Source organism: Oncorhynchus kisutch, linkage group LG4 (assembly GCF_002021735.2).
Source record: "Oncorhynchus kisutch isolate 150728-3 linkage group LG4, Okis_V2, whole genome shotgun sequence".
Lineage (NCBI taxonomy): Eukaryota > Metazoa > Chordata > Actinopteri > Salmoniformes > Salmonidae > Oncorhynchus > Oncorhynchus kisutch.
Window position 1 is genome coordinate 60,348,876 of NC_034177.2, and position 144,179 is coordinate 60,493,054.

General features: G+C 41.1%; 2 protein-coding genes and 1 long non-coding RNA gene across 4 annotated transcripts; 2 read left to right on the forward strand and 1 right to left on the reverse strand.

Annotated features, from left to right (window-relative positions):
• Nucleotides 1-4,263: 4,263 nt before the first annotated feature.
• Nucleotides 4,264-40,412, forward strand: LOC109889779 (protein FAM204A-like). Its single transcript, XM_020481489.2, has 7 exons — nt 4,264-4,695; nt 5,088-5,178; nt 5,635-5,677; nt 6,089-6,191; nt 18,013-18,102; nt 39,504-39,613; nt 40,055-40,412. Exons 1-7 carry the CDS (start codon nt 4,438-4,440, stop codon nt 40,104-40,106), a joined length of 747 nt encoding a protein of 248 aa, XP_020337078.1. The 5' UTR covers nt 4,264-4,437; the 3' UTR covers nt 40,107-40,412.
• Nucleotides 40,413-57,198: 16,786 nt separating this feature from the next.
• On the reverse strand, nt 57,199-65,383 carry LOC109889781 (uncharacterized). The gene is made up of 3 exons (XR_002255326.2): nt 65,224-65,383; nt 59,933-59,981; nt 57,199-59,228 (listed from the first exon to the last, which is right to left on the reverse strand). It is a non-coding gene; the product is annotated as an uncharacterized LOC109889781 (long non-coding RNA).
• Nucleotides 65,384-98,203: 32,820 nt separating this feature from the next.
• Nucleotides 98,204-117,013, forward strand: LOC109889780 (rab11 family-interacting protein 2). 2 transcript variants are annotated; one of them, XM_020481493.2, is made up of 7 exons: nt 98,218-98,440; nt 98,999-99,638; nt 105,453-105,853; nt 105,989-106,358; nt 106,892-106,955; nt 107,186-107,273; nt 109,651-117,013. In XM_020481493.2, exons 2-6 carry the CDS (start codon nt 99,286-99,288, stop codon nt 107,246-107,248), a joined length of 1,251 nt encoding a protein of 416 aa, XP_020337082.1. In that variant the 5' UTR covers nt 98,218-98,440; nt 98,999-99,285; the 3' UTR covers nt 107,249-107,273; nt 109,651-117,013. The 2 variants fall into 2 exon arrangements, with proteins under 2 accessions (XP_020337079.1, XP_020337082.1); XM_020481490.2 differs by lacking the exon at nt 107,186-107,273 and having other exon boundaries at nt 98,204-98,440.
• Nucleotides 117,014-144,179: the final 27,166 nt, after the last annotated feature.

The following is a 144,179-nucleotide window of genomic DNA, read 5'->3' on the forward strand; positions in this document are numbered from 1 at the left end:
CCAACACCTCGTGGCACAACGCCTCTCCCCTATTTGACCTAGATAGTTTGTGTGCATGCATTCATATGGAGGCTACGTGTGCCTTTAAAAAAATGTATCTAGTTCTGTCTTTGAGCTGTTCTTATCTATTGATGTTCTGTATTATGTCATTCTGTATTATGTGTCATGTTTTGTGTGGACCCCAGGAAGAGTAGCTGCTGCTTTTGCAACATCTAATGGGGATCCTAATAAAATACCAAAAGGCAAAAGGTGGCTTTTTGAAGAATCTCAAATATAAACTATATTTTGATTTGTTTAACACTTTTTCGGGTTACTACATGTGTTATTTCATAGTTTTGATGACTTCACTATTACTCTACAATGTAGAAAATAGTAAAAATAAAGAAAAACCCTTGAATGAGTAGGTGTTCTTAAACTTTTGACCGGTAGTGTATATATTTGCAAACAAATGTATGGGGGATTGGAAGTGATGCAGACAATTACATTGATGGAAGCTACAATCTATCTGCAATATTAAAGCTGATCTACCCCCTAAATTTAGAAAATGTTGTTTCTGACATTTTCGGACTACTAAACAATCATTGATTTAGAACCATGGAGAGTTACCGCAAGTCGCAAACAAAACAGTACTATAACTGTGAGGTAAGTTTCAAACAAGCCTTTCCATTGCTGAGAGATTCTGGGAATGACAGGTGGATGAAGAATGATACTTAGTTTTCTAGAAACGGCTCGGATTTATTAGCCACAACTCGAAGATCCTCACATTCGTGAACTAGCATAACAACAGCTGTTTAGCCAAGGTACAGTGGCTCCAGTAGAACATCTACGGTGAGTCAAAAGGAACACAACAATAACTCCCAGGGGCTACATAACAATGTTATATTCAATGGTTGCCTCAAGTTTGCATGTGGTGGCCTTATCGGTATGTGCTTTTAGCCAACTTGCTCAACTATATCATTGTCGATGATAGTCAGAGGTGTTTGCTACTGCACATACAGATCTGAGACCAGACTACAGCAACAGAGAACCAACACAACGATATTTTCCGAGGATGACGTTAGATTGCACTCACTTTTCATCAACAGACTCTCGAAAACCATGAGCAATTTACGTGTTAATATATTTTAACAATGCCATGTGTGAAACCCATTAAGATGAATTAAAACTTTGTGAAATTTGACTTTACTCATAAAAACACTATTGTTCAAAAGCTATGCGTGGGATATGGATAAAATGTGACAAATTCCGTCAGAGTAAATATGGTTTAATAAATGAATTAGCTTCATAAATAATGTCTGTAATGACATTTTAGGGGACAATAAGCCTGAGCGTTGTCAGGAAATAGTTGATGTATGAGTTTCATGCCTCAGCGGTTCCTCAAAATGAATAGGCTTGGGAAGATAGCTGGGGCCAGCAACCAGCCTATTTCCTAGAATTATCTACTTGTTGTCAATTTGCACAGTGGAATTACACATGCAAATTGAACTGCCTGCACAAACACCACTTGGAGATGATAAAAACAAATTAACAAAGGCTATAGAAGGAAGATTTATTTCACTGGCTAACCCAGGTCAAGCAATACATGTATTTGATGATTGTGTGTACCCAATTTTGGTGTAATTATATCAGCAAATTATTCTTTGTAATCTTATAATTTTCCCACAACCTTCTCCTTACACACAAAATTAGCTTCCTCCGTATCCTTGCAGAAAACAATTATTCTTAATACCCTGTCGGATAACACTGCATAATCAGATTTGCGCCTCATATTTTTCAGTTTTAGATACAACGTTCAAAGTGGCTGACTGCTATGTGTGGAAGGTCAAAGGTTAGGTGATAAAGTATAACTGACTGGCTAACGGCACACACACGGATCCATATAGGGTAAGTCAGAATATGAAAATATATATAATCGCCTCTTAACATCATCCCTCATCTTTGGCAGGAAATGATGAATCCCTGGACCTCCACGTTTGCTATTAGATATCTCATTTACTTTGTACACACAGTGCTAATCTGCACTAATGAATTCTGCCACCCCAAGCCAGATCGAGATTACTTAAAATTATTACCACTTCCACAGATATGCCTTTCCTCATTTGAGGCTCAATTTGGTGAGCTCGCAAAAACAGTCTGTCACACTAAGATACTAATAATTAGGGGTTTAAGATGATTAGTTTATCTCTCTGCACTTACAGTACTGCTGCCTCTTATCCACCATGGCCAAAACTTAATAAGAGACTCCAAGTTTAAAACAGCCAACTCCAAATTACCAAGAAATTATGGAAATAATGAGCTGGAGTACATGCCAAGGAGAGAGAGAGACAGCTCAGAGAGACAATAATTCAACTGTGAAATAGAACACAAAGTCTGGTAATCAATACAAAATAATTCAAGCTTCTACTGCCATCATGTTATTAAATAATATTTACCCTGACTTTGTGGTTCCTCGTTTACCTTCAGAGTTCACCCTGCTTTTTTCCATTGCATTGTCACATAAAAAATTCAATGGGTAATAATTCTGAGTGAGTGATAGCAGCTAATGGTAGCATATTTAAGGGGATAACATAGAGATTTCACATTTTCAGAATGACATTTTAATATACTAGGATAGCATAAGCCCTATCACCCTGGTTTATTTTGCACATTACATTTCTATTTAAAGTGGAGTAGAGAATATTTCCCACAAAGGGCGCAGGGAGGTCAAGGAGATTACTGAATCATTCACCTTTGTTTTGATTGAGGGTCACCTTTAAGGAAGATCTGGGTCATTAGTTGTGACTTTCACCCTGTCATGCATATTTGGACATCTGTAAACAATAATGTTCGCTGTCTAGCAATCAATATAGTCCAGAGAGAATATGCACACATTTATTGTTGTCAGCCACATCCTTCCATACAATTGAAACAAACATCGTAGGCAACATTTTTCATATAGACATAATTCATGTAGATTATTGGTTTGGCAATCACTTGCAACTAAAAAAGACTGATGTGATTTACTGAATTAGCAATTTAAGGGTAGATGTTCCTTTGCCAATGCCAAGGGCTATACAAGATTTGCATGCTAATCATTCTAATGATAATGCAATGCCTTCAGCTGTTTGAATAAATTGTGAACCATTGGTCACAAAATAGAATACTTATCTTCCTGAGAACATGGCATAAATAACAGATTTACTTGCCAGTTGTAACAAACCACTTATCTACGATTACTAACACTGTATAACTTCCTTGGCGATACTGTTGGCTGAATCTAAATTATTTTTACTTGAATTTCTAGATCGGGAAAGCCAAATAGTTATTACCCTTATTGGCAAACCAGTGAGTGTAGCTTATGCTTTTGTTAAACAGTCAAAAATCGGAATAGAGTAAACCTAGTGTCTTAAACATAGTGTAGGCTGCTGCAACTCGCTGTTGGCTGGGCTCCCCGCTTGTGCCATCAAACCCCTGCAACTTATCCAGAACGCTGCAGCCCACCAGTGTTCAACCTTCCCAAGTTCTCCCACGTCACCTTGCTATTCCGCACACTCCACTGGCTTCCAGTCGAAGCTCGCATCCACTACGAGTCCATGGTACTTGTCTACGGAGCAGCAAGAGGAACTTTCCCTCCCTAGTTTCAGGCTATGGTCAAACACTACGCTCCAACCCGAGCACTCCTTTCCGCCACCTCTGGTCTCTCAGCCCAGTCGAAGCTCTTCTCTGTCCTGGCACCCCAATGGTGGAACCAGCTTCCCCCTAAATCTAGGACAGCAGAGTCCCTGCCCATCTTCAGAAAACATCTGAAACCCTGACTCTTCACCCTATCATCTGAACCCTCCCCCCAATAAATAAATAAATAAATGAGGCCTTTTGTGAACTAACCCTCGCACTTTCCTTTTTTTCCACCTTACTAGCTCTGACTTTGCTGACAGATACTTTGAGGAAAATGTACTTACTATGACTGTGATATGTGGCTGTCCCACCTTGCTATCTTAATTTGAATCCACTAACTGTAAGTCACTTTGGATATGAGTGTCTGCTAAACTACTTTTAAAAAATGTTATGTACTGACCTTTTGAAAAACACAATAGCAGCAAATGTCTTTTAAAATCATGGAATACCAACACATTTATGGTGGTTATCTCCCTATAATTGTGTTAATTCTGAGAGGGACAATCGTTCAACATCTCAGCAATAATTTGAGTTGCGCAGCGCGACTGTAATAAAGACGACCTGAAACGCAACCATCGGCTTTAGTGCAGCGATAGAACAATTTTCATTGGTAGAGACTATATTGTTTTTCCCAATCGGAGTAGTTGTTTTGCAAGAGTCACAATGTCCACCAGGAAGTGAAAATGTTTACAACGCTTCAAGTAGTTTTCGATGCATTTTTAAAATATCAGTTTGACTAACACGTTTTATAAACCGAGTTGCTGTTGATTTGCCATTCTCAAGATGTATAGCGGACTTTTACCGAAAGGTCTGAGCGATGCAGAAATTAGTTCAGATGATGAGGACGACCAAGGACAAAGTGTAGTTGCAAATCAAGAAAAAACGTTAGCCTCAGACAAATGTCGTGCAGTTCGACTTTCGCGTGGTCTTAAGGAAAACGTTGGGACACTTGTAGACACAAGTTCTTCCCATATACAGCCCGTCGTAGAACATGACAAGTCGTTGGACTGCTTACCCGGGATTTCCGAGGAGAAGTGGCAAGTATGTCACACATGTTATGCCTCCTAGTCAGGTGTTGCATATCAAGCTAACGTTAGCTAGCTAGCGATGTTGCCTATATACTCTATAGCATCCCCTACTACTTTTGGATAGGCAGTCCATAAATGATGAAACCTGCATGGAAAACAATAACGTGTTATAACAAAATGGCTGCATTGCTTGGCTATACCACTTATTCCCGTTTCCCAGGATCAGCGCCACTTTCAAAAAGCAAGTCCAATGTGGATAAGCTACTCATCTTTGTAAAGCTACATTGTATGTTTTTCTACCATATACACATTACACACAATTCATGCTGAAAGGGTTAGGGTAAATGCTTTTGTTGCATACATTGTTGTTGCTTAAATGAATGGTTACACTTCATGTTCTTTTAGAGATTTAAAGAGCTACAGAAGAAAAAAGATGAGATTAAGAAGATGAAGCTCCCCAAAAAAAGACAGCGGGGAAAACGACGACATAAGAAAGGTCAATTGCACTTATTTTTAACCACTGAAAAGATAACGATCTTTGCCCTGGTCAGATGTAACCGACTTGACCTATCCCAGGAATAATGGAAATGGGAAAAGAAGAGGGTTCATCCTGTGTCCAAATTCTAAGTGTCACATGACCCTAACGTTAGTGTTTTTGTTAAAGTTCTGTGTTCCTTTGTCCTTGTTAAATAATTTTTTTTTAATTATAATTGAGTTAGTCTTTTGTCTATAAAAGCTGAACTGGAATGGATCTGAGTGGAACATAATTAAATAATATACAATTCCATTGAAATTTACTGAAAGAAATAGTCAGCCAGTTGTTTTGGATATGATCACAGTGTATGTTAATATTTCTGAGGTCATGAGTTATGACACAATACTACGGACTGTAAAATTGGGTGATTTTGGAGTTTACAAGATTAATTTCTTTGTGTTTCATGTCACTAAACAGATGATGAATCAGGGACTAAGAACATGGAATCAAACAATGAAAGGTAACGTAGACCTAAATGTATCACAAAATCTGTTCAAACATAGTTCTATACAGTATTCCACTAACTACTAAAGAGTCTTCAAAGGCTTTGTCCCGATTTTCCACCATTCTCCCAAAAGTGCGCATTAGAGCTTGCACACTTTCTTGCACGGAAACTCCCTCCAGCCAATGCTTAGGCTACACCAATCCTATGCTTTAAATCCATGACAGGGAGTGTCCAAGTGCACACTTATGGAAAAGGGTGGAGAATCGGGACATAGCCTTGTTATTGGTGTAGGCCTATCTGAAAGCCTATTCTACCCGGGCATTCCAAAAATTTGATTGGTACTTAGCACCCATTTATAGCCTTAACATATGCTGTAGTCTTGTTCTGAACCGATAATAAACATGAACACTCTTTCTCCTTCGCCAGAGAGCCTCAAGCTGAGCATGACAAGCATTGGGATGGGCTGACGCAGTACTTTGGCATCAATGATAGATTTCAACCCCCTGCCTGTTACAAGCCTGCTCCCAAGGTAAAAATAAAGTCTGCCTGTGTCTAATGCCATCAAGTTATGGCAAAAGCATTGAACATGTTCTGTCTTTCCATATCCATGCGTGTGTAACTTCTTATTGTTTTATTAAATGTGACAGGCGGCTTAAGAGGTTTCTAGACTCAAACCTGACATTGTGTAAAATATAAAAGATTGTGTTACGTTTTAATGATGAGATTACCTTAATCTTGACATTGGGATGATTCTCCATTCCACTTTTTTTTTGGTTGAGATTAAAGTAAGATGTAGATTTGCTCTAGAGAGAAGTGTCTGTACTGAATGTCTATACAGATACCTGACAGCTCCTGCTCACAGTGTTACTGTATGTGGAAAGCTCAGAGTGCACTCAGTACATGCACAATAACATTAGGCTACTCAACGTGTGAGAGGCTAATTATTAGACTCATGGATCTAGCCTACATGGATATGACTCTAGTCTACATAGCATTAGCCTACATTTTGATGAAAAGGTGTATAGAAAATGTCATCACAGACACTTGCCTGCTTTTGTTTTAGTGTCTCTCACCCTTGTTTGTGTGTGTCCTAATAATAACCCTAATAAGAAACTCTTGGACAAATGAGTTAATTTCTTACTTGAATACATCTGTGTACTTGATAAATCTGGTGTAATAGAACAAAAAAGAGACAAACATATTTTGATATGTAAATTGTCGTGTAAGCAAAATAATGTATATATATATACTGCTCAAAAAAATAAAGGGAACACTAAAATAATGAAATGAAATAAAGAATGAATGAAATATTCTTATTAAATACTTTTTTCTTTACGTAGTTGAATGTGCTGACAACAAAATCACACAAATTATCAATGGAAATCAAATTTATCAACCCATGGAGGTCTGGATTTGGAGTCACACTCAAAATCAAAGTGGAAAATCACACTACAGGCTGATCCAACTTTGATGTAATGTCCTTAAAACAAGTCAAAATGAGGCTCAGTAGTGTGTGTGGCCTCCACGTGCCTGTATGACCTCCCTACAACTCCTGGACATGCTCCTGATGAGGTGGCGGATGGTCTCCTGAGGGATCTCCTCCCAGACCTGGACTAAAGCATCCGCCAACTCCTGGACAGTCTGTGGTACAACGTGGCGTTGGTGGATGGAGCGAGACACATCCCAGATGTGTTCAATTGGATTTAAGTCTGGGGAACGGGCGGGCCAGTCCATAGCATCAATGCCTTCCTCTTGCAGGAACTGCTGACACACTCCAGCCACATGAGGTCTAGCATTGTCTTGCATTAGGAGGAACCCAGGGCCAACCGCACCAGCATATGGTTTCACAAGGGGTCTGAGGATCTCATCTCGGTACCTAATGGCAGTCAGGCTACCTCTGGCGAGCAACTGGAGGGCTGTGCGGCCCCCCCCACATGGAGGGCTGTGCGGCCCCCACACCATGACTGACCCACCGCCAAACCGGTCATGCTGGAGGATGTTGCAGGCAGCAGAACGTTCTCCACGGCGTCTCCAGACTGTCACGTCTGTCACGTGCTCAGTGTGAACCTGCTTTCATCTGTGAAGAGCACAGGGCGCCAGTGGCGAATTTGCCAATCTTGGTGTTCTCTGGCAAATGCCAAACGTCCTGCACGGTGTTGGGCTGTAAGCACAACCCCCACCTGTGGACGTCGGGCCCTCATACCACCCTCATGGAGTCTGTTTCTGACCGTTTGAGCAGACATATGCACATTTGTGGCCTGCTGGAGGTCATTTTGCAGGGCTCTGGCAGTGCTCCTCCTGCTCTTCCTTGCACAAAGGCGGAGGTAGCGGTCCTGCTGCTGGGTCGTTGCCCTCCTACGGCCTCCTCCACGTCTCCTGGTAGCGCCTCCATGCTCTGGACACTACGCTGACAGACACAGCAAACCTTCTTGCCACAGCTCGCATTGATGTGCCATCCTGGATGAGCTGCACTACCTGAGCCACTTGTGTGGGTTGTAGACTCTGTCTCATGCTACCACTAGAGTGAAAGGACCGCCAGCATTCAAAAGTGACCAAAACATCAGCCAGGAAGCATAGGAACTGAGAAGTGGTCTGCGGTTATCACCTGCAGAATCACTCCTTTATTGGGGGTGTCTTGCTAATTGCCTATAATTTCCACCTGTTGTCTTTTCCATTTGCACAACAACATGTGAAATGTATTGTCAATCAGTGTTGCTTCCTAAGTGGACAGTTTGATTTCACAGAAGTGTGATTGACTTGGAGTTACATTGTGTTGTTTAAGTGTTCCCTTTATTTTTTTGAGCAGTGTATAATAGTGTATACTTTGCCCTAATTCAATTGGAAGTTCTCGTAATGCTTATTTGGAGTGTTATTTAAATTCTGTTTATCTGAAAGAACCATCAAATGTCGTTTTTGCTCTGTTTTTGCAGCAAAAACGGTTTACTTTGAATGGATATGATATATTTAACAAGAAGCTCAATTAAATGGAACTTGTGAAGTCAACATAACAAGAAGGCCTTGCTCCTCCATTTTCAAACATTCTCATTAGTGATCAATGTCATTTACATATTGACATTACATTAAAAAATGGTAGGCCTAAGTCAATTACACGCTCGGCATTTAGAATCTATTTGGGTCTTTCTATAAACTACGGTACCAATGAGAATTTCCTGCGGTGGACAACTTGTTACAGCTGTTGGTAAGTCATTGATAATAATCTGAAAAACAATTTAATGTGATTACATTAAGATATAGGGGGGAACATAGCCATGTTCAATCAAATTCATGCTGGTTTGATCAATCGGAATCTATGCTTCAGGACTGTTTTGATCACGCGGACTGGGAAATGTTCCGGGTTGCCTCTGAATAGTGTCAACACACTGACTCTGTGACTTGGTTCATCAGAAAGTCCATAGAGGATGTGGTTCCTACTGTGATGATTAAAACTAATCCAACCAACGTAAGGCAATCAAAGAGGCAAAACGACAGTACAGGGACCAAAGTGGAGTCGCAATTCAATGGCTCAGACACAAGACGCATGTGGCAGGGACTCCAGACAATCATGGATTATAAAGGGAAAGCGAGGCCTCCCGAGTGGCGCAGTGGTCTAAGGCACTGCATCACAGTGCTAGCTGTGCCACTAGAGATCCTGGTTCAAGTCCAGGCTCTGTCGCAGCGGCCACGACCGGGAGACCCATGGGACTGCGCACAATTGGCCCAGCGTCGTTAGGGGAGGGTTTGGCCGGCAAGGATTTACTTGTCCCATCGCGCACTAGCGACTCCTGTGGTAGGCCCGGGCGCAGTGCATGTTGACACGGTCGCCAGGTGTATAGTGTTTCCTCCTGACACATTGGTGCTTCTGGATTAAGCGGGCATTGTGTCAAGAAGCAGTGCGGCTTGGCTGGGTTGTGTTTTGGAGGACGCACGGCTCTCGACCTTCGCCTCTCCCGAGTCCATACGGGAGTTGCAGTGATGGGACAAGACTGTAACTACCAATTGGATACCACGAAAAAGTGGTCAAAAATAAATAAATAAAGGGACACTCCTGGACAAGCTAAACATCTATTTCGCCCGCTTCGAGGAAAACAACACTTTAGCCGCTGACGTGGGCCCCCGCCGCTCACGAGGACTGTGTGTTCCCGATCTCCGTGACCGACGTGAGTAAGACATTCAAGCATCTTAACCTTCGCAAGGCTGCCGATCCAAACGGTATCCCAAGCCGCGTCCTCTGAAGAGTGCAGACCACCTGGCTGTAGTGTTTACGGACATATTCAATGTCTCCAAATGCCAGTCTGTTGTCCCCACTTGCTTCAATATGCCCACCATTGTTCCTGTACCCAAGAAAGTGAAAGTAACTTATCTTAATGAGCAGTGTCCCGTATAAGGACCATATCACCTTATCCGACACCCTAGACTCAGTACAATTTGCATACTGCCCCAACAGATCCACGGATGACGCAATCACCATTACACTGCACACTTCTCAATTCAATCAACATTACAGTGCACAGTTCTCTATCCCACCTGGACAAGAGGAATACCTCAGCATTCAACACCATAGTGCCCTCCAAGCTCATCACTAAGCACAGGGCCTTGGGTCGGAGCCCCTCCCTGTGCAACTGGGTCCTTGACTTCCTGATGGGCTGACCCCAGGTGGTAAGGGTAGGCAACAGCACCTCTGCCACGCTTATCCTCAACACGGGGGCCCCACAGTGGTGCATGATCAGCTCCCTCCTGTACTCCCTGTTTACCCATGACTGCGTGGCTACGCACGTCTCCAACTCAATCATCAACTTTTCTGATGACACAACAGTGGTAGGCCTGATTACCAACAACGGTGAGACAGCCTACAGGGAGGAGGTGAGAGCCCTGGTGGAGTGGTGCCAGAATAACAACCTCTGCTTCAACATTATCAAGACAAAGGAGATGATTGTGGACTACAGGAAAAGCAGGACCGAGCACTCCCCCATTCTCATCGACGGGGCTGTGGTGGAGCAGGTTGAGAGCTTCAAGTTCCTTGGTGTCCACATCACCAACAAACTAGAATGGTCCAAACACACCAAGACAGTCGTGAAGAGGGCACGACAAAGCCTATTCCCCCTCAGGAAACTAAAAAGATTTGGCATGGGCCCTCAGATCCTCAAAAGATTCTACAGCTGCAACATCGAGAGCATCCTGACTGGTTGCATCAATGCCTGGTACGGAAACGTCTCGGCCTCCGACTGCAAGGCACTACAGAGGGTAGTACGTATGGCCCAGTACCCCACTGGGGCTAAGCTGGCTGCCATCAAGAACCTCTACACCAGGTGGTGTCAGAGGAAGGTCCTAAAAAATTGTCAAAGATCCCAGCCACCCCAGTCATAGACTGTTCTCTCTATTACCGCATGGCAAGCGATACCGGAACACCAAGTTTAGCACCAAAAGGTTTCTTTAACAGCTTTTACCCCCAAGCCATAAGATTCCTGAACAGGTAATCAAATGGCTACCCGGACTATTTGCAACCTGCCCCCCCAACCCGTTTTATGCTGCAGCTACTCTCTGTTATTATCTATGCATAGTCACTTTAACTATACATTCATGTACATACTACCTCAACTGGGCCGACCAACCAGTGCTCCCGCACATTGGCCACCCGGACTATCTGCATTGTGTCCCACCACATGCCAACCTCTCTTTTACGCTACTGTTACTTTCTGTTTATCATATATGCATAGTCACTTTAACCATACCTACATGTACATACTACCTCAATTAGCCCGACTAACCGGTGCCTGTATATAGCCTCGCTACTGTATATAGCCTCGCTACTGTTATTTCTCACTGTCTTTTTACTGTTGTTTTTATTTCTTTACTTATCTATTTTTTACTTAAAAATTCCACTGTGGGTTTGGGCCTGTAAGTAAGCATTTCACTGTAAGGTTGAGGCCTGTAAGTAAACATTTCACTGTAAGGTTGAGGCCTGTAAGTAAGCATTTCACTGTAAGGTTGGGGCCTGTAAGTAAGCATTTCACTGTACTTGTTGTATTCGGCACACGCGACAAATAAACTTTGATTTGATTGTTTGTGTGGGAGTGTCAATATAGTGTGAGTGTGTGTATATGGTTAGTTTATATAGTCTAGTGTTATTTTATTAGGATCCCCATTAGTTGCAAAAGCAGCAGCTACTCTTCCTCAGGTCCACACAAAACATGAAACGTTACATAATACAGGACATTAATAGACAAGGACAGAACTACGTCATATTTTATGTAGCCTACATATCAGTACATACACACAAACTGTCTAGGTCAAATAGTGAGTGTGCGTAGGGTCAGTGCAGATAGTCAATTAATGGTACCTGAACTATTTAGCAGTCTGGCTTTTTAGCAGTCTTATGGCTTGTGGGTAGAAGCTGTCCCTGGGCCTGTTGGGTCGAGAGCCGATGCACTGGACGGTAAAAGAGCAAACAGTCTATGGCTTGGGTGGCTGGAGTGTCTGACACCGCCTGATATAGAGGTCCGGGTGGATGGGAGCTCGGCCCCAGTGATGTACTGGGCTGTCTGCACCACCCTCCGTATTACTTTGTGGTCAAGGGCGATATATTTTCCACACCAAGCGGTGATGTAGCCAGTCAAGATGTTCTCAATGGTGCAGCTGTATAACCTTTTGAGGGTATGAGAGCCCATGCCAAATCTTTTCCGTCTCTTTTACGACACTCTGTGTGGGTGTATGTGGACTATGTTAGGTATTTGGTGATGTGGACGCCAAGGAATTGAAGCTCTCCACCCGCATCACAACAGCCCCGTTGATCTGGATGGTGTCGTGCTCTTCCCCTTTTTCCTCCTATAGTCCACAATCAGCTTCTTGGTCTTACTGACGTTGATGCAGAGGTTGTTGTCCTGTCGCCACACTACTAAGACCAACTCCCTCAGGCCTACCGCCGTCGTGTCGTCAGCAGACTTGATGGTGGTGTTGGAGTCGTGGGTGAACAGGTAGTACAGGAGGGGACTAAGCACACACCCCTGAGGATCCCCCATGTTGAGGGTCAGCGTGGCGGAGGTGTTGTTGCCTACCCTCACCACCTGGGGCCGGCCTGTCAGAAAGTCCAGGATCCAGTTGCAGATGGAGGGTCCCGAGCTTGGAGGGGACTATGGTGTTGGTCGCTGAACAGTAGTCTGTGAACAGTATTCTCAGTATTCTCAGTTATTTCCCCTCTTGTCCAGGTGGGAGAGGGTTGTGTGAAGTGCAATTAGATTGCGTCATCTGTGGATCTGTTCGGGCAGAATGCGAATTGGAGTGGGTTTAGGGGGTCTTGAACAGTGGTATTGATGTGTCATGACCAGCCTTTCAAAGGACTTCATAATTACAGATGTGAGTGCCACAGGGAGATAGCCATTTAGGCAGGTTACCTTGGAGCTCTTGGGAAGAGGGACAATGGTGGTCAGCTTGAAACATGTTGGGATTACAGAGTGGGACAAGGATAGATTGAAAATATCTGTGGAGACATTTGCCAGCAGGTCTGCGCATGCTTTGAGAACGTGCCCTGTTATTCCATCAAACCCGGCAGCCTTGTGATTTGTTAACCTGTTTAAATGTTTTGCTCACATCGGCCACGGAGCGCTAGATCACACAGTCATCCTTAACAACAGGGGCTTTCACGCAAGTCACAGTGTTAAATTCTTAGAAGCGAGCATAGGGCATTTAGCTCGTTTGGTAGTTCTGCATCGCAGGGCAACTCATGGCTGGGTTTCCCATTTGAATGCGTTATTGTCTGCAAGCCCTGCCACATACAGTGGGGCAAAAAAGTATTTAGTCAGCCACCAATTGTGCAAGTTCTCCCACTTAAAAGATGAGAGAGGCCTGTAATTTTCATCATAGGTACACTTTAACTATGACAGACAAAATGAGAAAAAAAATCGCATTGTATGATTTTTTTAATGAATTTATTTGCAAATTATGGTGGAAAATAAGTATTTGGTCACCTACATACAAGCAGGATTTCTGGCTCTCACAGACCTGTAACTTCTTCTTTAAGAGACTCCTCTGTCCTCCACTCGTTACCTGTATTAATGGCACCTGTTTGAACTTGTTATCAACAGTCACACTCCAAACTCCACTATGGCCAAGACCAAAGAACTGTCAAAGGACACCAGAAACAACATTGTAGACCTGCACCAGGCTGGGAAGATTGAATCTGTAATAGGTAAGCAGCTTGGTTTGAAGAAATCAACTGTGGGAGCAATTATTAGGAAATGGAAGACATACAAGACCACTGATAATCTCCCTCGATCTGGGGCTCCACGCAAGATCTCACCCCGTGGGGTCAAAATGATCACAAGAACGGTGAGCAAAAATCGCAGAACCACACGGGGGGGGCTAGTGAATGACCTGCAGAGAGCTGGGACCAAAGTAACAAAGTCTACCATCAGTAACACACTACGCCGCCAGGGACTCAAATCCTGCAGTGCCAGATGTGTCATATGGTCAGATGAAACCAAATTATTACTTTTTGGTAAAAACTCAACTCGTCGTGTTTGGAGGACAAAGAATGCTGAGTTGCATCCAAAGAACACCATACCTACTGTGAAGCATGGGGGTGGAAACATCATGCTTTGGGGCTGTTTTTCTGCAAAGGGACCAGGACGACTGATCCGTGTAAAGGAAAGAATGAATGGGGCCATGTATCGTGAGATTTTGAGTGAAAACCTCCTTCCATCAGCAAGGGCATTGAAGATGAAACGTGGCTGGGTCTTTCAGCATGACAATGATCCCAAACACACCGCCTGGGCAACGGAGGAGTGGCTTCGTAAGAAGCATTTCAAGGTCCTGGAGTGGCCTAGCCAGTCTCCAGATCTCAACCCCATAGAAAATCTTTGGAGGGAGTTGAAAGTCCGTGTTGCCCAGCAACAGCCCCAAAACATCACTGCTCTAGAGGAGATCTGCATGGAGGAATGGGCCAAAATACCAGAAACAGTGTGCGAAAACCATGTGAAGACATACAGAAAACGTTTGACCTCTGTCATTGCCAAAAAAGGGTATATAACAAAGTATTGAGAAACTTTTGTTATTGACCAAATCTTTCCACCATAATTTGCAAATAAATCCATTACAAATCCTACACTGTGATTTTCTGCATTTTTTTTCCCCCTCATTTTGTCTGTCATAGTTGAAGTGTACTTATGATGAAAATTACAGGCCTCTCATCTTTTTAAGTGGGAGAACTTGCACAATTGGTGGCTGACTAAATACTTTTTTGCCCCACTGTACGTCGAGCGTCGGAACTGATGTAATAGGATAATTGTCCTTTCGCATGTTTAATGTCTCGTCGGAGGTTGTATTGGGCTTGTATGTGTCCCGTTCCTTGTAAGCCTTTTGTTCTTTAGTCCAGCGCGGATATTGCCTGTAATCCATGGTTTAGATACGTTCTTGTAGTCACTGTGGGGACGACATCGTCTATTTTTATTTTACCTTTATTTAACTAGGCAAGTCAGTTAAGAACAAATTCTTATTTTCAATGACGGCCTAGGAACAGTGGGTTAACTGCCTGTTCAGAGGCAGAACGACAGATTTGTACCTTGATTTGTACCTAGCTCGGGTGTTTGAACTTGCAACCTTCCGGTTACTAGTCCAACACTCTAACCACTAGGGTACCCTGCCGCCCCATGCACTTATTATGGTGTTGAATGCTGAGCTATAGTCGATGAACAGCATTCTTACATAGGTATACCTCTTTTCCAGATTGGATAGGGCAGTGCGATGGCAATATGCATCTTGACATTAGAATGAGAACACATTACTTGACATCCAGCATCATAACCATGTCATAATATATCATAACATCTGACATAATTTGTCATAACCTATCAAAATATGGTCATCACTGTCATGACCCATATATTTACACCTGTTGTGACATATTATGTTATTTTATGGCTGGCTATGACACTTACACAGGAGTGTCAATACCCACATGGATTCAAACGTGTTTTTTCCCTGCCAGACGTTTCCTTCCTTTTGTTGTTGTTGTAATACATTCTTTACAGTCATGTTTTTTCCATCACATTTTAAATAACTTGTAGACTCCAACACCATCATTAAGTTTGCTGGCGACACAACAGTGGTATGCCTGATCACCGACAGTGATGAGACGGCCTATAGGGAGGAGGTCAGAGAACTGGCAGTGTGGTGCCAGGACAACAACCTCTCCCTCAATGTGAGCAAGACAAAGGAGCTGATCGTGGACTACAGGAAAAGGCGGGCCGAACAGGTCCCCATTAACACCGACGGGGTTGTAGTGGAGCGGGTAGAGTTTCAAGTTCCTTGGTGTCCACATCACCAACGAACTATCATGGTCCAAACGTACCAAGACAGTCGTGAAAAGGGCACAACAAAACCTTTTCCCCCTCAGGAGACTGAAAAGATTTGGCATGGGTCCCCAGATCCTCAAAGGGTTCCACAGCTGCACCATCGAGAGCATCATAACCGGTTGCATCACCGCCTGGTATGGCAACTGCTCCTCATCTGACTGTAAGGCGCTAAAGAGGGTAGTGTGAACGGCCCAGTACATCACTGGGGCATAGCTTCCTGCCATCCAGGACCTATATAATAGGCGGTGTCAGAGGAAAGCCCATAAAATTGTCAGAGACTCCAGTCACCCAAGTCATAGACTGTTTTCTCTGCCGCTGCACGGCAAGCGGTACCAGAGCACCAAGTCTAGGAACAACAGGCTCCTCAACAGCTTCTACCCCTTAGTCATAAGACAGCTGAACAATTAATTAAATTGCTACCAGACAATTTACATTGACCCCCCCCCCCCCTTCCTTTTGTACACTGCTGCTACTCGCTGTTTATTATCTATGCATAGTCACTTCACCCCCACATACAAGTACAAATTACCTCACCTAACCTGTCCCCCCACACACTGGCTCGGTACCGGTGCCCCCTGTATATAACCTCATTATTGTTATTCTTATTGTGTTACTTTTTTATTATTACTTTTTATTTTAGTCTACTTGGTAAATATTTTCTTAACTCTTCTTGAACTGCATTGTTGGTTAAGGGCTTGTAAGTAAACATTTCACGCTAAAGTCTACACTTGTCGTATTCGGCGCATGTGACAAATAAAGTTTGATTTGATTGGGCTAGTTGCATGTCTGACATCAACGTGTGCGCAATTACAATGGTAATTTAAGATGGTACATTTCAGACAGTTTCATATAACATGGACTAGTTGTCAAGTGTGTTTATGGGATAATGGAATGTTTTGCCTTGTGTGGTGGGTTTTGACACTGTCATAACCAGCCATAAAACCAGCCATATTTTTCACAACCGGTCTAAATGTGTCATGACAGTGTTATGACCATGTTATGTCAGGTGTTTTGACGTATTATGACATGGTTTTGACCGTGTCATAACGTGTCATGGCGCTGGGTGTCAAGTGTTACCTAGAATGACAAGATAGTAGCCTAGAGGGCATTATTCACAATATGAACTGGTGATCAGGTTATGAAATGACATGACAAATACATTGTGGTGTCCATTTTACTCTACTCCTGCAATTTTAAAGGATATAACTCCTTGTCCTAGGTCTATGCTGTTGTTAGGCAAAGTGATTTGCCAATTTGGCATATTCACTGTTATTCCTGTCAGGACACATGTGGAACTGCATTTATAAAAAATAAAAAAATGTTTGAACCATTTTGAAATGTTGATCCCAATGTCACACATTGAAAACCCATTTACAACATGTTTTATTTGGAACATGAACATTTCCACTTTGCCAGCAAGTAGACCACTGTAAAGTTGTGGTAGAGGTAGATTTTATTATTGGTTTTTCTGTAATTATTACTATATTGCCATATCATTATTAGGCTCAGCTTGCTGTCTTTGTCCAAATTCATTTGAGGGATGAGTGCGTCTATAAACAACCGGAGTCCTTGAATCATTCGTATGAAGATGCTTCCGAGAGGGCTCCCCCCTAATTTAAAATGGTCTTGCTTTCATGTGTTCTGTGAAATTATTGACGAAATGATCTTAACTCTACTTCTTTGGATAGTCTCCTTTTTTGGGGGGAGAACCACCCCTGCCATCAGTAACCAGGGGCATCTTTGCTCCCTCCTCTGCTCCAGCCTGTAATGGAAATGTGTAATTAAAGAGTCACATTTATGTTTGGTAATCTCCAGTAGCATTTTTTGAAGATTTCCCCACTAATATCCAATCAAAAAGGTTTTCATTTGTGAAGGAAAATCTACATATTTGTAGTAATAGCAATCATATTAAAAGTAAGGCCCAGGGGACTTTTTGAAGTTACTCTTTGATTTCCCTCCCCCCTTTTCTATTTCTAAATCACTACATTTTCCCCTTCTCTCCAGTCCAGCTTAGAAAAGAGCATAGAGAGCGCCATCGCTGAAGGGGACTTTGGGAAGGCGGAGGAGATGAGCGACAGACTCGCCACTCGAGAGGTATGTTGTACCGATAAGAGATCTTTGGGGCGCTCCCGCTGTGACAAATTGAACTAATGGATCCGTGGCCATTTCTTCCTGCCAAGACATAGGGGAACAAAAACACACACAGGCACCCGCAATTGAGAAGTCCTGCAGCCCTTTCCCATTGAGTTAATGGAAAGCCCTCCCCCTTAGTTTTGGAGTTCGGCAGTGTCAAAAGCACTTTTGGCTTAGTTTTTTAATGAAGGGCTACATTGCTTTCAAGCCAACTGTTAAAACATTCTCAAGGTGCGAGTTTCATACCTTTGAAGTGCACACGTCCCTAAATGCACTGCCTGCAGTTTCGAAACCACTCGTCTTGGCAGGCATCGGGGATCAAGCGGTTTGAAGCTAATTTAGCAGAAAAAGTTGCCCACACACCCATAATTGTGCTTAAGAAGACATCGCTACTACTTTTCATAGTTGGCTATTGCAGTATGTTCAATTGTCACAACTTGAATTGTATTAAGTGAGAGATGTGATGCTCTTATAGAAGCCCTGATATTAATGATACTTTTGAAAAACTAGATGATTTACTTTTGAATTCAGAAAGGATGTTTGGGGAATTTTTTGTTGTTGTTGACACTTCTCTGTTTTCTCAATGACATTTAAATCAGCATTGAAAAAAGGCGCAAGTTTAAGTTTGTTCCGCCTGAGTGAATCTGACCACAAGTCAGAGACCACTATGATGACACACCAAATGTGGTTGATGGATTGTGGGAAAAGAGCAGGAATGGGCTTTTGTAGGCTACAGTCCAAGCCAATTGGAGACTGTTGTCGGCATCCAAAGGTTATCCAATTTTAATAAACGCTTGGAGGTAAAGGATGACAGCGGTGGTGTAGTCTACGGCGATACGGATATCACTTATTATTGATATCTACATAGCGCATTGATGTGAATCACACTGCTGCTCTCTCATTTAGCTATTTGCGCCTTACAGATTGTGGTTGTTGTGGATGGCTGTTCACAAATCTCAACGTGTATTTGAACACAATAATGGTTGAATTCAAGAAGTTTAAGCTGCCTATCAATCATTGTTTTTGTAACCGATGGACAGCCTGTGAAAAATGCGCTCTTGCAACAGCTGTATAGTGTGGATCCCAGCCTATGGAATAAAAGTGGGGCTTTTGTTGCTCAATCTAATTGATACTGATGAAAAAAAATCCATAGGCCTAAAGGACACGTGCTCAAACTTGCACAAGTTGACTTAAAGGGACAATCTGTAGTTGCTACATCCATTTTTGGATTTATAAATCTATAAATAATAATATATACTACTGTTCAATAGTTTGGGATCACTTAGAAATGTCCTTGTTTTTGAAAGAGAAGCAAAATAATGTCCATTAAAATAAAATTGATCAGAAATACAGTGTAGACATTGTTAATGTTGTAAATGACTATTGTAGTTTAAAACGGCAGATTCTTTATGGAATATCTGCATAGGCGCACAGAGGCCCATTATCAGCAACCATCAAACCTGTGTTCCCATGGCACGTTGTGTTAGCTAATCCAAGTTTATCATTTTAAAAGGCGAAATGATCATCGGAAATGCAATTGCAATTGTGTTAGCACAGCTGAAAACTGTTGTTCTGATTTAAAGAAGCAATAAAACTGGTCTTCTTTAGACTAGTTGAGTATCTGGAGCATCAGCATTTGTGGGTTTGATTACAGGCTCAAAATGGCCAGAAACAAAGACCTTTCTTCTGAAACTCGTCAGTCCTATTCTTTTTCTGAGAAATGAAGGCTATTCCATGTGAGAAATTTCCAAGAAACTGAAGATCTCGTACAACGCTGTGTACTTCTCACTTCATCATGGTTACTACATGATTCTATATGTGATATGTCATAGTTTTGATGTCTTCACTATTATTCTACAATGCAGAAAATAGTAAAAATAAAGAAAAATCCTTGAATGAGTAGGTGTCCAAACCTTTGACTGGTAGTGTGTATATATCCATTGATTCTTGAACAATGTAACTTATAAATTCCTCATGTGCTTAGTTCAACTGTCACACTCCATGAGAACCCAAAATATAAGCTCAATCAGTCCTCCATGACAACAAAGTAATAAACAACAGAGTAGTGCTGGCTAATAAGTCCTTAGATTTAGGGTCATGCTCAGGTAAAACAATTTGGCTAATCTATACTTCCATATTTCCAAGTCCTGTTCTTGAAGATCAAGGGGTATAACATTGATTGGAATGACTAGAATTCTGTTAACTTTGGTTTTTAATGTAAATTATATAATTGAATCTTATTATTATATGTAGTAGAGAGTGATGGGTTAGGAGAAGCCTACATAACCAACCCATAAAGTAAAATGTAACATCATATGGCCAGCTATGTAAACTTTAACATTGATTTATCCTGCAATAGATGTTGTTCAATTTGTAACATTTCTGTCTTCTAATGCCTCTTAAGTGGAAAGTAATCTAAAAGTAACGGAATGTAATCCGATTCCGTTACTGAGTTTGGGTAATCCAAAAGTTACGTTACTGATTACAATTTTGGACAGGTAACTATTAACTGTAACGGATTACATTTAGAAAGTAACCTACCCAACCCTTATCATTACAGCATACACGTTTCAGGCTGTCAGCCATGTACAGTGTCTTCAGAAAGTATTCATGTCCCTTGACTAACACTGAACCCAAACCGGCTACGTGCGTGCGCTATCGTGCATAAATGTATTTTGTCCCCCTACACCAAACGCGATCACGACACGCAGGTTCAAATAGCAAAACAAACTCTGAACCAATGACATTAATTTGGGGACAGGTCGAAAAGCATTATACATGTATGGCAATTTATCTAGTTAGCTTGCACTCACTAGCTGATTTGTCCTGGGATATAAACATTGAGTTGTTATTTTACCTGAAATGCACAAGCTCCTCTACTCCGCCAATTAATCCACATATAAAACGGCCAACCGAATCGTTTCTAGTCATCTCTCCTCCCTCCAGGCTCTCATCTTTGAACTTATATGGTGATTGGCATCTAAACTTTCATAGTATTACCACGACTACCGGCAAAACTGTTTGTCTTTCAATCACCCACGTGGGTATAACCAATGAGGAGATGGCACGTGGGTACCTGCTTCTATAAACCAATGAGGAGATGGGAGAGGCAGGAATTTCAGCGCGATCTGCGTCAGAAATAGAAAGGAGTTCTATTTTAGCCCTTGGCAACGCAGACACTCATTGGCGCAATAATTGAATAACATGGATTTCTAAATGTATTTTGCGACGTGTCTGGTTGGCATGTTAATCCACATTTTGTTGTGTTACAGCCGGAATTCAAAATGGATGATTTAAATATTTAAAATGTGTTTTTTTCACTTTGTCATTATGGGGTATTGTGTGTAGATGGGTAAATAAATTGAAAAATGAAATGCAAAAATATGTAATTTACATAAGCATTCACACAGCAACTTCAGCTGTGAGTCTGGGTAAGTCTCTAAGAGCTTTCCACACTTGGATTGTTCAACATGAATTTATTATTTTCAAAATGATTCCAGCTCTGTCAAATTGGTTGTTGAACATTCCTAGACAACCATTTTCAGGTCTTGCCATAGATTTTGAAGTAGATTTAAGTCAAAACTGTAACTCGGCCACTCAGGAATATTCACTGTCTTCTTGGTAAGCAACTCCAGTGTAGATTTGGCATCGTGTTTTAGGTTATTGTCTTGCTGAAAGGTGAATTCATCTCCCAGTGTCTGGTGGAAAGCAGACTGATCCAGGATTTTGCCTGTGCTTAGCTCGTTTCGGTTTCTTTTTTTATCCTGAAAAACTCCCCTATCCTTAACGATTACAAGTAGTGATGCACCGATATGACATTTTTGGCCGATATCTGATATTTTCCTTGCCCAAAAAAACCGATACTGATGACTGATATTATACTTTTTTGTGTCCTTTTAAGTATTCTAGTACAGTTAAATAGTTAACACACACATGTACGTAGTGGTCTAAGGCACTGCAGCTCCGTGCAAGAGGCGTCACTGCAGTCCCTGGTTCAAATCCAGGCTGTATCACATCCGGCTGTGATTGGGATCCCATAGGGCGGCGCACAATTGACCCAGCGTCGGGGTAGGCCGCCATTGTAAATAAGAATTTGGTCATAACTGCCTTGCCTAGTTAAATAAAGGTTACACACACACACACACTGACCAAAAAGTTATTTTGTTGGCATTTACGTATGTCCCCATTACCAGTAAAACATCATCAAAACCTATTTCTTTCACTTACTTGCTGTGCTGTTTCGTTGTTCAGTCGTTTCATTCTCAACCAGGATTTCATCATACATGTCAAGCAGTGAAGGTTCAGCTCTGTTAGTCAGTTGTTCGAATGGAGCTTGCTAGTGTGTCCATGTTTCCAAGCTTCAAACATGTTCTCAAATGCCATTAAAATTGTAGCAGCGGTATGACAACCAGCACATTCATGAGAATGAAATACGACTTTCCTCAGTACAAAATCCTTGAAAACTAACTGTGCTCAGACTCAGCATGCTCATGGGGCTTATATCACTGGTCCAAATGTCAGTCGTGAAGGTTAGTAGCAGTGATGCTATTACTGTGTATCTCCGGAAGGGGAACAGCTGAAAAATAGCGCACTTGGCAGTGTGTATCGGTGCTTGAACAGTCGGCGAAAGCCAACATCACCCACAACAGAGAAGGGTTGATTGTCAAGGGAAATGAATTCCCTTATCTTGGCTTTAATGGATTTCACCTTTTCAGTTTTCTCGCTGAAATATTCTTACTCTTTCAAATGAATGCTCACCTTGTTGACTGCTCGATCCACACAGCAGACATTGTGGGCTAGGTTAGGAATGCTGTGTTGCACGTGTAGCAACACATGTACCTACGTTATATAGGTATGCACGTCATCTTTGACATCGGTTTTGCACATCAGCGTTAAACTAGACCTCAGGCCGATGTCAATGTTGGCATTTTTAGCTAATATCGGCCGATTCTTCACCGATATATCGTGCATCCCTAATTACAAGCATACCTATAACATGATGCAACCACCACTATGCTTCAGTAATGTGTTGTATTGGATTTGCCCTATACATAACACTGTATTCAGGACAAAAAGTGAATTCCTTTGTTACATTTTTTTTAGTATTACTTTAGTGCCTTGTCGCAAACCGGATGTTTTGGAAGATTTGTATTATAGGCTTCCTCCTTTTCACTCTGTCAATTAGGTTAGTATTATGGAGTATCTAAAATGTTGTTGATCCATCCTCAGTTTTGTCCCATCTCCCATTATTTCATAAAGGTCAAATAAAAAAATTGCCACTGAACTCTAACTGTTTTAAAGTCACCATTGGCCTCAGGGTGAAATCCCTGATCAGTTTCCTTCCTCCCCAGCAGCTGAGTTAGGAAGGAAGCCTGTATCTTTGTAGTGACTGGGTGTATTGATACACCATCCAACATGTAATAACTTCACCATGCTAAAAGGGATATTCAATGTCTGTTTATTGTCTGTTTATTGTTATTTTACCCACCTACCAATAGGTACCCTTCTTGGTGAGGCATTGAGAAACCTACCTGGTCTTTTGGCTGAATCTGTGTTTTGAAATTCACTGCTCGAATGAGGGACCTTACAATTATCTGTAGGTGTTGGTTACATAGATGATGTAGTCATTCAACAATCTTGTTAAACACTATTATTGCACACCGAGTGAGTTCATGCAACTTATTATTATTACTCCTGAAGTTATTTAGACTTGCCATAACAAAGGGATTGAATACTTTCAATTTTTATTCATTTGTAAACATTTTGAAAAACATAATTCCACGTTGACATTATGGGGTATTGTGTGTAGGCCAGTGACGAAGGAAAAATCTAAATTGAATCCGTTTTCAATTCAGTCTGTAACACAACAACATGTGGAAAAAGTAAAGGGGTGTGAATACTTGCTGAAGGCACCGTACCTAAAGCTTTGTTCAGGTAAACATTTGAACTTCAACAAAAGTTAGGCCCTGCACGCAAATCATGATGCTTTTTGTACTCTATCAAACATTAACCTGGTTGTCTATTAAAAATGTTGAAGAGGGACACGCGCAGTAAGGGATTTGATTTTACATGCAAGCAGACTGTTTGTTGAAGGCTGATTCTTGTACCCAGCATAATATAAAACGGACTATAAAATACGATAATGCAAGTGGTCAAAGTAAAGATTCGAAAAATTGAATGACTTGCTTTGTTGATGAGAACGTGGCACCTGTAGTTCCAGAAAGCCTCTTAGAGCACTAGTGGATTTGGGTAGAATTAGCGGAGGTTCTTCGCCTATCTGTCACCTCCCTTGTGGCTTGCCAGGAACATGAAGGATGGGCTTGACAGCAGTCTGGCAGCCATAGCTCACTCTGTAGCTGTGTTTACCTCATGATGAGAACAGTGAATTGACTGAAGTTTTGGGGGGACAAAGTATCAGAAGGAACTATCACAGAAATGGTGAGACGGACTGCGTTCATTGTTCTGTATCTCTTGTTTGTTTATTAGGCCATTATTAGCCTGATGGAAATGTTTTCTACGTGATAATGAAAGCTGATGACAACTGACCTACAAATTCCACCTACTTCATCCAGTACCGTGAATGAGTAGGTCATTGATTGATATTTCACCATTAATTCTACTGTAGTATGTTAACTATGTTGTACAGAAGTGGATACGGATGTGTAGGCTTGGGCGGTATCCAGATTATCGTACCTTCATACCGACCTTGTGCCATACGGGGATATTCGATAATACTGGCAGAAGTACATGTAAAATCCCACATTGAATGCTAACAATCGCATTATGAACATTCTATACACTTTCTGACCTAAACTATTTTCAGGACAGACAACCCAGCTCGTAAAGTTATAGACGTAACTCAAAAATGCTACTCATAGTTTGCTGCACGTACAAAACAAATATTACACAGCAAGGCTCTTGGTCCAGGAGGGGATTCTCAGCGTTACCGGCAAGCAAAACTCAATTTTTGAAAAAGCTATCTAGCGAACTAGCTACTAAATTAGCGAATCAAATGGACAACTGCAGAGCATTTAGCACATTTTTAGACAGTTCACTTAATAGTTATAAGATATCTAGCTGGCAAAATCTTTGTTGTGAATTCGACACTCGAACTAGATCAACTGGGCGTGCTGCACAACAGTGAGTGACTCACAAGGCTCCGTAAACAAACACCACGTGACTGGGTACTACTGGTAAGCTTCATAATAAATAATTATGTGGCGGGTGAAATGAAGAACGCGATCTTTATCCCCTAACATATTGCACAAGTTCACTGCAGGTATTTACTTAAAAAGTAGCTAAACAAATTCAAATGTATTAGACGGTATTGAAAAATGTGGCTATTGCCAAATACCCCTGTATATGGTATACCACCCAAGCCTACTGATGTTTTTCATGGTGGCAAAGGGAGGGTATATTACTGGTAACGTTTACCAGTAAACTACCAGAATTGTTGTAACTTTCAAGTTTTGGAGGGAATTTTAGCACAGTGTCCTTTTTGGGTACTTCAAATTATCACAGGTGTCTATAATTATTTCTGTCCCTTTGTGTGGCCTTATCACATGTTAAATATATGAAATAATAAAGAAATCAAAATAGAAAGACAAAGCTGTAAAACATTATCCTAAATGTAAACCATCAACTTAATGAATACCACTGGTGTTTTAATATGACTTTCAGCATAAAATATATTTGATATTTTTTTATATAAAGGATATTTCTTTGTTGTTTTGGTGCCAAACTGGTGGCAGTTGTGAAAAAAGTCAATATTTGGAAGAGTTGCGGAGTTAATAAAAAAATGTCAGTGTTGTCTCTATGTTTTTTAATTCATTAGGATATTTTCTCTTGAACCATATGGTCTATCCACTAGAAACTCATGGACAATATGGACACAGATAAATATATATATATATAACAAAAAAGAAAAGTACTATTTATGAATATATATTTGTTTTAAGTTATTCAAGTATAAATGACCTGTTAGTTACCGGTAGTTTTCCAACCCTACTTGTGTTACTGCTGCAATGTCCCTTTTCAAAGATGTTTTGCTCAGTCTCACTAGTGGATGTTGGACCAAATATACTGTATCTAAAAAAAATAAAAAGTGGATCAACTTGAGAGTAGTGTAGTTTGCTACAAGTGGCTGCAGGAAGTACTTAGGTTGCAGCTTCAATTCCTGCATGCAGTCTACATGTAAATCGCTTTGGCTAAAAGTGGCGGCTACGTGGCCTTATTATTGATACATAATGGCATGTGGTGTATGAAACAGGCTCTGGAGAAAAGTGCATCTAGGCGGAGAATTCTACACCCACATGTCTAATCTGTCTTGAGTTCAACATCATTGCAATGATGTTTGAGTGTTGATTCAGGACAGTCCTATGGTGAAAAACATTTAGAGCATCAATATTCTCAACTGGGGCCAGAATCAATTTCAAGGTTATTATTGAAGAGTCTCATTTGATACTGTATGTAATGGCTTATATGTTTCATTTGTTTACGGTCATAACACTTGAGACATTATGGCAGGCTTTTTAGTGCAGGGATAGGTTTTTAACACGGAAAGAACGGAAAAGGAATAGACAGCTGTGAAGTACTCAAGAGGGTGTGTGTCCCCCAAGGCGTTATTTGTCAAGAAAACCTAGTACACTGTGAACAACTATGTATCACAGCCTTTTCATACTCAATCTACCAGCATTGCACATACGTATCTCTTTGAACCACGGTGAAATGGCTGAAGATTGAAAGAAAGCCTGTCATAAGGTTCCTCCCAATAAGGGAATTGTTTGTTTCTGCCGTGTTTTGAGCTTGCACAATCAATTCATGTTTTTGTTTTTTTTGCCTTTGCTTTCTTCTTTTTAATCTGAATATGAAAACAATTTGGTAAAACCTTTTTTTGGGGGGAAGGCTCCTTACAAATTCTCTGATACATGCGCTTTCATCTGTCCGGTTGCTTTGAGATTGTGTTCTCATTAAAGTATATATTTAAATATATTCTCCAGAGGCTGCAAGTCTTTTGTTTTTAATACCTTTTTCAAATATATTTTTTTAAAGTTATGTTCTTCTTTAAAGTTGGAAGTTAAGTATTAAGTCCCCCCCAAAAAAAGGTGATACAAAGCAATCGCTTTCCTTCATTAGGTATCTGTTCATATTATTAACTGGTACCTTACTGAGACAGTTTCGAAGGAAGCCTTCAGTTTTCATCCCTAATACCTTATATATTTTAGAAAGCCGTTGTTTGCCGATAGGATTGCCAGCGTTTCTTCTTTTCTCACGTGCAGTTTTGTTTGTTGATCTTTTGCCGAGCTGTTCTTTTCTTGTTGTTTCTCAAAGGCCGGCATAGTCACAAAATACTAGGAATAGCTTCTGGTCCCTAAAGTACTTTTTAATATTAGTACAGTGTATTAAGTGGTGCATGTCTTCCAATAAGGGCACTTGCTACTCCATCCTTTGATTATTGAACATTATTTTACCCAGCTGTAGGTTACATATAGTGTAATTAATTTCCCCAATTAGCATAATATTAAGTGCTATATATAACTCGCACACCCTTTTGTCAAGAGAGTTAATAGGATTCAGCAGCTCTATTTGAAAGATGAAATGAAATGAAGGCTGTATTCGGCTACGACTGTAATTCAGTAGTACAGCATCTGCTCATAACAGCTCGTGGCTCCTTATAACTGCCTGCACAGGTTCATAAATGCCTATGATTCATTCACAATGCGTTACCCACGTGGTTTAAAGAGTTTAACAGATTACCCCCAACCATAGCTGTAGGTAGGTTAAATAGCAATGCACTACTTAATCCAATGCTTATTGTAAATCACTGCCTCTTCAGCGGACATCCATCCTGCAACACTTGCTAATTTTCCCTCTCCTGTACAAACCAAGCAATAAGCTCCCCTTTGAAATACTCCGCGGCAGTACTTTATAGAGTAAGAGAGAATAATACAAGACAAAAAAAAAATGTCACACCATGTTAGTGCTTCCAGTTTCCCCCTAGCACTGATCACAGCTATTAGCGGAGCATTACCACTTCAAAACAGAAACTCTCTAGTCTGACACAATGGGGGGGGAGGCGCATGTTCTTTTCATGAATTCCAGAAGCGAAAGAATATGACAATTCTGGAAAGAAACGCCTGCATGGTTCATCATAGCTCCTTGGCTAACCACTGGTAGGCGAATGTACAGATCCCAGAGAAATGACACTCTGAAACATATACCGTAGATAGTTGAACACAGGAATCCAAGCCAAATTATCTACAGGTGCTGCTCGTGGCAATCCAGATTCTTAGAGTAACTCTGGATATCTAAATAACGTGTAAAGGACCAACTTAATAGTCACTTGACATTAGATCATTGTTGGTCGGAGATAGAGATCCAGGGCCATGTAAATGGTGGTTGCTAACTTGCATAGGGTTATCACTACTTCTTATACCATGCAAAATGGCTTGATGATTAGAAATCTCATTACTTCTACCATTTTCAATGAAACTAGAGCTATACGAAAGAATGCCAAACCACCCTTGACATGCATCCCTTTAGAAAGCACTGTTTTAAGTATTGTGAAACAAAAGTGGCACAAAAAGGCTTTTGTTGGGCGAGACAAAAGAGCTGAACTAAGTGTTTTTGTGTTATTTATGTTATTTGTGTGTTCTCCCTTTTCAGTACCTTCGCCTAAGATGCCACGTGTTTGTAATACAAATGTAATGAGCATTGCTTTTGTGGAAAACACTCGTTATCAGATTTTCGCTGTCCCCCGCCCCACATCAGAACACGAGGCTCTCTTCCTCTACTCATGCTAGGCCCCCGGGCGACAGAGAAACAGTTAAGGAAAGTATTTTCTTTGTTCGGTTTCCCTGCACCATAAGCAATTTATCACAGAATGAACTTTTTATTGTATCTCTGTATGACTCACATTAAATTTTCACCCATTAATTTTGAAATGGGTACTAAGCTTTTATCAAATGCTTGGGAATCTCATTTGGATTATTGTATTTCATTAATTACTTGATAGACAAAGCATACTTTTCAATGTAGATTTTTTGTGCTGTTTAATTAATTAGCATGTTTTCTCTTTTAATTAAAGCCATTTTTTAAATTAAAGCCCACAGCAAAACACATATATAATTTGTTTGTAATTAGGCCTTAATTGGTGGTAGTGGAAGCTTAGCACCCTCGGTTTCTTTTTTCATGATTGCCATTTTATTGCCAGTCAGTCATTAATTAAACTGTTTTTCTAATTAGCTTATAAAACTGTTGATGGTACATTATTGTAAGTGTGAGTTCAAAGCTTGCTAATAAGCCTTCCCTACTCAGAAGAGGCAAGATAATGGAATATGTACAAAGCGGGCAAACTTTCAGACTCTTTTTCAGTCCCTAAAGATGACAGTATCTAGCATCAGATTATTAGGGAACAGAAAAATAGAGACATGCTTTATACCACTGGCTGTTCAGCAGCATCTTCCCAGGAGTGGCTCTCTTTTTTTGCATGTCATGTAATGCTGTTTGTAAAATTGGCAGCAAGATTACATAAACCTCTGACACGACTGCCCCCTGAACGACAATAATGATCATCTTTATTGAGAGAATATGACTCAGGAAATCCTTTTACTGAGGAGTGGCTTCTGTCTGGCCAATCTACCATAAAGGCCTGATTGGTGAAGTGCTGCAGAAATGGATGTCCTTCTGGAAGGTTCTCCCATCTCCACAGAGGAACTCTGGAGCTCTGTCAGAGTGACCATCGGGTTCCTCACCTTCCTGACCAAGGCCCTTCTCCCCCGATTGTTCAGTTTGGCCCGGCGACCAGCTCTAGGAAGAGTTTTGGTGGCTCCAAACTTCTTCCATTTATTAATGATGGAGGCCACTGTGTTCTTGGGGACTTTCAATGCTGCATAAATGTTTTGGTACCCTTCCCCAGATCTGTGCCTCAACACAATCCTGTCTCGGAGCACTACAGACAATTTCTTTGACCTCATGTCTTGGTTTTTGCTCTGACCTTATATAAACAGGTTTGTGCCTTTCAAAATCAATTGAATTTACCACAAGTGGACTCCAATGAAGTTGCAGAAACATCTCAAGGATGATCAATGGAAACAGGATGCACCTGAGCTTGATTTCACACCGAAACGTTTCAAAATATAACGTATCGTTCCTGTATCATATCGGAGCCCATGTATCTAGATATGTATCAAATCGTCTTGAAAGGAAAAGATGCACATCCCTATTGGACATTATACAATTTCATGATGACAAATAGTCTTTATTCTGTAGGTGTAAAAAAAAAAAAATACGTCCAAGTACATGAAAGCATTACTGGCATTGGTTGTCTGGTGAGACTATTTGACTGCTTATCTAATCAAAGCCATGAGCTGTATATCCTCCCCATATTATTTTCTATTCAAGATGCATTGTCATGTTCTCTCAATAAAGATGATCATTATTGTCATTCAGGGGGAAATCGTGTCAGAGGTTTATGTAATCTTGCTGCCAATTTGACAAACAGCATTACATGACATGCAAAAAAGAGAGCCACTCCTGGGAAGATGCTGCTGAACAGCCAGTGGTATAAAGCATGTCTCTATTTTTCTGTTCCCTAATAATCTGATGCTAGATACTGTCATCTTTAGGGACTGAAAAAGAGTCTGAAAGTTTGCCCGCTTTGTACATATTCCATTATCTGAGTAGGGAAGGCTTATTAGCAAGCTTTGAACTCACACTTACAATAATGTACCATCAACAGTTTTATAAGCTAATAATAAAAACAGTTTAATTAATTAATGACAGACTGGCAATAAAATGGCAATCATGAAAAAATAATTGTCTAGTAAAATAAATTGATAGCCCGCTTAGAGTTTGCCAAAAGGCACCTAAAGACCTAAAAAAAAGACGAAGATTGAACTCTTTGGCCTGAATGCCAAGCGTCACGTCTGGAGGAAACCTGGCACCATCCCTACGGTGACGCATGATGGTGGTGGTGGCAGCATCATGCTGTGGGGATGTTTTTCAGCGTCAGGGACTGGGAGACTAGTCAGTATCGAGGGAAAGATGAACGGAGCAAAGTACAGAGATCCTTGATGAAATCCTGCTCAGGACCTCAGACTGGGGTGAAGGTTCACTTTCCAACAGGACAAAGACCCTAAGCACACAGCCAAGACAACGCATGAGTGGCTTAGGGATAAGTCTCAATGTCCTTGAGTGGCCAAGCCAGAGCCCAGAATTGAACCCGATTGAACATCTATGGACAGACCTGAAAATAGCTGTGCAGCGACACTTCCCATCCCACCTGACAGAGCTTGAGAGGATCTGCAGAGAATAATGGGAGAAACTCCCCAAATACAGGTGTGCCATTTTTATAAATGTGGGAATTTCTACAAACCTATTTTTGCTTTGTCATGATGGGGTATTGTGTGTAGATTGATGAGGGGAAAAAACCATTTAATACATTTTTGAATAAGGCTGTAACTTAACAAAATGTGGAAAAGGTTGAGTGGTCTGAATACTTTCGAATGCACTGTAAGTCAATAAGTCATCGTCTTACTTGTCTTTTCCTATGAGATGACGTGCAAATCATTTTTAGCCAACATTTCTTTTCAGGCCTGTGTTTCATTTAAATGTTGACCACCATCCAACATGGACATGTTTATTAGTCAGAAACACCTGCTGATAAGTTCTTCCTATTTGCGAGTCGTCTGAGAGCCAAACGGCTTTTCTCCGTACACTTGGGTTTCCACGAGATAAAACAGCCACAAAGTCCAAATTGGCTATATTGTACAAATTCATGAAAACAAAAATGAGCTTTTTGGTCTTAATTTAGGGTTAGGCTAAGGTTAGCAGTGTAGTTATGGTGAGAGTTAGGTTTCAAATCTGATATTAGGTAAAGGTAGTTAACTAGATGTGTTAACTAGTGACGCCACGATACTTGGCCGCCTTGCCATGGAGCAAATAAAAATGTTGCCCAAACAAACAAAAAAATCGCACCTCCCCTTTTTTTTTACCAGCAAATTATCGTAATCCATTGGGTAATTTGTTCAATTGAAATCATTTTTTAGCCAGTCTGCATAAAAAAAGAAAATTTTATAAATGTCAAATCGCATCATATGATTGCATTTTAGAACCCCGCTCCCCCCGTCGCCACAAGAAGAATGGTTTTGAGCAATAATGTTTTAGGCCAATTAATTTTGCATGGCCAGGTGTGCAGGGGTTTGCTTATTTTCTACCATTTCATTGATCCAAAAGAGACATCTCAACCCACCCGGGGAACCTGGCCATACAAAACTAACTCGCCCATTGCTTCCATACACCCTCCAAAACGTTCAATATTTAGGCTATCCATATTACCGGAGCTTATATTCATTCTATTTCTATTGCGGATTTGCAGTCGCAATTTAGATAATGCATTGATATACTGTATAGCTAGCGTGCGGAAATGATAACAGAGAGAACAAAGAATGTAGCTATTTGATCATGTCTGTGTGCGTTTCCAAATCCGACACTGTTTCACTGGAATTATCAAACGGCAAAAGTCCGACAAAACATCAACCCGGAAACATGTCAACGGCTCGTTTAGGCAAGTTTTAGCTGAGACTCATCTCTTGGCAGGTATTTATATTTCTGAAATAATTATTTTCACCTGACTTACAGTAATGCCTGTCTTAACTGAAATGTCTTCACATAAACTTTCATTAGCTAGCTACGGTTAGCATGCTAGCTAGTTACACTGAGAGCGGTGCGTCAGTGCCCTATTTGTGATTTCTCTGCTACACGTGGAAATCACCACAACGTTCCCACCCCAAAGTCCTGAATATGTATTCGCAGCCTGCATCAGTCTTCGAGGTGGAACCGTAACAAGAATTTCCACTCTAGGTCAAGGATTACTTGAAAACAGTGGTGTGCAGAACGGCATCTCGGAACCCACAACTTGTAGGTTTTTATCACGGATGGGCTATTGTAGCAGACGATCACCTCAGGATCCATTTCTATTAGCTAAAAACAAGAAGAAGTGGTTTCAGTGGGCACCGAGATCACCAAGACTGGACAATTGAGGAGTGGAAGAACATTGCCTGGTCCGGACATTGCGTCATGCAGAGTCAGGATTTGGCCTATGCAGCATGAGTCCATGGCCCCATTCTTCCTGGTGTCAATGGTACAGGCTGGTGGTGTATTGGTGTGTGGATTGTTTTCCTGGAACACCTTGGGTCCATTGATACCAATTGAGCAATGTTTCCATGCCCCTAGGAATTCAAGCTGTTTTGGAGGCAAAGGGGGGATCCAAACCGGTACCAGATGAGTGTACCTAATAAAATGACCACTGAGTCTATAGCCTAACATTGAATTTCACCCCATCTCATAATCAAGTGGTTTGGAAAGTTTGAACGTTTTGATGGACTCTTCTTCTCCCGCTTTTCGACCATGTGTAACCGAGGTGAAATGGCTAGCTAGTTAGCGGTGTGCGCGCTAATAACGTTTCAACCGGTGACGTCACTCCCTCTGAGACCTTGAAGTAGTGGTTCCCTTTGCTCTGCAAGGGCTGCGGCTCTTGTGCCGCGATGGGTAACAATGCTTCGTGGGTGTTAGTTGTTGATGTATGCAGAGGGTCCCTGGTTCGAGCCCCCGGGTCGGGGCGACGGATGAAAGCTATCCTGTTACATTGATGCTGTTGACCCTGATCACTGGTTGCTGCGGAAAAGGAGGAGGTCAAAAGGGGGGTGAGTGTAACCGATGTGAAATGGCTAGGTGGTGAGCGCTACAATCGGTGACGTCACTCGCTCTGAGACCTTGAAGTAGTGGTACCCCTTGCTCTGCAAGGGCCACGGCTCTTGTGCCGCGATGGGTAACGATGCTTCGTGGGTGTCAGTTGTCGATGTGTGCAGAGGGTCCCTGGTTTGAGCCTGGGTCGGGGCGACGGTTGAAAGTTAAACTGTTACACATGCAGTGCGGGTAGCAAAAGTGATTGTTGTCCTCATTATGACATTATCAACATTACCCTTTATATAAAATAAATTACCATATACACTGATTATTTCAAGCAAAACTATTACTGATGGTGAACCTGAACAATCAAAATAAAATCTAATCTAGTCTAAACCCCGATCACCATGTATCCTACCTATAGCCAGATGAGAGTTGTGTCTCCGGCGGTAGCTTAGGACATTTTATTCTGGTAAAACATATTTTCACACCTTTTCAACAGCGCAATTTGCTAAAAAATTACCTGGCAAATTACATTGGTTGTCACTCAACTAATAAAGCCTAATATTGTGCAAGCCATTTCACAAACATGTGAATGATGGTGACGCGCAGATTTGCCAGATCAGGAATAGAGATACCTCTCGTTAGTCAGCACGCACAGTTGTGCACAATGCACAGTTCAACTAGGCCACGGATATTGCCTGGGGTTATTCATCATGCAAAATGACTTGTAGATCAATGACTGTCAGCTTAATGACTTGCTTAGTTCAACACGCAGTTGTCACCAAAGATGAGAGGTATTTTCCGAAGGTATAAAAAGTAATTTGTGCAAAACTTTTTGTGAACCGGTAATTCGTGACGTTTGAATTGATTTTCTGACCTCGATGCATGCTACATTTGGATCAGTTTGGGTTCCCACAGACTTAGGCCTCACTCCCCCCTATCTGAGATATCTACTGCAGCTCGAATCCGCCACATACAACACCCGTTCTGCCAGTCACATTCTGTTAAAGGTCCCCAAAGCACAGACATCCCTGGGTCGCTCAGCTTTTCAGTTCGCTGCAGCTAGCGACTGGAATGAGCTGCAACAAACACTCATACGGGACAGTTTTATCTCAGTCTCTTCATTCAAAGACTCAATAATGGCCACCCTTACTGACAGTTCTGGATCCTTTGCTTGATGTATTGTTGTCTCTACCTTCTTGCCCTGTTGTCTGTGCCCAATAATGTCTGTACCCTGTTTTGTGCTGCTACCTTGTCATGTTGTGTTGCTGCCATGCTATGTTGTCGTCTTAGGTCTCTCTATGTTGTGTTGTCTCTCTTGTCGTGATGTGTGTTTTGTCCTATATTTTTATTTAATTTATTCATATTTTTAATCCCAGCCCCCGTCCCCGCAAGGAGGTCTTTTGCCTTTTGGTAAGGCCGTCATTGTGAATAAGAATTTGTTCTTAACTGACGTGCCTAGTTAAATAAAGGTTAAATAACTAAATAAATTATGCACTCATATCTTAAACATTTGGACCGATGCATATCGGTGAATCGTTACATTCCTATTGACCAAGTTTCACCCCCGTCCAGGACTCAACCGGGTTCCAGCGGCCAACAACCTTATAGCTTACCAAGGGATCCAAAACTCTTGACGAAGTTGATAGGCGTTGGGTTAAAGTTGCTACACTATCCCTCTTCTACCCTTCTCCATATCAAGTTCCTAATGCCTGGGAACACTTTCGATGACCTGACACCAATTTGCAAAATCATGTGTTGCATTGACCTGGTCTCAGACTTGGGTCATGGGATTGTCATCCCAACCTTTTGTAGCCATTAAGCCGGGGGGGGGGGGGGGGGGGGGGACTCTGAACCTCTTGATGGTAAACAGTAGCTAGGTGTTGGGTTAAGGTAGCTTCTAGCTACATTCTATTGAATGGCCCTACACACCATTTGGCTCACAGTGAAATAAGAGCACATCCGCATAATCTAACACACGTAGAGGTGAAGCTTTAGGCCTATGCATTCCATTTGAGCCCGACTTCACTCAAATCATTGTCAAGACTTTTGGTTATCTGTTATCTCTTTGATCACAAATGTTATATTTTCCACAGATACACAGAATATTAACTGTCATGTTTCCTCCCTGGCTTTTTCAGGGAGTTGAACTCGACCTAATTCTTCTTATCAGCATAGGCATTTCTTTGTTTAACCTGCACAGATAGGACAACCAATAATTGGAAATAGATTGAATGACATCAAAGCAATTTAGTGGACAAACTGCTTTATGCTTCATTGTCGCAGTAATGCTTTTATGTGGCATAAACAAGATCAATTTGAAGTATAACAATCTGACTTTTCAGACTAGAAATCCATTTTCCTTTTTTCCTCCCTACCTCGATTCTTCGAAATTAGATTGAAATTACATATGAGCTGCTAATCTGATATTCATTCCATTCTTATATAGCCCTGCTTCCCAAAGTTGACTAAGGCCACATTATTTAGGCATTAAGGTAGTGTGATAAGGGAATTAGGCTGGTCATTAATCGTTTACACGTCAAACGCAGCGGAGCAGCTCGGGGTGGTGATTTAGCGAGGCAAAGCCACATAGCCCCTGTTAATCCACCTCTCACACGTTTTAATTGGAAGAGGCTTCCCAGGATAGGACATTTATGAATGGGTTTAAGGCCATTTCTCCCTTAAAGCCATCATTTATTTCATATTCTTAATACCAGCTTGAACATTTTATCCATATAGAAGAGCATTCGTGTTTTGAAGTTGAATCGTCTCTCCCTGCCATTTTGTCTTTTTGAAGCTGCTGTTGTTTGTAATTGTGTATCTTGGGATATCCAGGGATCCAGAAGTTACTGATAACTACGCACTCAGAAGACTATATGCAGTCATGTTGGTAAACTGGTAGTACTACCGGCATGATCCCCCAATGTCTGGATTATTGTCACTGACAGAAGACACATTCACGCGGTCCATGAAGTAGGCTATGCTGTAGCATACAAGTCAGCTCAAGGGGGGGGGGGGGGGGTGTGTATGACAATACCTCGTGTTACTCAGTACTATTTTGTGTCCATACAATGGACATGTCTTATCACAGCCTTGTCTTTAACGTGGTCTGTGCTGAAGTGACATATAATATAATGAGGCCCCATATTTGGAGGTCCACTTGAATCTCTATGATGACCCAAACATGAGTGACAACAAAAAAGCGTTACTATTGTCTTAACCCTCCTAGTGGCCCTAAGGTGCTGCTACTGCTGCGGTATAATGCAGCATGAATATTCTGCCTGCAAACCTTCCAAAGGTCACAGTATTAATCCTTTGAATAAACCTTGTGTTAAACAGAGGCTGTGCACAGGACAGATTTTTAAGGGAAAGACAATGGTTTGGGGGGGGGGGGGGAAACGGATGGTATCGGACACTAAATCTTCTTTTAATATGGGTTTTAAGGAAACATGGATTGGCTTGTGTGACTGCCTTAAACAAAGAACACATGAGTTTTTTTTCTTTCTGTTGTGTAGGCTCATGTCTCTTTTCTTTTTTTCTAGGTTTGTATTTTTTATTCTGGCAGCACATTTTTTTTAAATTTCTTCTGGCTTGTGATGTGAAAGGATTTGGCACTAAGACGCAAGAAGGAGGGGGAGAAAAAAATCCTGAAAAGTGGATCAAAAAAAGTAAATGAAAAATAATGTCATATTACTGAAAATATGAGAGGCTAATTTGTGCCGACTTTTTGCTAATTTTGTTCTCGCCACAGAAAGAGGAGCCGTCACCTGCTCGGCGCCACAGCGCTGACAGTGCCAGTGATCCATGAAATAAGCTGCCGCTGGCTTTGTTCAGATAAGAATGAACAAATCTGCACAATGTACTGCTCTCGGAATCTCATTTTCATACTTGCATGCAGGCTAAAAGAAATAAGCTGTTTGCAGGCTTGATTAATCAGACATTTGAGGGCTTTTTTGTCTCTTTGATCTGTTCTGTCGCCTAGGTAACTTGGTTGACATTAATGTTGAGCCCCAGTAAAGACAATCAGGGATTGTAGACTGAACTGATAAAAAAATTAAAGACCTTTAACGCTTTAAATATAGTAACCGCTCAGTGGCTTCATTTGAAAGAGAATAGGGGGGAATGTGAGGGTTTTAATTTTGGTTTTGGAAGAGGGTTTTAATTTTGGTTTTGGAAGAATGTTTAGGAAGGCGTGGTTTCTAAACCTTTGCATTTCAAATGATCCACACGGGAGAGCAGGTTAATGTGGGTAATCCTTCTGTTGTAAAGAGTATACATCTCTGGGTGTAAACTTCAAAAGGAGCCATTTAGCATTCTCCAATTTCATTGTATTTTCTCTCAAAACTATGCCTTTTACCCAATTACTTTATTTTTGGAAAATGTGTGAACACAGAAGCCTTTCTGAGATTTGTCAATAATTTAATAAACCTTCAGATGTACAATCCCAGCGTGTGACACAGCCAAGCAAATGCATTTAGCACCTACACCACTTAAACATGGTGCTCAAAACGCCCTGATGAGAATTATCTGCTGGCAAATCTACTCCCGACATAATGATCACCCATTGTAACTTTCCCTTTCTCCAGCATTCCGACTAGAAAACATAATTTATTGGCTATAAAACCTATAAAAAATGGCAAGGAATTAGAAAACTGTCATAGTATGTTAGCTTCAGGTTATGCAGACGCTTTACAAATCTTCCAAGTGACTGTATAGATTAATGCCTCGAGGGCCCAGCCAGAGCCCAGTACTTGCAGCCAGCTGAAGCCCTTATCTTAAATCCAAGCAAAGTACCATTAATCTTTTTGAAAGACCTTTATGGCTTTTAATGTATCCCAAATTAGAACATTTTACACCCTTGGTTCCTGAAATATGGTGATAAAAAGCCTTTAGAGTTACATTTGTCCTGGCTGCTCGCTCTGACCTGCTTAATCCCAGCATGCATTAGGAGATATTTTAGTTTTAGTCTTTCTAATAAAGTTTATCCCACTTAATTATAATTGAAAGAAAAAAAATCACTAGCAGGTTTTTTTTCTTTTCCCCCAGTTAAGAAATGGCGGCACATTTCTTCATTACCTTAAGACTTTTTTTCTTTCCCCTGATTGTACTCTATGCATTTTTAGAAAGGGTGATTTGTTTCAAGTGTTTATCAAACTTTTCCTTCGGTCGAATAATAAACCTATCTCGGGAGTGACAGGATTTCTCCTTTTGTTTCTCGTGCTTCTGTGCGACTGGGGTTATTGGGATTATTCTGCTCGACAATACATGCACTTCCTCCCTGGGATTTGAACAAAATGTGTTTGCCACTTGCAGTCACAGTCATTCCTTTAACTTTTCATTTAAAGAACTGCGCACGGTCTCCTTTAGTGTACATTAAAACGATTTAGGAAAGGTCATGATTATTATTTTTGCACGTTCGTGGTAAATAGTTGACTGTCTTATTACTGTTAAGCAGTTGTCTGTGTGTATGTACCATGTTTTATTTTTCTTCACCAACCCAGGGATCTTTATGCCATCATGACTGTCGTTGCATCATGGTCGGGGTGAGACAAAACGGGGACCGGAGGCACTCATGGGATGCCACCCTGACACATCAGTTGGAAGAGCTCTGCTTGCCAGAGAGACTGATTTACATCCTCTAATGGGCCTTGTCTTTGTCTCCCTCTCAATAGCTGGCCGTGAAAATCGCTCAAGCCGCCGATTGCCGTGACTTTGTGCAAAGCAAACAGGAAGCGGAGGCTTCTCGGGCAGCCCAGAAAAGGAAGACGCAAATCGCTTGGGGGTGTGTTGTCTTTTTGCTCTCCTCCCCACAATTATCTCCTTAATTTACATTACATCGCAGTTTGTCAGTGACATACATTTTATTATGCATATTTGCCCAGCTTGCCAGCTTCTTTCCCACTTATTTCATGCACAGGTATGCGTACATGCTAAGTTTCGCCTATACAGAGAAAGCGTGTAGCCGTCTCGTAAAATTAGATAGACACCATTTTGAACTGTCACAGTGGATGTCATGGTTAGAATATGTGCAAAATGTGTTATGTCAATGTTTAAGAACTACACTTAACTTACTGTCATTTCAAGCTCTCAAGAACTTGGAAATATGTGTATTTCATTCAGAAATTAATTGTCTTTTCTGTAAAAGAGAATATATTTTGCAGGATTTTTATTCCAAGTACTCAAAATAGGTTTTTGCTAAATCAGTATTTTAATATTGTTTCAGGTTTGAAGCCAAGCAAAGATGGGAAACCAAAAGCAACATGGGATATATGTGACATCAACCCAGAAGAGAAAGAAAATTACATTTTTGTAAAGATTTGTGTAACTTCTCAGTTAATTTAATAAAGTTTGTTAGAAAAGATGTTTGTACCTGTACAATTTTGAGAGGAAATGTCAGGATACTGTACAAAACAATAACAATAAAAAAACAAAGCCTGTATAAGATGAGAATTATGGACTGTTCAAATGAATTCTCTGAGCACTCCATGGTGGCTGCTGTGTGTGCGCTATTTTCCATTTACATTTCTGTGATTTGAGCATTTCTGGGCCTTTTTCCTTCCAATTAAATCTGGTGTACATTACTGGATGATGCGTTTATTTATTGCTGTAAAGTGGGTTAATCATGAAGGCGCTCCTTTCTTCTGAGGAGGTAGAGAAAGAAGAGATTAGGGTCCTAATGCAATGTACAGGATAATGTGCGATAGGATTTGCCAGTGCAAAATGAAATTTGGCTGCTGTAAACTGTTCTGAGCAGTCATAAACTGTAAATTGTGTCAACAGAGAGGGTATGAGACATGAAACGGAGGCTTTGGTGTTGGCCTTCACCCATGCTGAGAAAGATGCCATTGTTCCTCGGCTTAAACAAGAAGCACAGGATATTTCTGAGAAGCCTACTCTATGGCTGTAAAGAGTCTGAGCAATGATTTAACAATGTTGTTGTGCACCCAGTAGATTTGATGTCAGTCTTTTATAGTTTCTTTGCACCCTGATCATATTTTGATCTGCAATGACCTCTCCTAACTGGTCCAACCCAACCAACCCAAACCCCCCCCCCCCCCCCCATTTGTAATTTCAAATTTCATGCGGAAAAATAGCAAGTCTGTTAATTGCCGTTATTCATAACCTTACATTATTTTGTTAACAATGCAAAATGATTGCTTTGCTCCAAGGCAATCTGGATTTATCCACCTCAGATGTTTGCTGTTTACCCATTTGTGCACGCTGTATCCTATTCTCACAGTCCTGCTGTATAGGCTGAATCAGTCACTCACTGCAAGACTAAATGGGCAGAACATCCTCGTAAAACGTTTACTTGACCGAGGCAACTTAAAACTTTAAGCATCTGAAAAAGCTGAGAACTACAATGGATTCCACAGACAAGAGAACCAACTGTTTTTCATTTCTGAGTAACATTTAAGAACCTTACTGTGATTCTTGTTTGATAAAAAGTGTCTAAAAGAAACAAAAATGGCTTCATAGCAAAAGTCTCAAGCAACAATTTAGCTTGGACTGTCTGGGAGTGGTCGGAAAACAAACTGTTATTGGCAGAGAGGTTTGGAACTCTTACGGTATATTAACTAATTCACCGCCTGGTGATGCCAGGCCAAAACTCCATCCCTCAAAACAAGCTGACATTTCAGGTGATCTTTTCAATCAGCTCTTACACTAAAAGGGCATAATCTTTTCACAATTTCACAGTATTATTCCAACCTCATAGTGTGGAAATATGTATAAAACACAGGACATGCATGTTTTATGACTACTGGGCCTTTTTAGTGTTAAGTGTATAAGTGTCATTAAGTGTCAGAATCACTTTTACATGATACTATTGTTTATTTGATGGGTGGACATTTTGCTGTGGGAAAAAAAAGACATTTGCTCTACAGTATATGTTTTCATTGAGTTTCTGAGACCATCAGATGACGATTACCTGAATGAGCGAAGACTTACTAATCATTTCCACGCTGGAGCCTTACAGTATAGGACTCTGTGTGTGCGAGAGGCAGTCAGATATGAAGATGAGCTAATTCATCTATTTAACAGTCCTTCAGTGAGAAAGAGTTTAACAATGTTAATCACCTCAAAGTGCTCTATATGGGTTATGGTCCTCACTTTGATTGCGATTATTTCAAAAATGCATATTGATTGAGAACAGAGAAAAAAAATTGGAATGGTTTTGATACACAACATTAGACCGTTCATTTCTGGTGCCTAAAACTAAGATCAAATTGGACAAATCCTTCTAAAAACATTGCTTTAACATGTCCCATTTGTAATTTATCAAGCAGTATTTACTATTGTTAATTATGTTGATTTCCAATAATACTGAAGCCTCGCTGTTTCAAAAGTCTGGATGCAGGCTAAGCAAAATCTCCTTAGCGTTTTAACACCTACTTTAACAAATAATCATTTTAAATTGACCCTTAAATTGACCCCCCCCCCCCCTTTTTTTTATAGTGTTAGGCTTCCAACACTGTGTTTTGGAAACTGGTATTTTAAAATTTAACAGTCATTCAATCAAGAACAATTGACAGTGTTGAGCTCACAACACTGTGTTGGAAATATTTTAAAAGCAAGTCATTCAATCAAGAACACTTGACAGTGTTGAGCTCACAACACTGTGGGTGTTGGAAATACATTTTTAAAAGCAAGTCATTCAATCAAGATAAACTTAAGTGTTAGGCTCCTGACACTGGGCGTTGGTGACATGACAACACAGTGTTTCCACAGGAGTAGCATCGAAAACACTCTGGGTGATCATAACTTAAACGACTTCCTGTCATTTTAAATGGTTTCACAATGAACTTGCACTGCTTATCACTGTGTGGTCATTGTGGATCATTTCTTAAACATTGCACCCCCCAACATTCAGAGAAAATGACAGCTTTTTTATCAGGGTGATATTCCATTTGGCCTGTTCTCAGATAATGTTTAACTTCTCTTGGAAAGACCCTTTTATATGTACATCATCTCATCCTGTGTCCTAGGCATAATGCTGTTGAACCAGTGGACTCAAAACAATGGCTAGAAGCAATTTGCATCTGTGAATATGCTTTTGCTATATGTTAGCCTGCATATAGCCATTTAAATGTTAGCAAGACGAGTGTTTTCATTGAACATGACCAGCGTACAGCCTAGAGCGACGCAGCCACCGTATCAATAGCATCTCCGTTTATTCATCTCTTTGAACATAATGCCTTGAGCGGAGAAGATACTGTTTTTTTTTAAGCAGGAAAATCCTGTTTCCTTCTCTCCATGTTACGGAGTCATTTTCAATGGGTTTTTACTGCAGGCCAAGCTTGGCCTCTGACCTAATGTTGATTTGTTGTGAAATGCATCGACAAATTCCTCGGGCACATGTTGAAACACTTACGGGGGAGAGCAGTTGTTGTCGTCAGGAGTGGAATAACAACAATCCTATTAAATGGTTGAAAAGTAGTTGTTGTGCATTGTTGTGAAGGTTCTGCCGTGAACAGGGACATGTGTACCTTGTAATAGCATATCAATGGGATCACTAGCTGGTGTATCACTAGATTCAAAACAAAACAAATATCCAAAACAGACTTAACGCCAGAAGCTCGGGGATATGACCCCAGGAAAATATCTCGGTGTCTCAACTAAGATGCTACAGATAAGGGGAAATATTCAAAATATCTTGACCATAGACTGGTCTCTAAGAACAGAAGAATCTCTCGTAGGCTCACGCACATCCATAGATGGATGGATGTACAGAACATTGGCTTTGAATTGGACTGCAATCTCAAATTTTAGTCAAATAAAAAACATTTTGTTGCGTTTTGTGTCAATACTGCCCCTTTTCCTTATTGAAGGAGTTTGGTTGTGTTTCATTATTCAGTACGTTCATTCCTGATGAATGTAAACTAGTCTCAGAGCGACAGGCGGTATTGGATGTTGACATTTCCCCCGGCTGATTTAATGACCTGTTTAATTCTGGCACGTCCACGGCACCTCACAGATGTTTTGCGGTTTTAATTAGCGTAATCATCACTCTTGAAAAAGGCCATAGGGCTGTTTAATGGGTCTTGTTTGTCAAGATGCGCAGAATTATAACACAAAAGACATGCCGTTTATTCTAATGCAACAATCATTAAATGATTATGGATCTGTCACAATTAATAATCGCACCAAAATAGATTTGTCTTTGAGCCAAATTAACCCCCATTTCCTTTGAAAAGATTTGTTTGTACAGTGGTTGGCTGTTCATACTTTTTCAGTCCAACGGAGTGGTCTTACTTAAAGACGAGGTATAATGCTTTTTAACGTGTTGTTAGTCTGTATGAGCTTTGAACCTATGTTACGATAAGGTCGTTATGTCTCGTTCACTGCATGGGAATAGTCATCTCAAAACTGCTATAAAGAACTGTATTGAACGGCAATCAATTGGCTTACCTTCGAAGAATCAAGATCATTCTCAAAGAATTTAACACCATTGCAGGCTGAATCAGAAAGACAAACGAATTAGTAAGTGTTAATATGGTCCATACAGTGTCTATATAGACCATATTAGCACTTGCTGTGTCTATCGTCTATATAATAAGGATGTGGAAGTAAAATGGAGAAAACCAGTACATACCTTGCACATATACAAACTGTTATCTTTTCTAATGCTATCTGTCTAACTCAGAGTAATTATTGAGGACCTCAGATTCATATGACTGTTTTCAAATAAAAGCCAGAGCAAGAAAAGAGGATCTCTTGGGTGACCACAAAGCTTCACATCAAATTATGAATGCATGTTATTTCTGTCACTAATTGAAGTTTGGAACTCATGATAAATTCCAATACTCAAGCTGCCAAGTACCAAGCAAGAAATATGCCCACTGTATCATACTCCGATTAGCTGGATTTAACACTTTCCTACTTTTTTTTAAAAACTGAAACTTTTTCAAGCTATGGGAATGAGGTCAAGTAGACATAACATTTATAATCAGATTTTTGTTTTAAAGGAATGCTTATAAATACAATTTCACAATCATTAAAAATAAGACTGTGGCTTAGTTATTATGTGGGTTAGATATGACATTATATGAGCTGGAAATTGCAAAAGCATTTGAAATCATGTATTATCATTTTACAACTTAAAGAACACAAAATGAAAATTAACTTTCAATTCATTTTTTTCCGACTATCTGGAAGTGGAATAAAAAAACTCTCAAGAACAAATATGCTGAGCACGCAGTCATTATGCATTCATCTTCACTAAGCAAGCGGCAGTCATTATGCATTCATCTTCACTAAGCAAGCGGCATATTGCGTTTCATCTGTATGGATAGGGTATTCTTCTTTTAAATAACCATTTAACAATGCACACAAAGGTAATGACATCATAAGCAACACCGGAGCAATACCTGCTTTAAAAAAAAAACACGTTTCTGCCTGCCCGCTTTGTTTTTACAGTTAATAGTATGCAACATAATGCAAGATGTATGTTTTACCCATTGGTTCTGTTTAGTACCTCTACTGAAACCATGCACTTTAATATGCCACTTTTAGAAGAAAGAAACCTTATCCAAAAACATGTAACATGACTTTTACTGTGAAATGCTGTGACTAGAAACGGGAGAGTAAAAGTGACCACGAACACAGGAAATTGGACCAGAGTTACTGAGTAGAATAAATGGCTTAGGAAGAGCCATTTCCAGAAAAAACACACCTGCATCACCCTAACCTTGAGGTCAATGCAGCAACTGACAGAACAAAAAGTATTCTTTTGTCTTACAAATGAACAAAAAAAGGGGATCCGAAATCGCTCCAGGGGATTTGCTCAAATTAACTTAAGTGACGCAATTAACGTTACCTTGATTTGTCTCATGAATGAGCACAGTGAGTCTGGCGTTTGTGGCCATTCATTGTCTACTTCCTAAAGAAAGAATAACCACCTACGTCAAGCTGCGTAATTATAGAACTTTGCTTGATTGAAAACAACCAGCTACAGTCAAGCGTTGTTCAAGCACTGCTGAAATAATACTATTGTCTTTCACTGTTTCATTGAGAGAGAAAAAAGGAACATTGGATGAAGCAGATTATCACCAAAAAGGATGGACAATAATGTTCCCACTTGCAATTTGGGTAACACTTTATTTGAAGGTCCACATGTTGGCCACTAATTTGTAGTTTGTAGGTATGTATAATATAAGCATCTTATAAGGCCTTTATGATGTCTTATTAACCATATATTAAGTCTTAATTAAGTGATGTGTTAGTCAAACAGAAGTCATGTAGTGCTGGACAATCCTTAATAAACTCATTATTAGCTTACAATAAAAAGGTATATTTACACTGAGTGTACAAAACATTAGGAACAACTTCCTAATATTCAGTTGCAACCCCCTGGTGCACCGAGTCAGTCTATGTCATGGAAAGAGCAGGTGTTCTTAATGTTTTGTACACTTTGTTAATAAGCCTAGTTAATAAAGAGCAAGTCACACAAGAAACAGGCTCTTCGTAAGCTGTCTCAATGTGGAACTAATAAGGGCGTAGTACCTCTATGTGTTTACATCAATTGTTTACATCCGTTTTGAGTGTTGGCTACATTACGTATATATACTGTATGAATCCATTTATCCTTTTATTAGACGACACACATTCCCAGTTTCAGCCAATCAAATGGTTTTTGATCAAGGGGTGGGCCGGTGTGCCGCTTTGCTATTCATAATATAACCGTATACAGCCGACATTCATATGGCAGTACAGTATATATGGACCTTTTGTTGTTCACATCAAATGTTGTTAAATGTTGGCTGAAAGGCATATATGAGGGGAGGTGGGCCCCTTTCTGTCCAATGAGGTCATTTCTGCAAGCAAAAAACATGATCACGCTTCAGAATAGGGAACACATATTGAGGTACTACGCCCTTATTCGTCCCACATTGAGAAAAGCTGACTAAGAGTTTGTTTCTTGGTTAACTAGCTCTTTATTATAGCTAATGATGAGGTTATTAAGGATTGGCCAGTACTACATGACTTCTAGTCTTAGTTAAGGCCTAATATATGGTTAGTAAGACATCATAAAGGCCTTATAAGCTGCTTATATACATACTTATAACCTAGAAATTAGAGGCTAACGTGTACCTTAACGTGTTAGCTTAGCATTGATGTAATGTACACACAAGTAAATGTTCCTATTGTGGTAGTCTTGAACTGCTTGGAGAAAATAAATGTGTGCAAAATGTAGTGCTTCATTGAGCCATTCGTCACTCTCGTCTGCAGCTTTGTGACACTCCTGTCCTTGCTGTTGTAGTCAAGGCAGAAGGTTGTGATGTTTAAGGCTCGTCTGACTGTTAGGGAAGGCCTAATGAGCGTGGAACCAATTTGTCTTCAAACCCCAAGGAACTTCGTGAAACTCTCCAAAGTAATTCCCTCAATTCTGACTTCCGAAAACCTTGTCTCGACACAAACAATAGCTGTGCTTTGTAAAAGCCATTCTAAAACCTCTGCCAAGCATATTTATCATTTGAATGACAATAGGCCACTTAACACTGCTAAAATAATTTCTGTGCACTATCAGCTACTTGACTGGCTTTGTGTTGTAACAACGGACTATCATTAACTGCATGGGTTATGTGGCAGGCCCTTATCAGGGGCTGTGAGTTTGATTTGGAACCAACTGCTGTACCATGTCATAAACAACTTTTTCAAACGAACACAAAGTAGTACAAGCAATATAAGTATATCTTTCACTCTATCCTTTTTTTTCTTAGATTTTCTTGGATGTTTTTATTCAAAATATAAAATGGTTTGAGCTCTCCATCATAAGGCCTACATAACTGTCAGATAAGACCACGTGGGGTAGGACATAACATGTCATTTAAACTGATTTCCGTTTATGGCAAGTGCCCATGGCATAGTAGACATGGTAGACATGGTAGGGTTACCAACACACTTTGTAAATAAAGACAAGAACCCACATTAGATAGAAATATTTTACAATGTATGGAGGCAAGACAGATTTATGGCATTACGTCCTGTCTGAACACGATTGGTCTGAAAGTCATTCATTTAGAAGAAGTTGTCACATTTATAGAAATTGTTTATTTTTCTCCCTTAAATGGTGTAGAGACCTGCATCCCATCTCTTGCTTTTGTGACATTTCAAGGTTTGCTGCTTGAAAATGCAGCGCAGAGACAAAGAGACAGAGAGAGCGAGCGTGAGAGAAGATGAATCATCTTCAAAAGGACGAGATAATGCTGTCCTGGGTGGTCTTAGACTTTCTGAACATGTTTGATGCCCACATCACACCCATCTACGATGATGAGTGCAGATACCAAAGTACACATTGGCATTTTTTTTTTCTACAACAAGAAAATAACAGTCCTAATATGCTCTATCAAGTGTAATGCTATGCCTACGGCAGTGTAAGACTTTGTGGCAGATCATTGAAGTAATGTTTTCCACAATGTTCAGCCGACAAAAGTATTTTCATGAGATTTGCCATCCAGACTGAGTGAAAAAGACTGACCATATCTGGAGTTTGGATTGGGAGAGAACTGAACTGAATACTAAGATGCTAAAACTTCCTTTATAGGACCAGTGACCAGAGGTGCCTTCACCCTGTACGTATTTCAAAAGGCTGCAATTAAATTAGTTTGGAAATGACTTATGCAGTGTTGTGAGGCTTTCAGGCAGTTTTGGCAAAATAGACCCCAGCAAAAAAAGAAACAACTCTTTAGGTAAATAGAGACCGTTTGTTTACTCAGTGGAAGAAAGAGAGGGCCCCCGAACAGAGCGCTAAGCTTAGCCAGGCCCCGCCAAACGGGACCTCTCACCATCAACTTCAGACTTATTAAATTGATTACCAACTCCAGCTAATTAATCAGAGACAGTGCCCTTTCTTGTCATGCAGGGAGGGAGCTGTGCGTCTCTCACAGAGTTTCCCTCTCTCAGTAACACCCCTCTCCCATCTGCTTTCTCCTGTTCCCCTTTCTCCCTTTTCTTTTCTCAGCATTGATTGAAGTAGAGGAACAGTCATTTTCTTGCATCATCTGGGCTGGAAGGATGGGAGGACAAGTAGTAATTACCTTAAACAAACAAGGCCAAGATTGCTTGTAAAGCTACCCCTCTATTGAAGCTGGTGAAACAAGAAAACAGAGCGAGAGCATAATGATTTCAAAACACACTTCAGAGCCTCGGTCTTTCGCTCGGCCCCTTACAATTCTTCATTTTGTAAAGGAACAAACTATAAAGATTCTAATGACAAGTCAACAGACATCACTAAAGACATCTAGCGTTTGAAGCTTGGCCAGGTGTTGGGGGGAAAGCGTTCCACTGTTCTCCCCTGTCTAGATTGGGTATTTGTCTCTACAACGCTGTATTCAGGGATGCAGAGGTAAAAAGAAAAGATGGGTAAATGCTGAATAGAAGGGTGGCCACCATTATGAACTCTATTAACACTAGTTTAGTGCAATATGTGCTTAAATGCGATATACTTAAGCAATAAGGCACAAGAAGGTGTGGTATATGGCCAATATACCACGGCTAAGGACTGTCCTTAAGCACAATGTAACGCAGGAATGGCTGGATACAGACAGGGCTCGAACCAACCAGTTTATAAATGAATATATCACAATATACTATATGATAGTCATATATATCGTATACGAATTTCAGAGGTGTAGATGATCGCTCTCACATGGTTTTCCAGTACAAGTTGCTAATAGGAGCGCATTTACAATGATTTAAGTACATGTTGCTGATTGAGGCACAAGGTGAAGTCAGTGAAGGGAACAAGAAAACATAACGTACATTCCTGCACCAGAAATTACGTTTTGAGTAGACATTTCACTAATCCGTGACCTGGTAATCAATTAATTGATTAAGTCAGTAACTCGTACATTTCATTTAAGGGCCATAATATACACAATCAAATAGATATTTTCAATGCAACCTTCAAGGCATATGGAGACATTTGACATAACAGCAGGCAAAAGAGAATACGGAGTGTGTTGCTCCTTTAACTACGGGGTGTTTAGCCATCTGTTAGCTGTCAGTCAAACTGAAACCGAAACTTAAGTTTAGGAGTGGTTAGGGTTGAGGTTTGGGATAGGGATAGGGTTAAAAACCATTATTTTGTTTTTTTTACACAACAATGCCTCTGAGATTGAACCTGCAATGCTCAGAGCCGTAGTTCACGTTTTAAACTCATCCTCAAACCCATCCCCAACACCCTGGATGGTACCAGGCACTCACGTTGACCCTAGTGGACGGTTGGAAATTGCCATGTAAATACAATTCCAAGCCATGCCGTAACTTCACCATTCTAATCATGGCTGGACAGCGCATAATCCACTGGAGTTTGGGCTCGTTATTCTTAATAGAACAGTGTTCTAGGCCGTGTCATTGATGGTTTTTACTGTGGCTCTGCATTGAGGAAATATCATCATTGTGTGGGACTTTCATGAGCCCAGATCCTCTTTCCCCCAATCCTCACTTCCTGCTGTTCTGTATGATTGTGGAGCCTTTGTCTTAGCCTGATGTGTTTGCCTCTTCCTCTGGAGAGGCTAATAGAGGCTTTTTACTCCCCCAATCTTCCAAAATGCCAAGTGTAACTGGTGCCCCTATTGCTCCTAATTAATGCGTGATTAAAGAGTGAAATAAGGGATTCTACCCGTGATTTGTTTTTTCAAGGAGTGAGAAATTAATCCCCTTTGGATCTTGCGGAATCATTTAAGGATTTTTCTTGTTCTGTTTATCAAATAAACCAAGTAATTAGAGACTTTAGATAAGTAGTCTAAATTGATGCCCGCCCTATGTCTTCCTAGGCTGTTCGCTGATAGAGACTGCCATTTTGCTCTGGTAATGTCTGGCATTATACTTGTCCAATAACAATGCCTTTGTGTTTGCCGTATTAGTAATTATGCTTGGGAGCTTCCTTGACCTTGGTAAGCATTGTCTATCTTATTCCTGGATCAGTGTACTCTATTATATTGTTAATGCAAGGAGTTATCGCCAGGGAGTTTACTGGATCTAACCAGTGAGGAGGTCCCATGTAATAATTTGTGTAAGTGGCAGCATAATTAACAATACCATTGGTAACATAGTATTACCATATCATTTGATACCATTTATTATGATATTTTACTGCAAAAGCTTAATACTATAAGTGTGAGTGATTTATTGCTGTGTCCTTTGTTGTGGTTCTCCAGCAATCTAAAAGGAAGAATGCAAGCTGTCACTTTCAAAAGAGTAAACTTCCTCCGAGATCAAATGTGGCATTCCACAGGGATTGATTCTTGGACCTCTAATATTTCTAGTTTATAAACAAGGGATGGTGTGACATTTTGTCAATAAATTCATAGATACCATCCTTTTGTCTCTGTATGCAGTTTGAAAGAAGTTGAAGGTAGCTTTTGGAGCCATTGCTAACAAGCTTTAGCACAATGACGGGAAGTTTAAAGGATCAGCTAGCATGCACAAAGTATCCTGTTGTAAATGATAAGCTGTCCAATATATCAAAATGCTCTATGCAACAATTCCACCAGCAAATAGCACTTTATTTGTATGATATATACGTAATAGTATTGTAATAAACTTACTTTGAAATATTTTTTTGTATGAGTCGTACCTCAGTAAACAAACAAAAATCTGATTAGATGAATTGATTAATTTTGGACAATGTTGGCCAACCTAAACTTTTTCAGGACCCTGTCTTTCAAAGATAATTAGTAAAAATCCAAATAACTTCACAGATCTTCATTGTAAAAGATTTAAACACTGTTTCCCATTCTTGTTCAATGAACCATAAACAATTCATGAACATGCACCTGTGGAACGGTCGGTAAGACACTAACAGCATATGGTAGGCAATTAAGGTCACAGTTAAGAAAACTTAGGACACTAAAGAGGCCTTTCTACTGACTCTGAAAAACACCAAAAGAAAGATGCCCAGGGTCCCTGCTCATCTTCATGAACGTGCCTTAGGCATGCTGCAAGGAGCAATGAGGACTGCAGATGTGGGCCAGGGCAATAAATTGCAATATCCGTACTGTGAGATGACTAAGACAGCGCTACAGGGAGACAAGATGGACAGCTGATTGTCCTCGTAGTGGCAGACCACGTGTAACAACACCTGCACAGGATCGGTACATCCGAACATCACACCTGTGGGACAGGTACAGGATGGCAACAACAACTACCCGAGTTTCACCAGGAACGCACAATCCCTCCATCAGTGCTCAGACTGTCCACAATAGGCTGAGAGAGGCTGGACTGAGGGCTTGTAGGCCTGTTGTAAGACAGGTCCTCACCAGACATCACTGGCAACAACGTTGCCTATGGGCACAAACTCACCGTCGCTGGACCAGACAGGACTGACAAAAAGTGCTCTTCACTGAGGAGTCGCGGTTTTGTCTCACCAGGGGTGATGGTCGGATTTGCGTTTATCGTCAAAGGAATGAGCGTTACACACCGAGGCCTGTACTCTGGATCGGGAACGATTTGGAGGTGGAGTGTCGGTATGGTCTGGGGCGGTGTGTCATCGGCATCATCGGACTGAGCTTGTTGTCATTGCAGGCAACCTCAACGCTTTGCGTTACAGGGAAGACATCCTCCTCCCTCATTTGGTACCCTTCCTGCAGGCTCATCCTGACACGACACGACAGCATGACAATGCCACCAGCCATACTGCTCGTTCTGTGCGTGATTTCCTGCAAAACAGGAATGTCTGCGTTCTGCCATGGCCAGCAAAGAACCCGGATCACAATCCCATTGAGCACGTCTGGGACCTGTTGGATTGGAGGGTGAGGGCTAGGGCCATTCCCCGCAGAAATGTCTAGGAACTTGCGGGTGCCTTGGTGGAAGAGTGGGGTAACATCTCTCAGCAAATATTTATACAAATATTTACACATGTTTAGTTTGCTGAAAATAAACGCAGTTGACAGCGAGAGAACATTTTTTTTTTGCTGAATTTTTTATGAATCAGTGTACTGTTAAACCGTATAATCTAAGTTCCTCTGACTCTTTCTATAAAATACCTCTATATGGATATGTACCAAGCCTCTTCTTATGTTGCATCCACTTTCGACATTCTAACAAAGCACCTGCAGCAAGTGCCTCCGTCTGATCTTTTTTAGTAGACAGACACTTTGAAGCCAAGAAAGGCTCGTCTTTGTAATAGTGTTTGTGTTACATAGGTCTGAAAGGATGAAGGTGGTAAACTGCCATCTCTTAGTATGAAAAACGGGAATAGAGCTATCTGGATAGCTGGATAGCTTCTTAGACCTTCCATTTACCTCTTCTAATATGTAGTGTTTGTGCCTTTTTTGAAGAATAAGGGGGGTTGTAAATCAAAATAGATTACTCTAATTGCTAACTTAATTTAATTTGTTAAAGAACATTACTTTAGATTTGGATTTTCTTTGCTGAAGAAATCCAATGTAAACGTTACACTGCTTACAGATTTATTCAGTCGTCAAATTGTTCCATTGTTTTGTCGTTGCACCATTGGGGAAGCACGTTTGTCTTATTTTGCCTTTGTTCAGATGCTTTCCAACCCTAAATTGACTAACTACCCTCAATCCAGTCAATTGACAGGATGTAAACTGACGTAAACTGACAGGATCTCAACTTTCACGACGTGGTGTTATTGATATAGTGTGCTCTGCATGATGTTAATGTTAAAATAATCGTTTTTGACAGGATAAATGAAAAATGTCATATAAAGGATTCGTTCTTCTTTGTAAAGTACCCATAAAATACAGGACTCAAGAGCTAAGTGGGTCATAATATGATTATGCCCTGGTGAAGTGATTTATGATTATTCAATCATCCTGTTTTGCCAGCTGTTCTTTATTCCAGCAGCACTGTCTTTGAATTATGTTAATTCTCAGATTGATAGGCCTCCAATCCTGCATCTATTGCATTCCTGTAAGTGATGGGGAATAAATAAAATTGCTTGGTAAATGTACACTATTGTGTTGTCTGTCTATTTCCTTTGCCTTCCATAACTTTTGTGCTGTCTGATGAAATCTTCTGAAATGTACTTGTACAGTATATGATCCGCTCCATAGCAGTGGTACAGACAAGTTGGGTGTCAAGAGACTACACGGTGGTACTACAGAGGCCAATCAGGTTTCATGTCCACTGGAGTGGACGTTGCAGTGAGATGAGATGAGATGAATCATGGGTAAAGATGATAGATCAATGTAGCAGCCACGGAGCTTGTCCCCAGCGATTGTTTGCAAGGCCTTGACGCAGCCATGTTTTCCTCACACTCAACCCCCACCTCTCCTTTCCCTTCCTTCTTTCCCTCCTCCCCTCTCACAATCCATCCCTCCTCTTGTGTTTTTTTTTTTTGCGGGAACCTAGCTGGCGCAAAGCCTCCCTCCAATTAGAACAGGTATTGCGGTGTGGATCAGGTGATGGAGTGGGATGCCTGTTCTTCTGACCATGGTAGATATTTCTCGTCACCATCTCAAAGTTGTACGCTTGTCGCTTTCCCCCCCCCCTCTACTACCCTCCTTGGTATGCATTATAACATAGCTGCAGGAAGAATGACAAACACTGTTAATCTCCTTGCTCGCTGGCAATACATTACAAAGGGGGTAAAGCAGGCTATTTCACCAGCACTGTAAACACTCAAAATTCAACATTGTCCATTACCTCTTAAACACAGCCGATAACAAGCATCATTAATTAAACTGTGGGAGTAAGTGGGGTTACATAAATTGAAATTAATAATCGTCTGCATACATAAATAGAATGCACATTTCAGAATTGTTTCCTCAACACCCCCCCCCCTCCCCCCCCTCCCTCCCCCGCCAATGTAGATTAAAAGGTTTGGCTTCCATATAAATGCAATGTTTCAACCCAATCCTAGGGATAGGTTTAGTCATGGAGTGCTCTTTTAATTTGTTTGCCACATTCTCATAATATTTACCCAGAAAAATGATCAAGTAGGCATTTAATTGCTTTAAGAAAATAAATCACTTCCCATAGCTATTGTATTGATGCCAAGTCTATTGCGCGTAAGCTGCAGAGAACATGAAATATTTCGCCACTTGTTTTTGAAATATCCATTGTTGAAGGAGCACCATGGACAATGCTTTGACTTACTGATCATAATATTATTTCATATAACATATTTAAAGTCAAACTACTTTTCTTTTTGGATCCGCTTGCCCTCCACTTCGCAGTACCTCAGTCTAATCTGTCTGATGTTTCCTTACGACTCTACCACGATTATCCCCCACCTAACAATAATCGTAAGGATCTGATCCCTGATTTAAATCATGTATAGCATGTTTTGGCTAGAATGTTGACATTACAATGAGACACTCCTGAATTCTCTAAAGGCTTGAGCATGCCTGAGTGACTAGAACAACCATTAGTGGTGTTGTCAGGGAGAATCAAGTTTGGACATGCCCACCATCATCTGACGAGGAGAAGAAAGATATTCTACTTTCAAATGATTTGTAATTGAATTAACTCTTTCCTCTGGAAAGGACTATTTCAGAGGATGGTGTAGATTATGTAAATATGGACGGGGCCTGTCTTTGTGAGCCCCTACGTGCATTTCTTTTCAAGTGTTGCATTCAGGTCTTGATGAATGTGTTTACTGTTTTTGAAACATGAACTCCCGGTTCAATCTCTTAAGAAAAAGGTAATAGAAATTATTATTATCTGACTATTGTTATTGATAACCTATGGATAGAAGGGGCTATACGTAGAGGAACGAGGCTTGTTGTATGATAGGTCTAATACTGTAGTAACATTGACATGCAAACTGCTAGAGAGGGGCAATATCCACAGCAGTTCATTAGTTGATGGCTTGCAGGATATATAGAACACTTATTGTGATTCATGTCATTTCATGGGACTGAATTTCAAGTGAACATTATTGTACCCGTTGCTATGGTCATTTTGAATTTGAAGATTTTTGCCACTTTGGGATACATCGATGTTATCTCAATGGGATAACCAGCATAGACAAAGATGACATGATTGACATTTGGCCAGAAGCATTTCATGCTGGGGAGAGACAGATCCATCAGAGGGTAGTATAGATTTTACATTCCCGCCATCGCTTCAAATCCCTCTGAAATACAGACGGATACATGAGGGCTTTGACAAACATCTGCCATAAGCCACAGGTCACATCCATTGATGATTAGGAGATAATTGGTCTGCACAAGCCCAGAGTTGAAGACATGAGCATAGATCCATAACTGCCTCATTGCCTATGTGGGTGGGCAAAGGTGGCTCGGGTTGGAGTTTTTTTTTTCTCCAAGTAATTTCACATGGGTATGCATATGCCTGGGGGCGGGGGGGTCCTATTGGTCTAGGAGATGGGATTTCTCACTGTACTTCCTGTTTATAGCATGTTCAATGTCTCATTAATATTGAGGACCTCTCCTCTGTTCATACTTCCAAATATAATGACCATAAAAGAATAGCATACTTTGACAGCTATGGATATTCTAGTTCAAAAGGGTGACAAATGAGTAGCTTTGTTGTGTCATTTACACACATCTTGACATGACCGAGATAATATCATAGGTTGAAATCAGATCCCTGATTAGCCGGCGGTTATGCTGATGCCTCAGTGATAGAAAATCAGTGTTTCCCCAGGTCCTCCACTCATTTGTGGTCCCTGATTCATTAGGATGGCAGGTCTCTTCTGGGTCCCCTCAGCAACAGACTGAGGCTGTAACTCACAGCAGTCATGAAAGATCTGCCAATATTAGCCTACAGCCCGCTAGGACACTGCACCCTAAACAATAGGGCTAAAACAATGACTTGAATGGCGTCATTTACGTGGTCTTTTTAACAACACTCTTCTCTCAATTACTAATGAGATAGCCGACAACAAATTGTCATAAGCACATTGCCCATAGCTCATATACCACCATGGGAATTTCCATTAAAGGCGTTTGAGTTGGAATCAGCGAATAAATAAAGGATGTCCTCGTGGGAAATCAAGGTAACAAGCAGATACATGTTAAAACTCTGGAGAGACTTCCCATGGAAGCTGAAGTGGGCTTCACAAAATGCAGATGTGATGGAACCACAGACGGTGCTCAACGGGGCTCAGGCCTTAAAATAAGTAATGAAGCAATTAGTCAGACAATTATGAACACCTGTGACGCTGATTGGCACAATGCTGCTTCGTCTGTTTTCCTGATTCTAAAGATGCCTTAATGTTGCTAAGTTAACCTCTAACGAGGCTTGTAATAACGAGGAGGGACAAACACACACACGCACGCACGCACACACACACACACACACACACACACACACACACACACACACACACACACACACACACACACACACACACACACACGAGGTTCACATTAAGAAGAGGAGTTCATCCCAAAGAGCAGGTTGCGTCATGTATTATTGAAACCAGCTGTTGTATAAACACAACTCCAATAAATTGGGGTCTCCATTTTTCAGATTCATTAAGGTTAATGCAGTTTTAATTAGTACTTGATTTGAAGCCTATTAGATGTAATTCATAAGTATTTTCTAAGACCTGCAAACTGCATTGCAATGGGATTAACAAGATAAAAGGCACAAGTTGGAATTAGTCACTGTTGGTTCATGCGTGGACACAGGGATACCTTTCTATCCACTGTAACTGTCTGTTTATTTGCACAAGTGCTTTCAGTCACGTTAAAACAATTTAATGACTGGAGGGTTTTGGACTGCAGGGATTGCATCACCAGTCAGAGGAACAAATGGAATGGAGGTTCCGGCCTGATTAAAATAAATCCTTTGAAAAATAGTGCAGAGTTTTCTTTTTCTCAGCTATAAAGTGAGGTGTCCTGTGACACCTTTTTTAATTTCTCCTCCCAGTATGTGACATAAATGGGACATAAAATGGGAATATGTTTGTTGAGTTATCAGCCAGAGGTTCTCCTATAAAAGTTGATCCATAAACTCTATGAAGCTGCTGTTACAAACACCATAGATTTCCCATTCCTGATTTGACAGAAACTATTGTAAACGCGTCTTATTGAAAGCATATCGGTGAACAGTGAAGATGGGTGGAAATTACAGGAAGAGAGCACGTAGCTGAGCCGTTGACAGCAGAAGTCACAACCCATTAGGAGATCCACCAAGTGGGGGCTCTTTTACCATGAAATGCTTACTGTACAGGGATGAATCATTAGCATACCCTGTTTGACATTGTCACACTGAGACATTTTCATTCAGGGCAGAGAAGTCAGATAAAATGGTGCTCCAGCCTCAACAAGGTTATGAAACAGGTGGAGCCTTTCTGGCTCACAGGGTCTCTGTGCAAGAACTCTTAGTAAACATTTTTTTTTTTTAATGGTCACATCTGTAACTCAAACTCCACAGCCTCCACTTTTGAGACTTGAGATCTATTTTGTACATTTCTTCTTTGAGAGAGGCACACAATGGGAGTTCACTGAGGATCAGTTTTCAATTGGATAATAGGCTTGTGAAATGAGGGGATTGCGAGTGCATTGCTTTCACACATTCTTATATATCTCTGTAACGTGTCTCTGTAATGTGAACCACATTCTGCTCAAATCTCAATTCCTCTGTATCCTTTTTAGAGATCACATTCAATTCACACATCATGCTTCAAAGCAACCTAGACTGGACAACCTGAATCTCATATCTCAACACCTCTGAAATGATAAATATAACATTCATTTGACATGTTTATACCATTCCCCTTGAACCTGTAGGCAACATTCTGCGTACACCATTAAACTATACTGAATCATTGTATTCCTCTCCTCAACTAATACAGTATCTCAATCACCTTTGCCCCTTTGAACTCGAGGTGACCTATAATTCTGTAAACTCATGTTGAGATTAGGATTACAGTGATCAGGCTGAGGGGATAGGAGAGTTATGCTCACTGAGTGCCTATATGTACATCATTACTGTGTCTATAGCAACAATCTATGCCTTTCATGTCTGTATTTGAGTCCTAAATGAATTCAGTATAATCTCAATAGCACATGGTATTGCATGGCATGAGAAATTTGATGTATTTGTAAAATAAATAAATAATTGTGAATCGTTTAGGTGATTAACTGTACTTTTATCCTAATGGTGAATAACTATTATTGTGATTTATAATATTTCCCAAACAATTGTTTTCTACAGCCACGTCCACATTTTTTCTGAGCTACAACTGTAACCCAGAACATAATACCGCAACTGGCTGTAATGTTGGGCTCGGCAGTGCATTCTCAACCAGCTCTGTTCATTCCTTTTCCATGAATGGAGGCACCTCTCCACACTGCAACGTGAAGACCGAGAGGTGCTGGGTCACAGTGGCCTGCTGCATCTCCTTTAACCCGCTGTAGCCACTAGATGGTGTATGATAACCACAGAGACTCATCCCACTGGGGCCGACTCCAACTCGCTGATGAGGTACTGCTCGCTAGAGGAGAGACCTGGGGATGAGAGACGGGAGTGGAGAACAGTCTCGAGACTTTACGATAGATTCCAATCCGCCTTCTCACATGAGTCTGTACATGATTTATTGTCTCTTCCCCCCCCCCCCCCATCCGCAAATGAAAACTTTGCACTTGCTGTACACTGTTATCATTTTTATGGATGTCTTTACAGATGGGAAATGTCATTGTTAGGGACAGACCAATAAAAGTCAGTTGTAAATTACTTTAACAACATGATCGCTGGTGCACATTTCTGTCCCTAACACCAGATTGTTGGAGTGGCCTATCGATTTCAAATGACTCATACTGTACTCTCGGTGTAGAAGAGGAACTCGACACGTCCTTTAATTTTGGCTCACAACTGTTGCGTTATGTCTGAGCTGTGAGCTCTTTCATCGCACTAGTGACACATTTGGTGTTAAGGTTCTGTGGGACCACTGTGTATTCCCCATAATGAACTGTAAACGTATCATTTACAGTTATATAGACAGCTTTGTCTCATATGCTGTACAGCATATTACCCTCTAATTACCCGTAACTTTCAGTTGCACTGAATGCTCAAAGCTTGGAGGTTGAAATTGTATTATTATTATTAATAATAATAGTAATATTATTAGCCTGTTATAAACTGCAAAATATCATGCAAAATCACATGGGCTAAATACATACATAGTACTTTAGAAGAGGGTTAATACACTTACTACCAAGCGTGTCTCCATTGTGGTGCTGGGAGATACTGTCCCGTGTATGCTGGAGTATAAAAATTAAAAAAAGTAAATACATGATGGGTAATACAGCAGAAGTTCATTGAGAGAGTGCATTCTTGTATTGCCGTGCTTCTTGTGTTGCCGAGCAAATTCGGCAGCTTTTCAACACACGCATAAAAGTGAATGTGTCGACATTCCTTATGCATTTTACACACGGCTCTTATCCAGGACAATTTACAGGAGCAATCGCGGTTAAGTGCCTTGCTCAAGGGCACATTGACAGATTGGTCACCCAGTCCGTTTGTGGATTCAAACCAGCAACCTTTTGGCTACTGGCCCAACGCTAGGATACCTACCGCCACTGCATACTGTGTCATACCGATTTGTGCTACACTATTATATCTGTGGCCAGGTACTAGAGTAAATGTAGTTGGGGAACTTAATAACCCATCACCTGCATTAAGGCTTTCTATGGGGTTCAGTCAAGGGTCACTCACACCAATAGCTAAACCAGATTTATTTTCCTGGGGGCACCTATGTCAACACTAGTTACAGATCCTATTATAAGACGTCAAATATTTTTTTTATGCTTTCGGTAAATGGCAGGACGTTTTTTGGGGACGACAATGAGAAGACAATTCCAATATTTTGGATCAGAGATATTCCCTATACGGGTCAACTTTAGAGTCTCAGGGCTCACCCTGACCAGCAATGTTATGCTGAACTCAATGAATTTGAAATAAGTCAAAGATTTTCTTCATGCACTTCCCCAGTTTAAACAAGATCCTTTGGATGGAAACGTGTGGATTTATTGTAAGTAAGAGATATAAGAGAGAAAACTTAATCCCCCACCCAATTGTAAATCCCACCTCCACTCCATAACGCCCCATCCTATCACTGACCTTTTGTCTATTTCCCCCCCCCTCAAATAATGAATGCTTTCAGACTATATCAGAGGAACGACCTCACGCATGGTCCGCAGTATTGGAATGTCATAACACAAAATCACCCAATCAGCATGCGGGGCCGAGAGCAAACAGAGAGCAACAAGGCCCTGGCACACTGAGAACAGTGGTGAAATGGGCCCTCTGGATGTCAATGTAATAGAATGGCTTATGATGTGTAAATAACACACCGCTTAATAGCACTCTCGGGCCTGACAACTCCCTTCTAGCACGCTGAGATAGCATTGGAATCACAGGGGCCATGGAGAAGGAGAGGGAGAGAAACACATGGTTCTTTGGGACTGGGTCTGTCTTCTACCGCAGTCCCGACTCCAGAGCCTCCTCTTCTCTATACCATTACTCCTGTTGACCTTAACAAACAGCAGGAAATCATATGTTACCAGCAGAGCTCACAACCAGCGTGATAGTCTAAATCATTTCAATAATAAAAATAACATTATTTGTCTTTCAAATATAGACTGTTATTTCAATGAATTTGAGAAGAAAGGACAGAAAGGTTCCTTATCTTCTCTTGAAATATTGAAGAGGATCTTCTTATGAAATATAAAATAGGCATGAAAATGTTTACTTTACTTTGTTACTTTGAAAGCTGTACAAAGAGGATTTCTTTTAACCTTTTAAAACAATAGCTTTTTATGACTTTGCGCTCCGGCTCATCATAGCTATTCTGATTTAGCACTGTAGCACACATGTAGTTAGTGCAGTACACTCCAGGACAGTACACTCTCGCTCCTGTTTTCAGTTTGCTGAAGCTAGCGACTGGAACGAGCTGCAACAAACACTCAAACTGGACAGTTTTATCTCAGTCTCTTCATTCAAAGACTCAATCATGGACACTCTTACTGGCAGTTGAGGCTGCTTTGCGTGATGTATTGTTGTCCCTACCTTCTTGCCCTTTGTGCTGTTGTCTGTGCCTAATAATTTTTGTACCATGTTTTGTGCTGCTACCTTGTTGTGTTGCTACCATGTTGTTGTCATGTTGTGTTGCTACCATGCTGTGTTGTTATGTGTTGCTGCCTTGCTAAATACAGTACCAGTCAAACGTTTGAACACACCTACTCATTCAAGGGTTTTGCTTTATTTTCCCAATTTTCTACATTGCAGGATAATAGTGAAGACATCAAAACTATAAAATAACAAATATGGAATCAAAAAAGTGTTAAACACACCAAAATATATTTTATATTTGAGATTCAAGTTGGACCACAGGGTGAAGGAAAAGCAGCCAACAAGTGGGAACTCCTTCAAGACTGTTGTAAAAGCATACTTTGTGAAGCTGGTTGAGAGAATGCCAAGAGTGTACAAAGCTGTCATCAAGGCAAAGGGTGGCTACTTTGAAGAATCTAAAATCTAAAATATATGAAGATTTGTTTAACACTTTTTTGGTTACTACATGATTCCATATGTGTTATTGCATAGTTTTGATGTCTTCACTATTATTCTACAATGTAGAAAATTAGAAAATAGTAAAAATAATGAAAACCCTAAAATGAGTAGGTGTGTCCAAAATGTTGACTGGTACTGTAAGTATTAACACCCCTGAGTCTATACTTTGTAGAAACACCTTTGGCAACGATTACAGCTGTGAGTCTTTCTGAGTACGTCTCTAAGAGCTTTACACACCTGGATTGTGCAACATTTGCCACTTTTCTTTTAAAAATTATTCAACTCTGTCAAATAGGTTGTTGATAATTGCTAGACAATCATTTTCAGGTCTTTCCATAGATTTTCAAGTAGATTTAAGTCGGCCACTCAGGAACATTCACTGTCTTCTTGGTAAGCAACTCCAATGTAGATTTTGCCTTGTGTTTTAGGTTATTGTCCTGCTGAAAGGTGAAGTAATCTCCCAGTGTCTCGTGGAAAGCAGACTGAACAAGGTTTTCCTCTAGGATTTTGCCTGTGCTTAGCTCCTTTCCTTTATTTTTTTGTCCTGAAAAACTTCCCAGTCCTTAATGATTACAAGCATACCCATAACATGATGCAGCCACCACTATGCTTGAAAATATAGAGTGGTACTCAGTAACGTGTTGTATTGGATTTCCCCTAAACATAATACTTTTTTATTAAGTATAAAAAGTATATTTTTTCCCCAAATGTTTTGTATTTTTACTTTAGTGTCTTGTTGCAAACAGGACGCATGTTTTGGAATATTTTTTATTCTAAACAGTCTTCCTTCTTTTCACTCTGTCATTTAGGTTAGTAATTGTGGAGTAAGTGCAATGTTGTTGATCATCCATCCTAAGTTTTCTCCTATCACAGCCATTAAACTCTAACTGTTTTAAAGTCACCGTTGGCCTCATGGTGAAATCCCTGAGCGGTTTACTTCCTCTCCAGCAACTGACTAAGGAACGACGCCTGTATCTTTGTAGTGACTGGTTGTGTTAATGCACCATCCAAAGTGTAATGAATAACTTCACCAGGCTCAAAGGGATATTCAATGTCTGCTTCTTTTTTTTTTTTTACCCATCTACCAATAGGTGCCCGCCCTTCTTTGTGAGGCATTGGAAAACCTCACTGGTCTTTGAGGTTGAATCACTGCTCAACTGAGGGACCTTACAGATAATTGTATGTCTAGGGTACAGAGATGAGGTAGTCATTCAGAAATCCGGTTAAACATTATTATTGCACACAGATTGAGTCCATGCAACTTACTATGTGACTTGTTAAGCACATTTTTACTCCTGAGCATATTTAGGCTTGCCATAACAAAGGAGTTGAATACCTACTGACTCGATACTTTCAGCTTAATTCCACTTTGACGTTATGGGGTAATTGTGTGTCGGCCAGTGACCAAAAATATCTAAATTGAATCTATTTTAAAATCGAGGCTGTAACACAACAAAATGTGGAAAATGTCAAGGTGTGTAAATACTTTCTGAAGGCAATGTACATACGGAACATGTTCATTCAGCAAATGAAGATGTGTACCACATATGCAACTTTTCACAACTCAATCATGCTGTTTGAAAACACATTAGTCAATACAGATTTACGGAAAGTTGTGGTTGGCTGGTGAGGGTTGTTTTAATTAAGAAGACACAAAGAAAATCTTATCCAAACCTACGGCTAACTATTTCAAAATGGCTTATGTCAGCATAAAATGGGACTCTATACTTACCACTTGTCATGCTCATTACTTATAATTGTTATTAAATTGTAAATCGTGATGACAGCGATACTATGAAATCCATTTTCACATGCATTTAATACAGTTTCTTGCACATTTTGAATGAAAGATACCCCATATGACTGATCAATGCAGGTAATATGATGGGTGTTAATATGTTAAAACAACCCGATCTGTTGTTTGTGGCACTTCATTAATCCACCACCATTTCAGACATTGTTTTTACAATGTATTTTTGTATGAATACTCAGGCTTCATAATAATAATGCAATTTTACAACTAATGATGCAATTTTTGTTAGCGTAAATACTGTAAGTAATAGTGGGTATTTCTAATGTGCAAAAATGCAAAGTCTGAGTTACAGTAAGCTATAAGAACGTCTTAGGAAAAAGTACGTCTCATCGCATTGTTTATCATTTTGAACAAGTCATTTTGCAATTTGCACAAAATGTATTATCTTTTGGGGTTCCTACCAGCGTGCAATTATCTTTATAGCTTTTTAATATAAAAACAGTATCTGTCTTTAGCTTCAAACATTTCATTTAAAGTTAAAGGCTGGATAGATTTTTATGAAGGATTTAAGCTATTGCATTATATTCAAACATTTCACAGTAAATTCTTGAAAACTTTTTCGGATACAAAATGTGGGACAAAGTGAAACATTTTACATTACAACAACAGTTCTGCTGAAGCAATTGTGGAAACGTTAGTAGCTACTTGCACAGTAACTAGCAGGACAACCCAGTCATTTACAGACCATAATAAAGAAAAGGGTATCATGTACAGTATCTGTCAATGTGGATATGCTAGCTACTGTAATGTATATTTGATACTTTCTGCTTGCAGTAATGGAAGAGATGTGACCTCTGTGGAAGTATCAGTCATGAGCTGCCTTTGATTCGGTCTCTATTTCTGGGAGACTCGGGACAGAACACCAGATCCCACATCAACTGACCTTGGCGTCTCTTTAGAACTCTCTCCAAATCTCATTTGCCGGTGCTCAAGGTTGCGTTGCATTTTGTCTGTTGTTTACGTTACCGAACCTCAACCCCTACGCCCCCGCAAGGAGCCCCTCTTGAGAAATAACACCTGAGTCTAAGGTCTAAGACGAGGTGGCGTGGGAGTACAGGTTGAGGTGGGTCAGCTAGGGTGATCAAAAACAAAACAGAAGGATAAAAAAAATACATTTTTACCTCCCTCATAATCCTAGGCTTCCAAGAATGACCTTTGATCTCGCAGCATGTGTGGTATGCTGAGCCGCCTGCTCTTGGCGTTCGCTGCTCTGATCCTGGGAAGCAATCACGACGAGGACTGCTATCAGAAAGGCTGCTGGGAAACACTCTAAGCCTGACACCGGAGGTGAATGCCAAAGCAAAAAAGCAAATGTGTAGGGATGGAGAAAAAAATTGCCCAGTGCAGCCAACCACATAGAGAGCCTGATGAGCCCCAGCACATAGCATGATAAAAAAAAATACTGAGGAAATCGACAACACTTTCTGATGCCTGATGTGAGTCAATAGTACTAAACGCACAACAACATCTTGAGACATCTTCTCTGGTGTAATGCAAACAAAGGAAGAGAAACATTCAACTGATCACTTTCCTAAGGTAGGAATTCTATTACTGCACTGTGTTTGAACTTAATATTACTGCACCCTATTTGACCTTGAATTTGTGTATCATTAGACTGTAATAACCCTGTTTTCATATCCCTGACATGATTTGTGTGAAATGGCAACTGAACGCTGAGTAGACCATTACATTGGGTGCCACCTAGTGAATTCTTGAACTATGCTTAATCTTTTTTTAGCCTGACTCTTGATGGTTGCTATGCCTAGTGAACACGACAACTGTATATTTGTTCTTCAAATGGGCGGCAATACTAAGCTTACTAAATATACTCTGTCCAAAATGGCCTCGAGATTTTTGAAAATCTCCCATAGTTTGTCATATGTTGTTTCTCTGGTTGAACCACACTGTACTGGCAGCTTTTACCCTCATTAATACGTCTCTCTCTCTCTCTCTCTCTCTCTCTCTCTCTCTCTCTCTCTCTCTCTCTCTCTCTCTCTCTCTCAAGCCCTGGGCATAGCGAATTCCGTGCATGTGCGTTTATTTGATTGTTTAAGAGCGATTTCCGGAAACCAAGTTTTTGAGTGCCAGGAGCTGCCTTGTAACAATTAGGGGGTTAAATGGCAGCTGGCCACACAGGAGGGCACTGGTTCGCTGGCAGCCCCTTCCTGCTCCTTAGAGATCAGAGGTCGAGGGACTTTTCAGGAAAGTCCATTTCTCAAGCAGCCCAAAACAGGTGCAGGCCTGGACACCACTATTTACCCAAACTAAATGAGGGAGGTGGAAGCACTGCTGAAGAAGTACCACCCTTGTATAGTGTTTAACAGTGAGATGGCAGTTTGGGTGCTCCTGTACACAAGTATACACAAGAAACAGTAACATTTCTCGAACCTCTTGTGTGAGATAGTGCGTGCACTTACACTTACAGGTAAAATATGCATATGTAAAGAAAATATGTAAAGAAACCCAAAAAATGACTTACTTTGCATGTTTAAAAAAGGTTATAAAAGCTGTTACGCTGTATTACATTTTCATTTGTATAGATGTGGCAACTCCACACTGTCATACTATTCCTTCCAAACAATGTTTACTTTTAGTCCAAGGCATCTGACATTTCCAGGGAGGTGTTCCTGTCTGCAGACATGTCAGGTGTAGCCAAATGTTCATTTGTGTTATGTGTGTATTCTTATGTTTGCATGTTTAAACCTGTGCTGTCTAAGCATGTACTATTTACTATATGTTTACAGAATGCACCTGTATACTCACATTCTGTACACACACACACACACACAAACACACAAGTGCGCCCATATACATACACATGCGCGAACACACACACACACACACACGCACACGCACACACACACACACACACACACACACACACACACACACACACACACACACACACACACACACACACACACACACACACACACACACACACACACACACACACCACACACTTCTATAAGAGTTCTATAACAATAACTTTACCTAGAGGTTGTTTCCCAGCAGAACAAGGTTAGGAGAGCAAATAATAATACAAAAATGTTAAAGGTAGGTAGAACTCGTAGCCCCTGTGCTTTATTTGGATTGGTTAAACCAGCAGGACCTTGGAGTAGAACCCATCAGGAAGGGCTTAAGTGTTCGGGATTAGGGCTCTAAAAGGTATTTGGAGGTCCTGAATCAGTCAGAGGATTGGGGTGGAGGGAAGCCCTAAGATGTCCTAAGTGTTGGGCCTGCGAGGTAATCAAACAGAGCGGAGGTAGAGGGCCCTAGCACACCTGCAGGAAGGGGCCCACAGCATAGACAACAGAACGTCCCTGCAAGTGGGACACGCTGGTCCGTTTTCCCTTGCCACAGAGCAACAGCAGCTGGGTATGGTGGTGTGGCCCAAGGGCAAGGTCGGCCAGCGGACCAGGGGGAACAGCGGGTGGATTGTTTTCTCTCACGTAGTGAAAACACCGGCCATGGAGACACTGCATGTGCCAGCTGTGGTCGAGGCTTTTTAGCCCACAGCCTGACACCATATTAACACTATAAAGGGAAGCTGGATTGTCTAAATGAATAACCGCCCCATAGCACCTCTGGCCTCTAGCCCCACCTGAGCAAAACACCCCGGCCATACAGCGACAGGTTGGTAACAATAACAACTTTGGGAAAGAGCAACAAAAAAAGAGCAAAAGTTCAAACTTGACTCAGGGATGTACAGTGGATGCACATACAATTCAATTCAAAGTGCAAAGTGTGATTTCCCTTAATTGTCAGGTTTGTATTGCTTTACACCTGCTTACAGTCAAGTTTTATTTGAACATTTATGAGCTATTCCATTGTAGACGTGATCCGTTGCATAAACATAGGAACAGAAAACAAGTTACAAAGGCACTGGGATGCATAGCCAGTGTTTTATGGGCTGCTGACGAACCATCCAACAGCAAAGTGTCAATACAGCTATTAATCCTACCAATACCTACATGTTTCAAGCAGTCCCTGTGCCCAAGAATGGGAAGGTAACCTGTCTAAATAACTACCGCCCCATAGCACTCACATCTGAGCCATGAAATGCTGGTCATGGCTCACACCATCACACCATCATCCCAGAAACCCTGGACCCACTCCAATTTGTATGCCGCCCAAACAGATCCACAGATGACGCAATCTCTATTGAGAATCCTGTTCATAGACTACAGCTCAGCATTCAACACCATAGTGCCATCCAAGCTCATCACTAAGCGAAGGTCCCAGGGACTGAAAAGCTCCCTCTGCAACTGGATCCTGGACTGCCTGACCGACCGCCACCCAGGTGGTGTGGGTAGGCAACAACACATCAGCCATGCTGACCCTCAACACGGGGGCCCCTCAGGGGTGCATGCTTAGTCCCCTCCTGTACTCCCTGTTCACCCACAACTGCGTGGCCGCTCATAACTTCAACACCACCATCATCATCTTGACCGCAAGATGCTACAGAGGGTAGTGCGTACAACCCAGTACATCACTGGGGTTGAACTCCCTGACATGCAGGACCTCTATACCAGGCGGTGTCAGAGGAAGCCCCTAAAAAGGGTCAAAGACTCCAGCCACCCAAGTCATAGACTGATCTCTCTGCTGACGCATTGCAAACGGTACCGGAGCGCTACGTCTGGGACCAAAAGGCTCCTATACAGCTTCTACCCCCAAGACCACTAAATAGTTAACCAAATAGCTACCCAATCTGCATTTACCATTTTTTCACAAACTTTTTTTGACCCCTTGTACTTATTATTTTGATTTTTTTATATTCTGCTTTGTTTGGAAGGGCCCGTAAGTAAGCATTTCACTGTTACTCTACACCTGTTGTTTACAAAGCACGTGACAATTCATATTTGATTGGATTTACTGTAATAGCAACTTTTGCAAGATTTCCATTGAATAGGTGAATTGTATAGAAAAACGTGATTGATATTTGATATTTTCAGCCAAATCTCAGTAGATTGGTTGGTTTTATGGCGCAAAAGAACACAGTGAAAGCTCATGCTGCAACCTGAAACCGTGAAACGGTCAGAAATCACGGCTGTCCTCAGGCCTAATTGGTCTGGACACTTAACATCAAAGGAGATGGGCTTTATACGTAATCCATTCCTGCCTGTACCGCATTCTCATACAGACCATTTAAAAAGATATATTCAAACATTGTAATGAAGGTCATTCTCCATCAATTTGCTTTGATGTAGATGCACTAAGTTTAGCATTTTAATAAGAATCCTTTACTCTACACCCCCCCCCCCCCCCCCCCACACACACACACACACACATACAGTACACACAGGAAATATTAATTTGACGCTATGTAGAATTACTGCTACTGTAAGCAATTGGGACCATTAGAAGAACACCATAACGCATAGAAACAAATCATTTGACCTTCCCTAAAGCAATTACTTTACATATATCCAGAACATCAAGATCGTGCCGACACAGATGGTCGCCTCGCTTCAGGTCCCTTGGAAACTATGCAGTTATTTGTTTTTTATGTATTATTTCTTACATTGTTTGCCAAGAAAATCTCAAGTGTTATTATATACAGCCAGGAAGAACTATTGGATATAAAAAGCGGTGTCAACTTACCAACATTACGACCAGGAATACGTCTTTCCTGAAGCGGATCCTTTGTTCGGACCTCCACCCTGGACATGGGATCTTATCCCAGAGGCCGACCCAAAACAACGCGGTCGCCGCAGGAGAGGCTGACAGAGCGGCCTACTGGTCAGACTCAGAGCACACCATCCACCGATTCCGAGCATATTACTCGCCAATGTCCAATCTCTAGAAAACAAGGTGGACGAAATTAGGGCACGAGTTGCCTTCCAGAGAGACATCAGATATTGTAACATTCTCTGTTTCACGGAAACATGGCTCACTCGGGATATGTTGTCAGAGTCAGTACAGCCACCCGGTTTCTTCATGCATCGAGCCGACAGAAACAAACATCTCTCTGGTAAGAAGTAGGGCGGGGGTGTATGCCTTATGATTCAACTCATGGTGTGATCATAACAACATATAGGAACTCAAGTCCTTTTGTTCACAGCCCTCTCCTGTACTCCCTGTTCACCCATGACTGCTTGGCCATGCACGCCTCCAACTCAATCATCAGGTTTGCAGACGACACTACAGTGGTAGGCTTGATTACCAACAATGATGAGAATGCCTACAGGGAGGAGGTGAGGGCCTCGGAGTGTGGTGTCAGGAAAATACCCTCTCACTCAACATCAACAAAACAAAGGAGATGATCGTGGACTTCAAGAAACAGCAGAGGGAGCAACCACCTATCCACATCGATGGGACAGTAGCGGAGAAGGTGGAAAGTTTTAAGTTCCTCGGCATACACATCACAGACAAACTGAAATTGTTCACCTACACAGACAGTGTGGTGAGAAGGTGCAACAGCGCCTCTCCAACCTCAGGAGGCTTGTCACCTAAAACACTCACAAACTTTACAGATGCACAATCGAGAGCATCCTGTCGGGTTGTATCACCGCCTGGTACGGCCACTGCTCCGCCCACAACCGCAAGACTCTCCAGAGGGTAGTGAGGTCTGCACAACACATCACCAGGGGGCAAACTACCTGCCCTCCAGGACACCTACACCACCCAATGTCACAGGAAGGCCAAAAAGATCATCAAGGACAGCAACCACCTGAGCCACTGCCTGTGCACCCCGCTATCATCCAGAAGGCGAGGTCAGTACAAATGCATCAAAGCTGGGACCAAGATACTGAAAAACAGCTTCTATCTCAAGGCCATCAGACTGTTAAACAGCCATCACTAACAGAGTGGCTGCTGCCAACATACAGACTCAAATATCTTGCCACTTTAAGAAATGTAATACATGGATTTAATAAAGGTATTCCTACTCACTTTAAATAGTGGCACTTTAATAATGTCTACATATCCTACATTACTCATCTCATATGTACAGTATATACTGTATTCTTTACCATCTACCGCATCTCGCTCATCCATATTATATATATTTGTGCTATACACCACGACTACCTTATACACACAAATGTAAAGGGATGAATAAGAATATGTGTATATGTATGTATATATATACACATACATATACACATATTCTCATTCATCCCTTTACATTTGTGTGTATAAGGTAGTCGTTGTGCATTTGTTCGATCACTTGTTAGATATTACTGCACTGTCGGAACTAGAAGCACAAGCATTTTGCTACACTCGCATTAACATCTGCTAACCATGTGTATGTGACCAATAAAATTTGATTTGACATATTTAAATGATACCCAAACCTATTTTGCTTGATACAACACTATGGTGTATAGCATACGTTTTGTAAATGTACCATAGCTTGTTAAGTACCCTATGTGTAGTGTCCTGGAAATGCAAGCATTAATATGGTAATGAATGAATGTGACAGAAGAAGAATATTTGCTAACTAGACTAAACTATAGTGGTCTGTAACGACCCATAAACTCTGACAGAAAGACTTGCAATCATAAGGGGGATTTCCCCTCTTACAGCACACTGCTGCCAAAATATCTTGGTAGCGAGGCATCAGGGTGGTACTTGACTGTGATGTCCTTTGTAAATACTCTGAGGTAGCACTAAAGTTAGGATGAAGTCAATTCCAGCATAGGGTTCCGACCCATCTGGAAATCCCCACATAGCCGACTCTTCTTGTCATTTTGCCACAGTAATCATGGAGGTGTGGAGGGGAAAAAGGCTGTCAATTTGCACCACAATCTCACTTTAGGATGTTGAAAATGACTTGAGATGCTCTTACAGTAGTCTCGGAAATGACAATTACTGTACATGTGTGTTCATGAATTCTTTTCTTATTGTGGTTTTGAGTGTTTGCATGCAGAGGAGGTTAAAAGTTACAGATATTGAGATTCATCGTTTTTTTGTCAATTAAAAGCTAAGGGTAAAGGCGAAATATGACTCATAACTTTAGATGGAAAATACAAATATATGTCAACATCTATTAGAGAGAGACAAAGAATTACTAGCTAAATCAGTAGGTTTCAAACATTTCCTTTCTGTAATAACAGTCCTCAGATCAACTACTGAAATGCCTTAACGAGCCATGAGCACTAAAACGTGAGGATCAGTTTCACAGGACGAGGCAGCTTGATCCAGTTATTAGCGTAAATTAATGGAGTCTCGTAATCCAAACTCACCAAACCGTACCACCATATGGGGCACAATAGTTAGGCAACACGTTCTTCCAACACAAAGCAGGCTTTTCCACCAATATTAGGGAACACTGGTAGGCTTGGGGCCTGTTCAAACAAGTCCTTCACAGTATCCCCCATAAAATGATTTACTCCCTTCTCTCTCTCTCTCCTTCCACGCTAGCTCTCTCTCTCTCTCTCTCTCTCTCTTTCCAACAAGCACTGGCAGGGCATTTTCTACGCTCTTTAATACCAAATTAAAGCCCAACTCTTTTATTTTAAATGAGAAAAGGCAGAGGGAGAGTGCTGACAATCTCGATTGTGCCGAAGAGAAGGAGTGGAAGAAAAAAGGGGCAGAAATGAAACATTATTCAAAAATATAGAACATTACATTAATACCATCCACCACAATTGGTGCTAATTGTCAGATAATCCAGGGGCTCTCGGATGCCTAATGCGAGGATGACTAGGAGCGAGCCGGGCCTCTTGTCCTCCAGGCTCAGCAGCCTCTGCGTCCTCCAAGCAGAGGGACCCGGGTCAGACCGCGTTGGAGGGGGAGGGATTAGCTGTGGCATTGTTGGCACTTTCCTTCGGAACATGACCTTGACAAGAGTTTCGACTCACCCCTTCCCAATTTACATCACCATGAACTTTAAGAGGGGCATAATTAAAAGCTTTGGAGAGCCAATTGCACACACACATGATATGAAACACATACACACCCAATAAAAATCCGGAACTGATCGTCCAATAGAATGTAGTTGTTGCCCAAACTATAACATTAATTGATTGTAATTTTTTAAATTTAAAAACAAGATTAAGGAAATACTGGTTACAAAATTAATATTCAGAAACAGAGCCGCACTATTTAACATTGACAAAAAAAAGTTTACAAAAGGGAAAGAATTCGACCTAATGATCATTATCGATACTGTGGGAAAGTCTTTGAACGCCGTGTGGGCTAATAATCTTTATCCTGACCTAATCCCTTAATTGAGAGTCAATGTGGTCTGCTAAGGACACAAAGGAAACGATTGGAGAGAACTTTGGAACAAAAAAACGTCTGAGAAGGGACCGGTCTACACCTGTAGCCTAAGTTGAGGCTATTTTTCAGTAGTCTGAGTACACTCTCGAGGCAAGTCCTTGGCTGTGAAAACTCCCCGTGTTAAGAGCACGTCCTATTAAGGCACAGAAGAAAGAGATGTTTTTCGGCACCGTGTTTGATGAACTCCCATTTGCATGAAAAAAAAGGTCTGAGCAAACCTGAACTGATCAAAAGGCTAAGGCCGTCTTCAGGCTGCACGGCTTTCCCCCTTCTGACACGAGAGGGACTCCCTCGAGGCGGCCTCGCGGCGGTGGCCTTGGAGGTTAGAAAAACGTAGCCCCCTCAGACTGCTCTCTGGACAGCGGCTGAGCCTACTCTCCGGCAGCATGGAGTCGCTCTCTCACTGCGTATCGGTGTCCTCGGCAACCTTGAAATTCTATAAGAGGGCTTTTCATGTTTCTATACTGTATGTGGGGACTTTCATGCTGTGGTGTGCGCGTGTGTGTGTGTGTGTGTGTGTGTGTGTGTGTGTGTGTGTGTGTGTGTGTGTGTGTGTGTGTGTGTGTGTGTGTGTGTGTGTGTGTGTGTGTGTGGGTGGGTGTGTGTGTGTGGGTGGGTGGGCATGTATGTGTGTGAGAGTGCATACTCATATGTGTGTCCGCGTGCAATCATGCGTGTGTATGTGTGTGTGTTGTGCTTTAGATGACATTGTGATCTAAAGCAAATGCATACGCAGAGTTTTATTGTACTGTACGTTTCTTTTTAGAGAGACTGCATCAGTCAAACACCTTTAGAGTATGAAATTAAATGAAAATCGTAATTTATGTTTATTTTAACTTCTACAGTTAAATGAACATTATAATTACTATATTGCCCATTCTGCTTGATGACCATGTATTATTTTGAAAAGGACATTAGTGTTTTGTAACAAAACGTCATGCAAGTGTTCTGCCAAATCATATTGTACAAATGCCCAAAAATCCTCACTTTTTACATCCTGAACACGCTAATAGCAAACAAGTCATTAACTGCTTTTCATTTTCAACGCCACTGTTGAAACAGTTATCAGCTATGAGAATGATGACTAGAAACAATTCAAAATTACTAATTTTCCTCTGCAAGGTCTGCAAGCCTCTCTGCCTCTCAAATAGCCTCATATAGTATATAGCCTCAATCCTCTCTTGCAAACATCTTCAAACTGGAAATTGTGTGATATGAAACCGAGGCTTTTATGACTTTTTCGAGAATCAAGTGTATGTGTTTTGACTACACTTGTCTACTCTTTTCTTTTTTTGCTGGCTGAGACGATTGTGAAGCTCTATAGCTGTTAGGGGGTTGGAATAGGGTCTAAGTCTACACCATGGGGACACAGCACAGCGGTCCACTGTGCAACTAAGTGAGCACAGAGCTCCAGGTTGTTGGGTTGGGGATTGGGGTAGCCTGGGCTACACACACATGGTCAGTGGGGCAGAGGCCCTCTTTCTCTCTCTCTGGCTCAGCTGGTTTCACTTAGAGAACATGGAGAGAGGGGGGGGGGGGTCATCGGGTCACACCATGACCTCATCAAATTAGCCTCAACCGAGTGAGGTGTTTAGCACGAGTTAAAACAAGTAATCTGAAGGGCATTAAATGCAAATGCGACGACCATATGCCCACTTCAAACACGGACAGCCCCCCCCCACCCCACCTCCACACACACTCTTGCTCTCGCACATATTAACAGCGGAACCATTCACATTTCACAAAGTGGGAGGCTGTTAAGATGACAATGGGATTCTGTCATGCTGACCAGGTGTGAGACAAGTCGAAAGCTGTTTGATATCTGTTAAAAGAACATTTTGCAATGATATGTGCCTAACCTGATTCATTTTTGGCCTCTGAGAATAGATATCTCTTACATGTTCTTAGTATTTTATTCGAATCTCTTCCTGGGGTCCACACAAAACATAAAACATGACATAATACAGGACATCAATAGACAAGAAGAGCTCAAGGGCTGAACTACACACATTTTAAATAAGATCAATAGAACCCAAAAAAAGTTAGCCACATGACTGACAGTTACCCACACACATCAGTACATTTACAGTACATACGCCTAAGAGTTATTCAGGTCAGACAGTGGAGAGGCGTACTGTGAGGTGTTGTTTTATTAGTTTGTTCAGTACATAGTTGACTTGTAACTCGAACAGGGTGAATATGTAAATAGACAGGAGATGCAGCGAAAGGTTGTCCTGTACCTCAAATGTTTTGTTGTTTATATATATATATATATATATATATATATATGAGCTATATTTTTGCCTTGCTAAAATAAATGCTACGCCATGTGCCCCTGTTAGTAAAGCCTGGTCAGGTTATGGGCAAAGACTGATTGTGCCCCCTCAGGTTTTGGCTAGGAACATATGGCAGCTCCTATGTGCTAATAAGCACCTGTGGAGAGGGAGCAGAGAAAGCCCCGGCGGGCTCTGCAGCTATGCCACCTGCACAGACCTCCGCAGTGCCTCTGACTCACACTCACTCAGCCTGGCTTCAGCACAGAGCTGGAAACTCCGTCTGACACAACACCAATACATGGTTAGATAGCTCCTGGATAAAATGTAGATCAACACAAAGATACACGCAAATGACTAGGTTTGGACTTTTATTCTCAAAATCTTTTCCTCTCAGTTGTTGTAGAAAAGAGCACTTTGATAAAAGATTGCACACCCCCCAAAAACAATTGATGCAGTATAAGTAGTGCTTGCATCACAAATACAAGGCATGACTAGCGTGCAGTCAACTGAACTGCACAGTCACATATGAATAAATGGTTCGTAGTTAATAGATCCGTTAGTACGTGAGCTGTACCAGATCAAAACAGCACACAGCTGCTGCGGAGGAATGTGAGAGCAAAAAAGAAGACATTGTGGGAGCCCTCGCTCCTGTCAATCAAAAGAGTCTTATTAAATTTGTTTAAGCTGTGAAAGCATTTTGAAGAAAGGTAACAATGTTCTTTGTGTGTTCTCCTTGCCCAACTATTTCTCCCCGACGAGCCTGTCAATCAGACACATCTCTCTTGACATAAAATGCTGAAAAGAGTATTGTGTTTTGTTTGCGTACATTTGAAAGGGAGCATATGACTTCATATAATGACGTTTCTGAATAGGCCTGAATGGATACTCTTTCTTTCCAATCCCATATCTAAATAAATAGAACACATAACCGTGTACCAACACACTATTGTAATATATTGTTTACAAGAAAAGGAGTCCATCGCGCATCAGGTCGAACGCAAACGAATACTCCCTCGGATGGCCTGTATGTCACAATGACAGCGGTGTAGTTGGGGAACACATGTGAGCATGTGTGAGAGACTTGCAAATACCCCAAAATGTCTACTTAAAAGAATAGGACACTGGTCTCTGCAGCTTATGAGGCCTGCTCTGTGGAGTCCTCTGTTCTAAACCACAGTAAAAACTTGCCCCGTTTAGAAAATATGCAACCCTGTAATCTTTAGAAGTCTGCTTAGAGCCATGAGTGATGTCCTGGTACAATTTTTCAATTGAGAAATGAAGAAGGATAATCAACCTTAGATAATTTATGGGATTTCATTTTTGGACATCTGGTTCCCATTTATGAATCCCATTTTAAGATATCGCCTGCTCCGGTACTGGTCCGTCCATATACTTTATTGACAATTGTACTGTATCATTGCAAGGTGTGCTGCAGAGTCAAGCATGTGGATGACAAATTGTACCTTGTAATTATGTCATAAAAATGATTTCTTGAATATATCAGGAGTAATAGGCTGGTATGTGGTGAAATCATAAAAGTTTTATGCAGTTGTGAACTTCAAGAAGTATATGGTGTCAATTTCAACTAGGTAAATATACTGTGAAGCATGTACTTAACCAGAAATGTAAGTTTGAGATATTCACACTTGCCAAGAGGATCTGTTGAGTTCATATGCTTCTTCCATTTGGTTTGTTTTAGGTATTGCAATAAGGGATCGTGTCTTGTACTGTAATCAAGAAGTTATTTTCACAGACCTCACTTGCAGGTCCAGGTTCCTCTGGAGAAGCAGCAGTCGACGTGTGTTTGCTTTGTGAAGTATTTGTAAGTATCCGTGGCACAGAAGACTTAGTTAATAATATAGATTGTATGCAATGCATTAGGCTTATGCTGCGTCAAGCATTTTCCATGGACTTATTGCATTACGATGTTATTATCAATGAACAGATTGATTTGGACCAATTTTAAGAAATGAATCGAGTAGCTGAAACGCCTTACTCAAACTTCAAAGTTACAAATGTAAATTATTCCTGATATTTATAAACTTAGTTAAAATGTATAGAATTCCAATTGGACTTTTAATGAATCTCCTCGTGTAATGCAACACGTGAAGAATGATGTTGATATGAGCTCCATTAAATTAAAAGTTCATTTTCTTCTATCTGGGGCTATTTATAGAATTGTGCCTATGTCAGCATCAGGACAATGAAGTTATGACCCCCGGTTGTATGCATTAGTCTAGATGTTTCATTTTCTTTGAATAATACAGACGTACTCAAACCAGAGAAATATTAATTGGATTCAATTACAATTGTACGTCATTACTGAAATGAACCCACATCATCAGGAAATGACACATTTCTCCATTTCGGGACTGATTTGAGAGAGAAAAAAAGTTCCACAAACTTCATAACGAATTTGCTGACACTTTATAGACTCGTTCCCTCACATTCTCTTTTCTCCTGTGTCAAAGTAGATAGCCCGGCATTGTAAGAAAGCACGCGTCATTGATTTTGAGTCACTATAAAAGATCCTTGACGCATGTGTGCAGGTGTAGGTCTCCTCTCAGCTTTCCCAATCATTCTGATGTTCCCCTCTTAGATTTGAACCGTTAGCAACGGACGACACCCAAAGGCACACTGTACGTCTTGGATATAAATAACTTTAAATCGTTTTATACATTACAAGACCATACTTTACTGAACATACCATGGTAAATGTCAGGAAGTGTACACTGCATTTAGTATTTAAATACCAATATCTTGGAATCTAGTGAGGGTCCTATTAAAATCTGTCACTATTGACACTATTATGCTAGGTAAAGACCTTTACCTTTGTCAATACCAATACAACTTGGTATATATATAAACACCAACATCCTTACCAAATTAGAACATAAAAGAGAGGAAATTATCTAGACCTAAAATAGCTATGCTGATGCTTTTACATGCATGATGCTACATTTGTGCAAAGATTCTTGCAAGCCTTTGTTGCGTTAAAGAAAGGGAAATCTCCCCGAGCTTGTGAGCTTATCCTATATACTTATCCTATATACTGCGAGCTGCTGAGTAGTTATTAGTGTGCCCTGTCTGTAGTAGGGTCTCAAGTGCAAGGTAAGCACCGCAGACCTTCAATACCCCTCCCAAGACTTGTCCTCAACGTGAGGCTTTTGGCCTCTTCAAGGAGCAGCAGTCTTTGATACCGAGTACATGTTTTAGAGGAGTGTGCCCCCTCTTCCCAACCCTCTAATAAATATAGCTTCAAATGTAAAGGATCCCGGATCAGCTCTTGGGAGTGAAGGAAGCACTGCAAGAGCATTAGATCAACCCAATGGGTTACTCTGACCCAGCGTTGAAAGGAAAAAGCATCTCCTCTCCAGCTCTTACCCCCACGTACAATACCGATTGGCTGCGACAAGGAACACCATTCGGATTAAGTGGTGCCCCTTTCCCGGGTGTGCAGCAACTGACAAAAGAGGCGATTGGGCGACTAACCTGCTGTTTAGATAAATAAAGCTATTCTATCAGTTCTCATAATTGCTAACCCCCTCTCCCGTTGCCCCATTGTCCACTGGCGAGTGCAGCTTGGCCTCCTCAGATCCTCCTAATTGCTGACAGATTTGATTTCTCAGTGACGGCAGGAGCTCTGTTCGTGGCCTTTACATCAAGTAATTGCTTTCTCCCCCTTACTTCACCTCCCCCAAAACTCTTTTCTCGTTCCTCGTTCCTCGTCGTCGTCTTCTGCTCCTAAATCGGGAAATTTGCCTTCCTGCTTTAATGGTTTCATTCTACGTTCATAAATCCTCACCATTTAAATCACATTTAGAGATGTTTTGAATAACTGATTCCAATTCTCCAGTGCCCAGGCTCTGAGTGGTTGGTCGGCAGGCAGAGCAGGCCAGCTCTGCCCCAAACTTTTGGGATCGAGCATGGGGTGTGTGGAGAACATGAGAAAAAAAAAACTCTGCAGACCTGTGTTATCCACCTTCTCTGCTCCTGATGGGTACTAAAATATACAAGCATCAAAGCTGTATATTACGTTGGTCGCCGGTGGGGAACTAATAACACAGTGGTGAATTAAATGACAAATGTGCAAAGTACTTTTCAAACACGTAAACTAATGGTTATATGACAACATCCAAAGGAGACTGGTTCAGAAATGAGTAGTTAGTTCCCTTTCAGTTTGTACTTAAAAGTTATGGAAACTGGTAACAAGAGATCATTTCCATGGACACTAGGTATTATTCATAGAAAATGTATCCAAACACTATAAAACTAGTACAATCAATAAACATAGTTTGTGTTAGCCCACTACATGTTCACTTTGGGAGCATGAACAATTACCCTGCAGCTTTAAAAATGTTGTGGTAAGAACATTTGAATATAATTTGTGAAAATGTGAATTGTTTTATTTGGTTACACACATTTTGTCACAGCAATACCTCCATAATGTTTACTATAATATGATGCTTAACTCCTGTCTTCTAAGTGGTGTGCAACAAGCGATGTTACCCGTTGGGGGAGCTAGGTTTCACTCCAAAAGCACTGGAGCCCAAGTGCGCCACATTCACTGTGCAACATTAAAAACAGCCAATTATCCCAAGAACAAAAGTGCACTTTATTTTCACTTAACACAATTAGTCATAAACTGCATTTGAGTTCTAAATCTAAGTGAGCTCCCATTCTCTGCCAATTATTCATAGTGACATAGTCATATCGTATTCAGAGTTTCAAAGCAAACATATTTCCAGTGCTGCTGTCTGTTTTAATCACCCCACCCACACATTTCAAGGGATTAGACATTCCCATTGCATGCAATATGAACCCCAATGACGCTCTGCCAACTATGTTTATCATACACAAGAATATCTATTACATAGTTTGTCAGGTTTAGGTACAGTACTATTTACAGTGAAAGAAAAAAATCAATGTAGTCTAATCCACTCAACGTGTGGGTGAGATAATTAAGCATTTCATAAATGATTAGCAAAATATTGAAATATGTAATCCCTCTTTGCATTGATTTTCTTTGAACTGCTCAAGGTATCACACAACAAGGGCACATGATCAGCATCAAATTGGCCTTTCTAATGGAATGTTGCACATGTATGGCAAAGGGCTTATTTTGGGGTGACTTTTCAGTATAACGCTGAGATTTAAACGTTTTATAATTGAAAACGTTTCTATGGGTAGCAGGGACTATAATTTGGTCCAATGACAAAATATTTCATTATAATCCTATTTGATATATTTACAAGCACACTGACGACAAAGCTTAGAGTTCACAGCCCTATAGCTGATGCGAAGATGGAATGAAAAAACGCTATACTAAACTAAAGGAATAGTGGGTTGGTTAGCCACTGCATGCTGTGTGCTGGGCTCGGTATGTTACTGGGATGGTCTACACAGGAACTAAATATTCTAGACACATGTTTGTCCACAACGTCATTGATTTCGTCAATGACGTTGGGCATAAAGTGTTTTCTTTGTCTTCTGGGTTGTAATTATGCGCATAATTGTCGTTTCAAAATGTAGAATCAGACAATGCTGCATAATTTCTTCATCATCATGCTACTCTGATAGGGCATGCCCTCTTTACTGAAAGGATACAAGAAACAACACTATTTTTTTTAAATAATTCCCTTAGTAACTGCATCCTTTTTTGTCCCCTCAGCTGTCATGCAATGCAGAGCTGTAATATTGTATCAATATCTCTACCTTTTTTCCATCTGCATGCAAAACTCCAGCCTGTTCCCAGATCAGTTTGTGCTTTTTCCAACTCTATTGTCATTGTCAAGCTAAAAACATTTTTGGCATGACAATTCAGAGAAACAGACTGGCACCCAGGCTAGCAAAACTCACCAACATACATGTCCATAGAAAATAAAAGGTATAGAGTACAGTGATGATCATTCTAAGAGATAGTAGTATAAAAGTGCAAAAGTCACAGACACCTGATCACAACATCTGGAAAATCCATTACTGCTGTACTATGGTCATGTAAGTTTGCAGTGAACCACTGACGTGTCCCAGAGTGGGAGAGTAAGAGTGATGGTGACAGACCAGCAGAGACCTGTATGTCTCTATGACCTGCACAAGGTACGGCTCTAGGGAGCAATGACCAGATACCTCATGTATACAAGAGGCATGTACAAAGACTGCAAACATTAGGCTCGTATTGAATGTACACACATCTCCCACTTATTGGTACACTTTTTTATATATCCATTATCATTTATGTTCTTTGCAAAATACAATGGGACATGCAGGTCGAGTTTGATCATACATTTTTTTCAAATATTTACTACATTGAACAAAAAAAAAACACAACATGTAAAGTGTTGGTCCCATGTTTCATGAGCTGAAAAAAAAGATCCCAAAAATATTTCTCTCAAATGTTATGCACGAATTTGTTAACATCCCTGTTAGTGAGTATTTCTCCTTCGCCAAGATAATCCATCCACCTGACAGGTGTGGCATATCAGAAAGCTGATGAATTAAAACGGCATGACCATTACACAGATGCACCTTGTGCTGGGGACAAGAAAAGGCCACTCTAAAAAATGTGCAGTTTTGTCACACAACACAATGCCACAGACGTCTTAAGTTTTTAGGGAGCGTGCAATTTGCATGCTGACTACAGGCATGTCCACCAGAGCTGTTGCCAGATAATTGAATGTTAATTTCTCTACCATACATCGTTTTAGTGAATTTGGCAGTGCGTCCAACCGGCCTCATAACCGCAGACCACGTGTATGGCATTGTGTGGGTGAGTGGTTTACTGATGTTAACATTGTGAACAGAGTGCCCCGTGGTGGTGGGGTTATGGTATGGGCAAGCATAAGCTATGGACAATGAACACAATTGCTTTTATTGTTTATTATATTTGTTTACCCCTTTTTCTCCCCAATTTCGTGGTATCCAATTGGTAGTTACAGTCTTGTCCCATCGCTGCAACTCTCGTACAGACTCGGGAGAGTCATGTGAAATCCATAGATTAGGGCCTAATGAATTTATTTCAGTTGACTGATTTCCTTATATGAACTGTAACTCAGTAAAACATTTGAAATTGTTGCATGTTGCGTTTATAGTTTTGTTCAGTATAAACATACACCTCTAAAAATGTGTTTGCATTGAGTGGAATAAACAGCATTCTGCATGATTATTTTTCATGAATCCACTATATTTCACAAGATCAACATACTCTCATTACAATGTGAAAAAATAGTGACATACTGTGTAACCATTGTAGTTACTAAAAACGTCCAGGTTTGTGCTTCTGACACTACCTAAACTATGACGTAACACTGGAGGTGCACGTCAAGTCATCCCATGGTGCTATCTGTGAAACATATCCCTCAAGGTCGTGAACACACGCGCATGGCCTTTAGCATAAGCAAGCATGCAAAGGTCATCAATTTGGTAATCTCTCTCGGCCGACTTTCATTAGCTAGCTAGCGCGAGACTTAGACTCTGGTTCAAGGCTATGAATTTTGTAAAGCGTTAGCAATAGGAGGAGCATTATTATCTTATCTCAGGTGACCTTACTGACATTACTCTACAGTAGATAGTGTTTAATGGCCAAATATCAACCTTTTTGTATCCAATTGCTCTATCGAGTGACATTAATGCAACAATGACTTGTGGGAAATAAACTCTCCCTCGCTCTTTCTCTCCCTCGCTCTCTTTCAAATAATCTCTTCACTTACCTGACTATGGAATATTTGCATTTTTGTCAAGCATTTATTTTTTAGATGTTGTATATGATATAAATGCCATGCTTAAAAGGCCCATTGCAGCTGTGATCGTTTTCAATCGAAATGGTCAAAAATCAACAAAAACAGCTTCTTAACCAGAGCAATTTCTCAAGCAAGAATTTAGCTAAGACTGTCTGGGAGTGGTTTCCATCCCACCAAAACAGGCTGACATTTCAGGCTCTCTTTTCAAACAGCTCTTACACTAAAAGGGCATTATTATACTTTGCACCATTTCACAGTATTATTCCAACCTCACAGTGTGAAAATATATACAAAACACAGGAAACCACGTTTTGACTGCTTTAATGTAAGCAAATTACTACATGTACAGACTAAGTTGCTGAGTGGGATGTTCATCCCTACAGTGACTGTTAATACATGTATTCAATTCTGCTTTCCCGCTTTGAAGCTGAGGAGACGTAATGATACATCCCACTTCCTGGTTTTTCATGCCAAGGTAATACTATGTTGTTGTTGTTGTTTTTTAAAATACGTGATCACCTTCAATTTATACTTGCTTTCGTATAAATATATTCTCTCTTGCATGTAGGCATAGCGCAAATATGTCAATAGTATGCAAATGTGGTCCCTACCTTTTTTCTTCTCCAATGGTAATTTCCAACCACTCGTTCAACGTGTTACATCTTCCACTTGAGGCTATGTAGAATCCGATGGAATAATAACGTTGAGCATTTCAAAGCTATGGGAAAATGAGCCATTTTCTTACAAAAAATGCATGTTTATATTTTCAGATTGTAAGGATACAAAGAACAAATAGGAAAAATGTGCACTGAATGTAAGTAATTAGTGTAGGATGTAATTAGCTATTCATCACAACAAATTTCCTTGTGCTTGAGAGCTAGTCTCTTGACATAAATACTGTATGTAGCATATATCCACCATGCCACAGTAGTGTAGCGACGAACAACAACAGACAGGGGACAACAGCCACCCTGTAGTCTTTGAGGCATAGGCTATTTCGACCAATCTCAGCGGGTTATTTTGCAAGCGCCCTCTAGTACAGCAATTTTGTTTTTTTGTTGCCTAAAGACACAACCTCCCTTGATGCCTTCCCCAATTGATTCAAAGCTGGCAGTTGTTCCTTCTCCTTTAGGGCCTGGTAGATTTTCTTCTTCTTTAACCTGGAGTAGAAGGACACCTGTTCCTGCCCCCCACAAGACATGACCTCAGAGCTCAGTCAATCTCTAGGCATCGTGGCTGTTTAAATACATGGCTGCCTATAGAACTGGAGACATTCCGCCCGACTCAGATATGCAATGGTATATGCAATGGTACAGTACAGCGGATCGCCATTTTCAGACTGACTGTAAGATATCCCACAATAAGACAGCAAGTAATGCTGTCAGTAAGGTGACCAAAGAGAACAAAAAGCACATTACATGAATTGTATATTCAGGCTTGATGATTATCCATTCTTTGTGTCAGTTCTTGAGCAGCCGTGTCACTATAAACTTAAAAACATGAAGCAATCATCCAGACCTCCAGTCCAGGGACATGTCAGTGATATTCTCTTTCAACCAGATTTGTAGTCCTGACCATACGTATGAGTACATTAATGACCATATGTTTCGACACTTGTCTGTTACAAATCACTCAGAAATACACTTTACATTGATATTGAGAATAAAATAAGTAACTTGTGTAATTTGTTGACATAATTTTTTTATCTCTCATATCTCTCTCTTTACAACTAGCCTAAATGGATGCTAGGACATTTAAAGTATATAGAACTGAAGTACAGTAATTACAATATAAAAAACGATCAATATAACCTCTAAGGCAAATTGAGACATTTGCAGTAACTGCAGGCAACAGAGATTATGGCGTGAGTTGCCTTTCAATTACGGAGTGTGGTGCCGTCTGTAGATTATGGAGTGTGTTGCTATCTGTTACTGCAGCTGTCAGTCAAACTGCGCACAAGTGAAACCGAATTTGAATGCACAGTTAAATGTAGGTTTAAATGTATGCATATCACAAATATCAGTTCGACTGGTTAAGGTTTGGGTTAGGATTAAAACAAACAAACAAAATGACCAAACAAGTGCCTAGCACTGGGATTGAACCCGCAATGACCGGAGCCTAGCACTGGGATCAACTCCACCCCAGCCACACAATATATAGCATATGTCAACAACTATGTTATCACTGCTAATTTCTCAATCAGGACCGATTAAATGGATTCCATTGCATAATACCTTCTGATAAATCTCTGAACACTGAAAACTATTGGTACATTGGAATTTAACAGTGCTCTGTTGCCAGCATAGGCTACTCATGTCCTGAACACTCACACAATTGTCCATGCAAATCATGGCAGAGATAAGATAACACAGAGATACTGAGACACAGCCTAACACCAGGGAGTTCCAGGTATGCCACTATTAGTGAGATGAGGGCAGTGGAAGGTAAGTCGCAGGCAATCCCTAAATCGCAGGCAATCCAAAAATTAAACAAGTAGGCGGCCAGTATGATGCAGAAAACCTTTGTGAACTATTTACAGATACCACTATTAGTACACTAACAAACGTATTGAAGTATTCTGTTTATGTCCAGAAAATGCCTATTGCGCAATAAATTAGATGACTGGTAAATGCATTTTCAGCTAATTATATAAAATTACTGGATAGAAACTCAAGGAAACCTCATTATGCTGTGTTACAAACGGAACTAAAGCAAAGATTGTGTATTATATTGACAAGATAGTCGATTGACTGATCTAACAATGGAAATACATGTCCTCAAAGATGTAAGGCAGGTGGGAGGAGGCGAGATCAGGTGGGACCATTCTAGCCAATGAGAGGGCAGATGCGCATATGAACAACAGGCCATATTGATAGACAGAGGACTCATCTTTCTGTCTGTGCCATTATAGCGTCTGTGACAACATGGGCAGTGCCATTGAGGCTATCTCCATTTTAACATAGTCAAAATTCTCCGTCTTCATTTACTGATTGCTCCCAATTCATAGGAATCCCCACCCAGTTGACTACTTTAAAATGGTGGAAGCCCTCATGTTAAAACGGGTTACAGTATAACTTGTCCTATAACTCTTCTTTCCTTATTCTTACCTCAACGAGACCTAACATTGGTCAGTTCACCACATCTATTAAAATATGTTTTTGATGCATTTTCGAAATGGTTAAATAGTTGTTTAATGAGTGTGTGTTTGCACATGGCACATACAACATGACAGTGGACATTTTTTGTTGTTGTGCATGACCAAAGCTACTCTATGTGCATCAGCATCATTGTGTTGGCCTTTATTGCACCGATTTCTGCCTCCACACCAAAGGTGCATTTCAAGGTGAAATAGAATAGGGATGCCTCCCCGATAAACACGATTGAATCAGGGGTTATTAAGAAAAGGCATTTTTGGGAACCACCAGGCTGACACATTCCGTTGGTTTAGCAACTCTTTTAGCTCTTTCCGTCACGCGCCAGTCGCACATCTGCACCACTATATATCAGATCTGTGCGCAAAAACATTCCAGAGAGTAAAGCTAGGGGTGATTTGTGTGCCGTTCTCCTTCTTTTTTTATTAAATTTTCATCTGTGATCTAAATGTTCGCTCAGCTAAAAGCGGGCCCTTTTAAATCAATCATCCGTCCCGAACTTAGACCTGCACCACATTAAGAGCAGCAGTGACATCACAATGATTACCCCTCCCCTCAACGGTCTTCATACTTCCTTCATAGTATATTGTGTTGCCCCCAACAGATGGACAATCTTGCAGCCAGAGATTTTTTTCTAAAGTGTTTAATAAATGTAATACAACCTATATAGTGTTGAAGAAAGGAGGCTAAACCAGAACCATCTGCCTGACCGTGGCGAGAGACCCTTGGTAGACTGTGGCCTTTAAAGGGGATGCCTAATATGGCTCAACATGTGGACCTGGCTGCCATGCAATAGAGGTTCCCTTTACATGTTGGAGAGTTTATGGGGCTTCAGTGTTGTTCCCCTGGAAAGTATAGACTGAGGCCATACGTTACTGTTCTTTAATTTATGACTTGATGTTTTTTTTATTATATATATATATATATGCCGGTTTTTACTCTATCAGAGGAAAATAATAAAAGGATACAGGTGATGTTGGAATGCAATGTCTTTCATGTTTACGTCCCGCACAAGATGGAGAGATTGAGGTACTGTTTCCAATAGGGTAATATGTGAAAGTGTTTGACAAATTGTAAAATTAAGGATCTGTGTCATGACCCTAGTGTATACCATTGGATGCAACATCATGCTATTTCACTAAGTACAAACGGACAAAGCTCAACACAATATATATATATATATATATATACACAGTATATATATACACAGTATATAAATATACAGTATATAAATATACATATATGTACTAAACAAAATTAAACGCAACATGCAACAATTTCTAAGATTTTACTTAGTTACAGTACATATAAGGAAATCAGCCAATTGAAATAAATCCATTAGGTCCTAATCTATGAATTTCACATGACTGGGAATATAGATATGCATCTGTTGGTCACAGCTACCTTAGAAAAAAGGTACGGGTGTGGATCAGAAAACCAGTCATTAACTGATGTGACCACCATTTGCCTCATGCAGTGCGACACATCTCCTTCACATAGAGTTGATCAGGCTGTTGATTGTGGCCTGTGGAATGTTGTCCCACTCTTCTTCAATGGCTGTGCGAAGTTGCTGAATATTGGCAGGAACTGGAACACGCTGTCGTACTCATTGATCCAGAGCATTCCAAACATGCTCAATGGGTGACATGTCTGTTGAGTATGCAGGCGGTTGAAGAACTGGGACATTTTCAGCTTTCAGGAATTGTGTACAGATACATGCGTCATGGGGCTGTGCATTATCATGCTGAAACATGAGGTGATTGCAGCGGATGAATGGCATGACAATGGGCCTCAGGATTTCGTCATGGTATCTCTGTGCATTGAAATTGCCATCGATAAAATGCTATTGTGTTCATTGTTCGTAGCTTATGCCTGCCCATACCATAATCCCACCGCCACCATGGGGCACACTGTTCACAACATTGACATCAGCAAACCGCTCGCCCACACAACGCCATACACGGGGTCTGCAGTTGTGAGGCTGGTTGGACATACTGCCAAATTCTCTGAAACGATGTTGGAGGCAACGTATGATAGAGAAATTAACATTAAATTCTCTGGCAACAGCTCTGGTGGACATTCTTGCAGTCAGCATGCCAATTGCACACTGCCTTGTTGTGTTGTGTAACAAAACTGCATATTTTAGAGTGGCCTTTTATTGTCCCCAGCACAAGGTGCACCTGTGTAGTGATAATTCTGTTTAATCAGCTTCTTGATACGCCACACCTGCCAGGTGGATGGATTATCTTGGCAAAGGAGAAATGCTCACTAACAGAGATGTAAACAAATGTGTGCACCAAATTTGAGAGAAATAAGCTTTTTTTTCACATGGAAAATTTCAGGGATCTTTAATTTCTACTCATGAAACATGGGATCAACACCTTACATGCTGTGTTATATACACATATACATACAGTGCATTCGGAAAGTATTCAGACCCCTTGACTTTTTCCAAATGTTGTTACGTTACAGCCTTATTCTAAAATGGATTAAATAGTTCCCACACCCTCAATCTACACACAATACCACATAATGACAAAGCGAAAACAGTTTTTATTTTATTTTAATTTGTGTAAAACTAACCAAAAATGTAAAACAAAAATATCTTCTTTACATAAGTATTCAGACCATTTGCTATGAGACTCGAAATTGAGCTCAGGTGCATCCTGTTTCCATTGATCCTCCTTAAAATGTTTATACAACTTTATTGGAGTCCACCTGTGGTATATTCAATTGATTGGACCTGATTTGGAAAGGCACACACCTGGCTATATAAAGTCCCACAGATGACACTACATGTCAGGGCAAAAACCAAGCCATGAGGTGGAAGGAATTGTCTCCATTCTTAAATCTAAAAGTTTAGAACCACCAAAACTCTTCATAGAGCTGTCAGGCTGGCCAAACTGAGCAATCGGGGAAGAAGAGAGGGGCTTGGTAAAGTGGTTGACCAAGAACCCGCTCTGACAGAGCTCCAGAGTTCCTCTGTGGAGAGTTGAGAACTTTCCAGGACAACCATCTCTGCAGCACTCCACCAATTAGACCTTTAGTGTTGAGAGGACAGATGGATGCCACCCCTCAGTAAGTGAAGCATGGTGGTGGTAGCATCATGCTGTGGGGGTGTTTTTTAGCGGCAGGGACTGGGAGACTAGTCAGGATCAAGGGGAAAGATGAACGGAGAAAAATACAGAGATCCTTGATGAAAACCTGCTCCAGAGCGCTCAGGACCTCAGACTGGGGCGAAGGTTCACCTTCCAACAGGACAACAACCCTAAGCACACAACGCAGGAGTGGCTTCGGGACAAGTCTCTGAATGTCCTTGAGTGGCCCAGCCAGAGCCCAGACTTGAACCCGACTTGACATCTCTGGAGAGACCTAAAATAGTTGTGCATCAGGACTCCACATCCAACCTGACAGAGCTTGAGAGGATCTGCAGAGAAGAATGGGAGAAACTTCCCAATTACAGGTGTCCCAAGCTTGTGGCGTCATACCCAAGAAGACTCAAGGCTGTAATCGCTGCCAAAGGTGAGTAAACGGTCTGAATACTTAGGTAAATGTGATATTTCATTATTTTATTTTTTTATACATTTGCAAAAAAATCTCAAATCCTTTTATTGCTTTGTGATTATGGGGTAGTGTGTAGATCTATGAGACATGTAGATCGATGAGACAAATTGTTAGAATAAGGCTGTAACGTAACAAATATGTGGAAAAGGACAAGGGGTCTTTTTTTCTTTTTTCTTTCACCTTTATTTAACCAGGTAGGCTAGTTGAGAACAAGTTCTCATTTACAACTGCAACCTGGCCAAGATAAAGCAAGGCAGTGCGACACAAACAACGACACAGAGTAACACATGGAATAAACAAGCATACAGTCAATAACACAGTAGGGGAAAAAAGTCTATATACAGCGTGTGCAAATGGCGTGAGGAGGTAAGGCAATAAATAGGCCAGAGTAGCGAAGAAATTACAATTTAGCAAATTAACATGGGAGTGATAGATGTGCAGATGATGATGTGCAAGTAGAAATACTGGTGTGCAAAAGAGCAGAAAAGTAAATAAAAACAATGGGGATGAGGTAGGTAGATTCGATGGGCTATTTACAGATGAGCTATGTACAGCTGCAGCATTCGGTTAGCTGCTCAGATAGCTGATGTTTAAAGTTAGTGAGGGAAATATAAGTCTCCAACTTAAGCGATTTTTGCAATTAGTTCCAGTCATTGGCAGCAGAGAACTGGAAGGAAAGGCAGCCTAAGAGGTATTGGCTTTGGGGATGACCAGTGAGATAGACCTGCTAGAGCGCGTGCTACGGGTGGGTGTTGTTATCGTGACCAGTGAGATGAGATAAGGCGGAGCTTTACCAAACAAAGACTTATAGATGACCTGGAGCCAGTGGGTCTGGCGACTAATATGTAGCGAGAACCAGCCGACGAGAGCATGTAGGTCGCAGTGGTGGGTGGTATATGAGGCTTTGGTGACAAAACGGATGGCACTGTGATAGACTGCATCCAGTTTGCTGAGTAGAGTGTTGGAGGCTATTTTGTAAATGACATTGCCGAAGTCGAGGATCGGTAGGATAGTCAGTTTTACGAGGGTATGTTTGGCGGCATGAGTGAAAGACGCTTTGTTGCAAAATAGGAAGCCGATTCTAGATTTCATTTTGGATTGGAGATGTTTAATATGAGTCTGGAAGGAGAGTTTACAGTCTAGCCAGACACCTAGGTATTTGTAGTTGACCACATATTCTAAGTCAGAACTGTCCAGAGTAGTGATTCTAGTCGGGTGAGTGCGGGCAGCGAACGGTTGAAAAGCATGCATTTAGCTTTTACTAGCATTTAAGAGCAGTTGGAGGCCACGGAAGGAGTGTTGTATGGCATTGAAGCTCGTTTGGAGGTTTGTTAACACAGTGTCCAAAGAAGGGCCAGATGTATACAGAATGGTGTCGTCTGCGTAGAGGTGGATCAGAGAATCACCCGCAGCAAGAGCGACATCGTTGATATATACAGAGAAAAGAGTCGGCCAGAGAATTGAACCCTGTGGAACCCCCATAGAGACTGCCAGAGGTCCGGACAATAGGCCCTCCAATTTTACACACTGAACTCTATCTGAGAAGTAGTTGGTGAACCAGGCGTGGCAGTCATTTGAGAAACCAAGGCTGTTGAGTCTGCCGATAAGAATACGGTGATTGACATAGTCGAAAGCCTTGGCCAGGTCGATGAAGACGGCTGCACAGTACTGTCTTTTATCGATGGCGGTTATGATATCGTTTAGGACCTTGAGCGTGGCTGAGGTGCACCGGTGACCAACACAGAAACCGGATTGCACAGCGGAGAAGGTACGGTGGGATTTGAAATGGTCAGTGATCTGTTTATTAACTTGGCTTTCGAAGACTTTAGAAAGACAGGGCAGGATGGATATAGGTCTATAACAGTTTGTTAAGCATATCCCAGTTTAGGTCACCTAACAGAACGAACTCTGAAGAATGATGGGGGGGCAATGAATTCACATATGGTGTCTAGGGCACAGCTGGGAGCTAAGGGGGATCTAGAACAGGCGGCAACAGTGAGAGACTTATTTCAGGAGAGATACATTTTTTAAATTAGAGCTTGAACCGTTTGGGCATAGATCTGGAAAGTATGACAGAACTTTGCAGGCTATCTCTGCAGTAGACTACAACTCATCCTCCTTTGGCAGTTTTATCTTGTTTATCTTATCTTGTTTATCTTGTTGTAGTTGGGGATGGAAATCTCAGAATTTTTGGTGGCCTTCCTAAGCCAGGATTCAGACATGGCAAGGACATCAGGGTTGGCGGAAGGTGCTAAACCAGTGAGTAAAACAAACTTAGGGAGGAGGCTTCTGATGTTAACATGCATGAAACCAAGGCTTTTTCGGTTACAGAAGTCAACAAATGAGAGCACCTGGGGACACGCAGGTCCTGGGTTAACCTCCACATCACCCGAAGAACAGAGGAGGAGTAGGATGAGGGTGCGGCTAAAGGCTATAGACTGGTCGTCTAGTGCGTTGGGGACAGAGAATAAAAGGAGCAGATTTCTGGGCGTGGTAGGATAGATTCAGGGCATAATGTACAGACAGGGGTATGGTAGGGTGCGGGTACAGTGGAGTTAAACCCAGGCATTGAGTGACGATAAGAGAAATTGTATCTCTGGAGGCACTAGTTATGCTGGGTGAGGTCACCGCATGTGTGGGAGGTGGGACAAAGGAGGTTTCTGAGGCATGTTGAGTGGGACTAGGGGCTTCGCAATAAACTGAAACAATGATAACTATCCTAAACAACAGTATACAAGGCATATTGACATTAGAGAGACACATAAAGCGAGGCATAAAGCAATCACAGGTGTTGATTGGGAGAACTAGCTAAGACAACAAAGGGTAAGACAACAACAAGAGGTAAAATGGCGATGAATGAGCAGAGAGGGTCAGTTAACTACACACAGGGCCTGAGTTTGAGGCTGGGGCCGACAAACAAAAAATAAACAAAATGGAGTACCGTGATTAATGAACAGTCCAGCAGGCATCAGCTATGTAGCCAAGTGATCATAGGGTCCAGTGAACAGCAGTAGATGAAACAGGGAAGCCGCTGAGTGGTCGTTACTACGCTAACAAGCGGGAGACACGGCATTCAATTTTTATTTTTATTTTTTTAATAATAATACAATTTAAATAAAAAGTTAGCAGGCCAGGGCTAGTAGGAGCATTTGCTACGACATCCGGCAAAGGCCAGTTGAGGGCACAACGGATGGAGCTACGTCGGCAGACCAGTCCTGATGGAACGGCGGGGCTCCGTGTCGACAGGCCAGTTGGCAAAAGATGTAGTGTAGCTGGAGTAATTTCGTTTGCTAGCCGGGAGCTGTGATGATCAGGAGTAATGGTCCAGGGCTTACGGCAGGAATCCGGCGTTGTAGTGGAGAAAACAGTCCGATACTGGTAGGCTGGCAAGTATTATCCAGGCTAAAAGCGGCTGGTGTCTGTGCAGAAGGTAAAGGCCGATAGCAGTGGCTGACAATGACTAAATAGCTAGTAGCTAATTAGCTTGTTAGCTTCTGATGGCTAGCTTCTGATGGAGGTTCTGGCTATAAGGTCTAAAAATAGCGGGTCCGTATCACATTGGGTGAGGCGGGTTGCCGGAAGGTATATTTAATTTAAAAAATGGAAAAGATATTGAAAATAAATTGAAATATATACAAAATGTACATGGGAGAACGACAAACCACGTCTGCACTGCTACGCATACATCTTGGACTATGAATACGCCATCTTGGGTCTGAATACTTTCCGAATGCACTGTGTGTGTATATATATATAAAATACACTTGGAGCAAGCATGAACATAGAACAGAATCAATCAGGGGAAAGCAGCTGGTTGGTAATTCATGTAGTTTATATGCCTACATGTATAGTTTATATGCCTACATGTATTGAGTTTCAAGAAAAAGAAGGAAACGAGGCGGTCTTCTGGTCAGACTCCGGAGACGGGCACACCGTGAACCACTCCCTAGCATTCTTCTTGCCAATGTCCAGTCTCTTGACAACAAGGTTGATGAAATCCGAGCAAGGGTAGCATTCCAGAGGGACATCAGAGACTGTAACATTCTTTGCTTCACGGAAACATGGCTCACTGGAGAGACGCTATCCGAGGCGGTGCAGCCAAAGGGTTTCTCCACGCATCGCGCCGACAGAAACAAACATATTTCTGGTAAGAAGAGGGGCGGGGGCGTATGCCTTATGGCTAACGTGACATGGTGTGATGAAAGAAACATACAGGAACTCAAATCCTTCTGTTCACCTGATTTAGAATTCCTCACAATCAAATGTAGACCGCATTATCTACCAAGAGAATTCTCTTCGATTATAATCACAGCCGTATACATCCCCCCCCAAGCAGAAACATCGATGGCTCTGAACGAACTTTATTTAACTCTTTACAAACTGGAAACCATTTATCCGGAGGCTGCATTCATTGTAGCTGGGGATTTTAACAAGGCTAATCTGAAAACAAGACTCCCTAAATTTTATCAGCATATCGATTGCGCAACCAGGGGTGGAAAGACCTTGGATCATTGTTACTCTAACTTCCGCGACGCATATAAGGCCCTGCCCCGCCCCCCTTTCGGAAAAGCTGACCATGACTCCATTTTGTTGATCCCTGCCTACAGACAGAAACTAAAACAAGAGGCTCCCACGCTGAGGTCTGTCCAACGCTGGTCCGACCAAGCTGACTCCACACTCCAAGACTGCTTCCATCACGTGGACTGGGATATGTTTCGTATTGCGTCAGATAACAATATTGACGAATACGCTGATTCGGTGTGCGAGTTCATTAGAACGTGCGTTGAAGATGTCGTTCCCATAGCAACGATTAAAACATTCCCTAACCAGAAACCGTGGATTGATGGCAGCATTCGCGTGAAACTGAAAGCGCGAACCACTGCTTTTAATCAGGGCAAGGTGTCTGGTAACATGACCGAATACAGACAGTGCAGCTATTCCCTCCGCAAGGCTATCAAACAAGCTAAGCGTCAGTTCAGAGACAAAGTAGAAACTCAATTCAACGGCTCAGACACAAGAGGCATGTGGCAGGGTCTACAGTCAATCACGGACTACAGGAAGAAATCCAGCCCAGTCACGGACCAGGATGTCTTGCTCCCAGGCAGACTAAATAACTTTTTTGCCCGCTTTGAGGACAATACAGTGCCACTGACACGGCCTGCAACGAAAACATGCGGTCTCTCCTTCACTGCAGCCGAGGTGAGTAAGACATTTAAACGTGTTAACCCTCGCAAGGCTGCAGGCCCAGACGGCATCCCCAGCCGCGCCCTCAGAGCATGCGCAGATCAGCTGGCCGGTGTGTTTACGGACATATTCAATCAATCCCTATACCAGTCTGCTGTTCCCACATGCTTCAAGAGGGCCACTATTGTTCCTGTTCCCAAGTAAGCTAAGGTAGCACTCACTTCCGTCATCATGAAGTGCTTTGAGAGACTAGTCAAGGACCATATCACCTCCACCCTACCTGACACCCTAGACCCACTCCAATTTGCTTACCGCCCAAATAGGTCCACAGACGATGCAATCTCAACCACACTGCACACTGCCCTAACCCATCTGGACAAGAGGAATACCTATGTGAGAATGCTGTTCATTGACTACAGCTCGGCATTCAACACCATAGTACCCTCCAAGCTCGTCATCAAGCTCGAGACCCTGGGTCTCGACCCCGGCCTGTGCAGCTGGGTACTTCCTGACGGGCCGCCCCCAGGTGGTGAGGGTAGGCAACAACATCTCCTCCCCTTCCTCAACACTGGGGCCCCACAAGGGTGCGTTCTGAGCCCTCTCCTGTACTCCCTGTTCACCCACGACTGCGTGGCCACGCACGCCTCCAACTCAATCATCAAGTTTGCGGACGACACAACAGTGGTAGGCTTGATTACCAACAACGACGAGACGGCCTACAGGGAGGAGGTGAGGGCCCTCGGAGTGTGGTGTCAGGAAAATAACCTCACACTCAACGTCAACAAAACTAAGGAGATGATTGTGGACTTCAGGAAACAGCAGAGGGAACACCCCCCTATCCACATCGATGGAACAGTAGTGGAGAGGGTAGCAAGTTTTAAGTTCCTCTGCATACACATCACAGACAAACTGAATTGGTCCACTCACACAGACAGCATCGTGAAGAAGGCGCAGCAGCGCCTCTTCAACCTCAGGAGGCTGAAGAAATTCGGCTTGTCACCAAAAGCACTCACAAACTTCTACAGATGCACAATCGAGAGCATCCTGGCGGGCTGTATCACCGCCTGGTACGGCAACTGCTCCGCCCTCAACCGTAAGGCTCTCCAGAGGGTAGTGAGGTCTGCACAACGCATCACCGGGGGCAAACTACCTGCCCTCCAGGACACCTACACCACCCAATGTTACAGGAAGGCCATAAAAATCATCAAGGACATCAACCACCCGAGCCACTGCCTGTTCACCCCGCTATCATCCAGAAGGCGAGGTCAGTACAGGTGCATCAAAGCTGGGACCGAGAGACTGAAAAACAGCTTCTATCTCAAGGCCATCAGACTGTTAAACAGCCACCACTAACATTGAGTGGCTGCTGCCAACACACTGACACTGACTCAACTCCAGCCACTTTAATAATGGGAATTGATGGGAAATGATGTAAATATATCACTAGCCACTTTAAACAATGCTACCTTATATAATGTTACTTACCCTACATTATTCATCTCATATGTATACGTATATACTGTACTCTATATCATCGACTGTATCCTTATGTAATACATGTATCACTAGCCACTTTAACTATGCCACTTTGTTTACATACTCATCTCATATGTATATACTGTACTCGATACCATCTACTGTATCTTGCCTATGCTGCTCTGTACCATCACTCATTCATATATCCTTATGTACATATTCTTTATCCCCTTACACTGTGTATAAGACAGTAGTTTTGGAATTGTTAGTTAGATTACTTGTTGGTTATTACTGCATTGTCGGAACTAGAAGCACAAGCATTTCGCTACACTCGCATTAACATCTGCTAACCATGTGTATGTGACAAATAACATTTGATTTGATTTGAAGTCAAGATCGTCACCTCGTCCTCAGAAACATTGGTTTCTTATACTGAGTGTAACATTATACTGTATGTTTGTAGTGTATGGTCTTCTGCTAGCTTTTATTACTTAACAAGTTGCCTACTACACGTTATCCCTCACATTGTCATTCTGGACACCATCTTATATTTTACTCCAATGGTTCCCCTGCTGTTTTCTGGTGTTCGCAGTCAGACTTGACACAAAAGTTGAAATGGTGCCTCCTTATTTAAATCTGCCTAAAGCCCATTTTATTGGGCTACAGCCCAATATTTCACTAAGCCATAGCATTTCATTTAGAGATGCACTCTAGATAAGAGTAATAATCTCTCTGTGATGGATGGCCCAGCCCCATCCCTGGGATTGTGGTATGTACACACTGCACTTTTCATGGCAGGACGATAAAACCAACATAGGCAGGTGTGTTTGGTTAAGATGTACTTGTCAAGTGGAGTGACATGCATGTCTATATTCATTCAAATGAACTCCCTTATCTGCACCTACATGCAGCCACTCAGGAGACAAAGCAGTTCCCATGTTCTTGTGATTTACATCTTTCAAGAGCACCCTCTTTCCCCTCCACACCCCAGACACCCACAAATCTCACAGGTGAGAGGGAGGAGGTGTTTGAACCCCATGGAATGCCATTGGCCAGGGCCTCCTTTTCTCCTTTAATTTTAGGGGAGCAAAACCAACCAGATATTTACATTGCATAGATTTGGGGGTGTGAATCATAAAGACATAATTTCAACCTTATACCTTCCTAATTTTAATTAATTACTGCAAATTACTATATGTTTAGGCTTCACTCCTCTAACCAGAGCAATTTTGCATGCATTTAGCTTTTCAGCATGAACACACTCTTCCTATTTAGAAAACTGTATCACTGAATCAAGTGCCTATATACTGTGCCTACGTGAGTATCACACGGATATGTTTTACCTGCTTTTTCAAAAAGACATATTCTTCTTCCATGGTTTAGACTTTTTTCTGGTTATGAACAAAGTTTGTGTAGTCTACTGTGTACGCAGGGCAGGCACAACTTGTTTGACACGTTAAAGATAAGGCGCGTGCTCCTGAAATTTAGTTTCCACAGCAACAGAGGAGGAGCTTGAACTTTCACCGGTGATTGTGGCGGATGTAGTAGACCAACAAGGAAGTTAGCTAGTTTGGGCTGGTACAGCTAGCTAGCAGGCTGTAAAATAACGAAACTAAGCTCCAATAAATAATTTTCCAATTGGTTATTTGTGAAATATGTCCAACAACAATCGAGTGGATTTACAGGATGGAAACATGTCACAAGCTTTGAGAAAATGACGAGGTACAGTAGTGAGGAAGCTTGTTTAGCTAGCTTGCCAACATCAGCTGTTCAATCTAATGAACGTCTAGTAATCAATACTAATACGTTGCAACGTTATTATTGTATAATAACCTGTGGTGTGTCACAATATGACGAATGCAATAGAACTGAAGAACATGCTTTTTGTGTGTGTTGTTGCTGTATATCAAGAGTTATCCAACCCCTTTCCTGTAAAGCTGCCCCCCCTTTTTGTTTTCGCTTCAACCCAGTTATTAATCAGCTAACGTTAGCTAATTATTAGAATTAGCTAGGTGTGCTAGATTAGGGTCGAGCGAAACCCCAAAGGACGGTTGCTCTCGAGGAACAGGGTTGGAGAGCCCTGCTGCATAGTTATTTAGCTTACTTCAGCCAAGCTGGAAATGGTGATTGATGTCAGCAGTTTAGCTTGTTAACTCGCTAGCCTGCTTAGCTTCAATCATAGCTAGCTAGCTAACTAGCGCATCTGTAGTAGATAAGTTATCTAGTCAACCTGCACGACCTCTTACAATGTGTAACTCTTATCTCCCATTTTGCTTTCAGATGACTTGCCTTACAGTGGCCTGGACATTTGTGATATGTTAACGTTAATCACAAAAGACAAGTGTGTAAGATGGACTGAAGGAATTAGTTAGCTGCAGACTTTTGATATGTTACTAGCTGTACATGTAAATATATGACCAAAAAGCACTGTAAGTTATCTACATATCACTAGTCAACATGGCCCTACAAATAAGTTGTTAATATTTGCATGCTCTGTCATCACTTTTTAAGGTCAATTCACCTGCACATACATTTGAATGACTAACCACACATAAACAGAGCTGATCATGTCACTAGCAAAGCAGGCACCAACGTGGTTCCCAACTCATGTCCAAGCCACTGTTCTCCAAGCAACTGACCTACAAGCTAAGGGTAAGCACGGCAACAACGACGCCTACGCTATCATCCAGCTGGGCAAAGAGAAGTACTCAACATCTGTGGCAGAGAAAACACTCAACCCAGTGTGGAGAGAAGAAGCCGCCTTTGAACTGCCTGGTCTGCTTCTGGAGGGCAATCCAGAAATCTATGAATTATGCCTTATCGTGATGCACAGGTCCCTGGTGGGGATGGATAAATTCCTGGGCCAGAGTACCATCAATCTCAATGATATTTTTGATAACAAGGAGCGAAGGAAAACAGAGTAAGTATCACCAACTAATTAAACTAAATAAGGTTTTTCCCTTTCAAGGAAGTTTCGGAACAAAAGTACACAGGGTGTCCGTGGGTCCTTAAATCTTAATCTTCAATGAATTGATTTGGTTTAAAGGCCTTGAGTCTTAAATTCTGTTTCATGAGTCTTAAATGTGACAGAACTGACTACAGTGTTTCCGTTATGTTGCGCTGCTGCTTAAGTGTTGCCATCGTCGTAAATAATAAAAACAATTGAACATCAAATAATACTTGAGGCACACTTTCAAGATGTTAGAGCTATCTACCTCTGTGCGCTATTTCAGGTGAACTAGCTAACTTTTTTATGTCTTTGCACTGCAAAAAGTCAGTCTAGGCATAGAAACCGTAAATTACTTGGTAATAGGGAAATTTATTTATTTCCATGATAGAATTAAAAAGCAATTTTGGACAGATCAATGTAGATATTTTCCAATACATTGAAACAGAACAGTCTGGAGGGAATACTATTTGAGTCAGAAAATTATTTTTATATGATGGTAAGATATAAAACCTCGCAAAGAGCCTATCCAACTAACAATCTCTTAGAAAAAAAAGAAAAGAGAGAACTATTGGAACCAAGACTTAAAAAGAACTGATATTGGCACAAGATGAATGGAATGATGGAACATAAGTAATGAAATTACAGTTAACGAAAGTTTGCGCTTAATCCAGTATAAACTAATGTATGAAATGTATTATACAAGAGACCCATACACAAATTCTACAGCACAACGGCAGCGCCATGTCTTAAGTGTAAAACTAGCAATGACTCAATCTATGCCTTCTGGGAATGCTATAAAACAAATGTTATGGGCAGAGTTAGAATGTTGTCTGTCAGAAGTATTATAATGTACATTTAATTTTAATCCGTCTGTCTGCATATTTATTTCAAGACATGGCACATGAGGGCGCAGTGAGACACCCAATGGGCTGGACGATCCTTTTCTCGCCAATCATCTTGGAGACAATGATCATTTTAATGATGAGATTTCTGTCGTTTTGAATTTGGCGCCCTGCACTTTCACTGGCTGTTGTCATATCGATCCAGTTAACGGGATTTCAGCCCTAAGAAGTTAACTGGAAGTCAACCAATCCTCCATCGTTAAGACAATGGAAAGGTCAAATGCTTTATTATCTAAATGTTGAGAGTAGGTGGTTGACAAAATGGTTCACTTTGAGGCCATGTGGCGGGTAGTAATGTGGGTGCTAGAGATGGGGGTGTGAGCAGGTTGGTCTGGTCATCGATGTTTGTGCCCATCTGTATGCTGCTGTTTTTTTTTAGGTGTATGTTTTGTATTGTTTTAAAAAAACATTTTTTTTAAACACTGTCTAGAGCCCTCCCACGCTTAGCTACCTTGGTTTGAAGGATAGCCATTTGATACCTGATTCACTGAATGAGAGAATGACCTTATTGAGCTGACTCGGGTGTTTTGAGCAGTGTTTGATCAAAATCCTGCACACTCAGTGGCGTAGCTCTCCAGATCAAATCCGAATCAAATCAACAACAAAAAATGTCACATGCGCTGAATCCAACCGCTGTAGACCTTACAGCGAAATGCTTACTTACAAGCCCTTAACCAACAATGCACTTTTAAGAAAAAGAAAAGAATAAATAGAGCCATCTTCAATGGAACGTTGTCAATATTTTATACAGTAACAGTGCTGTATATTTTACTTTAAGATTTTTTGTGGTATTGAGTATCATTATAGCTAGTATTGGTATCGAAGCCAAAATTCTAAACGCTTAAGAGTTTGTGATCTAGCTAATGATTAGCCCATTGGGGTAGCCTAAACAAATGCAGATGAGCCACCCCCATCCTTCAGTCATCTATAGCCTAGCCACTATGCTACAAATCCGTTAAGCTACAGGAGAATGCACGTTTCTAAAATAGCACACCTGCCTGATAATATGAGCCATGTAGGCTATAGCCTTTGAGGAAGGAACCAGCCCTGAAAATACAACTTTTTCCCAACATGGACATGTTTCTGGATAGGTGTGTGGCGTGCACAGACCTCAAAATTGGTATTAAATTGCATTCTGAGTGGCATTAAAGGTGTTTAAAAGTCTTAAATTCAATTTCATGGACCCTGCAGATACCCTGAGTACAGTACAACTTTACAACTGTTAAATAGGAAATGTGTCTTCTGCTCTGCTCTCAACCCCACACTCACAAACACATTGGCCACAAAGAATCCGTAGTCACGTTGAACAGTGCTAGGCCTTTGGTTCCCTAGTTCTCTGTTTGATGTTTCAGAAGCAGCAAAGAGTAGGAAAGAGGGTGGATTTGCAGAACTGGCTAAACTGCAGAAATACCATTGAACATATTCTTATTTTGGTATATGATTCAGAGAGTAGGGTAGACTAGCCTAGATCACCTGATATTGTGGGGGGGGAATGGTCACACACATAGAGTATGTGGTCAGCGTTCCACATGTTTTTATGTGGGCATAATTGTACGAATAAAGATTCTTAAATTCAAAACCACCTCCATTTTGCCACTTAGGCATAGGCCCAAAGTTTGGGCCCCAAACAGAGTTTGCCAGTACATCTGTCTTGTTGTGACATAGGCTACGCCATTGGGTTCGTTGAAAAATGGGCTTTGTTGATAATGAATCAAGATGTTAGTCTTTTGATAATAGGCTGCCATTCATGGTGTAATTGAGTTGACTTGGGTGCAGTCTTTGTAGTTGGTGAACTAGTCCAGCGAGAACAGTAGTGCTATCAAATTATTTCTGTGTCTTGTCACAGCGTAGGTGCTAATACAGCAAACGGTTCCACCTCAATTCCAGTAATCACACAATGAACAAATGTCCTTGCTTAGTCTTGCCTTATACTGGAATTGAGATGGTAAACTGGCATTTGCGGACATGGCATCGGCTGAATGTTGTGGTGTGTCCCTTTGGGTATTAGCTTATGTTAAATGAATGTGGTGGAGCTGGCCAGACATGTCTTGTTACTAATTCTGATTCAAATTATAATAGTTTTTCCAGTGGTGTGAATGTATGGAGAAAAACACCACACCAGCTCCACCCAATCCAGGCCGCTACATAAAGTTATTTTTGGCTGTGTAGAATTACCATTGCACAAATTGTTGTAGTTAGCTAGGCCTACATGATGAGTAGCCTAAGCCTACGTTCTGCTCAGAGGAACAGGAACATAGTTAGGAGGATCTGGTGTCAATTAGCCATCAGTACATTTCATCATGCAAACACATTACCACACTTCCTCTTCACCCGCTAGTTGGGGTGAATTGCGATATGTCATAATCAACTGTTGATGGTTGTATTTATTTAAGGTGCCAGAGCTGATGCACCTCCAGGGTTGGCAGTTATTCAAGTACAGAGCTGTTGTGGAGATGTCAATGGACTGGAATTTAGTCATCAACACAACTGACTTGCATAGAATGAGCCAGAGGCCTAAGCCTACTCTTGTGCTACCATATCCATATACTGAAGCAGTTCCAGGTTTGCTAGCTAGCTGTGTCCGTTCGCTGTGTTTTCAAGCAGACGCATGGGGAGGAGAGTCCATCTTGACATCGGAGTAGGCAGCTCCTAATTATCGCACACCTGTGTTTGTTGATTGTGAGGAGTTTCCCAGCGGTCTGGGTAGAGTGGGAGTATTGTGGTTCCAGGCAGAGGGAGGTTTATCTTGGCCTTGACACCCATGTGAAGTACAGGGCTGGCCCCCTCTCAGCAGCATGCTGTGTGGCTCTTAGATCATGCTCTGGAGGACAGAGACCACCACTATGGGAATTAGGCTAGCTTGACCAAGAGAGGCCCATGCCATGGCGATTCTTTGGCCACTCAGTCTGAGAACAGTTTAGGGCAAAAAAAATAGAATCCCTGTCCACCTTTCCCATGACAGAAGTAGGTTAAAGCTTGGACAGTCAGAGGTTGTGCTCATGAAGGAATTGTGGAATTTGCCAGAACACCTATGCTGTTTGAGAGATGGTTTAAATGTTGACTTTGTATTTTGAGTGAGGTTTCTTCCTAGTTCTACATTTCTGCAATCAACATACCCTTGATTTGTATGAACTAGGCTTAGGCTACAGAGAAGCCATCATTCTCATTAGCATGTATGAGTTGCGTGGTTGTCTTGCACCATTGCCTTTGTAATTTCCCAATTGCTTGTCATAGCAGTTCTGAACAAAGGCCAGATTTGTGCAAATGTCGCCCCTTTTTCTCACAGTGAAGGCATCAATCGTATTACTTCCAGCAGGCGAAGCAAAGAGGTTAAACAAACAGGAGCAGAGTGGCCTCGACGAACAATATTATTCAACATTCTTTTCGAGATTCAGACCATCACAGTTTGCAGGGAATTATGTTTGTCCCTCATATCAAATCACATTTTATTTGTCACATTCCCCCGAAAACGGCAGCCGTAGACCTTACAGTGAAATGCTTACTTACAAGCCCTTAACCAACAATGCTTTAAGAAGTTTTAAGAAAAGTACGTGTTAAATAGAAAACAAAAGTAACAAATAATTCAACAGCAGCAGTAAAATAACAATGGCACGGCTATATACAGGGGCTACCGGTACAGAGTCAATGTGCGGGGGGCACCAGTTAGTCGAGGTAATTGAGGTAATATGTACATGTTGGAAGAGTTAATGTGACTATTCATAGATAATAAACAGAGAGTGGCAGCACCGTAAAAGAGGGGTCTGGGTAGCCCCTAATATTAATTCTCAGGCAGGTGAAAAGCTTCCATTTAAAAAAAATACATAATGGTTGTGGCTGTTCCACGGGGAAATGTGTCCAACACAGATGGTTTTGGGTCACCACTCTACTAATTTCTTCCAAAGGAAGCAGCTCCATTCAGTTACACAACCGTTCAAAAGGTTGGGATCACTTAGAAATGTCCTTTTATTTATTTTTTAAGAAAAGCACTACAAATTTATCGTTTTTAAAAGGCTAATTGATCATTAGAAAACCCTTTTGCGATTATGTTAGCACAGCTGAAAACTGTTGGTCTGATTAAAGAAGCAATAAAACGGTCCTCCTTTAGACCAGTTGAGTATCTGGAGCGTCAGCATTTGTGGGTTCGATTACAGGCTCAAAACAGCTAGAAACAACAAACTTTCTTCTGAAACTCCTCCGTCTATTCTTGTTCTGAGAAATGAACGCTATGCCAAGCCTTTTAAAATGATAAACTTGGATTAGATAACGCAACGTGACATTGGAAAACAGGAGTGATGGTTGCTGATAATGGGCCTCTATTCGCCTATATAGATTCCATTTAAAAAATCATCCATGTCCAGCTACAATAGTCATTTACAACATTAACAATGTCTACACTGTATTTCTGATCAATTTGATGTTATTTTAATTAATGGACAAAAAAAAATCTGCTTTTCTTTCAAATACAAGGACATTTCTAAGTGACTCCAAACATTTGTACTCTCAGATTTCTGTATTGTACCTTTAATGATAGTTTTCACCTAAAAATGGATGCAGCATATCACCTTGAAGAAGATGTCAAAGCCTAGAGTTTAGATGAATTAAATAATAGGCCTATATTTTCCACTGCTTTTTAAACCACTTTACACCAATATTGGAAAACACGTTTAAAATGTATTCATTTAAAAATGAATACATTGCCATGACAAACCTAAATGAATTCAGAATAGAAACATTTATTTTTAACTTGTTGAGAATGCACTGTTTTAGCACCCAACAATGGCACCTGATGTGTTCTTTGATCTTTGAATCTTATATTCCTGTATTCATTTAAATGTGCCACATACCCAATTTACAGATGGCTAATAGTCATCCCTTCTTTTAGCTGGTACTCCTTGGACTCCAGGCCAGGGAAGAAGAGGAAGGAGAGAGGGAAGATCCAGGTCAGCATTCAGTTCATGAGGAACAACATGACGGCCAGCATGTTTGACCTCTCCATAAAGGACAAGCCCCGCTCGCCCTTCACCAAACTCAAGGACAAGATGAAGGGGCGCAAGCACGACGGTGGTCTCTCCGACACCACCTCAGCCATCCTGCCCCGCTCCGCCATGTGTGACTCGGAGACCCTTCGCCAACCCAGTGCTTCTGACCATCAGCCAGAGCCCAAGATCAAGAGACACCTACTGGCCGGCTCCCATACGCTCTCTGCAGCCCGCTCCATGTCTGACCTCATTGGCACTCACTTCCGCCCCAAGCTGGACTCTAGAAACTCCATGGAACAGCTGGGTAAGGACAGCAGCTTCCTCTAGTATTAGGCCTATTTTAGTATTTACTTGTATTAGCCTACCTGTGCCATCTTTCTTTGTCTGTGATTAGTATTGCTTCCATGAATGTTTCAGGTAAATTGTTTGTGTTTCACAGAGAAAGAGAGTGGTGCTGCCCCTCACAGGCGCTCCCAGGGCGAGGTGCCAGGCTACCAGGACAGCGAGGGGCAAGGTGATCCTTTTACTCATATCAGCGACGGCTTGCCGCAGAAGTACGCCACCCTCCCACGCAACCGCAACCCGTTCGAGGGGGAGCAGGGCCAGCTGTGGGACCGAGGGGAGAAAAAGGAGAAGAAGGAGAAGGTCAGCCTGCTGGAACGTGTGACCGGGAAGAAGGAGGGACGCAAGACAAACAACGGGGGGCGTTCGGGCAGCTCTGGAGACCTGCGCTCCAGCAACCCATTCAGCAGCGACTCTCAGGGAAACACCCAACCAACCAACCCCTTCCTCTCACACAAAAATACAAGGTAAAGCTTTTCACGTCCACACCACCATGTTTGGTATCCAAGCCAGGGTCATGTTCATTAATAAGCACTAAACGGAAGAAAACAAACTGAAACGGGTAGGGGCTTCCTCCAATAAGAAACGGTCATTTTGAAATGTATTTTTCATAACCGAAAGTATTGTATTTTCAGCTGTTTGAAGCTGGTCTACAAAAACCAAAAGTAAAAAATTAAAAACAAAACTTAAGAACCCGAAGCATAGAAATAGTGCACATAGAACAGATCTAATGCGTCTTAGACTTGCTTTCAATGAGTGACAGATCTGTAACTCGCTTTTCTCTGTGAATTTGGTAGGGTTGCCCAAAAAGTTACATATTGCAGCTTTTAACAGCTGCCACCATACACTACCTCTGTGGTAATTTAGGTTAAGGCAGATGATACATGGTGGTAAAGAAAATGGTGGGCAGGTTATTGGTAATATAACCCTCAGCCACAGGTAAATATGATTTGATGTGTTTTGATGATTTTGTAATTCAGTGTACATGGATGTTTTGCAGCGATAAAAATCCCACCACTAATGGAGACATCCGAAAGGCAAGAGAGAACCACGGAAAGAAAAATGTAAGAGATCATACCTTGTACACTTTTTGTGAACTAATCTCAAATAAAATGAAGGGGGGAGGGGGCAAGAAGGGGGGAAAAAACAAAAAGCATAGTCCTAGTTTTTTTGGGGACTTGTTCTGAGGTTCAGAACACCACTGACTTTTAATTGAGCAGCTCTCCCCGATCTCACTTGACATTGCAGCTGGTGATGTTGGTCTCTGAACTGCTGTCTTTTCTGTCTTTGACAGTTCACTGTGAGTGTCATTAAACTAATGAACAGCGGTCATCATCTGACCCGGCTCATCATTTGAAACAGTGCGAGTTTCAGTCTCTAAGGTCAGGTGATGTACTATTATATCGTACTGGTACCATAATTGGAGCACTTTTTTTCTTTTTGGGGGGGGAGAAATCTGTATGAGATTTTTCATTGGTTTGATGGGGGTATTTGCCACCTTAGTTTTGTCACACCCCCACCCAAAGACAAATAAGAATAAAACGCTCTCATGGTGCTTAATTCTAGTAGTAGCTGGCCATTACACTGCAGAATTAGTATTAACATGGTAAGAGAGCAGCTTCCAAAGTGATGTTGAAATGAGAAACGGATGCTGATAATGGCTTTCCTCACCTCTCGTTGTGGGTGTTGAGGAGTTGTCTTAACCACATGTGCCCCTCCATACTCTGCACTAGCAGAAATGAACTGGCAGTTCCATTTCCTCTCCTTTCAGGCCCTAGCTAATTAACCAGTGAGGGAGGAGGGGAAGGATAGTGAGAGATTTTAAAGAACGGAGCTTTTAAATTCTCAAAGCAGAGCTCATTAGAAGCAGTAATGAGACAACTGGAGAATGCCAAGTGTGCTCGTCTTATCTCCTCCTCACTACTGATCGTGGAAAAATTGTCAGTACTTTGGTAGTTCATGGTCATTTCCAGGCCTCTGTCACCAGCTACTACAGCTCCCGGCTGTGTAGCTTTATATCATGTCTGGGGCTTTTTGGCATGTGTGTAATGGACACAATTGCTCATACAGTATAATGAAACGGAGCTGGTAACTTGATTCATGTTAGGAAAGTCTCTCAGCGGAACTGGTTGTCTCTAGCTCTTCATTTTCTCTGGTAGCGCAAAAGGCCTATTTCTCAGCACATTTTCACTTTGTCTCCAAAAACATATTCACTTCCCCAGTAAGCGGTTGATACACCCCCACTAACAACACCTGTTTTTCTCTGACTAAAAACCTGAGGCACTTTGCTTAGCTACTTTCAACTTTGGCTGTCCAGAAAGCGACAACAAAATAACTCGAAGCGTACCCAGGATGGACCGCAGCACACCTAGCATGTCCACATACCATTGGAAACAATGGAAATAAAAGGGCCGGGGTGTTTAGTGTGATCCCCTGCCTTAGTCCTCTTTTGTTTGGACATAAACTCTAGGGATCCTCACATTTTTTGTTTCTTTGTTTCTCATACTAGGACGAGTTCCAGTAAATATGGTCCGGCACTTGGTCTTCTTCCCGTCGTAGACACCGCACAGCGATGGCAGCTTGGTTTGGGCACAGGGAGGGGAAGGGGACTGAGTGTAGTATTTTAAACAAGTTGATGGCTTTGCTGCTGTATCTGCCTGGTGGAACCATGACCATTTGTTGAAGCGGTAACATGGTACCTCGTTAAAAAAAAAACAGAAGCTCACAGCTCCTCTCATCCCTCCATAATGGGATCGGCACAGACTGTGATGCACCCGGTCCTCTAAAGAACAAACTCGACCAAAATAGTTTGGTTGCATCTTTCTTTTCCTGTTCATTAGTCTTGACCTTTTTATTCCGGAAATATGCACTCCGCCGTTTCCAGGCAGCTTCCAATTTTTTTGTTGTCTTAATTACTGTTTGCGGCATGGTTTCATTTTAATGTGATGTTCTTGTCTGCCAGCTGGTCAAGGTCTATGCCTAGGCTGGCTTGTGAGGAGAGGAAATGTGCTTTAAGATTTAAAGAGGTAATGGGGGTTGAAAGCTTCTTTTTTTTTTCTAGAACTGACACTTAAACAACACATCAGATTCCCTTCTACAGGATTCCTGATTGTGCGAGCCATCGCAGAGTTTCTGTTGAACACTATTGAACACTTGATCAGATCAAACACCTGAAGTGAAATCCAATGGCGACGACAGTGCTAACAAACCTGTGGAGTGACGTCTTATCACAGCCTCTCAATAAGTCCTGATTGCCACCCGGTTATACGAGCTGAACACGTACTGCCATGACGTAGTTTGTGGCGTTTTTCCTAACACCTTTAGGGTAGCCTAGTGGTTAGAGCGTTGGACTAGTAACCGAAAGGTTGCAAGTTCAAACCCCCGAGCTGACTAGGTACAAATCTGTCGTTCTGCCCCTGAACAGGCAGTTGACCCACTGTTCCTAGGCCATCATTGAAAATAAGAATTTAACTGACTTGCCTAGTTAAATAAAGGTAAAATAAAAATAATAATTAGGCAGTTAGTCTATCTGCCGTAATACGAGGGATTCCCTGGCCTAGCCCACCTTCTGTCTTACTTTAGATAATTTTTAGCACTCATTTACCTTTTGCTTAGTTTTTTTCTATTCCTACCATCTGTACTGTATACTACTCATATACTACGCATCTCAAGACGCGTTTGGAGAAATACACTTTTATTTTGTGTAAATGGCGCCGTCTGTGTTGACGTCATCATAATGTCTGTGGTTTGCACCCGCAGGAGACGATGCAGACGAGCGCAGCTTCCTATAGCAACTTATCTTTCGACGAGGTGGTGCATGAGCTCATCAAGCAGAAGGGGGTGGTGAAAAAGAAGGACGCCCATATCCGTGAACTGGAAGACTACATTGATAACCTGCTGGTGCGCGTTATGGAGGAGACGCCGAGCATCCTACGGACACCCTACGAGCCCAAGAGGAAAGCGGGGAAAATCTCCAAAAAGAACTAGTGTCAAGGTAGAGTTAGGGGTTCCAACGATATGCTCTTGTTTCAGTGAGGGTCCATCCTAGCCATTGTGAAATGTATTGTGGGTATAGAACAAAAATCAAGAGAAGGGGATTGACCCATGCCAAATCACCATTTTTATTTTTTGAATTTTTATTTTAATAGGTTTTGCATGCTTTGATTTGAGTGTACACCAGTTTCCCCATCAATTTTATTGGGAAGTGAAGTACACCCGACTACATAAATATCTGACAATTTGACTTGCATTTTAACAAACCCCATGGCTTTCCCATAATTATAGAAATACTAACCTGTGAATCAGTTCAGTTGTTGTGTAATGATCCACTCATCCTTTTTTTGTTTTTATACCTTTTGCTCTGTTCTTTGCATGATATTCCTTTGTTTTCCATATTCAGCCGAATTGAAAGAATGTGAAATGGCAATGTCTCACAGATCCATCAGAACACCTTATAGCAGCGACCAGTGGGATAAGAAACAAAACTAGTGGGTTTATGCCACGCGTGACCGTTTCTTCAAGGTGTACACGTTTTCACAATAGTTTATACAATAGACCTGTGCACTTTCACACACGTATAACATGGGGGGGGGGGAACACAGACAGCTTCTGAGGCGATTGTGTGCACATGGAACCACCATCAAGCTAGATTTGCATTTTAACACTAAGGCCATAAAAATTTAATTAAATGTTTAAAGGATGGCCCACTTCACTTTAGAAAAAATTAAAAAGAGATTAGGTCCTACTGAAGAAATTGCATGTTTTGATCAAAATAATGCCCCCCCCCCACTAAAATCACTTAATCATTTGATTAGGTCGCTAGGGTGTTGAACTAAGGTTGCTGTAGTATTTTAAAGGGGTTATCTAGTACTTTTTTGTATACTTTTTAGCTAGTCATTCTAAAAGTAGCACTCACAAGCCAAAAGTGGTCCTTGAAAATGGCCTTCGTCTCTCGCTCTGCTATGTGTGCATCATGTGCATCTTGCTAGCTGTCATTCATATGGCGAGGTGCTAAAGTTAACTTGTTGAACTCGTGCTGCTATAGGGGGCTAGCCCATGTGGGGGGAAATGGTATAGCACAGTATAAAGAAAAACTAGGGATTTCATGGCTAATTGAAGAAAGACAGTAATTCTGCTTATAGATTATGCATGTATAAACTACTCAATGACATATCCAGCCCAAAGTGGGAGGTTTAAAAGAATACCGGAGCATGTCTTTAAAAAAGGGGCTACTTATTTTTTGTTTGTTTTGGCTTGCTCGTCTCACTTTAAAAAAAATATATATATATATCTGTTTAATGTTTAATAAAATATGTATGGCCTTAGTATTAAAATGTACCGAACACCGCGTGTTAACTTATCACACTTGTGTGAAAAAGAAAAGTACATAGTTTATTGAATAGGGTTTGATATGCTCATTTGAATAGAGCTGTAATGACTGTTTACACTTCAGACCAAGATGCAGGATTATGACACAAACTCTCACTTAGCCAATCGGCCCTTTACACGCCTCTTACTGTAGGCAAGGATTGTGTTGATATACTGGAGGTGTGAATACAATGTTATCCGCCTGTCTGTGACATTGATCTGAGCCTTTTGGCATTAGGATGGTTTGGACCTCTCTCTTGACATTTGCCATCTTTGTACAAAATTATATTATTTAAAGTTATTCTTATGAGGGTATGTACTAAGCACTACTGAATTCTTACTCAAGACATTGCATATCCAAACACAGATCTGAAAACAATGTGACACTGCATTCGAACTTTGTGACCTTCCAGTGAAAACAAAAAAAAATAGGTGAACACTGTATTTTCTCTGGTCGATTTGATGATATAGAATGTCTCAGCATCGTGCTGGTGCAGAATGTAATTGAGTGGAGGCAAACTAAAGACACTGCTATTGAAGCCTCCTCCAGTGTTTACACCAAAGTGAATTCATTCAACGAGCTGCCATTGTCCATCATATCAACTCCAAAGTCATTGCTTTTGGGTTTGTTATTTCAGTTCATTTTTTTTTATCATAAGCTAGGTGTCCATCCAATTAGCGACAGATTTTCATTTGAATATTCAAAAAATGTGCATAAAGACAATATACATGTTTTCCCACCAGAGATGTTTCCATCAAATGGACTTGCGGATAAAAGGCTCTGCACGATGACGCAATGCACATAAAAATACATTTGGCGGTTAAATTCCCATGTACCGAATACAAGTTAAATGGGTTTCCACCGCATTTTCAACTCTACTGATGGTTTTCTCTCAGAAAGAAATGGTGTGTTTTATACACCGAGTGTGCCCACTCTGGTTTTGCGACATGCGCTCTAGCCAACAGCTCACAGATCCAGTGTGGATACAGCCTACATCAGGGATGGGCAACTTTGACTGCGATCAAAACATTTGTGGCTCCCTCTTGACAGCGGAGATAAATTTGTGCGATTCTACACATTTTGCCATGGGGTGTAGAGAAAATGTTGCAGTTTAAAAGCAAGTTTGCTGCAATTCTACACATTTTGCCATGGGCGGAGAGAAATGTTTGCCGTTTTTAATATGATATGAGTGAGACTAATTAAATCATTGGTGACCCCCCCCGGCCGGTAATTCGACCATGATAAGTTTGCCAAGTTAGCTGCCCGCTAAATTATCTAATCAACTTGTTTTTGTTGCTGACATGGGTTAAGTGACTATCAGTGACTGACATAACAAGAGAGAAACTGATGCACAACCAAGTTTCGAAATTGCACCTTGTATTCTACTAGTCTAACTCGCAACAGTAAATTGAGACCCCGACTGAGTTCCTAAAACGTTTTATCGAAAGTTGCCCGTCCCTGGCCTGCAGGAGATTATGGACAAAATCATGTCACCAGAATAAGACCCTCGCTATTTATTTAAAAGGAGAATCAAGCTCATCACCTTGCACTTTCACCACCCTGTGAAGTTCCTCATAATGGATTTAATCTGTAGCCTAATAAACTGCTTGCTTTCCTGACGAGTCATAGTGGGAGGGCCACACGTGCCATCGCGTGACTCCCAAGTTTACCTCGGTGTGATGGTTATTATATCAGTATTTGCGCATAAAAGAGTTTCCTCCGACATTTCTTGCATAATTAATTTCACCGACAAAAAGATCCCACCTTGTCTAGCGTATTTTGTTTTGTCGACATTTGGAAAGTTTACCGACAAATGTTCTGTTTCCATCAAGCCTGTTACTCGCATCAAAAGGTTGGATGGAAACCTGGTTACTGACCCGTGATGACTGTATTTATCTTTAAGGCCAAATGCATTGTATGCCCTTTATTTACAGTCAATGTATGGCCCATACATTGTCATTCAAAAATAAGTATAAACCATTGGTCAATTAGTTCTAGCTTTACTTTACTGGTACTGCTAAGTGCAATAAATATAATTTATCGACATGTTTAATATTCAATTGGTGTCCATCTACAAATTCTCTAAAAAAAAATTATATCATTATATTTTGTACTCAATTCGAACATGTCAGAATGACATCCGTTCTACACTTGTGATCTGTCATTGTTTGTCTACAGAGAAAAATTGGATTCCTTTAGGTACAAGTGGTTCAGTTTGTAGATTTACTGATTCTTGTTTGAATTATTTGAAGGAAATAGAATCACGGTGTGTTGCTACATAGTAATGCATTTGCTGGCTGACTTTGTTTATTTTGTTAAAATGTTAGCCTTAGCACTTTGATCCATAAATGAGCAGTGTAATTGCTTTCCAGAAAGGTTATTGGTAATATTTTGCTTGTAATACACTGTACTAACACATCTACAAATCAAACTATCAGGACAGATTTTAACAAGGGCCTATGTTAACCTGTTGTAAAAAAATATATATGTGTGTGTGTGTGTGTGTGTGTGTGTGTGTGTGTGTGTGTGTGTGTGTATATTTTTTTTTTTGACATTTTGTATGTTTTGCTAAATAATTTGTCATACAGCCTTCAAACTGTCCAAAGTATGGCCAAAAATATAATATATCATGACAGTTTTATGAGATATGTTACCATAAATAGTTCTGACAGCATAACAAACAGTATCAGCTTGTCAAAAAACAGACCACTCTCAATTTGTTTGTCTCCATGACATTTTGTTTCAATAACAACACTGTTATGACAAATATTTGTTCTACACAGCTTACACAAATTCTGCTATGACCTTTAAGGTTAAGTATCAATGTACAGTACCAGTCAGAAGTTTGGACACCTACTCATTCCAGGGTTTTTATTTTATCTTTGTAATAGTGGAGACATAACTATGAAATAACACATATGGAATCATGTAGTAACCAAAAAAGTGTTAAACAAATCAAAATATGTTATATTTTATATTCTTCAAAATAGCCACCCTTTGACTTGATGACAGCTTTGCACACTCTTGGCATTCTCTCAACCAGCTTCACGAGGTAGTCTGCATTCTGCAGCGATACGCCATCCCATCTGGTTTGCACTTAGTCGGACTCTCATTTGTTTTTCAGCAGGACAATGACCCAACACACTTCCAGGCTGTGTAAAGGCTATTTCACCAAGGAGAGTGATGGAGTGCTGCATCAGATGACCTGGCCTCCACAATCACATGACCTCAACCCAATTGAGATGGTTTGGGATGAGTCGAACTGCAGAGTGAAGGAAAAGCAGCCAACAAGTGCTCAGCATATGTGGGAACTTCTTCAAGACTGTTGGAAAAGCATTCCTCATGAAGCTGGTTAAGAGTGTGCAAAGCTGTCATCAAGGCAAAGGGTGGCTACTTTGAAGAATCTGAAGTATTTTCTTATTTGTTAATTAAACACTTTTTTTGTTTACACACGTGATTCCAAATGTGTTATTTAATAGTTTATGTCTCCTCTATTGTTCTACAATGTAAAAATAAAGGAAAAACCCTTGAATAAGTAGGTGTCCAAACTTTTGACTGGTACTGTATGTGTTAAGCATAAAGTCTCCCGCTGTGTATGTTGTCATATTTCTGAGTCTACCATTAATGAGATATGTTACCATAAAAAAAAAAGTTGCTACTGAACTTTCTTAAAACAGTGCTTTGTGAAAAAGGTTACTTTACGTAGTTATTACTTACTTATTCCACTGTCAGTAGGTAAAACGTATTACTGTGTTACCAAAACGGTTTCCCTCTCTGAGTTTACTTGCTTTCATGGAGCTAATGTCAGTGATGACAAACATGTCTCACCTAATTAGCAGAAAGTTTATATTCGTCACTTTTTTTTCTTTTATCTGTACACTGTTGTGCCATCTATAGTGTTCAATGGTGTTTTAGATGAATAGGATTGTTACTCAAAGTTGTGCACTTACTAAGTGTATGGTGACCCCTGTTGTGAACTATGGATACCTCAGAAGTCTCAACCAGTGATGACGCTGAGATGAAGTCACACACATTTTAAACCAACTTTGTTGCTTCTTCCAGTCTTTTGTTTACTTAAAAAAAAAAAGTCAATTTTTACATTCTAATTTCTATATTGTATATTTGTATGGGTAAAGTAGGGTGAAATATGGTGTAGTAACTGAATGACCACATATCAAGTCAGGATACAGTCCGATTTCCTGTTTGGATGATACAATCTACATTCTACAATCTACATATCTCGTAGCTTTTTTTATTTTATATATATATATTTTTAGTAACAAACACCGTTTCCTGCAAATCCTCCCAATCACAATTAACTAGGACATAGAGAATTCAATGGTATTCCATAAAATGCCATAGCTGCTTTTAGTAAAGCTTGTCCGAGCGAACGTCAATGAGACCCACTTTTTATTTTTTTTGTGCCTATTGTGTAAAAAATGTTAACCTCTATTACATTTTAGTTTAGTTTTTATTCTTGTTGATCTTTACCTGAATCGTCCTACATCGAATGTCGTGTAGGTGCCAAATTGTGCTTTCATTCATTATACTGATAGAATTAGGTTTTTTTAAATATCAGGTTTATCCAGACAAAATACTCAACTTTTACATTTTATGTCCATGCCTTCGTTGTGTCACTATACAGCTAATATTCTGACACTTTCTCCATGAGGCGGCAGGGTAGCCTAGTGGTTAGAGAGTTGGACTAGTAACCGGAAGGTTGCAAGTTCAAACCCCCGAGCTGACAAGGTTCAAATCTGTCGTTCTGCCCCTGAACAGGCAGTTAACCCACCGTTCCTAGGCCGTCATTGAAAATAAGAATTTGTTCTTAACTGACTTGCCTAGTTAAATAAAGGTAAAACATTTCTTTTTTTAAATGAGTTACTTCCATAGCACAACATTGGTGTACTTTTACTTAGTCAATTATTATCACACTGCAGTTAGCTTTTATATCAAATTGCATGTCAAATCATCTTTGCTTGATGCAATTTGGACACATTCTGTTTAGAGAGCCATCCCCACAGTGGCTCATATTATAGTACATTCTGAGAACGAAAATATCAGTATTTGATCAAAGTCCGGATTGATTGTATAATAATACAGGCGGGAATGTCTCCAAATGCCTATTCTTTGTATGGTGGTGGTGTCACTATACTTTTCCCTATCTGTTTTTCCCTTAACCTTCGCTGCTGTTAACTAAGGTGGGCGCACGTTTTCACAAGACTAGCATTTGATTTTTTTATACTTTTATTCAAAGTTTTAGATGTCAGGATGGGTGGGCTTATGGGTTTGATGTAAAGATTGGATTGATTAGAAAACTGTTTGATTGTGATACTGAGAACATATGAATATGGTGTGTATGTTGGTATACAAGGTATTATTTTGGGAACAACAATGCAGATGATGTAAAAAGCAAAGAATGGCACTGCTTGATATGACTGCTTCAAATGCATTCGGTGTATGTATTTATTGTCCACCTCTCTCTCACACACACTTGATATGACTGCTTCAAATGCATTCGGTGTATGTATTTATTGTCCACCTCTCTCTCACACACACTGTCTCCCCAAAAGCTTATTATTTTGGCATGTGGCATGGATTTATTTACATTAAGATCTTGGAGTGGAAATGTGTTAGGAAATGCCAGTGATCCATTGGATAACAAAATTGGAAGGCACAAACCAGAATGTATTGCTCTTTTGAAATAAATACACTGTACTTATTAAATAAAATACCTGTTTTGGTTTTAATGGATTTATTCATGCTTTATTTTCAGGATTATATATTAGACCATGTGTTTTTTTTCTTTATATAGGCACACGTGAGATATAGAAACAAATTAGGTATACATTATGCACCATTCTGAACAAATCATACGGATGAGTGCCTACATTTGAATCCCCATAGTCCCATTGAATAAAAATCGAAGTCATTTCCCTGCATTCCCTTTCTGTATTAATAGTCCTATACACATTTCAGTATACAATGCAGTACATTTCAGTATACAATGCAGATTTCATGATAAGAACTGTACTTGTTCATGTGTACTTGTACTTGTTTCATGTCCAGCTTTGTTTGCTTACCGTTTGTGGCTCCTTTTTGTTCAGGAGAAATTCCCATGCCTTCCCAGAAAAAAAACCTGAGTGGCGTCGTTAGACAATTGTGAGTGGCAAGGCTGCTCGTTAACCCCCCCCCCTAATTTGCCTATGTGTATAAGAAGTGTATGTGAAATGTTTCAGGACAATCAACACTTGTGTTGTTTACGTCCTGGTGCTTTTGTGGCCGGGTTTCACTCTACCTCTCCAAATAGCAGGTTAAAACATGACCCCTCTTCTGTCACCCTGGCCAGCACCCAAAGGCAGTAGCCTACATCCCAGCTCAAACAGCTGTCAGCTTAAACCAAAGACTACACTTTTAATGTTCAATGGAACTGTTTATTCTCAATAGAACTAAGTACAAGAGGCAGATAAAGGAACCTATTCAATCAAACTGATTACCCGGTTTTTAGGGTAAAACATTTATAGAAGTATTGTACTGTGATTGCATGCTTTAATTGTGGTACTCAACAAGATGTTTAATTTTGTAAAACAAAGAAAATGATTAGCATGCCAATTCATGGAACAAGTGATTGACATGCTCACCTACTGGTGTTTTAACAATAATTTGGTATAGTATGTTTCATATCACGTAAACATCGGTGAATGACAATGTCACTACAAATGATTTAAGTGTGTAATTGGGGCCGTATGTGATAGGTGTAATTAGATCTCTCGAGGAGCTAATTGAAACACTCACTGCCACCAATGCACCTTCATCAACTGATAGGGTTTCACATAGCCCAGGCTTTGGATGGCACGTGTCACCTGCCTGGACACCTTCAAAGATGAAAGCACATTAGGTCTTTCTATTAGCGTAGATTACGTTTCTGTAATTTGAGCAAAAAACAACAAAACATGATTACATGAAGGGATAAGCGAATGGCAGGGGCAACAGCAGCTTGGGTAGGGAGTATGCCCACTCGACAGCACGCGTGTACAGGTGAAGAGCACACGTGTGCCAGAGGGGGGCCACACACCGGTCGGCCTGTGCTCCCCTTTAAAAATGGATGGGCGTCGCGTCCGGGGATCGATGTCACACCGCACGCGTCGTTGAATGGGGGATGCCCGGGGTAATCACGAAGACATTTACATGAGGTGAAATTTACCAGATGGATAAGGTGCTTTTGAGGGAAAATGTAGACCTATATTTGGGCAGCTGCCCCCAGACAAGGTAGATGAACGGGGGCCAGATGTCAAGGTCAATCCCCGCCCTCTATGAAGCCTCCATAGCGCCATACAAAAGATTGTTAGCTAATCTGAATAGGCATTCAAGAGAAATCCGGTGTCAAATGTGCCGCTCACTTAAGGGAAGACCCCAGCCGTGTGCGTTGTGTATCTATTGTCCACCTCTGATCGCTGCCACACGTCTAGGATCAGGTGAACAAAGCCAGATGACACCCTGACGAGAGAAAGAAAAAGCCACAGCCATGTCTCTCTAACAGGGTCATGCTGACGTAATGGGTATTTAACGTGTTTACGGCTTAAAATGTATACATTGACTGGTAATCCTGACACAACCATAAGAGAATGCACCGTTTTCCATGAGGAAGGGACGCGTTTGATTTCAATGCTTCTTGCAGTTTTACCCTTCTTCTTTTTTTAACACAATATGAACAGCTATCACACAATATCTTGGTGATCTGCAACTCATCGAGAAATAATGAATACAAGTCAAAGAGCCATTAGGAACAATGGAGCAACAATGGCACCTGGCAAGGACTGAGTCTGTCTAGCCTCTGTGGTCAGTGTCAGGTTTCAGCTGTGCCTTTTGATTTGCTATCCATCCCGTCAAGAAGCCATGGAAACGCAGCTCCACCACACCTTGACAGCAGTAGCATCCCAGATCCATGCTGTGTCATCGTGTGACTGTTGTGGCGGAACAGGTTGAGCTCGTGCGACTAGGCCTACTCTCTGCCGTTCTGAAGGTGCCAGGGAGAAGGGGAAAAAAACACATCCTTCAGCAAGCTGGTGAGCGACTTCTCTCATTATTAACACTGTCTGACCAGCACGTGCCTGATGAGACTTATCACCCAAAAGCTATGAAACATGAGCTGTCTCAATGAGGAGACTACGGGCTGTAGTGTTTAGTCATTTATATCCTGTAATTGGCACCACAGAATCCTTTGGGAGGGATTATATTAGTGTGAAAACACAGTAGGAAAGCCAATTTGAGAGCAAACTAGAAGGTAATAATGATCCCGTTGTCAGCCAGGGTGGCTGTCATTAGGGATGCTCATGATCTCTCAGACAGCAGGTCAACACTGAAGATGAGAGAACCAATGTTCTGCATATGATATAAGTGACACTTCATCACTTCTTCTAACCTCTGCTAATTTATGCTGTTTATAGTTTATAAAGGTTTTAAGGATTTGAAGTTAGGATAGCCTGAAAATTGGTTTGGTGTGTCTAGCTTGAATGGTTTAAGAGTTACTGTTGGTTGGTTATTTTATGCAAATCTATAGAGTTATAGTTGATCAAAGTTTTTAAGAATCTGAATTTAGGATAGCCTGAATGTTTTAAAGTTGGTCTTGAAACTTAATTGGCCAAGGAGCAGGACCATTTGAATAGCTACATCTGTATTCCTATGGTTCTCATTCAACCCAATGTTAATTTATGAAAAAAAAATTATGTTTATAGTTCAAAGTGTGAATAGTAACAAAAATCTGTACAAAAGCGATCTACAATGTGTCAGTCTGAGCATTTTAAAATGGTTAGAGTTCAACAGGTATGAATGTTATACAACATCTGAACATTGGTTTAAAAGAGGAGATTTGTCAAGAATTGTTCATTTGTTTTCTACCATTGAAGTCTGTGAAGTCTTTTGTAGTTCAATAAATGCTATCAAAAATAGTTTCTCTAGCAACATGCTGATGGTCAGTTAATAGCTTAAGCGCTAGAGCGAGCGGAATAATAATAAATATGTAGGAAATCCTTCAGCAAACACACCTAGAAAGGAAAAAAATGTTTTACTGTGACTGTCCCCACTACAACAACAAAAATCTTAAATACATGTAATTTTGTCCTTGAAACATTTCATTGAAATACTGTAGAATTCCATTCATTCCTATGGAGGACTGATCTTTCCAGGGGGTGAAAATATGGTGACCAGTGGCTTCAAAGACTCTCATTGGCCAATACATAGATAGCATCAGAAATCCAGGGTTTATATAAACTCAGCAAAAAAAGAAACGTCCCTTTTTAATGACCCTGTCCTTCAAAGAGAATTATTAAAAATTAAAATAACTTCACAGATCTTCATTGTAAAGGGTTTAAACACTGTTTCCCATGCTTGTTCAATGAACCATAAACAATTAATGAACATGCACCTGTGGAATGGTTGTTAAGACACTAACAGCTTACAGATGGTAGGCAATTAAGGTCACAGTTATGAAAACTTAGGACACTAAAGAAGCCTTTCTACTGACTCTGAAAAACACCAAAAGACAGATGCCCAGGGTCCCTGCTCATCTGTGTGAACGTGCCTTAGGCATGCTGCAAGGAGGCATGAGGACTGCAGATGTGGCCAGGGCAATAAATTGCAATATCCGTACTGTGAGACGCCAAAGACAGCGCTACAGGGAGACAGGACGAACTGCTGATCATCCTCGCAGTGGCAGACCACGTGTAACAACACCTGCACAGGATCAGTACATCCGAACATCACGCCTGCGGGACAGGTACAGGATGGCAATAACAACTGCCCAAGTTACACCAGGAACGCACAATCCCTCCATCAGTGCTCAGACTGTCCTCAATAGGCTGAGAGAGGCTGGACTGAGGGCTTGTAGGCCTGTTGTAAGGCAGGTCCTCACCAGACATCACTGGCAACAACGTTGCCTATGGGCACAAACCCACCGTCGCTGGACCAGACAGGACTGTGCTCTTCACTGACGAGTCACGGTTTTGTCTCACCAGGGGTGATGGTCAGATTCGCGTTTATTGTCAAAGGAATGAGCATTACACCGAGGCCTGTACTCTGGAGGGGGATCGATTTGGAGGTGGAGGGTCCGTCATGGTCTGGGGCGGTGTGTCACAGCATCATCGGACTGAGCTTGTTGTCATTGCAGGCAATCTCGATGCTGTGCGTTACAGGGAAGACATCCTCCTCCCTCATGTGGTACCCTTCCTGCAGGCTCATCTTGACATGGCCCTTTATTGTGACAATTCCACCAGCCATACTGCTCGTTCTGTGCGTGATTTCCTGCAAGACAGGAATGTCAGTGTTCTGCCATGGCCAGCGAAGAGCCCAGATCTCAATCCCATTGAGCACGTCTGGGACCTGTTGGATCGGAAGGGCTAGGGCCATTCCCCCCAGAAATATCCGGGAACTTGCAGTTGCCTTGGTGGAAGAGTGGGGTAACATCTCACAGCAAGAACTGGCAAATTTACACGTGAAGTTTGCTGAAAAGAAACGCAGTTGACATTCAAATCAAATAAAATGTTATTTGTCACATACACATGGTTAGCAGATGTTAATGCGAGTGTAGCGAAATGCTTGTGCTTCTAGTTCCGACAATGCAGTAATAACGAACAAGTAATCTAACTAACAATTCCAAAAACTACTGTCTTATACACAGTGTAAGGGGATAAAGAATATGTACATAAGGATATATGAATGAGTGATGGTACAGAGCAGCATAGGCAAGATACAGTAGATGATATCGAGTACAGTATATACATATGAGATGAGTATGTAAACCAAGTGGCATAGTTAAAGTGGCTAGTGATACATGTATTACATAAGGATGCAGTCGATGATATAGAGTACAGTATCTACGTATGCATATGAGATGAATAATGTAGGGTAAGTAACATTATATAAGGTAGCATTGTTTAAAGTGGCTAGTGATATATTTACATCATTTCCCATCAATTCCCATTATTAAAGTGGCTGGAGTAGAGTCCGTGTCATTGACAGTGTGTTGGCAGTAGCCACTCAATGCTAGTGGTGGCTGTTTAACAGTCTGATGGCCTTGAGATAGAAGCTGTTTTTCAGTCTCTCGGTCCCAGCTTTGATGCACCTGTACTGACCTCGCCTTCTGGATGACAGCGGGGTGAACAGGCAGTGGCTCGGGTGGTTGATGTCCTTGATGATCTTTATGGCCTTCCTGTAGCATCGGGTGGTGTAGGTGTCCTGGAGGGCAGGTAGTTTGCCCCCGGTGATGCGTTGTGCAGACCTCACTAACCTCTGGAGAGCCTTACGGTTGAGGGCGGTGCAGTTGCCATACCAGGCGGTGATACAGCCCGCCAGGATGCTCTCGATTGTGCATCTGTAGAAGTTTGTGAGTGCTTTTGGTGACAAGCCGAATTTCTTCAGCCTCCTGAGGTTGAAGAGGCGCTGCTGCGCCTTCCTCACCATGCTGTCTGTGTGAGTGGACCAATTCAGTTTGTCTGTGATGTGTATGCCGAGGAACTTAAAACTTGCTACCCTCTCCACTACTGTTCCATCAATGTGGATGGGGGGGTGTTCCCTCTGCTGTTTCCTGAAGTCCACAATCATCTCCTTAGTTTTGTTGATGTTGAGTGTGAGGTTATTTTCCTGACACCACACTCCGAGGGCCCTCACCTCCTCCCTGTAGGACGTTTCTTTTTTTGCTGAGTTTATATCATTGGTCCCAACATGCTAGAAATGGTTAATATAATCAACAACAGTCTGTGAGTCACACATCAGAACAGGTTGCTCATGGGTAGTTTGTATTTGAACTTTGATCCCTTGCTCATTATAAACACATGCTAAACTGAGAGTAATACAGTCAATCAATCAGTCATCTCCCTGACTTCACAGGGCAGGGAAGCTCTGCTGGAATCCTGTTAAACTGCAGATGTACCAGCCAAATTACTCTAGTGGGGAATTACCATGCCATAAATTCACATGTCACTGGAAAGGCTGTATTTTATAGCAAATCCACGCTGTCCTCGTTTCCATAACTGTCGCAAGAACTTGTCTCTCTGCAGGGCTGAAACTTATCACCGTTGGCAAATCTAGACATGTTTACATCAAAACATGGCCTCAAATCATAGGGATCTCTGAGGAAATGTCTTGAGAGTAACGTGGCTCCCCGCCATGTCATAACAGGTCCGCTGAAACGAAAGATCTGTGAGATGTCAAATCCAAGAGCAACTATTAATCATTTTTTAAGCCAATTCATAATCCTGTGTAAATACGAGGCAAGCTACAACTTGTAAGTCTTTTTTTCTCCCTCAGTTCAAACTGTTTACATACCTAATGAGCACATCAAGTCTGTGGACATGTTTCATCATGTAGATATACAATTTATACATAGAAACAAAGAAGTCTAAACATTCCAATTATTTTATTTTGGTAAATGAGTAACATTTAGTAACAGGCAAACCACAGACAAACACAGTCAACACTTGGCACCACTGGCATCAGATGTTGGCAGGTAGCAGGCCTCATTATTGCTAATTAAAATGTATAAATATGGTGTTTGGCACTTGACTTGTCAGCTACAATGTGTTGTTTTTTTCTCATCAAATGTGTAAAGTGCCAAGGTAGACACAGTGAGGGCACGAGGAGCACGAGTAGAGATGCCACTGTGTGTACTCTGTGCACACTTCAGCTCGGCTGGCATGGAAATTACTGACGACATTGGGTGCCAGCAGCTAAGCAAGCAAGGTTTGACGGGAAGACTTTGTATATTTGGGTTACCCTCGACTCAGTGTTCTGCCAATGTCTTTGAGTGTCTGGCCCGACAGTTAACCCTTGTAGCTCTGCACAAAGCGACACTGTTCAAATGTGAAAGTGTGAAAGCCCCTGTTGAGGCTGTGCACATTCACCTGTCTGCAGGACATGACGTCACATGGTGGTTCAGCTGACAATACTCATTGTAGTTCCACATCTGAATTTACGGTCGTTTTTGGCGTCTTCAACATTCCTCAAAAAATGGTTTGTGTTCGTTCCCTCTGCCAGTATTCTGCATAACTGAACTGAATGATTATGATGTGTTCACCCAGTGTCATAGAGTGGTCAAGTCTGTGTTCCATTACTTCGTTTTTTTGCGCAATGGTTGCATTCGAAAAATGTTTTGCTGTAAAACTGGAGGGGGTCCAAAAAAGTGGTCTGGGACACCCCTATGGATGTTCCAAAAAAAGGTTATCTGGGGCAAAAACATTTTTTATCTGAGAGACCATTTTAATTAAGGAAGGTTCAAATCTGGAAATCCCCAAAAGAGATCTATGACATGGCCCCCAACATTCCATGTATTTGAGTTATGCTAGAGCCAGCACACCTGATTCAACTAATTATCAAGCCCTTGATTAGGTGATCTAGAACATGTCCCCAGATGGGTACACCCCCTATACTGGGCATACCCCCAGTGATCTACATTTTAGTAGACACTCTTATCCAGAGGAAGTTACAGTATTGAGACCATACATATTCATACTGGTCCCCCTTGGGAATTGAACGCACAACCCTGGCATTGCAAGCACCATGCTCTACCAACTGAGCCACACAGGACTGATCAGGGACCCCCCACCCCCCTCCCCTCCCCCGATGATCCAAATAAGTGATCTGAGGATCCAAAGTAGTGATCTGTGGTACTCCACTAACTATGACACTGAGTATTGGCTCAAACTAGCAAAATTACAAAGCTCAATATCTGTCCATTTTAGTTAGGAATAATAAGTAAATAAATACAATTGTGCTAACCCTCACCTTAAAACCATCACTGAAAGGTGCATCTTAAACATGTTTGTGTTTGTATGTTAGGATTTGAAAAACATTCAAATGCCATGTTCAATGGCAAAATACTCAGTACAACTATTTGGTTGAAGTGGATTATAAAGCTCATGAGACTGTGTTGCTCTATCCACTAAATACAGACTTTGGGGGAGGGGGGGGGGTTGCATATTTTTTGCATTGTATTGATTTGAATGTTCTAAATTTGTATTGTTCAGGTATTTAGTTCCAACAGGTGAACAAACTAAAACCAGGCCCTCATAATGTACTGTTCTGTAAATGTCACTTCAGGTATTACTCTTCATTATGTATTTGATCTTCATTAAGCCAAAGCAGTCAATCAGATGGGAATACTGTCATTTTCAAGATACTAAATGTAATTTCACTTTAATCCTTCTCCTAACAGTTGACAACAGGTGATGGGATTTGTCAGCTACGCAGATGTTTTTCTCCCCAAACAATGGCACCCTTCCACGATTTGCCCCCATTTTGTAATTTGTCTGTTATTTTGCCAGTGTGTATAATACTGTATTGTGAGTGTGTGCAGTTGTGCTAAATTTGGCTTGCTTGTAATCACTGCATGTTTTGAATGGTCTAATGAAACTACACCTCGCTGCTTTGCACATTAAATGAGGGTCATTTAGCAAGAACACTTATTCCTCTGCAGTGCCTAATTAAGTAACAGAACAATTAGCCAATTGACCAATTAATTACAATCCTCTAATCTACAAAAAAATGACTGGCTGGAAAGATCCATTGGTGTTTCTTCTTCACATAAAGAGAATCTTCATGGGCACTCCACAGCAGATGGAATTTAAAGGGTCTTTAATCAAATTAATCTGAGATAAATAATCGTTTACTCCATTTCAAAATAGCTTCCAAAGAGGATTACAATACCGTAAAACACCAAACCAAATAATAACTTTTCATTGAGGGGCCTCTCTCTCTCTCTCTCTCTCTCTCTCTCTCTCTCTCTCTCTCTCTCTCTCTCTCTCTCTCTCTCTCTCCCACACTCTCTCTTTGCGAGATTGTACATCTACACTTTTCCTCACAAATTGTACACCTACACAAAAATCATGAGACAACCATTCTGATAACCATTCTGATAACAGTAATATTAGTAGTATGGTTAACAGAGTGTCAAGTGCAAGGTCAAATATGCACTAGCAAAGTCCCATTCACAGCCAAGCAATGCAAGCTTTCACTATCCCTCTCAGCAGCATGCCTGAGGTTTTTATTTTTATTTTTTAAACACACGTCAAGTGAATGGCAGTTCTTCGTCAAGCACTACTACTCAAAGCCCCAGCGTACAGTAGATGACCAACACCGTACTCTCAAGTCATACGTTCTCATTAGGGCTTCACATGCTCATTTTCCAGCCCCAAAAGAGATGGAAAATCTCCAATGTTTTCCAAGTGTCACATAACTCCATGAAGACCCATCAAGTCAGAGCTGGCTGGAATCTAGCTAATCTTTGTGGACCTTTTCACTCTCTTTTTATTTTCTCCTCCAAAAAAACAAAAACATTCTTGATTTGCAAGTGAAATTAGGCTTCGGGGTCTATTTTGGAAACGTACGCAGGTGGCTCGATTTGTCTCCCTGTTTTGATACTATTGAGGCGGTGAGCCCGAAAGTGAGGCTTGAGTTTCTAGGAGTCTCGCTGTGAGTTGAAGAAGTGCTGCAATTAATTACGTCTGCCCAGTTTTGACACGCACAGCATTACGCCGTCAGTCTTCGAGAAGGATGACGTTGACATCTTTATCCCAGCGAGGTAATTGCTGGCTGTCATTTATACGCCAAGAGCGAGAGAGAAGGATGGTCACACTTGTGGGCTAAAATATCCATTATTCTCTTTCACTTGTGTTGGATAAGTAAAGTTGAGAAATGTAAATATAAATCGAAGGATAACTCTTAAATTACTTAATGTGGAGGATAAGAAAAATAAAGATAGTGTCTACAAATTCTTTCAAGTAATACAGTACAGAAGGTAATTGAACTAAACCCTAAACATATAACTCTCATAGAAAGCAGCTTAGTAGTTTAGTTGTATTGTAATATTTGATCACTAAAACGGCAATCATTTCTAATCATCTTGGAAAATGGAGGATGCTATCATCCACATTGGGTTTATCAGTGATCAAGGTCCATTAGGACTTGCCTTTGCTACTGTGTTAAAATAATATCACAACAATCACAACACCACTGCAGATCCCAATGATAGAATGATGAGGAGATGAGTGTAGTGAACATAGTGGCTGAAATGAGGTAGAAATAGATAGTGGGTGGCTAGTTACGGGTGGGTATGAACTTGGAACATGAAGTCCCCTCTCCGAGAGCGCTGAACCAGAACCAAGTGGAGTGGGACTGACGGCCCACAGGAGCGCCATTGTTCCCCACATTAATCAAACTGAGCAAGGCCAGGTAGCATTTCCTCAGCCCACCCCACACACACACCGTGCCAGGCTCCATGAATGGGCTGCTTTTTTAGCTGGCAGCGATTGGCCATCAGAGCCCTGAGAGGATATGTGTCTGTTTAATTAGTGTGATGAGCTCAGCGGAGTTTGTGTGCTGTGTTGGGCACCAGGTATTAACCCCTCGAGTTTGACCCTGCGAGGGGGAGGCGAACTCAATCTCCACATTTCTCTCTCTCTCTCTCTCTCTCTCTCTCTCTCTCTCTCTCTCTCTCTCTCTCTCTCTCTCTCTCTCTCTTTTTCTTTCTTTCCATTAGAGAAAGACTGAGATTAGACAGGTAAAAAGGGGGACTAAAAAGGGGGGGGGGGCCTCTGGCAACCTCCAACCTGTGTTCTTCACCCACCCACTTTGCAGACTTCCCTTTAGATGAAAAGAATAATTACCACAATGATCCTTCTAATTATACTGTCATTAGGATGTTGAAGAAGGGTCTGCCGCAGTGCGCAAACCTCTCTCCTTCCTAGGCAGCATCACAGAATATGATCTGGTGGGATGGTGGCCCAGAGTATTTTAACTCCTCACTCCCCAGGGGAATCACATGCACACTTCCACATGCATGCATGCTCGTACGCAAGCCCAAATGCTCACACAAGACGCACACGCACACATTGAGTGTTGTCGATGCAATAGAGCTTTAACCGTATGTTGAGTTCTCTTCAGGGAAAATATGTGATTTTATCCCTAGCTTGCAATACTGCAATGGTGTCAAGTGATACCAAAACAGAAAGCAGAAACAAATCTCTCAAGGTTGTGGTTTCCTTTATTTTGTCAAATCAGCATGCATAACCATGAAATATAGGTGTTTCATTGGCAGTTGACTTCATATGTGACCTGTTACAGGATCTGAGGTGTTTGACGCTAGTTCCTGCTTCACTGTAGGGATGTTAAATCAATTAAAATGTCAAATGTGTGCCATGTGCCTTAATTACAAACTTGTATGGGATCTGTAAATATTATTAAAAATGTAAAATTATTAGCCTGGCTTAGCCAAGGAGAAAGCACTTGATGATACAGTGAGAAAGACAGGGTCCTTCATGGTTAATCATGATTGGCTAAGATAATGGAGTGGTTGGACATGCCGAGAGATGAGGTATATAGGTACTCTTTGCTACCACAGATTTTTTGGAAAGATATAGCTATGGACAACTGCAAAGGTGTTGCTACTCTCAAAAGCATTGTTGCCCAGAGCTGGTTTTAAATTTAGACCACATTTTGGGGGACAGTGCCACATTGACTCACATGCGTTTACATGTGTGGGTGGGGTGGGGCTAAGGTTTAGGAGGGTGTGAACGATGCTGAATGGGCATCAACAAAGAAGAGCTCTCTAGGAAGTGTGAAAATCTCATCAAAATCCAACTACGTTTATAAAAATAAGCAAATCACTTACATTGAACTTAAGCCTCAATAGATACATCTGAACATTGATGTTTTGGATGAAATAAGTGTAATGTGTCAACATCACCCAGGGGCTCCACACTAATTCATTTAACCACAACAGTGTTTTCTTAACCGCTTCAGTTGACAATTAAAAACCATGAAAAGACATGAAAACAGTCTTACCATGCCAGATGTGAATTCCACAAAGGTAAAACAACCACTTCGGGCACAACCAAAGCTCAGGATATCATCTCTCAATGGATTATACACTTATTAGTTTAGTGTAACAAACAAAACCACTTCAGGGACAACTACTGTATTGTTGAATTACGATACACCTTTTGCTGAGATAGCCGCTTGGGCATGGTATAATTTCCTAGTAAATGTTAAATGTCATTGATAAAAAAACTAAATATGTTTTTAGCAGACACTCTTATCCAGGGCAACTAGAGTTAATTAAGTACCTTGTGCAAGGGCTCATCTGCAGATTTTTTCACTAGTCAGCTCAAGGATTCAAACCAGCAACCTTTCAGTTACTGGCCCAACACACTTAACCTCTAGGGTACCTGGCAACACTAGTTATGGCCTGCAGACCATGCCTTATCACCTAGATTTTAAAAAATCTACTTGTCCAGTGGTGTGAAGTACTTATGTAAAAAATACTTTATAGTACTACTTAAGTCGTTTTTGGGGGTTTCTGTACTTCACTTTACTATTTACATTTTTGACTACTTTTACTTTTACTTCAATACATTCCTAAAGAAAATAATGTACTTTTTTACTCCGTACATTTTCCCTGACAACCAAAATTACTTTAAAGAAACATGGAAATTGTGCTGTCTGGTTTGCTCAATTTGAAATGTTTTATACTTTTGATACTTAAGTATATTTTAGAAGTTACATTTGATACTTTTTATATTTAACTACGCAAGTTAGTTAAGAACAATTTCTTATTTACAATGACGGCCTACACTGGCCAAACCCAGACAAAGCTGGGCCAATTGTGCGCCACCCAATCACAGTATTACAGCCTGGATTTGAACCAGGGTGTCTGTCGTGACACCTTTAACACCGAGACACAGTGCCTTAGACCGCTGCACCACTCAGGAGCCAAGTATAAGTATACTTAATTAAGTGTATTTAAAACCAAATACTCTTAGATGTTTACTCAAGTAGTATTTTATTAAGGTATCGTTACTTTTACTCAAGTATAGTGGTGGAAAATGTACCCAATCATCATACTTGAGTAAAAGTAAAGATACCTTAATAGAAAATGACTCGAGTTAAAGTGAAAGTCACCCAGTAAAATACTACTTGAGTAAAAGTCTAAAAGTATTTGGTTTTAAATATACTTAAGTATCAAAGTAAATGTAATTGCTAAAATATACTTAAGTATCAAACGTTAAAGTATAAATCATTGCAAATTCCTTATATTAAGCAAACCAGACAGCCCAATGTTCATGTTTTTTAAATTTGTGGATAGCCCGGGGCACACTCCAACACCCAGACATCAATTACATACAAAGCATTTGTGTTTAGTGAGTCCGCCAGATCAGAAGCAGTAGAGATGACCAGGGATGTCCCCTTGATAAGTGCGTGAATTGGACCATTTTCCTGTCCTGTTAAGCAATCAAAATGTAATCAAACAAGTCCTTTTTGGTGTCAGGGAAAATGTATGGAGTAAAAAATACATTATTTAGTTAGGAATGTATTGAAGTAAAAGTAAAAGTAGTCAAAAATATAAATAGTTAAGTAAAGTACAGATATGCCAAAAAAACTCCTTAAGTAGTACTATAAAGTATTTTTTACTTAAGTACTTTACAACACTAATCAAGTATGACCATTGGGTACTTATTGCACCACTGAACTTGGCCAAAAAGGCTAGTATTTAGTCAGGATCATTGTGAAACGATTATAAGACATTATAACGGGACGATACAGTACATGCTCATGACAATTATTCCAATGCATTGTAACTGCATCATAATGTTAAGTGGCGCCGTTATTTTTTAAATCTTGAAATATTATCCAATAAGTTAGTGAGGTTGTTAAAGGGCATTTAGAGGGTATTCTCTCTGATAAAATGTTCTAATAACTTCTTAATTCTCAGCTATTCCCAATTAAGTGATCCTTATTAATCCCATAAATGGCTCATTTATAAACCAAGTCTACCTACATTTAAAACGAAATGGTTTAGCATGGTTGGTTACTCGTTTATTGAACCATGTGGCCAAAGATATGCACTTTTAACTTGGGTTACGTGAGTTCGATCATCTGATGCCACAACGTAGATGCCTTATACATTCCTGTGTTTTATGATGTATGACTTCCAATGTGTTTACGTACAATATTTTAGCATCAAATAGTCAGAGACTGTTTGAGCTTTCTTGTCCTGAGCACTGCCTAAGATAGATGGATAAACAGTCGTCTAAGGAATGTCAGTGGATGTATTATTCTGTGAGACTATAAGCGAGTGCCTTTATCTTGATGTTTTCCTTCAGACTGTGCTCTGGGCTTCAAGTTTGTACTTTATCAATACCACACTCGCTACAGAGGCAGTAGCAACTAACAAAGGACTTTGAGTCACAGCACGTCAGCTTTCTAAAGAGCAGTGTTTTCTGCACCCCCTCTGAAAACACATTATTAATTGGATTTAGATATTTGCAAAATGATCTATTTAATGGGATTACCCCTTGGTATAATGATCTTATTTATGAGTGAAGCAATCCCAAAGCTTTGGGGCGGGCCGATAATGCATTTCCAGCTCTTTGGTCGTTAATGTTGGGTTACGGTGAGAGATAAAGTTGAAGTCTCATTGTAAATGAATAGGTAAGTTAGCCCGAGTGAAATGGAGCTGGTTCGGTGGCAGGTCGGACGGGCTTGAGTGGCCGTACTCGCATTCCAGGGGCCTGTCTGGACTGTAGTCACAGACCCGGCTGAACTCCTTACAAGTTCAAGGCGAACGTGGAGAGGGAAAGAGGGATGGAGAGAGAGAGAGATAGAGTCCCCCCCTCGGCAGCATAATGGCCCTTTCTTACGTCTTTATCCACACTGATATCTTGCTGAAGCTTTTACAGGCCCCGTTTCCACTTAAATGCCTGAAGGTAATGTCCTACCTTTTTTCCTTTCCTCCTCTACTCTCTCCTCTCTTGCCTAGAAATCGGATTTATACCTGTTACGTATACAGTATTGAGGAGGTGGAAAAGTGATACCATGAAGAATCAAGGGGAAATGTGTGTAACACGGGCAAAACGGCACAAAGAGACTGTTTACAGTTGTTTATCGTGGCTCACTAAATGGATTTCTCATGTCTGGTAACACATTTAAGCTGTTGGATGCTTTCCCTCATGGAGGTTTTAGCTCCGTTTTTTTTTGTGTATCTTGTCACGTAGAGTGGAACCGTTAATGCTCAAAAGTGCATATGTAAATGTACTCTTTTTTTCACAGTTGCACACCACATTTAAAACATTAACATTTCAATATACCATTTTGATATATATGTATGAAAAAAATAGGTTATAATCTTTCACTTTATAAGGATGTATTTCTCAAATGTGATTATGCTAATAGCCCGTCATTTGCATAAAACTGGAGAAAATATTAAACCAGATTAAAATGTTGAATATTTAACACTTTTAGCCATGCTGTTAGTCAACAAATATATTACTTTTCTGGAGAATATTAGTATTTCAATATTGTCTATGACATTGTAGAAAACACCTAAATAACAGTTACATTTAGTATAACGACTGCAGAGCAAGTTCACTTATAAATGCTTAGTTATTAATATGTTATTCAGGTTTAAAAGGGGCATACATCTTTATTGATTTTGACCGTATGAAGTTTAACTCGTGTTTCCTTAGCACTAAGCCCCTTTGCTTTCACTGAGAGCACCGTGCCTGGTCTTGAGGATCGGTAGTGAAGTTTCTTAGACCAGGGCTCAGGCCCATATAGGAAGCCAACAATAAAGAGTGGGCTCACAGGCCTCCATTTAAGACAATAATCTGCAAACAAGTGTTTTTTTGTGTCTTAGAGTCTTATTTTCATCGCCATCAATTTAGTACACAGATTGAATGAGATTCGAGTTGTGCTATCGAGTTCCATGCCCTCACAACCCCCCTTACTTCTCCCTCTCTGACCCTCTCAGTCGGACAGCCCTTTTTTTTGTTTTAATCCGGTCTATGGATGATGGAGATACTGATACAGATTGTTTCCCCTTGCCCAGCCACCAAGCAACTCACACATGTATGTGTACTATATACTATATAGCATGTTTGAAACGTACAGTATACAGACATTACATACTGTAATCTCTCTCTCCCTTTCGCTCGCTGTCTCTCTCTCTCTCCCTCTCTCCCTCTCTCACCACACTTCCTCCAGAGCTGCACACTGATCTCCTTCACTGTGAAACAATCTAATCTGATGAATTAAAAAAGGAGAGTTCAAGGCTTCAAGCTAATTCAAATAACTTGAATCCACTAAGAAGCTATTAATTGGCAGCATGAAATATTTAACATTTCTCTGGGCCACTTTTAATGGCATTTTGAAAACTAATAGAATACTGTTTAAAGTAAATAGGCCTTTGGTCATCTTGGGTTTCTTGTTCCTGTTATTATATTCTCTGGCCTTTGACTGGCATCTGGTGTAATGTCCCAGATTGACTCTGACAATGTGACATCTCGAACCACATTAAGGATCTCTGATGTTACCGTCCGAATTGTTGTCTAATTATCTGGAGACACTCCACATTAATGATGTATGTTATAGTACTACTGAGTTATAACGAGTTATACCGGGTGGCACAGTGGTCTAAGGCACTGCATCTCAGTGCTGGAGGTGTCACTACAGACCCTGGTTTGATTCCAGGCTGTATTACAACCGGCTGTGATTGGGAGTCCCATAGGGTGGCGCACAACTGGCCCAGCATTGATAGGGTTTAGGCCGTAATTGTAAATAAGAATTTGTTCTTAACTAACTTTCCTGGTTAAATAAAAATAAATAAACATGCCTCGGAGACAGAGGGAACTATAACTACAGGCCTTAAGTCATTGATAACCTTTTGATTCCCGTCCGTGTTCAGAGTTCAGACATAGGTTCATAGGCTGTGACTGAAGTTACAAGAGCAAATCTTTTGTATTTTTTGCCCAGGAAATTACAATTATTGTGACATTGTACATCAGGAAAATATGGATCCAAAACACAATACTGGCCCTGTGTCTGGACAGGAAGTATCAACACTCACTACAAGTGCATTGAAGTAACCACTGGCAACACTGTTCATTAAAACAGCCTTATGATATAATACTGAGTAATAGTCGGACAATGAAAGGCGTCATACATGAATATGATTAACTGGTTTGACCTCATCCTTTCTTTCAAGGATAATAACGCACGCTACTTGCAAACCACCAGCAGAGTTCGATGAATCTTTCTTTCCCCTTCATGTTTGTGGTGATATTTCAACAATTACTGTTGTTATTAATCTAACAGTCATTTTTATATATTCAGTATCGAACTCTGCCCCTTGTGGCATTCACTGGGGCCAGTGGCAGCCAGCTCCTCTCTTTGCCCCGAGGCGAATTAATTACTACACTGATGTTATTTGTTGGTTTATTTGAATCATCTTGAGATTGTGCACTTTGGATTTGATATTGTTTTAGTCTTGTTCCAAAATTTGATTGATAATACAGGTTTTATTCTCGGCGATGGTATTTGTGCTAAAGCTTTCCCGATGGACAGTTTTAAGGTGTAAAATGAATATATCCAGCTCTGGAAAGAATCTTCCTCTCTTGCCAAAACTGACATTGAAGTAGTGTAATTTATAGTTATAGTTAGGACAGGTTTTCCAGAAACAAATCTTTATTGCCTTATGCAAAGGTCAATCACACACAGCATTTCATTTGAATCGATGACCAACTTGAACGACTAAAATATCTATTCATTTTGCTTTTCGTCTGCCTAATTTACTATCGTAAGCTATTATTTTGTTCCGTTTTGCCTTGAAGCGCTCATAACCATGAATCCTTGTAACCGTGTCTGAATAAGCTCACTTTTCAACAACGGAAGACGTAATAACATGGACCCAAAAACAGATCATCTTACCGTAAAGTAGAACACTGTATACCATGAATGTTTACCTCTGCACTGACACTAAACATCGAGAGTATCCTCCTCGATGTACATGTGTGAGACTCTAATCAGCAGCAGATGTCCTCATCGCCTGTCTTCTTTATCAAGAGAGGAATTTATTACTCCTAAACGATCGCTCCAACAGGTGGCTTTTTATGCACACGTGAACCTTGCCTTTGTGACCCGGAAGCATGTCTTGAATGGCATAAAACATATATTAGACGTATTTGCCTAATGATGTGTGTTTTTATTTTGGAGCCGCAATTTTGTTTATATAGATTCATGATGTGTTGGAGACTGAAGTCACTGGCCAACTGGAGATTTATTGAATAGCCATGAAGAGCCATTACTTAAACCCCATCAATCATGCCAGTGTGTTGCATTATTGTTGTGATTGGGCTATTCCAACCTCTGTCAAATGCATCTCGGTGTTTGAAGTCAGGGGATTGGAATCTCAGACGTAGCTACATCATTTGATGTATATATTATTGCTTGCTCATATATTAAGCAGCTGAATGATGGCACTGTTTGCCTGCCAAAGGCATGGAAATGTGTATTATATATTTCAGCCCCAAAATGAGTTTGACCTCTTACTCAAATCTTTTCAATTATTTTTGCAATGAGACATATTCTTGTATATATGGCACCTGCTATTTGGGGGCGACCACGCTACATCTGGGCTTGTATATATGGCACCTGCTATGTGGGGGCGACCACGCTACATCTGGGCTTGTACAGCAAATACAGTTTCTTTGTTGCACACACATAATATGTAGTTTCATGAATATGGGGTTCGTTTTCAATATTGTAGGAACATATTTGGAGTCAAAAGAACACGCTTCCGGAAAGTCTTGTATCAGTGCTGACTCGTTATCAACAAAATCCTTTCAGCTCCAGTGTGCAGCAAACTCTTAAGCTTTTTGAGTGGACAAGGACCAATGTTTTCGTAGCATGTTCGCATGCTCATATTTTAATGTAGCTCTCCTTTTCATTGATGCTGGTGGGTGTGTTTTGTTCTCGACAATTTATGTCCCAGATCTCCAATTTGAATAAAGTAATGTTACAAAGTGTGTGGGCTGATAGTCTTGGCAGTCAACAAGTAGATTTTTGTCTTGCCGGGTCACCTCTGAATGGCATGCACACGACTCATGTACATTTTCAGTCTCAACACCACGTACAGTATCAAACATCTAGCTGAGGACAGCAAGGATGAAGGCACATCAAAACATCAACAAAATTGCTGCATTTGATGTGGCTTTTCTATGGTTGTGACGGTTAACGGGGAGTGAAAATTTGCCATGTCTAAAAAGTGGGATAATGATTATAAATGTGACAGGCTGAAAACTAATTACAATTGTCTCACTACGTTTTACAATAATGCCTCTAACATTTCTATACAACTCATTTAAATCTTTCCGCAAGTCCAGAACACAGTCTTGCTCTAAAGCCATTTGGCACATTTTCCCTCAGTTTACATTTCGAGAGGATTAGTTGAAGAGCTGAAGATAATCATGCCAGATGTGATTTACACCAAGCAAACCGCCTCCCCGGTGGGCATTTGATTTGACTGTTTTTTAGCAATTTTAAGTGAATATACTCTTGGGTCCAGAATGCATGGCTTCATGTTGTGATGCCATTTTAAGCAAATTGAATAATATTCTGTCACATTTGATGATATGAGGTTGTTGTTGTTGTTGTTTTTTTAACCAGGAAGACTGATCTCTGTTGATGTCACACACTCCAATGAGACAGAAGTGAACGTCATTCAAATGGCAGGTTTCAATAATTGTCGTTGGGAAACTGAACCACATCTGTAGAGTTTGTTAAAGCCGTGGCGTCCAAAGTTAGCCTCTCTCACAAAAGGCAACCGACTACTTTTGAAGACCCACATCTGTCATTTCAACAGCCTTACCCTGCCACTTTGTTCGCTAAGCTGAGGGATGAGTCTGGGGAAAATGTTACCACTGTCAAATTCATAGACAAGAGCTACAGTACCGCTGCATGAACTGACTGTCCACGAGATGGAAAGACATGGACGTTGTGTGCATGTTTTTAAAATATTTTTTAAAAAGTTATACATTATTTGTATACAATATAATCAATGACAGCCAAAAACAATGGAGTAATACAACCTTGGATTTTGTGTGATGACAGGGTTAGACAGTTGAGACAGTTAAATACCGGGTATAATGGGTATATAGCATTTGATTAGGGCCACCATTGGAAAGAACTGAAAAGCAGAACGTCTTACAGATTGTGCGTTTAGGAAAACGTTTTGTTGTACAGTTGTCAATCATTAATAGCATGCTGTTTGAAACGATTTGTTAGTTCGATTCTACACCTCGATGTGAGATTACACATCATCTAACCACACTACCTTTGTAACTTTTTTGTTGTTGTCATTGAAGGCCTTTCGGGAAAACTCAGGCAGCAATTATGTTCTACATCATTTTTCTCCTGCTGACTAAATAGTCCACCCAATAACGTTGTGACTGGTGCAGTGTTTGTCGGAGTCGTGTTTTGGCTTTAATGAGCTCGGCTGGAATGCAGTGTCTCTCACATGTCTCGCAGTGGGCGGGGCCATCTTATTGCTGCCACATGTTGGGCTCCGAGTGGCTCTTCCAGGTCTGTGTGGTCAGCTCAGTTCAAAGGCTCCAGCCTCATTTGTTATACCACTTTATGTAACAACGAGCCGATGCTTCAGTGCGTCTGAAGAGGCAACAAAGGAATGCCGCCCTCTTGCCTGCTCCAAAGCTGGGATTGGTCTTAGACCTTACAGTGTTTCGAATCGTCTGTTTCAATAATTAACATGTTTGAAACATAAAATGTGGAGCGGGATTGAATTCTCAAACAGGGGAGGGGGGTCTCTCTAAACGTGAGAAGTGTTTTAGGATTTAACTCCCGGTGATCCTGTGTAGTCCATTGCAGAGATGATGGGGACGCTGCACAGTAGTAGTTGATCACTGTCATTGTGTGAGCGGTGCTCCGTGCCACATATGGCAACAATCTGACATGGGAATTCAGTCTTGAGGTTATGAGAGACTAGGTATGGGCTCCCTGGATCATAGTCCATCACTTCGTCTGTTAACCATTTTTATAGAAGAAGGAGATGCAGGAGCCACTGGTAGTTGTTGACAGAAGAACTCAGCAGGAGCACAGAGTCTGGCCTCAGTAAAGTCCCTAAATGCAGTGGTTATGTATTGAAAAGTAACAAGAGAGATGGAAGAGAATAATATTTGACTGGATGTTGACCTTGTTTAGTGCCAATACATTCCCTTCCAACCCCAGCCATATTGAATGTGGGTATATTGTTTCAAAATGTAATCACATGACCCTGAAATGCTAAACCCTGAACGTTTAATGTTCATAACCTATATTGGAGTGGAGCTGAGAGGATCTTGACTATACACTTTGACCACCATTCTTAACCGCCAACCCCCTGAACTGCACCCTCACTGCAGCACACTCTGTTTTTGTTCTCACAGATCAGTCCCCCTGAAGTTTTCAGTGCCACTAAATTGGTGTGTGTTTAGGGACCATGCAGGTACACTTGCTGCATGTGCTGGCTAGTAGGCCCATTTGCAATAATCTCCTTTTTACCGTTTAAAGGCTAATTATGTAACATTACACCTGCCTCCCTGAGCCTTAGCTTTGGCATGGCGCAGAAGGAGTCGATTTTCTTCCCTTCTCATGGCGGTTAGAGTTTCTTAATGAGATTACCCTAAAGCCAAGATCTGCTTTTTTGTCCCTGGTATATGGCGAGATACTGGATCAACAGAATCAAAGCAAAGAGTGGGGGATTCAATGGAAGATGCAGGCGGCCGGCCTCGCTTCAGTCCCCCCCTCCCCCCCTCCCCTCCTGCGTGTGACTTGGACAGGATCCTTCCCTATCACACATGACATTGTGTGCAAGCTTTGCATAGGAAATATCTTTGTCTTGCTGTCATGTTTGCCTGCTGCAGTGTTCTCATGCTTTTCTTTATCTTACCGTCCAGTTCATATTTATTGTCACATCAAACTTCCTCAACAATCATTTTGCTGCCGAAAAACACGAAATTAAAAGACAGCCTACCCATTGTCTGGCTTAAACTTATTTAATTGAGTTTAGGGTATACCAGATATTACTCTCTTTGCTGTCTTTATTTAGTCATAACACATGGTATTGTACCACAACTTTTAAGACAGATGATGAATTATATTACTAGGGCAGTAGAACAGCTATAATGTACAAGACAGAGTCATATCAAACACAGACCTACACATGCACAACAACCCATCTACAACTAAAATCGTTTCTTCTGCTAATTTATTTGAATTCAAATGTTGTTTTAAATTATTATTTTATTTCAACCCAGACAAAAGAGTGAAAGCCATCCACTGAACTAGGGCAGAATCACACACACACACACACACACACACACACACACACACACACACACACACACACACACACGCAAACAACTTGAATGTAAAATTCCCAGACTGAGAGTGAATTCTCACTGAACATAGCAAGAATGAACATGTACATATTTGTGCCCCCTTGCTCAAGATATGATGCTGATTAAGAGAGTAAAGGTTAGGGTTAGGGAAGGGGCAAGGATTAGTAGTATGGACTGTGTCTAGGGTTACCATAACAGCCAGGCTAGTGGGACTAGTAATAACAACAGAAGTAATCGTAATCACAAACTAATTGATTGAACCCTGTGGCTTCCTTGCAGGATTGATATCTTGTAAAGCTCAATTCCTCTCGAAAAAATTAAGGCATCTTTCACTGTTATACAGTATGTAAAGGACATTGTGCACCTTGAAAACATTTAGATTATGTTGAGATTCAAGAGTGAAAACGAAAATCTTATATTTTTTTACAAACGATCTGGACAACAATTACATATTTCTCTATCAATCTGTATGAAACATTCTTGGTTTCCCTATAACAGATTGAATCATTTTATTGTAGTTGTAGTGAATGTACAAAGGACCCCAGAAGCCCTTGGGCTATATGCTGCTGCTACAAAGAGGTATTTGCACTGCGTCAGCGGAGTATCCTGTCATGGAGAGAAAATCCCGTTTGAAGTATGGCCCCCGTCTTTCACACTGACGATAATGCTGCTGGCTTTATCGTGTCCTCCGTGAAAAGCCCATGTCTTCCCCTTTTGTCCGGCTCCCTCTCCCCCACTCCTGTGCACCCCCTGGCTTTCCTCTTTTGTGTCACTCTCTGTCACATTGCCCACAGTTCACTGCGAGGAATGGAGTCCAAACCTTGAAGCATGCTGGGAAATGTAGTTGGAATATGTCTTGAGAATTCTAAGCTTCATTCTAAGCTTCATTCTTAGGACTACAGTAGACGGAGATCAGCAGGTGCAGGTTGATGATGTATGTATGTTCAGTATTGGGTGAAAAATGGAAGACTGATAGAATGACATGTATGGTGTAAATTAAGTTACAACATATATTTTATATATCTTCATTTATATATATTCCTTGTTTAGAACAGAAGAAAGTAATTGAGATGAATGGTAAATACAAATGTGTCGTGACTATACTCGTGGTTTTATGATAAGGAATTAAAATATATGGTAAATACTTAGCATTTTAAATAAGATACATTATTATAATTCATTTTCCTCTCGCTCCTTCTAAATCCACAGCTTCAATGCAAATGCACTCCAGTCTATTCCATCCATGGCTTTGTTGGCCTCTTAGAAATCTTAAGCCGGCATCTTAAATAGGGGCCTCTCATGGCATATGCATGTGCAGTATCTTATCTGGAGCATATCAAAAACATTCTCTAGGACATCAAATATTTAAACAGGCCGTACAAACAAGAGACAGGGGAGAATGCTGGAAACGCGCCTTTTTGGGGCTTCCTTTGTGAAAACAATAAATGTGTTACCAGACCCTCAATATTTTCATATTCAATGACTGTATGATCCTTATGATCCCTAACATAAAGAGGGTCTGTGAACCCTCTCTCTTAAACTGTAGCAGGCATATATTACCAGGCTTAGAGCTTGGCAAGCCTCGTATCCCAAAATAGATTTCAACAATACTCTACGAGGATGCATTAAATAAATCTCAGCTCGGCTAATCCGTGGAACAGTTCACATGTTCGAGAGAGACTCTGGTAGGACAATAGCAGCCGCTCTGCTCGCCGTGCCTTCATTGGGGACAGACACACATAAAGAGAGATATTTAGAAGAGAGAGGATGGGGGCTGGGAGAGGGAGAGAGAGAGAGAGAGAGAGAGAGGGAGAGAGAAGAAGAAGAAATTCTCTAATATGACAGAGAATTCTCCCCAAAATCATAATTGTGTGCTACTCCTGCGTTGCAAAGCAGATTTGATATCGCAGCATATCTTTTTTATTTTCCTGGGAGTAAGTGCAATGCTTAATCTTGTGGCAAATATGGACACGAGGGCCATTTCAAAACATGTTGTAGATAAATGTTAATCACATTAGCATTTCCCAGACTTCTGTAAATCTCCATAAATAGCATACTGAGGTTGATCCCCTTTTTTTTTGCCCATTGAGAGAAAATTATAGTTGATGAATTGCTTTTGCCATGCATGTAGGCTAATGAAAGCTTTGCTCCTGGGCTTTCCTCAACAAAAGGCTCATAATTTTCCCACTTTCCACTCAAATAAGAACCTGTTCCACTTTTAATTAATAGTTATTCCGCTTTCCATTCAGGAGCAAAAGCACACTTTCAAATTGATTTTGTATAGGTGAGGCTTGGTTATTAATACCAAAGAAACAAGCCCATTGTGTTCAGGTGGGAGGTAGGTAACGTGATCCCGCAGGTTTGCAGAGACTTTCTTCTGATGTGATCTGCCTCACTGCACAATGAAGTCGTAAAAGCTCAACCACCATCAAACAAACACTGGCAGCTCAATACAATTCCGGACACCATTTTTTTTATTTCAAAGGAAACTATTACATGACAAGTGGCATCGATATTCGTCCATTTGTTGTCCAACACATTTACGTGTCCTTACACAACGTGCCACGCGCCCATATTTATGTGATGGTAAGGTAGGAGAGAGAGGCTAGAAGAGTCACAATTCTCTTCTTTCTTGACAGGTAGGAAACCTTCCTGCTAAGACATTGCAAAGACAGTGGCATTACAAGGACGCTGCTGTATTGGGAATGTAAAAGCTTTGGATCAGATGCTGTACGTGAGGGACACTTGTCAGGTACTTCCCCACACTTCTCTGATCCGTTCATGATTCATTTGACGCTATCACATGTATGGTAACAGCTGCTTTGCTTCATTCAGGATATATGATAAGGGCGGCAGGTAGCCTAGTGGTTAAAAAGGCGAGCCAGCAACCAGAGGGTCGCCAGTTTGAATCCTTGGTCCTATGGGAAGAATATGTCTGAAAGTAAGCTGGCAACTTAAGGGTTGCTGTTATCAAATCCTAGATACCGTTGTGCCCTTGGGCAAGGCACTTAACCCCCCCCCCCCCACAACAGCTCACGGGCACCAACTCTGCAAAACCCGCGTGTGTCTTTCGAAGGGGTTGGGTTAAACGAGGAAGTCAAATTTTGATTGGACCTTGCGTGCCATTGACCAATAAAGTGACCTTAATCTTATCCTTAATATGAAACACGAGCCAGAACTGTGCTCTCACATAACACAATTCGAGTGCACTGCAAACAGCTATGTGTTATTACAACGACCGTTACTAGAATATAGGCATAGCCATGACAATATATGATACATACTGTGTATAAGAATATGGGCAGTCTATCCCTCTGCTGTTTTCTGAAAAGATAGGTTTCCATCTTATTCCTGACCATGAAAACACAGGACTAGCAACTCCGCCATTAGCATGCATAAGCTGTACATACACGCATGCACACTGCCATGCATAATTCTAAGGCACTTGACTTGAGTATGATAACCCAGACTGCTTTGTGTTTGATTGAGCAAACATCCCCTGTCTAGCCGTATGTGTGGTGACTGGACAGCCTACCTATCCTTTGACACATCTAAACGAGCAGTTTTTTTTGTTGCATTGGCTCGCAGACCATTTCCTTCAGCTCTAGTGTTTAACCACTTAACAGATGCTTGTTACTATGTTTGTTTTCAGAATGACATTCGTGGTCCAAGTTGATCGTGACTATTCAACAGAGGTTAACTCAGTCAAATGTACATAATATATGGTGATTCTGACTCTTTATATCACCTCTTTTGTTTGTTCCACCAGAGTTCAATTTGGCCCGTTCAGAGGCCCTCGCCATAGCACTGCAGTTGCAGTCATTAATCATGTTTTAATTGCCTTAAGGTCTCATGTTTATTTGTTCATTCTAATTGGATGATCAATGCAAACAATTCCAAAGAAAATCAAGCCAATGAGGACTGATTAGAAAAGTGTGGCTCAGTTGGTAGAGCATGGCACTTGCACCACCAGGGTTGTGGGTTTGATACTCACAGGGGACCTTGGATGAACAACTATGAAAGTGTATGCCGTCGCTCTGGATAAGAGAGTCTACTAAAGGACTCAAACGTGAAGATGTTTTGCTGTTCTAAGTCTACTCCGCTGTACCTACGAGTAAAGTTTTCAAGGTGGGTGACCATTTGGTGTTTGCATTTCGAAGCTGTCAGAACGAATCGGCCCTGACACTGAACAGAGCCAGTGTAACAGAAACGGTAGCTGCACATAAGCACTGTGGGTGATTTCATACCGATTAGCACAAATCATGGAGCACTTAACGTTATTGCCCTGTGAGTCTAACAACACTTTGACACCTCCTCTGGATCTGACCCTCATGGGTTTATTCCCCCCCCCCCCCCCCCCCAATAGCATTTAGATTTCATCATCAAACTTAAAAGTAATTCATCTAGGATAGTTTTTCAATGCATTGTTGTTTCAATATGGCCCAAAGCAGTGTATCTGGGTTCTCTCTGAGGCCAGACCTCCCCTCCTATTTGGAGAGGAGTGGGGGTTTATAGGGGGATTGGGGTTGGACAGGGTGGCCCCCTCCTGCTGCCCCCTCATCTTGGGGCCTGTGCCGAAACTGCTCTGGCATGGAGCTGGAGCTGCAGTCTCCATGGTGACAAGCCACTTCAGCTCTATCAGCTTTGCCCAGTGCTACTGGGCTCTGATTCAGACTGATGCAAAACAAAAACAATAGAAGATA

Coding starts and splice junctions, on each gene's coding strand:
- LOC109889779 (XM_020481489.2), top strand. CDS start 4,438: ATGTATAGCGGACTTTTACCGAAAGGTCTGAGCGATGCAGAAATTAGT. Junction 5,678..6,088: donor ATGGAATCAAACAATGAAAG/GTAACGTAGACC, acceptor CTCCTTCGCCAG/AGAGCCTCAAGCTGAGCATG. Junction 39,614..40,054: donor AAGACGCAAATCGCTTGGGG/GTGTGTTGTCTT, acceptor ATATTGTTTCAG/GTTTGAAGCCAAGCAAAGAT.
- LOC109889780 (XM_020481490.2), top strand. CDS start 99,286: ATGTCACTAGCAAAGCAGGCACCAACGTGGTTCCCAACTCATGTCCAA. Junction 99,639..105,452: donor AAGGAGCGAAGGAAAACAGA/GTAAGTATCACC, acceptor CCCTTCTTTTAG/CTGGTACTCCTTGGACTCCA. Junction 105,854..105,988: donor AAACTCCATGGAACAGCTGG/GTAAGGACAGCA, acceptor TGTGTTTCACAG/AGAAAGAGAGTGGTGCTGCC.